Below are 144,179 nucleotides of genomic sequence, written 5' to 3'. Positions count from 1 at the left end.
TCTACATTCAGTTACCTCTACCAATTGCAGAACACCACAATCCCTGTAAAATACGGTTTTAGAATCAAAAGGATTTTAAAACTCTATAGGCACAAGGAGAAGATTTACATTATACAATTTGTCTTTGGGACATCTTTGCAAAGGCAGCAGTGTCTTAAGTGTCCTGTGGGCAACTGGGAGGTAATGTCAAAAGGACGATATTCAAACTGTACCCTTGCTATTTTATAAATCAAAGAACACACATTATTCCTTCCACTCTCGGGTTACAAGAGTGGAACTTGGCTGTTTGCGATTGTTGCCTGTTTGCTTTTGAGCATCATCAGTTAATTAAGGTAGAAAATGCCACAACCGAATGTCAGTTATTTTTTAGCCCAGAAATAACAGCTTGCATTCTGCTCTCCTGATGGTGCCTGCCTGTAATCCCACTGGTGCCATGCTCTCCAAAATTCACCGGAGTCAAAGGCAAAACAAAATTCTTACTGAGCTGACTAAAAAGAAAATAACATTTCCCTCGTGTCTTTGTTCAAACACCTTGGACACATTTGACATGTTTATTTTGTCAAAATGTCTATAAATCATGCAAATAATCAGTGCGTGCTCTCCTCAGCCAATGGTTTGGGGCTTTTTCTTATAAATAGAGGTCAAAAGTTCCAGAGAGTCTTGTAACAGCATAGGCACTGCCTTTGGGCTGCAATTTGATGTGTTCTCTTTCAAGTAATAATATAGCTGGTTACAAGAGTTGAGACTGTTAATCTGTTCCTCCTCACTCTTTCAGAGAAACAACAGTTTGGAGAGAGACCTTCATTGTTAAAATCTATCGGTGTCTTCTGAAGATATATAGACTAATAGACAATGACAGACTAATAATTGGCACTTAATACAGTGACTACTTGATGTGGTGGTATTACAGCTATGGTGATTACACTGGTTTAGACAATAAACAGTTACTTGAATGATAAGGTACCTTTGCACGGCAGTGTGTGCATCTTTCACACAGTGCAAATCCCATCTGATTAACAGTTACTCACAGTGACTGTCAGTATACAAGGACAATAACAATATTGCAGTGCTATCCGTCCCATCTTTGGCCTTATAATAACAATATGCCTTTTAAAACTCCACTAACATTGACTGTGTATTGCCTTCACTCTGCTGCATTAACATTCAGATTATGCATAAAGTTATATGAGAGACCAACCAAAGAGTAATTACATTATCGACTTATAATGACTGCATTATAAATGTCATTCTTTTTATCAAAGGCTGATAGGAAACAGCATAATGACTTCTGGAATAGCAATCAGACAGATACAATACTAAGACTCCAAGACATTTTGACAGTGGTTAGTAACGTTACCCTCATGACTCTCAACACTTGTAGTAGAGGTAAAGTTTTCAGACACTGCCATTTCCATGTGGGCACCAAAACACAAAAGAATGCAGAGTATGACATGCTGAGCATCATTAGAAACCTCACATATGCAAACAGAAAGGACAGACATGCAAGAGTTACTCTTGTAACTACTGGTGGTAGTACTAGCTGCTGCAAATAAAATGCTCACTGCTGCATACTTTTGCTGTCAAACACTTGACACTTCTGGAAAATGGCACTTTTGACATTTGCTTGGAACTAAATTTAGAGGCTTTTTGCCTCTAAACCCCCTCAACACACTGCATCTGCAAAGATTATTTGGAAACAACCAGGTCAAAGAGCAAGTAGATTTCATGCTGAACTGCTGAAAAACACAAACATCATGAATGGAAGAAGTTTTTGAGTAAAGTTGGTCACTGAGATACTCCTAAGTCCTGTTATCCCTCTTTGCCCTCACAGGCAAATGTTCACTCCATCATACAAACTCTGTTATTTTCAAGTCTTTAATCACTTGTCTACTCATATTTTGGATTAGTCAGCTCCAAACTATTGCCTGGTATCAATATATTCAAAATCACCAGGAACAACAAGAATGAAGGAGAACTAACAATTTCTATTCCATATATTTTCAGGGTAAAATAGAGAGACAGGAGAAGAAAAAAAAAAAAAAAAAAAAAAAAAAAAGAAAAAAAAAAGCACCTAGATAAATCACAGAATCACATAATTGTCTAGGTTGGAAGAGACCTCAAGATCATTGAGTCCAACCTCTAACCTAACACTAACAAGTCCTCCACTAAACCATATCGCTAAGTTCAACATCTAAACGTCTTTTAAAGACTTCCAGGGATGGTGACTCCATCACTTCCCTGGGCAGCCCATTCCAATGCCTCACAACCCTCTCAGTAAAGAAGTTCTTCCTAATATCCAACCTAAAACACCCCTGGCGCAACTTTAGCCCATTCCCCTTCGTTCTGTCACCAGGCACGTGGGAGAATAGACCAACCCCCACCTCGCTACAGCCTCCTTTAATGTACTTATAAAGAGTGATAAGGTTGCCCCAAGCCTCATTTTCTCCAGGCTGAACAAACCCAGCTCCCCCAGCCATTTCTCGTAAGACTTGTTCTCCAGACCCCTCACCAGCTTTGTCGCCCTTTTCTGGACTCTTCTGAGTACCTAGATGTCCTTCTTGTAGCGAGGGGCCGAAAACTGAACACAGTATTCGAGGTGCGGCCTCACCAGAGCCAAGTACAGGGGGACAATCACTTCCCTAGGCCACACTGCTTCTTATGCAAGCCAGGATGCCATTGGCCTTCTTGGCCACCTGAGCACACTGCTGGCTCATATTCAGCCGACTATTCACCGATACTCCCAGGTCCTTCTCCGCCAGGCAGCTTTCCAACCACTCCTCTCCCAGCCTGTAGTTCTGCTTGGGGTTATTGTGCCCCAGGTGCAGGACATGGCACTTGGCCTTGTTGAACTTCATACAGTTGACCTCAGCCCATCGGTCCAGCCTATCCAGATCCTCCTGCAGAGCCTCGAGCAGATCAACACACACACCTAACTTGGTGTCATCTGCAAACTTACTGAGGGTGCACTCGATCCCCTCATCCAGATCATCGATAATAAGAGGACTGGCCCCAGTACCGAGCCCTGGGGAACGCCACTAGTGACTGGCCTCCAGCTGGATTTGACTCCATTCGCCACGACTCTTTGGGCCCAGCTATCCAGCCAGTTTCTAACCCAACAAAGCATACACCAGTCCAAGACATGAGCAGACAGTTTCTTGAGGAGAATGCTGTGGGAAATGGTGTCAAAAGCCTTGCTGAAGTCAAGGTAGACCACATCCACAGCCCTTCCCTCATCCACCAAGTGTGTCACTTTGTCATAGAAGGAGATCAGGTTCGTCAAGCAGGACCTGCCTTTCATAAACCCATGCTGACTGGGCCTGATCACCTGGTTGCCCTGTAAGTGCCATGTGATGACACTCAAGATAATCTGTTCCATGAGTTTCCCTGGCACTGAGGTCAAATTGACAGGCCTATAGTTCCCCAGGTCTACCCTCCGGCCCTTCTTGTAGATGGGTGTAACGTTTGCTAGCCGCCAGTTGACTGGGACCTCCTCCAATGGCCAGGACTGCTGATAAATGATGGTAAGTGGCTTGGCTACTCCTCCACCAGTTCTCTCAGTATCCTCAGCTGGATCCCATCTGACTCCATCAACTTGCGTACATCCAAGTGCCATAGCAGGTCACCAAGTATTTCCTCATGGATAGTGAGGGCCACATTCTGCTCCCCATCCCCTTCCACCAGTTCAGGGTACTGGGTATCCAGAGAAAAACTGGTTTTGCTGCTAAAGACTGAGGCAAAGAAGGCATTAAGCACCTCCGCCTTTTCCTCATCTTTTGTAACTAAGTTCCCCCCCGCATCCAGTAAAGGATGGAGATTCTCCTTAGTCCTCCGTTTTGTGTTGATGTATTTGTAAAAACATTTTTGGTTGTCTTTAACAGCAGTAGCCAGACTGAGCTCCAGATGAGCTTTGGCCTTTCTAATTTTGTCCCTGCACTGCCTCGCAACATCTGCATAGTGCTCCCAAGTGGTCCACCCTCTTTTCCAAAGATTGTAAACCCTCGTTTTTCCCCTAAGCTCAAGCCACTATTCTCTGTTCAGCCAGGCCAGTCTTCTTCCACGCCGGCTCGTTTTTGGGCACATGGGGTCGGACTGCTCCTGCGCCATTAAGATTTCCTTCTTGAAGAGCACCCAGCCTTCCTGGACTCCTCTGCTCTTCAGAATCACCTCCCAAGGGACTCTATCAACCAGTGTCCTTAACAGTTCAAAGTCGCCCCCCTGGAAGTCCAAGACAGCGGTTTTACTGGTCCCCTTCCTGGCTTCTCCAAGAATGGAGAACTCTAGCATTTCATGGTCACTCTGCCCAAGACAGTTTCCAACCACTACATCTCCCACCAGTCCTTCTCTGCTTGTGAAGAGAAGGTCTAGTGGGGCACCTCCCCTGGTAGGCTCACTAACCAGCTGCATCAGGAAGCTATCTTCCACGCTCTCCAGAAACCTCCTAGACTGCTTTCTCTGGGCTATGTTGTGATTCCAGGATATATCTGGGAAGTTGAAGTCCCCCACAAGAACAAGCACTGACAATTTCACAACTTTTGTAGCTGCCTGTAGAACTCCTCATCAGTCTCCTCATCCTGGTTCAGCAGTCTATAACAGACCCCCACCAGGATGCTTCCCTTGTTGGCCTTCCCACTTAACCTAACCCATAGGGACTCAACCTTATCATTCCCAGCCTCAAGTTCCATGACATCAGAACTCTTTCTGATATAGAGAGCCACACCACCACCCCTTCTGTGCTGCCTGTCCCTTCTGAAGAACCTATCGCCAGACATTGCAGCACTCCAGTCATTAGAGTGGTCCCACCACATTTCCGTGATGGCAACCAAGTCATAGCCTGCCTGCCGCACGATGTCTTACAGCTCCTCCTGTTTGTTAGCCATGCTGCGTGCATTAGTGTAGATGCACTTCAGTTGGGCCATTGCTTTCTCTCCCAGCCTTGCCATTGTTACCCCTGGCACACCTCCAACAAGCCTTGTTTCAGCTCCGTCCCCCTTCTCACCTAGTTTAGAGCCCTCTCAATGAGCCTCAACAGCTCCTGGCCCAGGATCCATTTTCCCCTTAGAGATAGGGACCCATCTGTGGCCATAAGGCCAGGTGACAAGTAAAGCGCCCCATGGTCAAAAAACACTCCCTGATATCCCTCAACCTCTCGACCGCCTCCTCGAGTTCTGCCACCAGGCGGACCAGGTCGTCCACCTGCTCGCACCTCACACACACAGTCTCTCTGCCCCTCGCAGGTGGTAGCAACAGGCTCAGGCACTCCCTGCACCCGGAGACCTGAACTGCCGCAGTTTGGAGTGGGCAGTCGGTCTGGCTGTGTACAGACTTCCTACAGAGAGCACTGTGCCTGGTGTGCAACATTGCAGCTGAGCTAGCGGCAGACCGCCGTTAGAGGAGGTGTTCATATGGGCGGGGGGGAGTGCTCTGCCCTGCCTGCTCGCCCTGCCTGCTCCCTAGGGGCAGCTTTTGACCAGCCGGGGAGGGGGCGCTGCTGGCTCTGCCTCCGCCTCGTTCTCGTCTCGTTCGCCTCCCTCACGAGGGCTGCCGGGCCCTGGCGGCTCCCTCGAGTGGGCTCGGTGCTGGAAAAATGAGCCCTGCCTGTCCGATCCCCCGCTCCGCTGCAGAACGCGTCTGCCCCGGAGCCGATCACCTCGGCAAATGGTGTGGATTCTCAAGAAAGCCCCTTCTGTTACCAGCTCAGGGAACAAGGACAAACTCATATAAAAAGATAATGGCAGAATATTTTTGCCAGATAGAGCATTTTCAAGAAAGCTCTGGAAAATACAGCAATATTTGAAGGGCAAGAAATTAAGCACAGATTTTTATGCAATATCAATAGCCAAATTACCTCAGATAAAACAGGAATGGAGCAGCTGGCACTAATATGTCTAGAATCTGGGGGAAAAAAAATGCCTTCAATTTGTAAATTACCTTCCACATCATAAGTTTTAAAAATATTTAAAAGGAACAACAAGAAGATATCACTTGCTGGAGTTGAACGTAGTGCAGGCCTATGGAAACCCTCTGAAGAGCCCTTCCAGATATCAACACAGGCCATCAGAATGGTAGTTTCATATTACTACCAAACAGAAAGAACATGACAGCTGCTCTGGGTCCTGGATTCAAGTCAGTATGCAGGGTGAATGGCAATGGCTACCCCCCACAGAACTAGCCTGTCTCACCAGACATTGGTCCAAAAGTAGTTGGAAGAGGACACCAATCCCTTTTCAGGCAGGAGAAAGGCAGGCAAGAACACAATGTGTTCATAGAGGTATTCATGTCTCCTAAGGTAGCTCTGCATGTTCAGTTTGCACTTGTGCAAATTTGTCCTCCAGGTTTGTCCTTTTGCTATCAGAAAATAATGTGGATGCAGGACATCATAAGAGCAACATCTGCTCTTAATTTCACATGGGAGAGAAAGGGATGCAAAATTGGCACCTTTCTCCTCATACCCTTTTCTCATTATTTTGAACTGCTAGAGAGGCTGCAGAAAGAAGCATTACAGACCTGAAGTGACCTCTACCTTTTTTGCCAGGTTCTTCCCCAGTATTTCTGTCCACTTAGAGGTACCATCTAAACAGCAGCAACAGCCTCTTGCAGAGATGCAAAGCCAGAAGGGCAGAACAACAGCTATTAGCTCTTGATCCACATGGCCCCCATCAGCAACTTCTGCAGTGGCAAAAGCTCTCCCACCTCTCTCCTGCTGTTTCTTTACAGAGAAGAAGGGTGGGATCATCTTTATATACCTGAGCTCCTCTTTGTGGCTCTGCATGGACAAGTCTCATAAAGCTACCACGATCTGTTACTGAATGCCATCTGAGAGGAAGAGAGGTGTCAAGCAATTCCACACACATAGACTCATGTTGCAGCCAAACATGGAGACCAATTGAGGGTGGATATGGCCAGGACTTGAAACTCTGGATTCCCCATAAGCACCTGGAGGTATCCTTCCCTAAACAGCTATGTGGAATTTGGCCTCTATTCTGGATCTCTGTTTTTTTATTTTTTAAGTAACATCACATCATTTTGCACAGAGACAAATAAAAGAAACAAGCAAACAAAACAAAAATTTATTTTAAACTTCCCAGGTCAACTGAAGTTTTTCCAGAAAGTGGAAGCATTACAGGACCTTGTTCTCCAGGTGAAAGTGAGCCAGACACTAGGAAAAGAAAGGCAAATGTGCCAATAATGCCACTATTGCAAAATTATTCAGGCCAAGGTTTTCTGCAGCACATGAAACTGAAGAACAGTCTCTGGAAGGCTGCCAAGGCTGCTAAGCAAATATGGACAGACATCTGCTACTCAGTGAACATGACCCTCATACCAATTGCAGTATTTTGCTACAAGAGAAACGCATGTTTCCCAGAAGCTGTAATTCCTCCTATTCAGCACAGGCTCCCAGAAGTTAACTAAGCTGTGTTCAGCAAGCTGGCTGTCATGATCACTTCACCTCTTAGCAAGGGAGAAGCCTGTAAATTCTATGGCAACCAACACCTCCAGAAGCTCTTGACAGTACAGGACTCTTTCCTCTGAATGTTCACTATTGTCCATCACGTACCTTTAGCACAACCACTGGAAGCTACAGAAAGCTTCCTTCTCCAAAAGTGAAAGAAATCAAGTTAATAAGTTCTACAATTTGAGAGACAGAGACATTAAGCTCGCTCTCCACGTCACTCCCAGCTAAAACCTTCAGTATAAACATAGCCTAAGTTTTGTGAAAGCTGCAAATTGAGGAAAAATTTAGATTTGGAAATTCTTTCCTATAACAGCAGCTCGCATTATGAGTCATAGGTATGACTTACATGTGCTAGTATTCTAAAAAAAAAATCTTTACATTAATGTTACTAATTTCTTGGTTAAATGGGACGTTTATACCACTCTGTTCAACATCTCTCGTAACCATGTTAATTTATATTTAAACCTCAGTTCCAATCTCAGATTGAGTTTATGCCCTTCCTAACGAACATCTTCCTCCAAACCCTTCTGCAGGCATACCTTCGCCCCTTTCCCTCCTTCATTTATTAGTTTTCAGGTGGTGTCCAGCTATAACACAGCCATCTTCCAGCTCAGCTGTGTGTGCTTTGTCCTTGAGAACAGTAATGGGAGCAGTGAACCTAGCAACTTCAACAGCTGCCACTAGCTATTCACTGCTGGTGCTAAGCACAGGCAGGAGGGAACTCAAAGTCCATCAATAGCAAATAATATTGTCCTTTATTGACACAACACAGCCACGGTTGTATGCCTAAAAGCCACCTTCCCCTCCCAGCCAAACGTGGCTGCATCCAGATGTGCACTACAAGCAACTTCTGAGATTAACAATGGTGAATCTTAAAGGTTGTTAGTTTGGAGTTAACGGCTCATTTTTAGCTTTACTGCAAATGTTCTTATTGCTACAATGCTAATTTGTCATAGTTTGCTGAGCATATTCCTTCTGTGTAAGAAAACAAAATTGTACCAGTTAACACATGTATTTCATCTTGTAATTATCTCCCTTGTCACTATGTAAATAATCAAAAGCTATGTTTGTAAGTAGAGGACAGCTCGTGTCGATTAATTACATTTTCTATAGAATACATCCACTTGATTTGGCTTAAAGCAGCATTCAATCCTAACAGTGATACTACCTGTAAAAACAGGTGTTAGCTGTCCTTACAGTACAAATAAACAGAAAATCTGTTCTGCTATTCTGTCCTGTTACTTGTTCATTTATGGCTTCACTGTATTTTCTGGATTTTTTTCACAAATAATTGTTAGTTTATTGCCTTGTTAATTGCCTTGGGCTAGGGCATGCTAATACTACTCACTGATTACGATACTGCTCTGGAAGTAGCTGTGCTCAGGTTAGGAAAACCACGTTTGTCATTGCTCATGAACTGAAAAGGGCACGTCAGCTTTGGAAGAAGAGGATGGAACCCACATAAATGAGCATTTTTTCCTCTGAATGTACTCCCTTACTTCCACTTTTCATAGCCATTCTTAAGATTCCTAGTTTGCAATTGTTCAACATTGGTTTTTTGTTTGTTTTTGTCATCAAAAGCAGTTTGTTTTAAAGGAGCTTGGACATTGTTATTAATTAAACTACCATTAATTTTATTTTCTTCAGACACCATAGTGATTCAAACATTAAAAATAATAATAGTAAAACAATTATTTTTCCTTCCATTATTACTACCTCATTTTGCTTTAATGCACTTCTGTATTTCCTGCATGCAGTGACACTCTATTTTTTTTTTTTTTGTATGTATTTCAGTGTGGGATATTAAAATGACTCTTTAGCGTTCTTTCCACGTATTTATTTTTATTGTATTTATTTTCCAGGGGAATCGCACGTTGCCTCTGCGGGATACACCTTAGCGTCTCGTCATGCCTTCCAACTCTTCCCTCGCTCCGTTCCCTATTCCCCCAAACTCCCTGCCTTGCAGCCCCTCCTGCTGACCCCACAACCTCTCGTTATCGGGGCAGACCCAGGACATCCACGTCTTGCCCACCGCCACCCGGCTGAGGCCGGGCAGGGCCCCAAGGGGCTCCGTGCTCAGTGGGCGGCCGCCTTCGGTCCCTTGTCCCTGCGGGCCCAGCCCAGCCGGGTCCGTCCCGGCCGTGGGCGGCGTTGCAGCGCCGAGGCAGGGCGCGGCGGGCGCTGCGCGCTGGGGCCGTGCGGGGCGGCGCCGAGCGGGATGGGGACGGGGCCGGGCCGGGCGAGCCGCAGCTAGCGCCGCCGCGGCGGGAGGACAGGTAAACCCAGCGGGGACATGGGGCTCCACCGGGCGGGGGGGCGCGGAGCGGGGCTGGCCGCGGAGGGCACCGAGAGCCCCGCCGAGCCTTTCCTCCGAGCCCGCGGCCGGCCGGGGTCCCTCAGCGAGCGGCCCCGAGGGCCGGGGCTGTCGTGGGGGGGGGACTGTGCCTGGTGCCACCGGGTGCGCGTTGCGATGCTCGCTCCCCGCAGGGCTCTGCCTCCCCATCAGCGCGGTGAAATTGAGCAGGGAAGGGCATCCGCGGGGCCGTGGGGTGCGACTGCGGAGAGGACAGGAGAGAGGAGAGAGGGGTGTTCTCTCAGGACCCCCCCCCCCCGGAGCCGGGGTCTGCTCCTGCCCGTCACCGCGGCAGTTGTGTGGGGTGCAGAAGTGCCATCCCCGAATTTGCTCTGCCCTCCTCGTCCCTTACGGCTTTTAAAATGCAACCAACCCTTCAGTGGGAAGTAATCCAAAGGAGCTGGAAAACGTTATCGGGTAATTTTTCATGGGTCGTGCTCATCTTTTTTACCTGCCTGCTTGCCAGTCCGGTTACATCTCTGTGGATCGGTGGGGAATAGTAAAGCTTAACGTAAACAGGACAGCTTTTGCCATGGAAACAAAAGTTGCTAGGGGATGGGTTGCTGCTACGCAGTGGCGTGCGCTGAAGCCGCGGTCATCTATCCCGCATGTTCCTAGACATCTTGGGTTTAGACACTGAAAATCTTGTAAAGATAAATGACTTCCTGCGGCCTGGGTGCGTGTTCTAGGCTCGTGCTTAATGCAGATTTGAGTAACAGTCAGTCTTTCTTTCCAGCAAGTTTCCCAACATCTCAGCGTTTAGTTTCTCAGCCATGAAGGTGAGACATGCAAATAGACATCAACACGCAAGAGGACATATCTACTGCAGCATTTATTCACCCAGTGTAAATCGATGCAGGCACTAACATTTATGTAAAGCTGCTTTTTCCCACCATGCTCTGAGTGTTTCAGTTCCTCTGCCTCATCAGTACATAGCAAGAACATAATGTTTACACTGCAGCTGAGAAAAGAGACCATCTTAGGCCAAATTACCAGACTGCTTCAGTGAGTCATATAGGGCTGGGAAGCCTTCTCTTTTTTCCTCTCTAAGGGATGAGATTTTTCCAAAAGGTAGGGGATTATGTTCAGACTCTTCCATTTATAATAAGTAAAGAGAATGTGCAGTAGCACTCATATTATGCAGCGCTTGAAAAGGACTAATGATGCCGACTAGATCAAGTTTTTTTTTTTTTCCATTTTAAAAGGTCATAGTACTTGATGTTGTCACAGCTCTTTCAGACAAAATATCATTTTCTTTTGTCTAGTATTCAACCTCCCAAGCTCTTGTTTATCATTTTGCTCATATGCCTGACCAAAACCACCTATTAGCATTTTAGATTGCTACAGAAAAAGAATCTGTGTAAGATAAGTGATTACAGGGTATGGGGTTCTTGGAGGTAATTCATCATTAGAAACACCAATCCTCCCTACATCTTTCTCAACAGATAAACATACAGACAGTGCAGTGAATTCAAGAAAAATCTATTTGTATAGGTTTCTGTCACATTGCATTGAATCAGCAACTTTAGTTTACTACAGTTACATTAATTTAAGAAAATCCAAATTCATCAATGTTTTCCACCTTCTTTCCAGAATTCTGGAACAAAAAAAATGTTCTAAAATTGTTTCCTGCTGATGCTGGGTCCGGTACTTCCCTACTTTGACCTTGTCAAGTCAATTACATCCAGGAAAAGTGCCTCCCATTCTGCTCATTGTGTGACACTAAATATGCTCACCTGAGTACACTAAATTGGCAACCAGTTGCATGTAATTTAAGGAGGTAGCTCTAGTATGAGAATAAAAAGCAGAGTAAGGGCCTGAAAGCCTGATTCTCTGTGGAGTTTAGTTGACCTCTTTATTTTCTTCTCTTTGTGATATGGGAGATGCAGTACCTGCTTACCGATAACCAAAGGCAGGTTCGGGTATATGGGACTGCTCCTAAGTGATATCAAAATATAGGCTGTGTGTGACAGTTGAGGTGGTTGTGGTAAAATACACTGTGGCTTTGTTGTGATGTGCAATCCTACACTGAGATTAGGTACAGTGCTTTCTCAGTTTGGTTCTAAGTTCAGCACCAGTTTGGGATGATTTTTGACGAATGGCATACCTAACTCCCCTCATTCTTTGAATGGGCATGGATAATGGGTACATGACAACTAAGTGACTTTTTACTGTCTATGAAGTATTTAGGAGTTAACTAGGAGTTCAGAACACTATTCTTCTAGGTTAAGCCACTTCTCGCTTTTATTGAATATCATTTGCTACTTTTCCTTTGAATGGTGAAATTTTCTATGATTTCTCATGGAAACACTCAAAATGTACTTTACTGTCTCTTGTCATCTTGGAGAAATCTACATATAGATGATCTTGCCATGTTCTTCTTTTACCCTGAGGTATTGTCTTTTTTATTTGTAGTGGGTAGACAGAGCTCTCTTCATTGTTTGTCATGTGGAAATTGGCAGCTAGGTAGCTATTGAAGAAATGGTGGCAGTGAAACAAGAGGACTCTTTCATTTCTTTTTGGTCAAGGAATAAATAGAAGGAGAAACTTCCAAGGCAAGCATAAAGACCACCGTTGTAAAAGAACAAGCAGACTTGAAAACCAGAATAATTTCCAGAGTTTCTCCATAAGGGTGCAGATTATATGCATGTGACAATGTCATGCATAGCCTTGTCACTATTATCTTGTTGCTGTATCAAAAAGAACTATGGATCAAAACTTCAGAGCATTGAAAAAGATGTTTTTTGCAAGCTCTTTTATCAATGTCATCTTTGCCATAACTTCTCCGAGAGCCTTGAAACCTTGCCATGAATCACAGTAGAGAAACTTGCAACCATAAGATGTTGAGATCATGCAATCCTAAACTAAATGCATATTAAATATACAAAGTAAATGAAAGCCAAGATGATTAGCAATTAAGAGGAGACAGTGAAGCCCTCTCTCACTGGGCCAAGAATGCAACCAAATTCTAAAAATTTAGGTCGTCATCATACCAGTGCTGATTTCCAAACCAGCCAAGAGCTCCAGCTGGCTGCCATTACCTGTTGGCACATTCTGGCTTCTGCTGAAATTAAATGCAGCAGTATCTATTTTTTTTCCTTGCATAAACAGATATTTAATATCCAGCAAGATCAAACATTACTGAAGGGCAAAGGGACTGCAAAGCTGTAAAACAGAGGTCCTAGTTGTGATGAACACATCAAACCTTCCTTCCTTCCCTCCCTCCAAGTAAAATTGCAGTGGCTGTGGCAATCAGGTGAACCAGCTGAAGCTGTTTGAAGTTGATAAATTAAGTTGTGACATTCAGATTTGGGTAGGAATTAACAGTTCCCTTTGGACTAAGACTTTTTGAACTCCTTAAAAAGAAGCCATTCAGCTTAAATAATACTGACCTATTGCTCAAGTTTTTGAGGGGCTAGTATTACTTTAATGAATTCACTAGCATCATACCTGTGCAAGTTCAGACCTGCATAGTTAAATACTAATTTTCTAAGTTAGGATAACTTCAGTGAAGTGGAAAAAAAAAAAATTGTTAGCTGTTTCCATAGCAGGCAAAATTCTTATTTCATTAAAGTCAGCGGGAGCTTGGGTATTGAATTCTCCAAGGGAGCAGTAATTTGCAACAAATTCAGTATTTGCATTTCATTCTTAGGTGAGCACATCAATGCTGTTGTACCATTCCATCTTTTTCATTTTTAACTATCTGTATTTAAGTGCAGGATACAGAGAGTTTCAATCTGGTTAGGACTTACTTTGCCTGCATTTCTTATGGCTAGGAATGTTACATCAGCACACAGCCTTAAAGTTCAAAAGGTCAGGTAAAAATGGATTTAAAAAAAAAAAAAAAAAAAAAAAAAAAAAAAAAAAAAAACAGAAAAACAACCAACTCATCCAGCAATTTGGAAGTTTGTAAGGTTGCAAATGCTAGTGAACTGATAGAACTAGAGTCAGCCTCAGAAGCAATTTGAGTCCTAGAGGGATGATGGCTTTTGTTACCTGTCATCTTCTGCTTTTTTCAATCTCCACGGAAACCCAGTAGCACACTAGTGTGAAGGATGGGGACCAGGCACCCTACATATGGGAGGGAGTGTTCATGCAGCATCTTTAGGCTGTGCTGCACCAAAATGCTCAGTGCCCTGGGTTTGCTTCAGCTGAGTCATTGCACACATTACCAGGCTCATTACCAAGGCTGTTTTTCTTCGTGTCACCTGGAGCGTGTGTAGCTAGCTTTCATCTCCTGCCACGTCAATAATTAGATCTACTTTGCATGAAACCTCTCGTTGCAGGTAGGAAGGATGAGCTCCTATGCTGACATCTGCGGGACCAAGCACACGCAGGGCAGCACTGAAGGAGGTTACCAACGCTATGGAGTTCGGTCCTACCTGCATCAGTTTTATGAGGACTGCACAGCTTCAATATGGGAGTATGAGGATGATTTTCAGATCCAGAGATCGCCTAGCAGGTGGAGCTCTACGTTCTGGAAGGTACTACCCATTGCTGGGTGCTGGAGAGAGAAACTCCTATGTTGAGATATTCATGTGTAACTAACGATCTTAGGGATTCAGTTGTTCAGGTTTCACTGAGATGGCTGAGTAACCATCTGTCTTAATACAAAAGTGTATGGGTTTTGTTTGTTAGTTTTTATTTTTTTTTAAACCAAGATACATCAGCTTCCAGGGGACTTCTGGGGTTTTTGAATCCTCTAGCTTCTCTGTCACAGGGAGCCACATCACTGAAACCTCAAAGTCTTGTTATGGGCAGGGTTTTCCAAATTCAAGTGCTTAATAGTCCTGTAAGATAATTACAAATGGCAATGGCAGGTTAACAGTGGAACCATGTGAGCTGGAGATTAAGAACAACAGTAAGATCTCCATTAAGATCAGGGAACTTCAGAGAGTCTGAGAATACCAGAGGTTGGAAGGGGGCTGTGGAGGTTATCTAATCCAAACCTTCTGCTCTGATGGTAGCCCATCCTGTGTGAATCAAACTTTGCACTAATGGGAATTGTGCTAGGAATATTCTGTGAATTCTTCATGGCAAGTTGTGGATATGACACAGACCACCATTGGGGACTGAAGAGTTGGTGCTAAGCACCACCTAAAGCTAAAAAAATAATCGGTCACACAGTACTGGGGTTAAACTGTGATCCTTTCTGTGACAGGCCCTTTGGACATGAGGTGCTACGTAGAAGTATAGATATGTATTCTGGTGTTTCCAGAAATGTCAATATTGAATTATATGAGTTGTTAAAAGGTAGTTCTTCTCTATATTCTAGTTCCAGTAGAGCCACCCAAAAGGAAAACATTGGCCGTTGGTTACAACAAAAAATGCATCTGCAAGGCACTGTAAAAGATAAATGTTCTCTAGAACTGCTTACTAACAGTAAACTAGAAGGCCATATTCATTGTTTAATTTTCTTTGTCTTCCAGGTCGGACTCATCTCCGGGACGGCTTTTATGCTGATAGGTTTAACGGTTCTTGTAGTGGGTTTTCTCGTGCCACCGAAAATTGAAGCTCTTGGGAAAGATGATTTTGTTGTGGTGGATACTCGTGCCATTCAGTTTAATGGGTCCCTTGATATATGCAAGCTGGCGGGAGCAATCTTGTTTTGCATTGGAGGGACCGCCATGTCAGCATGTCTGTTGATGTCTGCTTTTGCTAAAAGTTACTCCAAAGAAGAAAAGTACCTCCAGCAAAGATTTAAAGAGAGAATAGCAGATGTAAAAGCCCATGCAACCCCAGTCACAAAAGCGCCAGCACCAGGAGAATCAAAGATACCTGTCACTTTGTCCAAAGTTCAAAATGTCCAACCTTTACCTGAAACCTGACCCTTTGGTTTTGTTTCTCACTTGTAGATCACTTTAATGGAAAATATCAGCTGTTGTTGGCATACGTGCTAGTCAATTACAACATCAAGTGCTCTGCTATACAAATTCACAGCTGATTGGGAAGCTGTTCCAGTGCAAATTTAGGATTCGGAGAAGTGAAATTATGTGATTAGACCTGTGACCAATATATGCAGTGTATTCAAACATTTTAATCTGTGTTGAACCAGTAAGTCCTTGCAACAATGATTAGGTGTCTAGCTTACCAGATTGCATCCCTAGAAAATACAAGGTGCATTTATGACAGCTGTACCAGGAATACCTTACATTGCACTGTTTAAAGTTTAGATGAGTTGGTGTTTTGTTTTTTCTGTCTTTAAAATACTCTTTACTCTGCCTGGTTCTGCTGTCCAGGGAGCCAAGGTTCTGCCCTTGTAATGTGCACTTGTCCTCCTATCACATGCTATGGTCCTCATCGAAGTAATAATGCACAAGTAAAACATCCATGACAGTGGAATGTCCTTAATTTGATCTTGGCACACTTCGCTTCCCAGTAAGGTTACTTTCTGGGAAAGGCAAATTATACTTGTTCCAGAGTTACAGCTAGCTGTGCAGAACTGCCACTTAATCATTGTCATAGTAATAAAAAAAAAAATATTAAAAAAAAAAAAAAGATAAGGAATTCATATGAAAGGAGGAACATCATACTTGTCTATCTTTGGTTTGAAATTGTTTCTACTGTTATGTTGTGTTATGTTTGAAACACATACAGATCGTTTCAGTTTTGGCTGGGTATGGATTACTAGGTGCGGTTTGACATGCCCAGGCCCCATTTTCTGTCAGTACGTTAATGCCATGTTAGATGACTTTAACATACTTATCTAAAGACATTTTGAAATGCTGTTTATATTTTTATAGATGATAGAAAAAGTTATGCTTACCAGATACATTTGTGTAAATGCTTTCCTGAAGACTAATACTTTCATTGAAGACCCTTGATTATTTTCTCACCTGGGGCAATTATTTCACTGTCTTAATCTATGGATTTAAATTAAACTGTTTAAAGGAGGATGTGACATTTGTATTCTCTGACAATATGTGCCACCTTATAGTTCTGTCTATTTTTTGAATGGATTGAATAAAATTCTAGGCGTGAGCCAATCATGACATTTGTGAAAAATCTCTTTCTAGTCAGACAAGTTTCTCTATGAATCTAATATTTCACGTGGAAAGGAGAAATTGGTGGTCAAAACTCAAATGCAGTCTGCATTTCAGCTTTCTTACATGAGGAAATCACTTTGGTGCTGGATCAAAAATTTCCGGCGTGGTAGTGCCAGGTATGTTGTAACAGCTATGCTCCCGTCCTTGATGATAAAACATGTCATGTTCCATTACTCAGTTCAGACTTCCATGACATAAATAAACCTGAATACATGTGTAGGGAAGTTTCAGCTGAATCTGTAGTAATTACGATGGCTGACAATGGCATCAGAAGTAATTTTTTCTTCTGAAAGAAGTGAAAACTGCCTATCTAAGGAATGCAAGTGCAGTCTCCAAGTGTTAACACTAAAGAGATGTCCAACTAAGAGCTTGTCACAAGCACCTAACTACATAGAATGAAATGAAGTTGGTTTTGGCGCTGCTTACACCCATATATTACAAGTGCAAAAGCACATTGGACCCAATGCTTAAATATAAGATTGTAATCTCAGGGTAGAAGCAGATGAAAATAGTGCTAAAGAGGAAGAGAGTGATAAGACGAGGAGCTGTGTATTATTTTAAAGGAAAGCCAGCAAGAATTTCATTATCAGGAATGAGCAGTAGTGATTACTTACGAGTCGTATATGGAAAAGAGCCATTGCCACTGCTGTTTGTTAGTTACTTCAGGTGGAGAGAGTCCTTATCAGTTTCTTTTCAAGCTGGGAAGGATTTTGTTTACTACTACTTACTTTCATTGCTGTTGGGTTATCAGTATGTGGGCAGCAGAGAGTCAAGCTGTCCTGACCTTTTCAATGCAGTTTTTAATTAAAAATTGTGCATGGAGGAGGTGTGACATTTTAAGTTTCACAGTGAAGTTCACTGAAGGAGATTGGAATGATAGCTCCCGTAGCTATTACTGAGTGCATCTTTCCATGCACATTTTGTTAATGCTGTACTGAAAGTTGTACTGAAAATCCATTTGGAAAAGAAAGCCCAGGTTGGGCTTGTTTACCCAAAGTACCTATATGGGAATACGGTTCTCCTTTAAACAGACTCCATGCATAAATATCATACAAGTGTTGTTAATTTTTTGTACATAGGACAGATGACCTGACAGTGCATGGAGCTGAAACAGCCAACAGGCATTTGGTCCCACAGTGCATCACTTCTGCAGAACTGAACATCTTTGACATTGTGAGAAAGGATGAGTCATGCACGGCATTACTCAGGTGTTAAGGAAAAGAAAAAGCCTCAAGGATCTTACCGAAGCTTGCTGGGATAGGAAATGTGTCAGGGATTTAGCAGCAGCAAAGCTGCTGACACTGTAACAGCTAATGGTGCCGCACACACTTCATCTTGTTAAACCCTTGTTTCAGTTGATTAGAGATTTTCCAGCAGATTTTTTGACACCTCTGAAGGCTGAAATCCTTCACAACAGAGTTTCTGATCCACACAGGGTTTTTCTGGAAATGCTGAGCATAAAATTATTTTGTTTATATTAATAAGTCATACACCAGAAAGTTTAAGGCACATTAGAAACGTTTTTGAGATTTGATTCCTTGTAATGTTTTAGCACCTTCAGCCTTTGGTGCAGGAACTGAAATGTCGGCAAAAGAGCAGTGATGTGCTTTCTGCTGTTACCACAGAAAATGCTGGTGATACTTCCTCCAGGTGGGGAGCAATGAAGGGCAGCCCAGCTCTCTGGGAACTTCCCAGTGAGGCTAAGGACAGTCTGTCCTTGCTCATATCTTTTCCCTGCCATATATATTTTCCCTTTTCCCATGTCCACTGAATCATCACTCCACTCCAGGACTGCCTAGGACTTCACCTCCTGACATTGGTTGCCATCACCTTTCCAAAGGACATATTACTGGATTAACTAGTGCAAATAAATCATGTCTTGAACAGCGGAGACCTTTTTTTCCCCACCTACTGACCTCCTGATAAACAGGTTTCTGTCAGTTTCTTCATGCTTATTTCTTGCCCTTCTAGCCTTATTTGGCTTAAAATTATAATGAAACCCCTTTTAGCCCAACACCATTTTCTTTGCAATTGTGGCAAAAAAAATAAATTGCATTTTTCAGTCTGACTGGTAATCAGTGACTTGATTAATACATGCTCTCCTGATCATTAGGTATGCATCCTCTACCACACTGTGCAAAAGCTCCTCTTCACATCTGTTTTTTCCTCCCCGCTCCGGGCTGCCTTGACCCCTCTGTTTTCCATTTGTTCCCAATGCACAGTGAATCACAAGTTAAGGCAGAGAAGCAGAAGTGTTCTCTCCTCCTGAGCTGCCTATAAGCACATTTAATTCTCCAGTTTCTGCTACAGCCTCTGCCTGCCATTTCCAAGTATGAGGTTTGCAATTATGCACAAGTGCAAGCAAACAGCTCTTCATGAGAGCAGCAGCAGCAGCAGCATCCTGACCAGCAGCCAGAGGAGAATGAGGCTTGACAGGGAGCGAGCAGCACACAGAGCCTTCACTCTGGGGAAGGCTGCTCAGCCCCCCAGGGATCTGAAAGCCCTTGGAGACAGCAAAAGACTGCAAGAGCCAAAGTTGGATGCACTTTGCCCGTAGCCTTCTATCAAAGGGCTAAAATAAAGGAATTAGCACTTGAGCTCAATCAGCACTGACTGGCGATCCTGCCATTGCATGGCAGGCTGCTCTCTAAGCTCACACACTGCCCAACAGGGTTAGCAAGACAACACGATGCTCCTTGAATGGCCTCTGGAGGCACAGCCTTGCCCCCTCCTCATCCCACCACTCTCACTGCTCTCTTAGTGGTGTTTTTAGTGGCGTTTTTAGGGAGCATTAAACTGCTCCAGCTGGTTGGGGTTAATGTCCACACATCATTATAGAAGTGATGTTTGGGTTTTGCCAGGTCATCCCCACAGCATAGTTTGCCCCCAGGGAGCATCACCACATATGAGGAGACCCATGTAGGATCCTCCTGTTTTCAGTATTTAGAGACTCTTTGTGCTCCTTATGGAGCCTTCTGATGCCTGGGCAAACAATCCGCCCACACCCTCATTTTCCTCAGCTCTTATCTGGACACAAGGCAGACCACACAGCATGTGTTTCCTGTATTAGTTCACTTGATGTACATTAAGCAGGGCAAAGCTCAGTTTTGCTCTCAGATAATTTACAGAGGGACTGTTATGAAAATAATCTCTGCATATTAACAATAAGTCAGGCAAACATTTCTCATGGCCATGCAAACAGAAAAAAACAGCAAGCAAGCAACTGGCTTTATTGTTTTGTCTAATCATTTGCAGCTGGTCTTCGAAGGCCTACTTTTTCCATTATTTACCATTTATGGGTTTTTGCAAATAAAGATGGAAGATCATTTTTAAACACTCCTAATAAGCCAGTCAATTTAATGGTACACCAGATATGCTGCTCCAGTAATAACTTGCAACTTTAGGCTGATGTCTAGCTAAAGACAGCCTCCAGTCTAAGGTTATGAGGATTAGATGGAGCGAACCCTTTCTGGAGCATCATTATTTCTCCATGCCTGCTTTCATAACGACTTCAGCACCTGCTGTCCTTTCTCTCCTTGCCTTCTTCAGCAGCCTCATGCCCTGACATTTATTTCCTAAGCCCTGCATCTATTTACAGCCACAGCGGCAGGGCTGTGGAAGAGCTGTCCTTGAGGATGAAATCCCCAGCCAAAAGCACTTAAGAGGTTTCGCTAAACTTACTTCCTTGTCCTGGGATAAGCCACATGGTCAGCAGACTTTTAACAATGAACCCTTTGGTCACCTTGAACAAGGCCTTATGTTTCATGAAAAGAGAAATAGCCTTCACTCATTTCCCCTTCTATGGATAGCGACTACTTCTATCCAATGGGCACAAATCCTAGACCTTGGCTAACCAAGTTAATTCCTGTTTCTTGCTAACTCTAAGGGAGCAACATGAGAATGGCAGAGGAAAGTGCAAAGCTCATTTTTTTCCTAGGACACTCACTTTGCACCAACAATCTCTAACCCGCAAATAATGTAGAGCACAGGCACTATTTTTAGAAAGATGATTTCTCACAGCCAAAGTGGAAGAAACAAATGCAGCAGAGAAACAGAGGGATGGTGTATGGTAATGAAACGATGACCCATGGCAGGAGAGGAAACAAAGCTAACTTCTTCACAAGGATACCAGCCTGGGTATCTGGAGCACATTACAACTGCTCATCTCTAACACCAACATTTCATCACTGGGGCAGAGGAAATTTAAATCAGACCTCAAGTGAAATCAGCAGTCCTTCCCAGCTGAGACAGGCAGAAAAATCTGCATATCAGTGAGTGCTGAGGACTGAGTATATTTTCTTTCCTCAAGAGCAGGAGAAAAAAGCAACAGCACGTGAAAGCGTAGAAGAGATGGGACCCATCTCCTAGGTGTCCCAGAGAGTCCCGCCAGGATTATCTCTGGCTGAGCAGCAGCAGCTCCCCTCCAGCCAGCTCAGCTGCAACTGTGCAAGAGGGAATCTCAGTCCCTCTGATCAATTCACCTGGGATGGGAAGGTGAACCAAGATGAGGATGAGGGCTCAGATGGCCACTACTACTCCACAACATATACAGCTACTGCTTCATCCCTGGAAGGGAGAGAAATAAGGCTGACTGTGACTCGCTGTGACAAAGCGAGTGGTCATGGCTGAGCTGCCAACGTCAAACTTGCCCCCATACTCCTGATAGCCACGTTTGTCTCATCAAAATTTTATCTGGTAAGCAGCTGGGCCAGCTACCAGTATGCACCAGGCATAGTCACAGTGTGGGTGAGTCTTGCTCAGCTACAGGAGAAAGGGGAAGGTTGGGAACAGTCATGAGGTCTTAATGACTAATTTCTGTAAGAATAACCTCTTAAATAAAATCCTTTAAAATTATGCCTTTTTTTTTTCCCCCCGACATCTTGACAGGATCTATCCTACTAGATAATGCATTGGATTTGGAGTCAGAGCAATGCTTTTTCATTCTGCAGAGTTAAACAGTTTTTGAAGGACAGAGAAACTCAAATGTTTTCATATTTGAAAGCTGAACTGTTTTTTCTAGTTTTTGATATAGACAGGATGAGAAAGAAGAGAGAAGTGGCCCCAAGGTTGCAAGATTTGAAAGCAATGCAGTGAGTCTTAAGAAATATAGCTTCCCTTTTAATTTTCTTACAAAACCTTTTGTTCAAAGCCTCAACACACTCTCCCACTATTGGGAGAATGTTATTGTACTCTGAATGGTGAAGCTTGATGTGCTTTTGATTTAGGGCCACAATTCAGGTGAGGGGCTGATGAGGGGGATCCTTATGTGAGAGCACTGATTTGATCTGTGATACCTGCATTAATTCTTTATCTCTTTATGCACACAGCCTCCCTGATGACACTCCTCACTCAGGTACATCCTCCACAGCTGTGACACCTGGAGGTCACTCCACTGACTTCAGAAACATTCAGGTTCATGGTGCTAGGCTCCACCTCTATATTTGACACCTTCCCTAGCTGCCACAATCAAGTATCCAGAAGTCAGTTTCTAGTTTTCTTTTCACACTTCTTTTTTCAGTAGATCTCATGTACCCAGGCTGAAGGAGAAAACCCCAAACCAAAAGTATCACTACAAAGAAAAACACAACTCTTTATAGTTATGTGCTTTCTGTTAATAAGTGCATTCTTCAATTTTACAGCACAGGTTTTAATTTACACACAACCTTTGCAAGCTATACTTTATTTCATGCTTGTTCAAATTTGAAAAAAAAAAAAAAAAAAAATCTGACTTTATGGCAAAGGGGCCACATTTTTAAGTGGATCTCACCTGGACTTTATTCTTCAACATCATCTAATTTTAGGCTAATTCTTAATCTGCTTGCTGAACCAGACAGTCCATTACAGGTGACTCAACTGGGATCTCAGGTATTTCATACTATCCTCTGGAGGGCAATTTTTCTCCAGTCACAAACTGGACAGCCTAGAGAAACTGAGCTAGTGTACTAGTATAACCAGAGGATGACTGTGTTTAGGTGGGTTTATTATCTGGCTGGTGCTTTCTGCACACTTGGAAATCTGGAACAGAGCAGAGCCACTCTCATGGAAATCACTTGTGCCAGGAATTGGGTGTTCAGGAGGGGAATTTAGCCTTTTTTAATTACTTTCTTATATTTATGTTTTGTTTTTGGAGCCTGGAAAATATCTGTAGGTGACTGCAAGGAAAACATGAACATTTTGAAAGCATTCATAGTAACTGCACAGGTTGCTGGATGTCTGCCTACTGTTCAAAAGTATCCCATTGCTTAAAACAGAAGTTATCTATGCAGTAGCCTAGTACTAAAGAATTTTGAATGTCTTTGTGTTGCATTCTGTAGTAAAGATTTCTATTTTCTTCCTTGAATTTTCCAGCTCCTTTCCAATTCCTCATGACTCGCCTAGCTCCCAGGGAGCTTTAGGCTGCTATTTCCATTTTACTTCAGGGTGTCAAGTATTCTGAAACCTGTCTCAGCAAAGAACCAATGTACACACATAATGTTAAAAAATATCATCCTTTAATAAAGGTTGCTAGATCTACTGATATCTTTCTTGTATAAGTATAGGAAATTTCAGCTACAATCAATAGTATTTTTCCCCACTGCTAGGTTATTGTATATGCAAATTGTTTGTGTCTGCAGTATACGCAAGCACACAAAAATGCACTCAGTTACCATGTTCATACACACTCCTTTAAGTTAATGAATGCAAATATGTACATACAGAATAATCCAAATACATTGGATGGCTTCAGTGTCTATTGCCATGTCTAAAGCAATTTGTTTAATTAAAATTTAGATTGAAGACTATCAGCCACCCAAAACAATGTTCTTGAGTTGCATCTCGTTAAATCATTTTGATTGTTACCATTTAAATATTCTTCTTCAATATACTTCATTTTGTACTTACATTTATTATCTAATACTTACTTTAATGTACCTTTGAGATAATCCATCAAAATACCCAAGAAACGCTCATTTTTTCAGGATTTTCAAATAACCCAAATAGTTGCATTTATTATTTTTTTTCTTTGTTGTGCAGATTTATTTAGCTTTACTTTAGATGAGACTGAGGGAGGAACACATTTTCCTCATTTTCACCCATTTCTTTCCAGAAATTAACTTTATTTTGGCTCTGACATGTTAGAGCACTGAAGCATTAAATAAAATGTAATGAAAACTGCAGCCTTATGGGATTTAAGTGTATGCTTTAGTGCTTTGCTGAAAATTAGGAATTAGTTCTTAGATTTGTAGACTATATAATACCCAAATCGTCAGCATATTTTCTTTCACAGTTGCAATACCATAACTAACAAATTTTATTTATTTATTTATTTATTGAAGTTCTAGGTATGGAAGTATCCTAACAGCTAAAAATATCACCAGGTCTTGGTGATAATACCCCTCATCAACACATAGACTTAATGGCAAACTGGCCTCGATATGAAACAAAAACAGGAGTGTCTGTATGCTAGTTCTTTTTAATAGCAAATTATTTTTAAAAATAACATCAAAATGAGAAAACTATTCTTTAAAAAAAAAAAAAAACTCAGAAATGTTAGAAGCTTAATAAAATAACATTATATAAGCTTAACAAAATAACATATTTTTCATGTAAAGCTGATGTAAGCTATCACACAGCAAATTCATACACACACACAAAACATTAGCAAGACAATCTGAATTCTTTCAGATTGTTTAATTGTTTAATTATTATATTGACATCAGAATTGTTATGCATAAGTTATTTTTTTCTGTATAAGAGAATCCGACAAAAAAATACATGTTTTCAGTACTGTAAGAAGGAATGATAAAATGATTCTATCTCCATTTTCAGAAAGTCCAGTTTGCTATTCTGAAGAAAAATATTCTGTCTCTCAGGAGATAAACAACAGAGAGGGAACATTTTAAAGGCAGAATAGCACTCATCGGGACTTTCATGTTCCCATGAAAGACAGTTACCATATCACAGTTCACTAGAATTTAGTTTAAGCATTTAAATAATTCTTACTGATGTTTGTACGTCTTTAAGTACAGAAGACACTGAACTTTTGGGGAAAAACGAAGTAATGATAAAAACCATTGGCAGACAGAAGCTACAAATAGAAAGCAATGAGAGAGTCACCATACAAATCCCTGTTTCTTCTCAATATTGTTTTTAAGTACAACATTTTGAATTAAATATTCTCCTAATTAAGTGTCTCCACTAGATATTTTTGGATGTCAATTTAATTTCAAACTTCTGAGGATGAAGAACATCTCCGAGGTTGTTCAAGTCTTAACATGTGATACAATGGCAGCAAGTAGAGTCCTGTATTTGGGTACACCATTAACTTATAGCAAAGGGCTAATTCATGGTAAAGTAAATACAAGCTCACTGTTATTTGTCTTGATTCAGCAGCATATTTAAGACCATGCTCACTGTTAAGCACATGAGCTATTCAGTAAGCAAAGATGTAGTGTTAGCCATTTTCCCTGGTGGTCTTTGCACAGAAAGTTTGGCAGGTACGCTGAAACAGAGCTGCCTGATATGGCTGGTTTAGCATTGTTTGATGGCTTTCTATGCTACTGTGTACATTGGTCAACTGCAGGATTAACTACAAAGGTACCTAGAGGATTGCTATGTGTCATTTCCTTCATTAGCACTTGGAGTTATTTTATTCGTACTGTTTGGCGGTTTACTTTGTTGTTTGGTTGGGTTTACTTCTGCTTATTTTTATGTGTCTTCTTAAATCCCAATGAAATCAAAGACATCTGAACATAGGCTTAATTTCTACATCAAATAAAAGAAGAATATATATTTGCTTAAGAGCTTGCCTAGATTAGCATCTGATTTTGAACCATGGATGTAATATTTGTAATATTCCCTTAGATCTTTGACAGACAGTTCAACAAAGGACACACAAATCATAGACATTTCAGAGTTACCATAGGGCAAACCGGGCAAACCACTCTAACCCTGTTCCTATGGTTTTTAGTTTTAGGGTTACATTTTTTTATTTTATTTTATTTTTTTTACACTTCCATTGTCAATACTCTGCATGTTTCTACTCCATTGGAAAAACTACTCCATTTCTAGTCAGCAGAAAAGCACAGATATCTGTATGAGTTTCAGTCATGACAAGTGGTTCTATACATTCTTCAAACGGTGTTTCAAGTTAAATTTGTTCATGAATGTAATTTTTGTTTTAATGGCATGAAATCAACAAAAGTGACATTTAATTTCTCATAGTAATAATTTACAAGAATTAATGATAAGGAAACTCATTATTTCTTTTGTATAATTAATGAAATAATGCTCAGAGCTGTATCTCATGAACTACAAATTATTGCTAACAGAGAAACAATAACAGAAATGGGATTGGTGTCATTAAGAGAAGTAATACTGTGGATCAATGCCTTATTTACTAATGCAAATTAAGCCACAGCCTATCAGAAACCATCTTACTCAAAAATATGGTATTATACTTTCATGCATTAAGAGTATGTAAAGGATTCATAAATGCAACAATAGCTTCTGAGTTTTACAGAAAACTGGTGGGTTATCCTAATGTTAAAATGGTTCAGTTGATAGCAAGGATTTCACACCAATTTCAGTCTGAATCTGGGCCTCTTCATTTTTTTCATTAATAAATTACATTTCACAAGGACTGAATTACAAATGAACTAATCTGCTACATACCCTTCCCTTATTCCTTTTTCACTACGACTCACTCTTTAGTAAATCAGTGCAGGACGATCAACATAACTTGTTGCTGCAAGTGGGAAGAAACTGCAGTATTGTGGGCTGTCATCACATCTTCACAATGCCAAATAAGTGCTGTTTAAGAATTCAAAACCTAACGATCAAATTAATATACTGAAAATCCACTATTCGGTAATATTAGGACTGGCTTCTCATTATACTACACCGTGTTTTGTGTCCTTTAACTGAGGAATGTATTCTATTTATATCTTACTGTTATGCCTGAGAATCATGTATATTGTGGAATTTTAAAGGAAGCACTACATATGTCCTCATTAAAAGTCACAAATTATTTTTATTTTTTTAAACAAGTCTGCAAAGATGTTCTGACATTTAACTTGTTTGTTTATCCTTTTTCTGTAACAAAAATACCATATATATGTTTGACTCTGCTACTGCTAACCATTTTATATCACAGAATAGTCCACTTATTTCTAATATAAATATAGAACAGTTTTACATTTTCCCTCTCAAATTCCATCAGAAAGTCATATCTTGTAAAAATAATTCAACGCTCCTTTAATACCTACTAACATTTATTTTCTCTATCATTCCAAATGGCATTATCATCTCAAGGTGCAACACATGGGTACTCAACCTATCTTCCCATTTTAAGTTATCAATCACAAAAAAATGTTTTAAAGTATTGTAATATTTCATTTTCTACTCATTACTTTTTTATATCTATACAACTGCAGCATAGTCATTGTTCTGGTCCTTTTTTTCCATTTTCCTGTGGGCTGGTGATTGTCACCCTTGGATTTGTGGATGTTTTTTCGATACGGGAATCAACCTTAAAAAAAAAAAAAAAAAAGAGGTATTGTTAACTTCATCAGGTAACAAAGATTTCTAGATAACTTCTTCAAAAAATGTTCCTGTGTGAAATACAGAAACAGAAGAAAGCCCAGTAGCAAGGAAACGAGAAACCATACCCAGTATCCCAAGAGGCAGAGTCTGTTTTTTCAGCAGTCTATATGCAGGGTATATGCAGCAAGTTGTTCTGCTTCTAACACTTGATCCAGCTCTAGGAAAAGCTGGATTCTTCCTATCAAGCACTTTGTTTCCCACATTCTTACGTTCAAGTTAGTCCACTTGATTTTTCTGGGCTGCATAACTCCATCTAAGCCAACAGCATGTTACCAGAAATCCTAAATTAACAGGATATTTGCTCTTAAGCTGACTAAAGCTCTTTGCTTTCAAGACATTGATCATCTCCATTGTCTCTTCAGACTTCTGAGAAAAAGAAATTAAACTTCCACAAAGCAATGGCAAGAACCTTTCAAGAAATACGACTTCTGTGAAAGTCAACTCATCAAAATAATAAGGCACTGTGTTTTCATGAACACATCTTTATCCTCTGTCCTAAAGGACAATTAAGTGTGGAAAATATATAATGATTACGCTTTCCTGGAAATTGCAAGATTTTTCTTTTTTTCAGAGTCTAGCATACTCAGGAAGCAGGACATGCAGCTTCATTGAACAGTGAGAAACATCTGCCTTCTCAGTTGGAGGGCGTATAATGTAATTACTGATATAACAAATCTATATAGATGGGAAATAGCTTTTCCCACATATTTCAGTTCTATTAGGGACACCCAGAGACTTATCAGTAGTGAGATACTTAGAGACAAGCTGAGAAGAAGCCTAAAGCTGATGCAAATGAGGAATAGTAACTTAAGAAAAACAAACTGGAAAAAAAAAAAAAAAAACAGTTACCTGGTTCTGACTGTCAAAATACTCCTTTTCTTTTATGTCCTCTTTAGACTGAAAATTACCTTGGCTGTTCAACTGCTCAGTTCCCTCACCATTTTCCTCATTTATCTTGGAATTTAAATGGGTGAGTTCCTCTTCCTCTGATTGGTCAACATTCTCTGTTTCTTCCGTGTTGTGTTTATAATTCCCATTTAATTTCTTCTCATTTTCTTCCACTTTATTTCTTTTTTTAACAATTTCCCTGCTTTCCTTTCCATTCATTTCTGGATATTCTTCCTTTAGTTTATATGCCTCCTCCTCTTCCCTGTCATCTTCCTCTTCTGCATTTTCCTCTTCATCTACAGTTTCTGCTGGCCTCTGATGAAAGGAAACACAGCAACGTTATCAGCCATTTTTGAACAGAATACACCAAGCAATTCAGAAACATGACAGACATTTCTGAGTGAGTCTGGCAGAGGGCTACTAAGATGATTAGGGGACAGGAGAATCTGTCATGCAAGGAGAGGCTGAGAGAGCTAGGCCTTTTTAGCTTGGGGAGGAGAAGATTGGGAGGGGATCTTAACAGTGTGTATGAATATCTGAAGGGAGGGTGTGAAGAGTGTGGGGCCAGCCTCTTTTCAGTAGTGCCCAGTAGTAGGACAAGAGGCAATGGGCACAAACTGAAGCACAGGAAGATCTGGCTGAACATGAGAAAACATGTCTTTACTGTGAGGGTGACAGAGCACTGAACAGGCTGCCCAGAGAGGCTGTGGAGTCTCCTTCTCTGGAGATATCCAAAACCCGCCTGGATGCCATCCTGCACAATGTGCTCTAGGTGATCCTGCTCAGCAGGGAGATTGGACTAGATGATCTTCAGAGGTCCCTTCCAACTCCAACCATTCTCTGATTCTGTGACTTCATTATTCCAGAAGCAGATATTTTCTTCCAGCTATTACAGGTTTTCCGACATTCTGGCATCTGGTACATACTTTTCTATAAACTCCTAGCACAATAAAATATTGTTAAAAAATAAACTCATTGTTATTTTCCACAAACTGTTCCCCAGTTTTACACATGGACCAGACTGTGCCATACCAGTCACTCTGGTTGCAACCTGTCATCTTTGCATCCACAGAAAAGTAGCAAGAGAGATGAGGTAGACCTACTGGTCACTTACATAACATCATTCCTTTTCACAAAACACCTGTGTAGGTTTGCATAGTTAGGATTTGTTTGACATTTAGCAATTCATCTTTCCTACATTAGCAGACCATCAGATGGGAGGAACAGGATCTTGTCCCATATTGAAGAAGACTAAGCAGAAACTCACTGCAGATAATGCTGCTAGTAGCATTATTTCATGACAATCTGCAAGACTGATGTGCATGCTATCTAGTTTTTGTCATTTGTCTTCTAGTTTCAGCTTTCAAGATTCACCTGACCAGTGAACCATTGCCCCTACTGCCAAGTTGACTTATGTACTTGTGCTCATGTTTGAATCAAAGAGTAAAAATCCCACAAGACAGAAAGTGTGTCTGCCTCTCACATAGCCTCATCAGATTCTAAATCTAAAGCAAACAAGCTGAGAGCAAAAGATAGCTTCTCACTTAATCAAAAATGTTTGGAAGTTTACTATCATTAGCAGATCCTTTAAGGAGGCAGGAATCTCCTACAATCTGTAAGTTCTGTCCTAAAAACCTCTTTACCTCACTAATAGCAACATTTCAAAAGAAATCTCTCATTCTCTTCAGCATATTAGTAAGAGCCAGTTCAACAATACCACCAATTGACTGGAGCATCTTGATGAACCACCCTGCTTTTGCTTTGGTATTTAAGTAGCAATGTAAGGCACCTGTACTATGGCAGTACAAAATACCCCATTGACACAGCACCAAACAGGACAAGTTATTCCAGTGTGATGATCCATGGAATGACAAATTACTAGGAATATTACATGGTCACCTGATCAGATAAATAATGGCTCCAAAAGTACTTTTTGAAGTACAGTGGTCTCTGTCTGATTTTTATTTAACTTAACTATTTTTTTTTTCCTAACTTACTTTCACTTGGTAACATCAAACAGGTCTTGTTACTACTAAAATAAAAATTCAACAAGCCAAGTATTTATAGACACCTTCAAAGAAGCTACCATACAAAGCAAACTTGAGCAAACTCTTGTAACTACCAGCACATAAAGACAGCAAAGAATCTGAGAATCTGTAGATCTAGTCCACCTACTATACCACACGTGACCTACTAATTTATTTTCAATCTGCTGTGGAATTTAGCAACTTTGGATTCTGACCATATCAGGGGAGGACTGGACAAATTGAACGCTTTGGCACTTCCAGCTAAAAGTACACCTTTTTTTTTTTTTTTTTTTTTTTACTTTTTTTTTTGCGTAATGACAACTGCTTGCTACATTACAATCATCAAACGAAAAGACGGCATTAGAAAAGAATAAAAATAAACCCAGGCTTTCTCAGTCAGCTCTTGCAGTGATCTAAGATATTATTTCCAGCTATATAGCTATTTCCAGAGCTATATCTCCAGCCTTGAGTGACTGAGGTCTACTACCTCAACTAAAGAAACATGAATAACAAATATTAATGTTAACATGAGATTCCTTGATAACAATAGAAAGCAAATGGCACTTCTAAAATTTATGTTGGAAGCACGCAGCCAGATCTAGCCAAAGGTAAGTAAACAGGTATAGTGTAACGAAGTTGACAAGAAGTATTCCTGTGTTACTGTAATGCTGCTGTTCTTTGTGATGTGGACACAGGACAACTTAAACCCAACAGCAATAAACCTAGGACTGGAGAAGCATGAGGTGATTACACTCTTATTCCTTGGGGTAATAATCATAGAGGACTAAGTGTCTTCTAGGACAGGAAACCTTTTCAGTGACTGCGATGGACTATATTCATTCTTCCTGCTATTCATAATAAGGGTTATATTTTGCCTTCTGTATGGTTGCAGGAAAATATGAAGTAACATTCTTCCTTTTGCAGCTGACTGCATTCTTTAAGTGAAGACAATGCTTTTGCAGTCACCCAGTTTTGTTGTTTTTGTTTTTTAATATAACACTAGTTTTTGTTTAATTTATTTATTTCACATTAGAGTGTTTTGTTTGTGCTTTTTTTTTTTTGGTTGGTTGGTTTTACACTAGTTAACTATTTTTCAAACCATATCTCAATGACTGTAAGCACAATTCTTTGCTTGTCATAGACTACCACTAAAAAGAATCGCTGACAAAAGAATTGCATATATTCAAAGGTATAGTCAACCAAAGGCACTAGAAACAAGTGAAATCAATCTCAACTTCATGCTGAAAACATGGCCCCAGCTCGCATTCTGGAAACCTGCTGACTTACTAGCAGGTTGATGAGGAACAGAGTGAATTTCATTTTGCATTCAAGAAGTATGATTGCTTGATGGTATTTTTTAATGTCAACAAAAACACAGTGTTTAAAAAAGAAAGATGTATTCTAATTACACTCATCATGCTATCATTCATTAAGAGCTACATTACCAAATGCCATCATCATTCAAAAGCAGTAAGTCAGGAAATCTTTAGACATTGAAGCATTTGGCTTCTTTTCCTCGAGGGATGCTAATGTAATCTCTCAGTAGGTTTGTACATGACTGATACTAGAATACTGAAAAGTGCAGTATCACAAATCATTTAAGGTAGAAATTATTTTATACCATCAATGTAAAATATGATTTTCCTTTATTGAGACAATTTGTAAATGTTTACTTGGCTAATGGTCACAACAGACAAACAATGAGATAGACAACAAAAATCTTAATGGTCACAAATATATCAGCATGAATACATCGCACAAATGAAGTATCAGGAACACTTAACTTTGATTGCAGCAATTGTCTCCAGAACAGAGCTACCCCTGCTCCCACCCAGCCAGGAATGCTTTGTAGCTGCACTGCACAGATTCCAGCAGCAAAACATTTTGTTCCTGAATGAGGCAGGGTTGCTAAGTGACAGCAGCCCTCTTCTCTTCCACATCATTTACAAAACCCAAGCACTTAAAAACAAGCAAATGAATAGTTAAGGTTCATCAGTCTTACACTTCCCACATAGTAAATGCGCTGTTGTTCCTGGAGGCAAAAAAAAATGTCTTTATCACCACAACAAACAACTTTAAACTCCAACCTTTTTATGGGTCGGATGTGTTTTTTTGCAACAAATTCAACACCTGAGTCCATAGAGTCTAATTTTGTAAGGTCATAGTGCCCAGAAGGCTAACATGAATGAATGGAAGCTATGTAACTTGAAGCATACTGAAAACAGGTTTTCAAAATCCATTCCTCAGTTTCACTGTGTGGTAACTGGAAGTGTGCACAGCTCCCTAATCAGTAGAAGGCCATGGAAGAGAGAAAACATCTGAACAAATCCTTAATTTTCTAAGATGTACCTAAGCCAAGAGTATTTTTCTCCATCTATTGCATTGATAGTCATGTTTAGTTTTTCTATAACATTTTCCAAGAGTACATTAAAACCTGCCTAAACTTCATACATTCACTCCTATAGACAATGAGAAAATTAAAAGCATTTCAAAAGAAGCCCTACAAAGGTTGCAGATATATTTTTTTTCCCATAAACAGACTGTTCTACAGTGAATGAAAACCACCCTGAAAGTTAAGCAATTTGAAAAACTGTCTGCTCTAAGACTCATAGATTTTATTTTTTTCCAGAGAAGTGCACACAGAGAGAGAGAACTTCTTTCAAAGTGCTATCAACACTAATTTTATAATAGAACTGTATTTGCAGTCTTCACTCTGAGGAATCTAGGCCCTTCAACAGTTGGCTGCACAGGTCTATAAAGAAAAGATCAGGCCTTGCTGTTACAGCTTCAGAAATCACAATTATCTAATGCAGAAAACTAGGGAAGATCTCTGTTCTCACTCTGCGCTGCAAGGAACCAACTGGAACAGGTTTCCATATTTCATGCACAGACAATTAAAGAAAAAAAAAAAAGTGTAAATTAGTGGAGCTGGAAGAAAAACAGGCAGGGTTTTTCTTATCTGCTGGTTTGTCAGCACTCAAAATCCAGAAAGTTTAAATTGCAGTGGCATCAATTGTAGCAAAACTTCAGCATAAAAAGGTTTTTTTCCAAATGCCATTTTGAAATCCTTATGAATGTAATACAAAATGTTTCCTCATGAAAAGTTCTAGCCTTTTAATCAAGGAATGTCTCTGTAAGCAGTCAGCCTATTTTAATGTTTAATCAATGCAAACTTTTGCCTTAAGCAATATGGAAGATAAACATCGTGTTCTGTACACTGAGGTGAATCTTGGGTCTCTAAAGCAAAACATATACTCCGTAATGAAAACTGCCAATGAAAGGTGCAAATTTTCTGCTACTGATGATATGTTCCACCTAGAGAGAGCACCTAAGAGAGCATCACAATTTCACATCACTTCACAGCCCAGGAAATGGAAAATAATGAGTGGCATCAAGGACTGCATTAATCAGTGGACACATCTGGAATAATGGAAAGCAAATGGCTAGTGAAAGAACCAGGAGCATGAACATCAACAACAGACCCCCAAATCAATGCCCATTAAACAAATTTAACATTCAGTGATTTTTATAAATAAACACAGACATAGAGAGGGAGATGGGGATGATGAATCTGGAGGGGGAAAAAACAGAGTTCAGAATCATTATGCATCACGTAGATCTTAATAGTCGGTATCATATCCCCCAAGGCAAAGAAGGCTGGCACAGCAACATGCCTGAATTCCTTGTAGGGATCATGCAGTGGACAATTTCATATCTTGTAACTCTCATGCTTACCCCACTTCCCAAGGGCTCAGTGCAGGAGAACAACAACCAGACTTACGGAAATGGATAAATCAATGGAAATTTCCAGTGTTATTTCAGTAGTATTAGTATCAAATGCTGCTTTTGTATTTCACAATTTACATAAAAAGTAGTAGTCTATTCCAAAACTTCATTAGTTGGAATATTTTATCTCTCAGAAAAAGCTACTTTAAATATATCTATATTAGGAACAGCAAACTCAAAGTAATATATTTAATTAGCATTTCAAATATGAAACTTGTATTGTTTTGCTCCCTTCTTAGCAAGAACTACAATAGGACCACATTGTTCCCTTGCTATTTGCACATCTGATTTCATAGTCTGTCATCAGTTCCCGTAGATGTTGACACAGTGATGTAAATAACCAACCTGGAGTAAGTCTGCATGTCAAAAGATGAAACTATCCATTTTGTATTTGGAAGCTGAAGTCTTGGTACAGAATACAGAACAGAAGGCTATGGTTTGGTTTTAGGCAAAACACTGATTTTTCCTCCTTGATGTTCAATTACAACTGTCAGCTAGTCTGGAATAAAGCAAATCCTGTTCTTTCAATGTGTTCTCAGCTGGCAGACTGCATTTTACAGAACAGGACATAAGCGTGTGTCTAGCCAGTATTACACGAAGTTTAGTTAATGGCTTATCTGGCATTTGTTCAACTGTGTACTTCAAATGGCAAGACAGAGAAGGTGCATAAAAATAACAATAATAATAATAATTAAAAAAAAAAAAAAAAAACACTAAGCTCTATCTTCATCACGTCGTTTATGTGGCTGATGGAAAAATGATAGCATATCAGAAGTGTCAGCATTTTAGTGAAAGCTGGCATGTAAATATTTATGCATTATGCAAGATAGTCAAGACCTGTCTGCCTGTCCTTTTCCATACTTCTAGCACATAACAGAAAGTGCACTTCAGATAAGAAAAAGATCTAAAGGTTTATACCACAGAATTAAAAACAACTTAAAATGTTCATTAATAAGAATCTGAACATTTAAAATGCTATATGTTTCCAAGAGCTGAGTAACCTCAGTTATCTGGGAATAAAGAGTACTCAGTGCTACTCAGAAGGACCTGGCTTCTTGCCAGATTACCTAGGAAACATGCAATTTTAAAATGCGAAATAAATCATAACTTGAGTTCTCAATAAATTTTGGTGCTTTGTTTTGCTTTTCTGAAAACATAAAAATCAGATTATTAATAGTGTGCATGCCTTCCCCTCTCCCCCCCCTCCCAACACACACACACTTGCTTCCAGAGATGACAGTTCCTTGTCCAGGTATCAAAATCAATTGGTAGCAACTTAAAAGTATTTCCATCTGTGGACTACGCATTGGTTTCAGCACATGAGCTTAGAGGTATCAAGCAAGTGCCTAGCATTGCAAGTTTATCAGCACAAGGGATGCTCACTAGCAAATGTATCAACAACCACAGCTCCCATTGCCAAGTACAGAAGAGGCAGCAGACAGTTAACTGTTCTCCCCTCTCCAGTGACTGCCACCATCCTGTAACTGAGGTAAACTGGCAAGACTGTCAGGCAAAGCTCTTGACTATGCTGTAGCATCTCTGTGGAGGAGTACAGATGTGTTTTCAAGGGTCCCTGGATTTCACAAGAATCACATTCAACCTAAAATCTAAGACCTGAGGACCCAATTTTTACTATCAAATGCTTTACACTACCCCAAGGAATTCTGTACACACCTTCAGAGGCCAATAAACAGGCTAATCATTTCTCAGTTCAATTATTGCACATTAAGTCCAGGGCACAATGTGCTTCATGATGTCATAAGGAACAAAGATTAAGCGGATAGGCAATATGTTCTTCCCCAGTTTCAGTACTACCAGTACAATCCAACACACCCTAATTATCACAACACCTCTTAAGGACAACTGCAATTAACAGGGCTGATGATCCCAATGGTGCTTAGCACCCAACTCTCTGAGGCCAGGGCAGGTATTCACTGGGAAAAGACACACACAGCTGAAGCATTCTTTATGTCAAGAACCAGAACAGTCTTGATGGCCAATTAAGCTGGCCAATTAAGTACTGGGTTGTTTCAACAGAAGACAGTGCTGGCAGCTTGAATAAAAATCTGATAAATCCATGCCTGTTTTTGGCTCAGGACTGAGGGAATTCTGACCATGATTCTATGCCATAGTCCCTTTATGCTGTTCCACTGGTATAAAGGGTTCATCTGTTTGGTAAATAATCCTGAGGCCCTCTAAAGGCTCTCAGATCAGTTTTGAAACAGATGTATGATGAAAAGGTAACTGATGTTTGACATTAACAAAGTTATATTTGCTAAAGTTCCCATACGTGAAGCTGTATTGTTGAGCAGTTATAATCACCCCTCACAAAATCCTGCTGTGCTCCTGAAAGAAACTGGGGAAAGAATAAACAACACGCGCAACCTCTGAAACAAACAAACACAAAACATTTATTTAAAGTTTGATCAATACCTGGTCCAGAGGAACTTCTACATGAGTGTCTTCATCTTCCTGCACTTCAGCTGCCCCCCACATTTCAGACTGCTCTTCTCTAACTTTGTAAATCCCGTCACCTACAATGGGAAAAGATGCAGAGTGGAAGGAAGTAAAGTCCAACTATGACACTGTGTGGCACAACTACTGAACTGCACTCGGTTTTGTTTAAAGCAGGTTTCTGAGCTGACCCACCATTCTCCATATATATATATATTTAATGATTTTAATGCCCCATTACTCTAAAATTGTTTTCCTTTCCTTTTTAATAAAAAAGTAATTACATGCTACATCATTTGGGGAAGGGAAAGGAAACAGAGAGATTAAGCAAAACCTGGATCTCAAGTTCCTTCCATTTTAGGAGAGGTTGGGAGTAGAGCTGAACTTAATATGTTACAGTAATAACAGATTAGTTCTAGTTCTATAGCCAGTGATAGCACCCTCTTGAAATTAGCATAAAACACACATCTAACAAAAATCTCAGGCTCTGAATCAACAACAAACACAGTGAACCAGGAGCAAAAGATAAACAAAGACAGTTGGGATTCTTGCTGCCCCCATCCCTGGAGCCTGTACAAGAAGAGTTGTAGCTAAAACTCCACATCTGCTTTTAAGAAGCTCATACACCTGGCTAAAAAGGTTAATGGTTACAATGATATTCAATTCTGCAAATATTGTGCACCATTTAGGGGTGTTTGTTTTTCTGTTTTTTTTTTTGTTTGTTTGTTTGTTTGTTTTGGTGGTGGTGGTGGTTGTTTGTCTGTTTGTTTTTCCAAGTCTAAGTAATGAGTAGGGGGTCTAGGAGGTTTCTAACGTGGGTCTTTTGCTATCAGCTAACTAGCAAAGTAAGACAAGTACATACAGAAATTTCCACCCAATTTCCAAGTTACGCACATTTCTCTCTTCCCTCCCTCCAAAGCATGAAAAGCATAGAAATAAAAAACACGGGGATTAGTCTAAATCACCTCCCTCTCTCTCCATCTATCTAATTTGGAGATACTATACCACTGAAAATGGATAACTGCAGGGAAAAGTGTCAACTTATGCCCTATATGTCTGTTGCCAAACCAGGATGTGGTAAGTAATGCTGGACACAGGTACAGACTGGGTGCAGCACTGGGGATACTGGTCAATAATAGGCTCAAAATTTGTCAACAGTGTGCTCCGGCAGCCAAGGGGGCAAACCTTATTCTGGGGTACACTGAACCTAACATAGCTAGCCAGTCAAAAGAGGTAATTCTCCCACTGTGTTTAGTACTGGTTCAGCCTCACTGTGAATATTGTGTGCAGTTGTGGACTCCACAACATAAAAAGGTTCTTAAGATACCCAAAAGGATCCAGAGGATAGCAACAAAGCTGCTAAAAGGTCTGGAAGGCATATAGTATGAGGATACACTGAGTATCTCGAACAACTAATCTTGTTAAGTATAGACAAAAGGAGGTTGAGAGGTGATCTTATCTGAGGAAGAGAAAAGGAGAGGAAGGTACTCATCTTTTCTCCCTGGTGTCTAGTTAACAGGACGTGTGAGAATGGCTCAAAGTTGTGCCAGGAGAGTTTCAGACCAGACATCATGGAAAACTTCTTTACTGAGAGAGTACTCAGACACAGGATTCCTAGAGAGGAGGTTGATGCCCTGTGCCTTCCTATCCTTGCTTAAAAGTCATCTGAATAACTCTAAATTATATGTTTGAATTTGGGGTCGGCCCTGAAATAGTCTGACAGTTGGACTCAATGATAATGATCTTTGTTGGTCTCTTCTGACTGAAGCTATTCTATTCTACGTTGCTATTATTGTCTCTCATCACAGACATTAGACTGAGATATACAACACAACCATATTCTGAGAGGAAAATGTAACATGTTTCTTAAAAGCCATCATTGATGACCCTTCTAACTCAAGGCCTCTTAAGTATCTTGAGAAAATAACCACAGTGGCTTGCTCTAGATTCCTTGGCTCACTGAACTGTAAGAAGTAAAATCAGCATCTGAGAACTGCATTTAATATCATCATAATCCACTTCACACTCTTTTATCTTCAAGTTCCCCAGTTATTTTAACCAAAAATTGGGATCTGTCCTCTACAGATAAAAGGACTTTAGTGCTGAGGCTCTTCTCTGGCAAGGCAAGAGAAGAGGTACAAGGGAGATGAACATGTGCTGGCCACGCAGGCCAAATCTACAAAACTCATCTCAAGAGTTGAGGGTTTTTAGTTTTAGAGCACCTCTCCTTTGAGAAGCAGATGAGCCTCAGGGCTATGCTGAATAACCCAGCAACTAACATCCACACAACAGACAAGCTATAAGAGAAGAGAAGACAATCATTTTCTACCTGGCTCATGCAACAGACTTTCACATTCAGACAAGTGTTCACAAGAAGCTTGTAACAGGGGGGATTCAACAAGCAAAAACTGAAAACTTAATGTGATTTCCACTGAGGATTTTCTAACAGGTGTCTGCTTAGAAAGCTGGTGATAAATTAGAAGACATTAGTTGAAAAGAGCCCTGCACAATCTTCTAGCAGCTCTCAAGGACACCACTATTACTGTCGTGCATAGAAAGCATGCTAAAGTGAAATATCATTCCTGCTCTTCCATAGAGTTGCTTGTGGTAGATGCTAAAAAATGAGAAAGTGTCACAAAAATCACTGAAAAACTTCAAGAATGGTGTTTTCAGGCAAAGTGGGAAATTATACTATTTTCAGAACAGCTGTGTTCTCTAAAGAAAACAAGTAGTTAAAAGGATAGCATATTTCAAATGCATACAACAGAAGATAACATTAGTTGGTTTCAGAAAAGACAAAATATATAAGCAAGTTTGAAAATCAGCAACCAAAGAAAAATGAATTATTTGTCTCTGTGCAAACATTAAGAGTATGGAAGACAAATGTCCAAAACAAATGTACCATTAATAGTCATGGAAGGAAAAAAAAACCAACACAGCTCTGAGATGTGCCAAAATGCGTGAACTAAAAAATGGCATTAACTGAAAACTGGGAAAGTTGTAACAGTGGAACAAATTAAAAATTCAAAAGAAAATGGCAAGGAATGAGATTAGGCTTACATTGGGACACATACCTTTCTTTTCAGAAGTGAAAAGAAATACAAAAACTGTAAAATAATGTAAAAAATATTTAGATTCATTAAAGGGAATGTTAAGAAAATAGCTCAAAGAAGTAAACATTAGTAATGTTGCTACTCTGTTTCAGACAGAAGAATTTACTCTTTTTGCATGTGAATCTAAAAATATCTGGAGGAGGACGGTTGAAAGGCCAATGTATTCCTTGTTTATGTGTTCTGTGTCAAGATCTTGTCTGCAGGTGTTTGCAGACCATATTAATCACTACTACCAGTTCCATGAGTTACTCAGCTCCTCACAAGCAATTATGTTATGTATATATGTTGGATATTTTTGCATCCTATTTTATAGGCAATATTTCAGAAATGCTTTTTGGTTTAAAAAAAATATATATCTTATTGATGCAATATTTCACATCTCTGTCTCCAAATCATTAGTCAGTTTCTACACACTTCTCTAAGGGAGGAAAAAAACAAGGCATTTTAGAAACCACTATAAATCACATGAAATAACATTTCTGTAAATCATCATTCTGTTCTAAGTTTATATTTGAACTTCTGTTAACATTAGAAATAAGTAGTGTATCTCACTGAAAAGAGAATTCCCAGCACTTTCGTTAGATGGAACATTTATGTCTACCCCCAAATGGTTAATGAAATCTTGTAGGTTAAACATGATGCTCACGCAAGAGCTAGTTCTGACTTCCTGTGCCTCAAACTAATTGGAAATTTCAAAGATGGAGGTGAGTCAGGGTCCTGGCAACACTGCTCTAAAAGGGGGTAAGAAAAGAAAATAGGTCCAAGCCTTACAGTCAAGCTGTGGCATACTTTACCAATTTGCTCCAAGTTGAGTAGAAGATGATAGCAGCAAGGAATTAAGGGTCACTTTAAGACCCAAATATCTCCCTACTGCTTTGCCTGCTGTCAAGTATAAATTAGAGGATTTATTTCCATTTAGGTTCTCAGTTCTCCATTCTCTACGCCAAACTAAGTGCTGCTTCAGACAACAGGCCAAGCAAAATATTATTGAGAGGCTCCAGATCTTCTACGAGGATATTTTTTCCGTGGTGCTTTCCATGGCAATAAAACAGGCTGCTCAGGGAAGCTGTGGAGTCTCTCTCCTTGGAGACCTTCAAACATTGCCTGGACATGGTCCTGGGCAACCTGCTCTACGTGTCCCTGCTTGAGCAGAGGAGTTGGACCAGATTACCTTCAGATGACTTCCAACCTCAACCATTCTGTGATTCTGCATCCACGCAAACAGAAGATACTGGAATTTTAAAGATTTTGCCAGTCACTACCTGAAAACACACTGCCTTAATTTAGAATCCCCCATTTCATATATCTCTGTATCCTATACAGAGAAAAGTGAGGCAACCTAAACAAATACCAGTGTCATCTCCCATTATTTCTGATTATTTTCAAGCAGGGTCATGTTCATTAATTCAGGCAAGATGGAGAAAGAAGAATCCACAGAAGGGCAGAGAGTGGATCATAAGAGGAAAAAGGAATTCAGGAGGAGCAGTCAACTTGATAGAGAGGATATACAGAGGCCAGATGTTATGAACCCAGAGAGAAAAGATAAGATGAATGCAGAATAACCTGAAAAGGAACATGCGGAATGAGGAACTATGCAAGAGCAAACAGGAAGATGAGGAAGCACTGGTATAAGTTAAGGGAAGAAATGGGATTAAAAAACAAACAACAACAACAACAAAAAACAGGTTATGTGCAGTGGAAGAGCAGAAGCTTGAAAGAATTAGAGGAGAGGAAAGAATAAAACAGCAGGTACCCATGCCAATTTCAACGTCTTAAAGGAATCTTCCTTCTGAAAAACCTAAGAACAGGAATGTCATTTTCCTAGTACCTATCTGCAATTGAATTTGTATGTTCAGATGCTCCCATATATACCCGTTTGTGACAGAGGTGCTGCAAACAGCAGCAATGAAAAAAATGCTCACTTTTCTCAGGCAAGTATTTTTCTTGATTTCTTCTCATAATTATTGTTTATTCCTATAAGAAACATTTAGTGAAACTCTGGGTAAAAATTCTTAGAACTTTTTTTGGTTTTTTTTTAATTCAAGATGGAGGAGTAAATGAAAACTTTAACTGTGAGTGCATTCCTATGGAGCTTCTTCAAGAGTTGTGCTCTGCCTTACCTCTTCTCCAGCTTCATGATCACACAGAGAGAAAGACCTATGAAATCTCAAGGGAATCCAGACTGCTTTAAGCTCTGAATTCCCCAAAGCCTTGTGAGGGCTAATGGGAAAGGGAACACCTGGAGCCTGATCACAGCTCTACTGAAAAAAGGTGGCACATATTTCAAAATAGTGGTGAACCAACTCAAGCTGCCCTAAGCAAAGTCAGTTGATACGGCTGTTGAAACACTGGCACCTACTGTATGGCTAAGGTCTGTATCATACACTTAGTGCCTTGGTCCTCTATTAATTTCAGCAAAGCTAGGAACAGGTGGCACTGTATTACTGACATTACTTTTCCACCTCCATTACTTAGTTGTAAACAAGAAAATAAAACCAATACAATACAAGATCTTCATATTCAGTTTCCTACTCTGTCCTGTTGACTGACCCATGCCAGCTATACTGACTTTGTAGCACCTGAGAATTCAACTTTGTGAAAAGGAAGTCTGCCACTGGCTGATCAGGGAAGTTTTCTGGATATTTTTATTTCTGGCTAATCCCCCAGTAAGTACAGAGTACATTAATCAGCAATGGTAAAACTAAAATGCCCAGAACATTTTGACTAACAACATTTTACATGATACATGTTGTCAACTGACTACATAAACAGATGTTCACTGTATCATGCAATCATTCAGTTTAATATGTAGAGAAAGAAGCAATGAATTGGTGCAAATATAACTTGAGCAAAACTTGGCTACAACACAAACATCTTGTGTCTGATGCCATTCAGTATTTCAGCTGGAATCCTCTTGTATTTGATAAACAAGAAAGTAATATGACTTTATTAAACAGTAATTGAGTTATACATTGAGCTAACTCATAAGAAATATATATATTTTAAATAATTAAACAGAGCAATTAATGGCTCTTGTATAAGCTTGTTTCCTACACAGCATTAACTATAAAAGATTTATTGCAGCACAAATTACAACATTATACAGTCATTAATGCATTTCAAATTTGAAACTGATTGAAGTTTAGCAGTAGGGATAAAAAATCATCATAATAATAGCCTGCCCTGAATATTTTATGGAAATCAGAGGCATTTACTAACTGCAAGCTCTGTATGTAAGCAAGAAAGTTAATGTGACTATAAAAAAAAATTAATGTGACTTACCACAGAGGCTGTCTCATAAAAATGTTAAGTCGAATTAAAAACAAAATGTAAAAAATCTGTGGCTCATTAAATTGAATAGATTGCTATGAGGAATAGGGAGGAGGTGCATTTATGCTTGTCTACAACATAATTTTCTGTTATTTATTTATTTATACTTTCGAAGTATCAAGGCCCATTTCCAACAAAAAGCCACCACCCTGGTGACAGATGTGTATGTGTGCCTGTGACCTCTGTCATCAAAAAGTAGCAGAATTAAAAAGAAACTGGTAGGAAAATACATATGAAACTGGTGGGAATATTAAAAAAAATATGTATTTTTTTTCACCTGATACTATTGCAACCTCAAGCTGCTAAGCAGCTATTTTCTCTATGCAGAAAATATTCAAATTCTAACATTTCATGCTACTACAGATTGCTGACTTCTCAGCATCACTACAGAAACTGCCAAAGGTGCTTCTAGAGTTTAACCTTGTACAAAGCAGTTCCCTTTGTTGATAAGAAATGTGGTAGTGTTAGTGCAAAGGAAAAGCTGCCTTCGACAGCTGCAACAGCTCATTCATCTTTGTATATAAACAGCTACAAAAATAAAGGACTGCATGTCATGAGTTTTTTTCTTCCTTCCCCCTACTTTAATTGTTCACTTCATTTATTCTTTGTTTCTAAACATCTACTTTATTCATTTTTTTAAATGACATATCATTAAGATAATTTGCATTTTGCAATTAATAAAGCAAATCCTATTTAGCATTAGCTTTTTGACTTCCATGTTCATTCCATAAGCCAGTGTTTTCTTGGGTACAGCTTGGTCCTAAGGTCTTAATTGTCACAAAGCAAAGCCCTGAATAGTCTGTTCTGTTCTTGTCACTCCAAACTGAGTCAGTACACCTACACTCTATCCTGCTGTGAATTAAGCACCATGGCTTACCTGTTGCCCAGTACTGTTTGCTCACTTTTTCAATGTACTCATCTTAGCAAAAGCAAACCTAAAGAAGAATGATGTGCTTGGAGATGAAGGCCACAAGGGTTACCATCACCTCAGTTCCCCACTGGCATCAGCATATTCTGGCTACTGTGATTCTGTAATAATGATACAAACTAACAGCAGCAAGGGTTCTCAGTTCTTATTAGACTGCAATTCTATCTCCTATTATGCATGGAATAAACCTCCAGGCCCTGTAAAATCTCTGGGAAAAAAAAAAAAAAAAAAGATGACCTCTCTTTTTCAGCATAGTTATTATCTGCACTGGCAACAAAGCAACAATGATCCGGTCTATACATCTCTGTTTCAAGTACAGTTTTTCAGTCAGAAAAGTTGCCAGCAGGACAACATGGACAACAGCAGCTCTAGCTCACAATGCACAGCAGACATCCAGTAGTCCACAAGTATATTCTTTCACAGGTTCACAATTTTATTGAAAGAAATTCAGAGCATGATAGCAGGAGCAGCTGCCATACCTGATGTTCTGTGCAGCTTTCCCTTTACTTAATGGTTGGCCTCTTTCTTCCCTTTTTTAGCCAACTGTAACACCAAGAAATTGAAATAATTGCTAATTTCTAAGGCCTTATAATACCCGAAAGTAGATGTGAAAAACTGTGAAGTGACTTATCCCATCTCCAGTATAATACTCTTCCAAATCATAGCCAGAAGTAAAACTTCACATTCTATTACATCTATAACTTGTTTGGTAGTTTGGATGGGGAGTTACTTTGCAAGCAGTGTGATCATAATTAACCCACTGCATTTGAACAGAATAGGCCATAAAATTGAGGGTGCTCCCTTACAAGGATTTTCTATTATGCTTCTAAATTCACTACTTTCCTGTTCAATTTCTTAAAGCAGCATTTACAGAGTGCTGCAAACCAAATAAATAAATAAATAAAATATTAAAAAAAAAAAAAAAAAAAAAAGGAGTAGGGTATTGTTGTTGTTGTTTCAATCTTAAATCAAGATAATGATAACTAAATATGTCTTTGGTATCACTTTTACAAGCCTAAATTCTACTGAAACAGCTGCACTAATCAAAGATCTAAACCTCGTATTTCCAGTTGCAATTACTGTTGCATATAATATATTCAATGCTCTTTAAAGCCTTAAAGTTTACAAAAACTGAAGCACCAGCTTGCAGACTACTGAATTTGTTCTAAGAAGTGGTGTCTTTAAAATTTGCACAAAGAGCTTTCAAAATTGAATAATTCTTTAATCATCTTGATTTGAGAGGATTATGACATGGATCAGTTGTAATATGAATGGCAGACTGGTGAAATTCTCAATGTATTAAAAAGAAACAACATTCCAAGTGAATACATGACTAGCCCAACTAAACTCTTGGAAGATTAGGTTAAGCTTTTAAATACAGTATGAGTATAATTCTTCAGATGTCAAGTCTCAGGAAACAATCACTTTCAAACAATCTGGCACTCAGGAGAGAGAAGATTTCATGTAACTGCTAAATTGGCAGGGAGAACAGCAAAGAATATGGGACACATCTTCTATTGTGAATATTTTCTTTTTGTCTGTTTTAGTACATTCTGAAATGTACATGTGTAAACTCACTGTAGTTTATTAGTTGCAGATTAAAATTAATCCCACATCAGTGACAGACAAATGCAGCTGAATAAAATGCAAAGAGGCTTTTCCACTGTCCATCAGGGGAAAAAAAAAACTTGTAAACTGTTGATAAATGCTTCCCCTACTCTGCCCAAAGTCTCTGAATTTGAACGAGTTTTTTGGAATAACCCTGCAAAGCCAACTGAGTAACTGCAACAAGCCTTTGGAGCAGAAATATACTGATCAAAACAGTACTTGGGAGCAATCATCATCACTGAAGACTGGGAGCAGTCTTCTAGGTCTCCATCAAAAATCCGTCTGTTTCAGAATAAAATTCCTCTCTCTAAAGTGAAATTGATAATGTCATAATTTAAGGCAGGAATCACATCCAATACTCCAGCACCTATTGTAAACTAGATTTCAAATTTCCTTGTCAGCTGAGAGAATGGGCATCTCCTGTCACATTTGTCTCTCCTGGATGGCTGAAGCCTAGAACCCAAGCTTGAATTAATCCCCTGATCCTCATAAAACGGGAGGTAGGCAAGATGTGTCTTGCCCTCAACAAGTTTCCAGGAGCAGCTGAGGTCTGAAACTTTACCAAGGTCAAGAAGCCTTTAGGATTTACTGCATCCTTCTTTTCTTGTTGTCACAGGGAAAAATATAAGACCAAATAGCCTCTCCAAATAAAAAGCTTTTTCAAAACTTCTGTACATGCCTTCTGAATGAACAGCACAAAGGTGAGGCCAAGTACACTACAGCTGGAGTCTTTGCAAATAATCCTATTTTAGTCTTGCTATGTGGAGTTAAAATGCAATTAGCCCAAGTAGCACTTTGGCTAACAGCCAATAATGCAGATGGAAAATGGATGTGCTAAGTCTGGTGTTCTTGTGTTTGCTCTTATTTTTGCTCTTAACTCCATACGTGCAGTTCTTACAGCCTTGCATCTGTGGGCAAAGGTAGGAAGAGAATGCAAGACACCCTTGCTCCTTTCCATCTCAATTTCTGGTCCTCAAACATACGTTTGAAGCAGGCTTCAAAAAGCACTGGGGAACTAGGAAGAAAGCTGAAGTGTTCCTGTCTGCTAACTGAACCTAGCCAAAGTAGTACAACTATTTAAATGTATGGTACTGGTTGTCTGCATAAGAGCTGTATCTCAAGCAGTCACTTTCAGGGACAATACAAGGGCCTTAATACCAAAAAACCCATCCCCATTATCATCTTTCAAGGCACTTCATCATCCACTTCAGTCTCACATAACAGTCACAGGAGTCCATCAAACTCAGAGGCAAGTTAGCAAAGCAGGACGGAGTGTGGGAAAGATGGTTATTGACAGAGAGACTTTTCAGAGCACTAAAAGCATTAGGGTTAGGAGAAGGGGAAGAGCTTTCACTAACACACAGAGAAACTGCCTATATTCTGCTCTTTCACTTCGGGGTGGATGTTAACTCAGGTCTTCAGTAACTGAAGAAGTACTGAAAACAAGTGAAGAACGTTTAGATGTAGAGCTTAGGGATATGGCTTAGTGGGGACTGTTAGTGTTAGGTCAGAGGTTGGACTTGATGATCTTGAGGTCTCTTCCAACCTAGAAATTCTGTGATTCTGTGATTCTGTGAAAAACAACAACCTTAGAAACAGGCATGTACCCTTCAACCGCCCTCTGGCTGCTATCATGCCACCTCAGCAGTGTAAGTTCCCTTCACACCCAAGGGGAGTGCAATGGGTCTTCAGCACGCATGCAAATAAAGCACACATGCACAGGTTAAGTACAGATTCAGGCACGGCAGCCATGAAATAAAAGAACACTGCTGCATGTCTGAGTGCCAGTTTAAGTCATGATTACTCATTTGTACTCTTTCAATTAACTTCAATGAAGTAGTTAGCTTTTTTTTTTTTTTTTTTTTAATTTAAAATTAAACAACAGTTCATCATTTTCTAAGCAAAATGTGCTCAGGGTTTGCCTGTTGATTTCCCACCTTCCCCTTTTAACTGAGTTAAAGAGGGAGAATTCAGAGGGAGGTGCTCATCTTTTCTCCCTGGTATCTAGTGATAGGATGTGTAGGAATGCCTGCTCAAGAGGAGGTTCAGACTAGACATTAGGAAAAACTTCTTTATGCAATGAGCAGTCAGACACTGAAACAGGCTTCCTATAGAGGTTATTGATGCCCCATGCCTGCCTGTCCTTGTTTATGAGGTATTTGGATAATGCTTTTAATGGTATTGCTTTAACTTTGGGTCAGCCCTGAAGTAGTCTGACAGCTGGTCTCAATGATCTTTTTATGTCCTTTCTGACTATTCTGTTTGATTTTATTCTTGTTCCATAGCTGTAGTGCTGCATTCACATTAACATCTACTGAATACATAAAAATGAAAAACAAAACAAAACAAACAAACAAACAATATTATTTGTTCTTGTGAGTTCTTGCCACATTTCCTATTTTTTATGTTTTTTTTTTATATTTCCTAATTTACTGTTATATAGAAATATAAACTACCTGTACAGAAAATTACTTTTGTTTTAAAAACACATCATGCATAAATCAACCATGAAAAGTACAGACAAGAACTTTTTTAAGAGCATCGGGACAAACATTTAACGGACATGTTTAAAAGAATAACTTTGTATTAGTCAGAAAAAAGTTATCTTTTACACTCTCATAATGATTTGGAGCTAAAAACACTCCAAAATTCTGATACATACTAGTGGACATTTTATGTTTTTCCTCTTTCCATAAAAAAGCAGGATCCTGGCTCTGGACAAATCCAGTTATCTCCATTAAATAAGTCTAATGCAGGTCAAGCATCTTCAAATGTTAGCTAGGAACTACAAAAATGCCAATGTTTTAGAAACATAGAATGATTTGGTTTGGAAGGGACCTTAAAGATCCCTTACTAGGAACACCTCCCACTAGACCAGGTTGCTCAAAGCCCCATCCAACCTGGCCCTGAACACCTCCAGGGATGGGGTATCCGCAGCTTCTCTGGGCAACCTGTTCCAGTGCCTCACTATCCTCATAGTAAAGAATTTCTTCCTTATATCTAATCTAAATCTACCCTCTTTCAGGTTAAAGCTGTTACTCCTTGTCCTATCATTACACTCCTGATAAAGTATGTGTAAGTCCTTTTAAAAATACTTCTGTCAAAAGGAACAATAAATAAATACAAAAAGCCTAATACTGCCCTAATGGAACATGCACTCCACCCTACTAAAAGGATTTTCACATATTTCCACAGCCATTTCATAAAAATTTAGGTGTACATTTTATATTTTAAATTGTACAATTTACAAGAGACAGAAGCATCCTTAACAACATTGTTACTCACTAAATAAAAAAAAAAAAAAAAAGAGAATAAAACACAGAGGTAAAATGGGCATATGTTTACACTGGATCACTGTATAGGTAAGAGGGTTTTATAAGACAGGCCTTATAAAAGATTTTTAAAATAATATATATCAATATCACTGACATTAATAGATTCTTTCAATTAATATTGTGATGCAGATATACTCATATGACCACATATGTGCTGAATAATTTCTGTGGCATGGAATATGTCTCTGTGAAATATATACCAGACACTAGTAATTCATATAGGAACGATATGCTTTCTTGATGTTTTATCATAAGCTTTTAGCTCTGTTCTTGTAACAAAGATTATAAATTTTCATATGAAATATTGTTTTATCCACACTGTTAAATGATGATACAGAGGATAGAATGTGTGAGAAAAACTGACATTAAATATTAAATAATAAGACTAAATGAACTCCTATGTTTTCCAGATCATGTGTGCATATATATATTAGGCTTAGCACACATGATCTGGAAAACATAGGATTTAATATAGGAGGATAATATATATGTTAGGCTTAGGATAATAGCTTTTTCTTCAAAGAGCAAGTCCTAATCTTCTTAATCCAAATGCCCATGCTTAAATTTAAGCACATGTGCAAGTCTAACAAAGACATAGTAAGTAAGTATGTGACCGATAGACTGTCTCTTCAAGAACACACTATTTTACTTTTGAACAAGAAAGTGTCAGAGTTTCAGTGACACAAATGGAACTAAAGCTGTGTGCTTAAAAATGGAAGTGTGCATATTAGCGCCACATGGCTAAAGAAATAGACACAAACATATTCCGATAGTGGTTCATCTTGACTTTGTACTCCATGCCATCTCCTGAAGAATCCTACATCTTTTCCTGCAAGAACCAGGGAATCATAGAATGGTTTGGGTTGAATGGACTTTAAAGATCATACCATAAAGACCATAAAGAGTCACAAGGGATAAGGACCTAAAGGGATGACAGGCACAAGAAAGCTACTTAATATTCAAGCTCAAGAGTAATGCATCTGAACAAAAAAGAAGTCAATCAAAAATGTCAGGAGGCCTGAGTGGACCAGTAAGGAACTGCTGGCCAAACTTAAATACAGAAAGGAAGCCTGAAGAGGTTGAAAACAAGGATAAGCAATCTAGGAGGAATACGGAAGCACTGTCTGAGCATCCAGGGATGGAGTTAGGAAAGCTAAAGTCCATGTAAAATTAGATATGGCCAGGAATGTCAAGGGTGACAAGAAAGACTTCTACAAGTACATCAGTAACAAAAGTAAGTCTTGGGAGAATGTAGGCCCTCTACTAAATGAAACAGGGGGCCTGGTCATAATGAAGGGGCCAAAGTACCGAATGCCTTCTTTGCCTTAGTTTTAACCAGCAAAACCAGCCTTGTGGAATTCCAGGTCCCAACAACTAGGATGAAAGACTAGTTGAAAGACTAGGGGAAGGAACAACCTTTGAAGGAACAACCCCAGGCACAAGTACATGTTGGGGGTCACCCAGCTGGAAAGCAGATCAGCAAAAAAGAATCTAGCAGTCCTGGTGGGAAAGTATAGACATAGTCTACAGACCAATGTAGACTATATGTAGACAGTCTACAGACTATGTCTATAAGGTTGGTGCCTGAAGGGAGGGTGCAAAGACGGAAAAGACAGGCTCTTTTCAGTGGTGCCCAGTGACAGAACAAGAGGAAATGGGCGCAAACTGGAACACAAGAGGTTCCATCTAAACATCGAGAAACACTACTTTATTGTGTGTGTGAGTGAGCACTGGAACAGGTTGTCCAGAGAAGTTGTGGAGTCTCCCTCCTTGGAGATCTTCAGAAGTGGTCTGTACATGGTTCTGGAGGACTTGCTCTAGGTGTCCCTGCCTGAGCGGGTTGGTTGGACCAGATGATTTCCAGAGGTCCCTTCCAACCTCAACCATTCTCTGATTCTGTGATACCATCAGATGTGCAACCTTGTGAGTGTGGTCCCTCAAATGATGTAGAAAAACACGTATTCTGAAGAACACTGCAAGTGACAATCCTCTTTTTTTTTTTTTTTCTTTTTTTTCAAGAAGGTGGTAAGTACATTCAGATGTCCCTGTGAAAAAATGGATGGTCCAGCAGGTTGAACCCAAGCAGCCTACCGAGCCATGAAAACAGACTGTATGACAGACACATTAGATCATCTGGATATGAAAATATTTTCAATGTTTGAATATTTTTGACATCTCTCTGTCCTGTTTCACTGGTATACTAATTTAGTGTGTCAAAAGAAGCAGGCAGAGAAGCCAGCCACAGCCTACTTAAAGGAGGCAAGCTGTTTTGCTTCCTTTGGTAGCAAAAAAACCATGTAGTAAGAATTCATCACTGGGAGCTTCTTTTTGGTAAAAAGAAAGGATTGCACAGGTCAAAATGGAGCCAGGTGACTCTCATATGATGCACTATATAAAGCAACACCAATGCTGATGGGGACAGAATGATTCAGATTTTGCTTACTTTGATACATCTACTCATTTCTCAGATCCACAAGTTCAGTCAGTAGGCTCACAATGATCATTTGGCTGAAGAGTCTCTCTAGGGAAAGCTTTTGAAGGGGACTATTTCACTGTCTATCTCTGATCCAAAATGTACATTAAATCGACAAACTAAGAACTTTCACATCGCATCTACAAGACAGATGATTTGGTGGAAATAGTTAATCAAGCTTCTGTACTATGTTTAACTCGTGTTAAACATGGGTGCAAAATATTCAGCTAGTGAGAAATAAAGAAGCAAGCTTGATATAAACCAGGGCATGAGGTCACATAACACTATGCCTTTAAGTTTAACATCATCACAAATCACACAGCAGTTCAGTCACTCCAAATAATAAAAGACAGAAATATGCTGTAATGCTGACCTCTGCAATTCTATATTTTCATGGTCCAACATTAAGCTGAGAGAATGCTGGGACACTGACACAAGGGAAATCTTTGACACAGAGGGTTTATCTGGGCCAGAGGATACTGAAGTTGTAGCACTCTACACTAATAGCTCTCAGCTCCCACAGCCTTGCTGGCCTGCACTTCAGGTCACTCCATCTTAGGTGTGACTAGAAAAAACAATCAGGACACAACACCTTCATAGATGATGACTCTTTGGGGCCATGTATAGTACATGTTCTTTAAACTGTCATTACAAGCTACCTGTGTTCTAACAGCAGTGGAGCCCTCACTCAGGGTCAGACTTAAGTGAAAAGACCCTTGCTCTGTTTTTTCAAGGGTTGTGCTCCTTCCTCATATTTTGTCTGCAAATGCTGGAGTCTCTCACAAGCAGACAAATATGGGCAAAAACATTCAAAAGCAGTTTAAGAATCCTTTGTATCACACAAGGAGATGTTTATTTCCTAGTATTTTTGACTGTACAGAGAAAGGCCTGTTATTCATTTTCATGGGAAAGAACAGTGAAAAGCAAAACAATGTGATAAATATTGGTTACCAAGCAGAGCATACTGTGTTAACTCCTCTTTTACATTCCTAGGTTTCAACAGAAAAAGAAATAATATTTCTGCATTCATAAGGAGTAGAAAACTTATTATCTGAGTAACATAAAACCTACCATTAGTAGGTTGCTCAAGAATAAATATGCTCAAGAATAAATCCAGCTGTAAAACTCCTATCACACTAATAATTTATGATTATTGTTGTTATTATTGTTATTATTAATAATAATATTAATAAAGTCCAACTTACTCCAGAGAAACAGAAAAAAAAAAAAAATAGAGCCAGAAAGGGAGGGGGGAAAAAAAGTAACACATCATGAAATTTAGTTTGAATCATTTGGCAAAGCAATACATTTAAGCTGAACTAGAGGAATTAAATAATGAGGATGTACTTATTAAAATACAAGCAGGGCTTAAAATCATTTTGAACTAGTGGCCTTATAATATGAATATTAAGGCAGCTGCTTCCTGGGATGTTTTCCATTTGATCCAAGTGAACAAATACAGGGGAACTGAATTAGGGAAAGATAAAGTCTGTAAATGTTATTAAGCCTGCAATCCTAACGGTGGTTGGCCTGAAGACTTACAGGAGGATGAAATGGTTTTGGTTTTGTGCTTGTAAAAGAAAGCTGTACTCATCAACAATACACTTTCTCATCAACTGAGACCAGGGATTGCACACCATCAGAAACTCATTACACAGCTATCGATTTCTCATCCCATACTGTTGTTTGAATTCAATCCAGAGACATTATCTCCTTCAGCAGCTGCCTGCATTACCAGCTAGGTCTAGATATGCAGAACAGCACAGACATCAAACTGCCCATTCCCACATCAACCAGCAAGTCTTCATGCATGGAGGATAAATAAAGGTGGACAGAGATAACTGAGAGCTTCTCCCAATGTATACTTTAGCTCAAACCAGAGGATTGGCCATGAACAACTTCTCCTAGATACACAAGACTCATAAAGCGTGGAAAAAGTGAAGTGAAAATAGCAAGCAATCACTTCTTCAATAAACTCAGTGGATTTCCAAACATTTCTGTCAGCAGGTGGTGAAGCAATAATGCAAAATATGGAGAAAGGTCTCACTATATTTCCAAAGTAAGATTTGACTCTTAGTCACTGTCTGCTGAAAGGACAGGAAAACCTATTACTGCTTCTAGTAATCTTTTCACCATTGGGAACAGAAAGGAAGCAATCAGAAACCTGTTAAACTAATGCAAGGTCCACAAGGCATAGAGCACATCTTTCTTGCCTTGGCAAGCGTGGTCTGCTTACTTCTAGAAGACATCTCCAGAAATTTTACCTACAAAATGTGCAGGCAAAAAAAATAAAATTATATATATATATGTATATAGAAAATCAATATAATGTCACTATAACTATCAGGAAAAGTTACCTGCTTTGTCTGTTCTTAATGTAAGAGATCTGACTGAGATCTACCTAATTACAGCCTAGATGGCTTTGACTCTTGGGCACAGTCCTGGACATTTTGCTCTAGGTGTCCCTGCTTGAGCAGGGGGCTATAACCAGACAACCTCCAGAGGTCCCTTCCAACCTTAACCATGCTGTGATTTTGTGGTAAGTCTCTACTAAGAGCAGTTCAGTACTCTGAAGAGGATGCTAGACCACAACATATGGATTTTGAGCTCTGTGTAAAGAATTCTATACCATTACTTCCCAAAATAATGCATCTTTTTTTTTTTTTTTTTAAATTGAAAACTTATCAATGAAATGAGGTATCCAGAGTGGATAACCATTAAATATAAAAGCTTTTCACTGAGCTTTTAAAATGGGTAAGCCAAACATGCAAGTTCTCCTCTGAGAGGTCAGCTCTGCTACTTGCTTTCTTAAATGTTTTTAGCATTAACCACTAACTCCATAAAAAGTAGGGACACACCGTGATAATTTCAAGCAGAAGGAACTATTCAGTCATTTCCTGAGTTATAAGGGATGAACATTTCCACTCACTTCAATTTTAATATAATCACCATTCTTCAGCAAGAAAAAAAATCTATCAAAAAAAGTATAGGCTAAAATTATATCCACTTATCAACAACAGGATAAAAATGGTATTTAATTCGAGACTGAAATGAACTAGAAATTCAACAATCTTACTCTGAAAAAAAAAAAAAAGACTGTTACATTGCAAAAAGATTGTATTTCACTGTTCTTTTAAAACTCAGATTTACAGAATGCTCCTGACTCTGGAAGTAAATTTACAATTCATGATTCTAGACAAATGCAGATGAACAGAACTGTGTTGTTAGATGATGTATACTGAAGTTTTAAACCATGATTAACTATTGCACATTTAATTATGAACACAGCAGTATGAAGTGGTGTCAAATGTTATGAAAAGTATAATTTATTTCTACTGACAAATATTAATTGACCATTATTAATTACTTTTAAAACTATTACCAATGCGGAAAAATAGCCATCCCAGTATGTCAGCAGAATCTGTAGTGAGGGGACAGTCTTCTAGCCATTAAATAAAAAAACACAGGTGGTGGTAGTAAGTAAAAAGCACAAAACAAGAAAAACAGTTTATGAAAGAGGATGTTGATGACTACATTTCATAGAACCCTAGAATGTTTTGGGATGGAAAGATGATTCAGATCCAACCCCCCTGCCATGGGTGGGGCAATTCCCACCAGACCAGGTTGCCCAAAGCCCCATCCAACCTGGTCTTGAACACTTCCACGGAGGAGGGCATCCACAACTTCTCTGGGCAACCTGTTCCAGTGCCTCACCACCCTCCAAGTAAAGAATTTCTTCCTTATAGCTAATGTAAATATACCCTCTTTTAGTTTAAAGCAATTACTCCTTGTCTTTTCACTACACTCCCTGATATAGTCCTTCCCTAGTCTTTTTGTTATACAGAACCAGAGTGCTAACCAAGGATCCTCACAGAAAGTGAAGAGTTCTTTGAGTAGGCCAGCTTCTTGTCTTCGCTTTTTTTTTTGCAGTGCAGAACAGTGGAAGACAGTGGTCAAAACATATTTTCTATTACGCTTATATCAAAAGAAAAATGATATGGCCATATTAGTTTATTTCACTTGCAATATATTCTAAATATTGTACGCAGCCTCCTGTTGAATTGTAATATCTTGCATAGGTACATTTCCTAGCAAAAAGAACTTCTGTAAGGTAAATCAGCCAGAGTAAGCTGACAATTCAAGAACTATACTAACCATGTGTTTCACCGGTTTAACAGAAGATAAAATGCTATGCTATCACAGATTCACAGAATCACAGAATTTCTAGGTTGGAAGAGACCTCAAGATCATCGAGTCCAACCTCTGACCTAACGCTAGCAGTCCCCACTAAACCATATCGCTAAGCTCTACATCTAAACGTCTTTTGAAGACTTCCAGGGATGGTGACTCCACCACTTCCCTGGGCAGCCCGTTCCAATGCCTCACAACCCTTTCAGTGAAGAAGTTCTTCCTAACATCTAACCTAAAACTCCCCTGGCTCAACTTAAGCCCATTCCCCCTCGTCCTGTCACCAGGCACGTGGGAGAACAGACCAACCCCCACCTCGCTACAGCCTCCCTTGAGGTACCTACAGAGAGTGATAAGGTCGCCCCTGAGCCTCCTCTTCTCCAGGCTGAACAAGCCCAGCTCCCTCAGCAGCTCCTCGTAGGACTTGTTCTCCAGGCCCCTCACCAGCTTCGTCGCCCTTCTCTGCACCCGCTCAAGCACCTCGATGTCCTTCTTGTAGCGAGGGGCCGAAAACTGAACACAGTACTCGAGGTGCGGCCTCACCAGAGCTGAGTACAGGGGGACGATCACCTCCCTAGCCCTGCTGGTCACACTGTTCCTGATACAAGCCAGGATGCCGTTGGCCTTCTTGGCCACCTGAGCACACTGCTGGCTCATATTCAGCCGACTATCCACCATCACTCCCAGGTCCTTCTCTGCCTGGCAGCTCTCCAACCATTCCTCTCCCAGCCTATAGCTCTGCTTGGGGTTATTGCGCCCCAGGTGCAGGACCCGGCACTTGGCCTTGTTAAACTTCATGCAGTTGACCTCAGCCCATCGGTGCAGCCTATCCAGATCCTCCTGCAGAGCTTTCCTACCCTCAAGCAGATCGACACATGCGCATAGCTTGGTGTCATCTGCAAACTTACTGAGGGTGCACTCAATGCCCTCGTCCAGATCATCGATGAAGATATTAAAGAGGACCGGCCCCAGCACCGAGCCCTGGGGGACGCCACTATGACTGAGTTTATCTCGGTACTGACCATTATCTTGAAGGACTCCTGCGGAGGCTGCTACTCCTGTTTGTTTTCCTTTTGTAGATTTGTTAGAAAAGTGTCCTCTAGACACAGAATCCTCTGGATTGTGGCATTTCTTGTCCTTCCCTTTTGGAGGCTGAGGTGAGTAACTGTTTTCTCCAGCATCACTGGATCCAACGGTAGATTTAGACTGCCGATCATTTCCCTGGAAAAGTGTTCATAATTATCACTGATGAATTCAATTATTATTATTATTATTTATATCTTAACTTTATTCAAACTTTTTAACATCTATAGGTTGGTATCAGGTGTTACAGAATCACATTAATTTAAAATCAGTACAGTTAAAAGATATCTAATGCAATCTGAAAAAACGTAACTGTGTTATCAACTTGCTATATGATCTGACTGATTAAATGCTCCCCAACAATTCTCAGAAGAAAACACGCATTTACTAAAAGGAAATATTGTTTCGTCTGATGAAAGAAATGGCTAGGCAAATCTACACATGCATACATATAATATACAGCTGTATCTCATCTATGCATATGTATAGAAAGTCAATAGATATACAATATATAACTTGTGAATAATTCTTTGCCCGTGTAAATGAAATACGGGTATTAATATGTTAAGCATCAAAAACGGCTGGAAGAGGATGACAGTCTTTGTGTAGCAGGATCATGCTTAGAAATGGGTCTGTCAGCATGTCACCTCTGAATTACCTCCAAGGAAATCAGCCCATTCCTCTGCTTGTTCTGTTGTGTATCTAGAAACAGGAACAGAAACCTGGTCCTGATTTTCTTCAGCTTTGATGTATGTATGATCCTGAGTTTATCAATAATTCTAATAGCTAGAGATTTTATTAATTTATAAATTTTCCTGAGTCTAAATCTGTTCACAAGAAATATAAAAAACTTAATTGTACATAGTAGCCCTATAGGGTGCTGTTTATATCATACTAGGCTGGGTTAAGAGTTTACCAACTGAATACCCTCATTATTGCCTCTCACTAGCGGCTGTCAGCCTCCTAATTCTGCCAGTCCAATGGCATGTGTAGTGTCTTACTAATCCAGTTGTGTCAAAATGTTCAATATAACAATGAAGCACTAGAGTAGAGGACAGAAAATCTTACTAGCATCTGGAACCATTCACCTTATCTCAGACTTAGCTAAATCATGGAAGACAGGTATACTCTGCTTTATTTTTTTGCTTAGTGTAGCTGCATGAACAGTTTATGCCATTTTAGAAACTGCACACCAGAAAGGCCTTTCATTGTGCAAGGGTCATGGACAATTCTTTTCACCTCACATTTAAACTCACATTTAAAATGAAACCATATTCTTTATTGAGGTTTTATTTTCTGCATTACAGCAATATGGAACAGAGACTTGTACACTTTATTTTGTTTAGAGGCTTTAGGGTGGGTGTGGGTTTTTTTTTAGTTTGTTAATAGTGGTTGGATATGACCAACTGCCATAGTAAAAATGTAAAAATAGTAAAAATCAGACTGAGAGTCTGATGCTGTGCTGTCTTGTACTGGTACAGTAAACTACACTTGTATGCAACTGGTGCAAACAGATACTTCTATTCTGATCTGGCACTTCCTGAAATCTACAGTGGACTCATTTTGGACACATATAAGTAGCTGTACGGGACACAAAACAGTGCATACTCAAGCTCTGTGTAGTAATTGTTAGCTAGTGATAAAACAATGATCAGCCAGGAAACAGTTTTAGGGACTTAATCAGAATCAGCATACAGAAACACCATTTTCTTTAGTAAATTTTGTAAAAGGTCCTGTGTTTTGCTTTTTGGTGTATAATTTGAAAAACAAAACAAAACAAAAAAAGAATCAGTACATAAATATAGTTGAAAAGTTGAAAAGGATTATAGGAAAGACCTCAAGGCAACAGTAATCTTTGCTATGGAAGGTTTTCTAAAAAATTAGAATCTAAAAAATCTATTTTCTTAGATTTATTTTGTATAGCTGACACTGCAAATATCTACAGATACATCAAGCATTAATAAGCATTACACCCGGTGGCTGAGGATTTTTTCCCTTCATATTTAATTAAAACCCAAAGAACAAGGACTTTCCATCTGCTGGAATTAAGCAAAATCAGAAACAAACTTTATTATGGCATTTGATACTTACACTGCCTTTAGATTTTCGAGATCCCACAATTGGAGGTAGTACAGATGCTTTGGAACTGTAGGAATAAGTCATATCTTATTATTCTGTATACTGTCACTATCATAGACAATATCCTTCTATAACCTACTCAGATAACACCAAGCCAGCTGTGCCAACAGAGTTGTTTTGTCCATTGCACAGCTTTACTAAGAATCTGTAATTTCTGTTCACTACACAACATTTAAATGCATAATAATGAACTTATTCAAACAAGTGCATTACATTTCCTCAAAATGCACAATTTATGTACTGAAAATCCACAGAGCAGTATTCAGTGAATTACTGTGTAAGATACTTAAAACTAATCTCATGAAAAGTTCCAGCAATTTCAATAAAATTCTTTTAATCAACACATCTTCAGCAACATTTCCCCCTATCTTTAAATTCATTTATTGTAAACGTTGTTTCTCAAAATACTTTGTTATTCATATTGTCTATAGTTGCTTGCTAAGGTAAATAAATAAATAATAAATAAATAAATTGCACCCCAGTTTATGTGCAGACTGTTGCACAAATCCCCTAAATTATTGCAATCTGTGTGATGAATTTCCATTCATCTTTTTCCATTTATTTCATTGAAATGGCTCCCTATTTAGCTTTGTATTTTCCAAAGATACTAAAAGCCCACCTTTTTCCTTACCCTGTTTAAAACCCTGTTTAGGGCTCCATTGTGCAGTAACGCTGTCAAATTAAAAAAAGACACAAACCTAAAGCATTCTTAAAGGAGTACATATTCCTTAAAACCTAACCAAATAAGAGTAGATGTCAACAGGTGTAGTTACACATAATCTCATTCAGATCATAATTCATAATCTCATTTGTGTACCAGTGGGGAAAAAAAAAAAAAAAAGCCAAAATAAACCTTTATCTGGCAAAAATTGTGTGAAACGTGATCAATGGCATGTTTACAATGTTTACGATGTGAAATAATACTTTGAATTTATATTTTTCATTTATTAGAGATTTATATCTCAACTTTCTTAAAAGTGCTCAGTAAAAATTTGCATCCATATAAACCCATCCATCCATTCCTTACAAACATTTCTGACATTGTGATTTTGACTTTAGTGGTGGTACTTTGTAAATAAATTGATACATACGCACACAAGCATAAAAATCATATCACACACATATGGAACTTACCCCTGTGGCCTTCTTATTGTAGATTTGCTAAACAGCAGATCACCATATGGCAACCTCTTAAGCCTTTCTCTACCCACTGCAACATAAAACTGCCCATTCTCCAAATCTGACCCATCCTGTACAAGTTTTCCATCTAAAGTGTAAAGTCTGAAAAACACAGAGAGGTTTAAAATAATAAACCTTATCATTCCATCATGTTTACTAAAAGTACTGAAAGCTATGCTGATCTAATCATGTATATTTTCAGATTTGAAAACCAATAAAGTACAGTGGATACAATGATAAATTGCTATATAAAAAATGACAAGAAAAGACATAGCAAAATGACCTAAATCACAGTTAAACTAATCATAGTTAGAACTAATAAAATACAAAGCACTATGACAGATAAAATATTCTCACAATTTCTACTTAAGTATGGAGAATAAATGACTTTGTAGTTAGGTCTTTAACACCAGATAGATTTTCACCATAATCATTTCTGTTCACACACTTTACTGAGAAGGAAGAAACATTAAGGACTTAGGGGTGAGGGGAGTATGCATGACAACACATTATTTCCAAGCTATGCCAATCACTTCATTGGGATCACTGTCAAATTTGTAATTTTATTTATGGATAATCAATGCAATAAGGAAAGGAGGAAACATTCTATAATGAATTAATCTCTTTCCTATGAAGCACATTCCAAAATTTGACAATTTAAGTTTAAATTAAAAAGCCAACATTATCACTTTTGCATTAAAATACTGAGTCCCTCAGCACAAGAAGGATGTGGACCTATTAGATCCAGTCTAGAAGAGGATCACAAGGATGACCAAGAGCTGGAGCACCTCTCCTATGAAGACAAGCTGACGGACTTGGAGAAGAGACGCCAAGAGAAGAGAAGACTACAGGGAGACCTCATAGCAGCCTTCCAGTGCCTAAAGTGGGACCAGAGGAAAGCTGGAGAGGGAATCTTTGTCAGGTAGGGATAGGGTAAGGAGTAATGGTTTTAAACTGAAACAGAGTAGGTTTGGATTAGATATAAGGAAGAAATTATTCACTTTGAGGGTGGTGAGGCAATAGAACAATATGCCCAGAAAAGTTGTGGATGCCCCAGGGTTCAAGGCCAGGCTGGATAGGGCTTTGAGCAACCTGGTATCCCTGGTGTCCCTGCACATAGCAGGGAGGTTGGACTTAGATGATCTTTAAGGTCCCTTCCAACCCAAACCATTCTATGATTCTATGATTCTAAGTCTTTTAAATGCAGGAATGTTGAATGGCCATCTTAAATTGTTTTCTCTAAGCCTACTACAGGAGCTACTTTATATGTTATTCATAAATTTTAATAGTGCAAGGACAAATAATAAGATTAGGAGATATAATAAGATACATGCATGTACATAAAGAACCTTTTATGAATAATAAAAATAGCCTGCCTTGAGAACATCCGTGACTTATAAAATCCAAAAAACATCAGTTGAACAGAGAAAAAGCTGCCTTTTAAGTTCATACACATAGTGGCATGATCTTGAATAAATACAGAAAAAAAAATGCAATGTGTAGAACCACTTAGAGAACCACAGAATAGCTGAGTTTGGACAGGACTGTTGGAGACTGTGTAGTCCAAGTGTCCTGTAAAGAAGCAAGAGCAATTACAGCAGGTTGCTTAGGGCTATGTCCAGTCGTTTTGAAAAACTACAAGGATGGAGACTCCAGAAACTTTCTGGGCAACCTATTCCAGTATTTGATGACACAGTATTTTTTTTTCTCTCTTTCATTTAGGTTGAATTTTCTGTATTTTAGTTTGCTCTCATTGTCTCTTGTTCTGTCACTGGACACCACTAAAAGCCTGTCTCTGACTTCTTCACTCATCTCCAACAAATATTTAGATGTATTGGTAAGATCCTCCCTAGGCCTTCTCCAGGCTAACCAATGCCAGCTCTCTCCGCCCTTTTTCACATAACATGCACCTTCAAGGCCTTCATCTTCATGGCCCTTTGCTACACTTGCTCCAGTATCTCCATGCCTTTCTTATGCTCTCCACAAGAAAGCACTTTGATTTTCTAGGTGCATCCTGCACCTAGAAAAGTACTGCACCTAGAAGTACTTTGGTTTTCTAAGAGCAAAGAGCAAATGCCTCAAAGAAAAAAAAAAAAAAAAAAAAAAAAGTATACTAACTCTGAAGCATTCTGTATGTACTACTTATATTTTGCATTTACTTAACTAATGCAAACATTTCACAGACATCCCAACAATTTGAAGAAAAATTTATGCTTCATTACCATTCAGATCACATTAGTTACACACAAACAATGATAATTTTAAAAAGAAATCTAGACATAAGCAGAAGCTCATTTCTGAATTATTCTGACTGTATTTTGCTAGATTACATTTCGCTTTGTGGAACTTGCATGAAAAAAGGCAAATTGGTGTACTGTAGTACTGTTTTATATATTTGTATGGTGTTGCATATACACAGCAGTACTTACAGTACTTACACAGCATGTAATGTACTTACAAACATGACTGTGGGTTTTTGTACCTGATCTTTCACTTTGATTATGTTTTAATATTAAAGTACAAAAGTTGTTTGCTTAATGTAACTCCCTTTTTTTTTATTTTTTTATGGACAAATATCTAGCAGTCTCTAGTTGTATATTTCATCCTAAAAATAATAGCCATAATAACTGAATGAAACATAATCAGTCACTGAATATGACAAGGGAATTAAAAATGTATTTTTTCAAAGAAAAAAAGGAACTTCAGATAAATATATAAGTAACTATTGACTTAACAAGTATCACACAATTCTTGCGACTCTTGCTTCTGAAGCTTTTTACCCACCCACCTGGTTTGAACCATTCAAACACATCCTAATATTTCCCTGGTTAGTATTATGCAGAAGATGTCCTTGGTGTCATGTCTTCTGGTCACTGGGGGATGATCAAAGGTTTATCCTGTGGACTGTCAGTAGACTTCCATTTTCCCTCCCGAGTCCAAGCCAAAAAAGTGGCAGCCAAAACAAAGCAAGCATACAGACTAACGAAGCAGACAACAAAGATACAGCTTGTGGAACTAGTATCCCCAAATACCTGCCTGTCCACACACCAGATACCTGCCAACCAGGTTACTGTACCCCATCCCCAAGCAAAATTTTGCAAAGAGAAAGGCTACTTTCTCATTGTCTTCTCTCTCATATTACTTATGTCCCTATTCTGATGGGGATGATCTTTTTTTTTCCTTTTTTTTTTTTTTTTTCCTTTTCTTGTAAAGCCATATGTGAAACTACGTAGGACTTGGCAGCTTTGTATGTCATTTAATTACTCAGAAAAGAAACATTGCCATATACCTAATGCAGGTTCTCGTAATTCCACTTACCCTTCTTTAATGAGAAATTATATCTTCCCAGAATCAGTGGTCCAACAAGACCTCCCCTAACACTGACATAGTTTCAGTAAACCCCAGAAATTAATGTATAACTTATTAAAGAACAACAATCACTTTACTAACGTATTTAATATGCATTCCTAGCATTTTAAGGAAAGAAAATGAAAACTGCATTAAAAGAAAACCAGAAAAAGGAGAATGTTAAATAATTCAAAAATGAATGTACATTATCTTATTTTTAAATAATTAAAACAATACAGAAGGGAACTTCTTAAAATCAATTCTTAAAATGTATATAATTATATATGCTTTCATATACATTATTCAGGTTTACCAAGGACTGATACCAAGTAAAGAGAATAAAATGCAAAAGGTTGTTAAATCCCTAAACAACCTAGAAGCAGGAAAAAAATGATGTTGTGAACAGCTGTTACTCTGTTCACCTCAGAATTATGATAGCTGAGAATCAGATCCAGAAAACTGCAAAACGTGTTTAGGTTTAGTTTAAGGGAAGTAAAAGTGCTAAGTAGCCTGATAACACAAGCAAGGAAATGCCTGACTGAGAAGAAAAAACAGATGAGAGCTAACACTCAGCAGACAGCATTAACTTCACCTTTTATGGTCTGCATCAGCTCTGGGAAAGTAATCAGAAGAACTGAAAGAGATTATGAAGATTTTATCTTCACTGATTTGAGAAATAGATTGCAAGACTAGCCTCAGACATTGTGTAAGCTATAAAGAATGATTCCAACAAAAGGCCCTCTCCTGTCTGAAGAATGGATTTCTGTAATATGCTCTGCATGGGGCAACGCTGGAATGTCAGTAATTTGCCAGTACACACCTTGGCAGTCTGCTTACTCTGCAAAGTTTGTCATGGAGACTGCATATCATTTTGCTCTAAAACTTGCAATAACTATCAGATCTTATTTTAGAGAGCTTATTTTCAGGCCTTAAGGTGATTTAAAGTTACGTATCCAAGATGTCATTTGCTACTCCTGGGATACCACAACAATTCAGACCAACAGAAAATATTGGAACTGGAAAACCCTCAACTACAGCTTTGGCCCTGGTTCTTACTAGGAGGCTGAACTGACTGAGCACAGGTCTTCAAAAACAAAAGGATCTAAAACATTTTTCTTGAAATTGTTTGCCCCAATGACCTTAAAGAACTATCAAAATTAAAGGAAAACATGTCAGAGTAAAATAAATGACCTCCATAAAGTCAGTCAAAATGGACTGCATCCATTATTGGATATTCCAAACATTTTACTGACTTTACAGAGGTCATTGATTTTATAATGATTTGCAACTTTATTATTAATGTTGAATACATTGCATTATTGCATATCTGTTAATAAAATATTTAATCAAGAAATAACAGTTGAAACAAATTGAGGGGCTTTTTTCATTTTAAATAGCAGTTGCAATGAAACATGAAAGTGACTTGAAGTAAATGTATTTCCATTTTCATAGAATCATAGAATGGTTTGAGTTGGGAGTGAGCTCTTAAGAGAATTTTCTTATAAATTTCCCATAAAGCTGGAAGGATCCATTATATCTGCTTAGGGAGTTTTAAGAACATATCTAAACATATCAACTGTATCTCATAAATGTTCAGTTTCTTGATACCTGTGAACAGCTCCACTTCTGAGGGTAACTTTTGCTGTAACCATTTCGAGAATATGGTCCCAGTGATTCAGTGTTTTCCTGGGAATAAGGAGTCGCACTACAGGGCTAATTAGATCTCCATTAGCAATCAGGCTGAAATAAAGCAAAGTAAAATAGTTTGGAAGAGTATTTAAAGCAAAACCCATCTGAAATTAAGAAAGAAAAATAAAACAAAACAAACCAAAAAAAGACAGATATTTTACTAATATAAAATTCTGCTTACAAAATAGTGTAGGGCTCCTGGAGTGGCTTTCGAAACCGTGCTGATGCAGTAATTCTACTATGAGTAACTGGCTTGACCTGTAAGGACAAAGAGAATTAGAAATTACTCTGTCTTCACGTTGAGATAGAGCTGACCACCAGCAAGAAGGGCAGGGTATCTGGAGAAAGAAGCTCCTGTTTTTAAAACATGTATTTTATTCCATTCCAGCTTCACCTTTTACAAAGCATATATAATTACTATTGCAGGTTCACATAATTGCTGAATAACAACCACCGCATGGCACAATATACAGTGTCCTGTGAGATGACAGAATAATACGGGCATCTTTTGTGACTTGTCCATCAATGTTCCTAAGCACACGAGGAAATACCTCCAAACATTGTTCTTATTTTCTTAGTCTTCACTGCTTGTAACCATAGCTCAGACAATTAAACTTCTATCTTTTTAACAATAACTGCTATCTCTGGGTCTTTCTTCTATTATGTAGTTAGGTATTTTTTTTTACTCATGTATAGGTCTTTATCTCATCAGTGATTTACAAAGGTTGCTGAATACTATCCTCATTTTAGAGAATTGACTCAAATGAGGTGAATTGCAGAATAAAATACAAACATTCCAGCATTATGCCCTGTACCCTTTTGTTGATACTGTGTTGAGATCAGGAAGGTTGCTCAACATAAATCCCATTATATTGAATAGAAGGTTATGCAATACTGCCTAGCTACAATTCCCTTTGGAATTAATAAACATACGTTCAAATTTAAAAAGAAGAAAATGGAAAAATAAAAACAAACTCCAAAATCATTAGGAAATTTTCCTAATTCTTCATAATTAGAATATCAAAGTAAAGTGTCAATCCCCCCCCCAAAAAAACATTCAAAAGTCTCAAATACATTAAGAAGTTGGCAGCATTTCTTTAGAAAGCTATAAAAACTTAAAGGATTAAATAGCTGGCATGATCAGATAGAGACATTCTTTAAAATATATGTATAAAATTTATTTAAATTGGCAACATTCCCAATCATTGTGTAATACAGTCTAATGATGTGATGTGTTGCAGCTTTATCACACTTTGTGCTAACTTAACCAATACTTCCCATTAAATTTAGGGAAAATGGTCTGGGCTCCAGTGCTTTAAATATTTGCATGTGTTTTCATAAAACTTAAGTTAGGGCTACAGGTCTGCTTTCCACATATTTCTCTTGCATAGACTGTAAAAAGAGAAAGAAAAAGAAGAACAAACAAACACAAAAACAATAAAAGAGGTGCTCAGTCTAGTAGATATTCCAAAGTGGCTAAAAATGATCTTTAAAATAATCAAATTCACTTGAATTCACTTTAGCATCTTGCCTTTCCTAGAGTCTCTTGTAAGCAATGTAGCCCTCCCAACCTGCCATTTTCAGAGTCTTGGAGGGCTTGAAAGCCTGCACTGGTTGTGGACAGAGGAAGGTAGAATTAGCCTTCACACAGCAAAGCAACTAAATGGAAGCAATCAGCAGCGTTAGGGTCATGGTGATCTGAAGACCAGTAAAAGGGACGTTTTAGTCAGATTCTTCTTCAAGAGGAGAAACAGAAAGAAAGATATAGCTGCATTGTTACAGCAGTGCTTCTGGACCAGTCCAGGAAATGAGCCCCTGGCATGGCTGTCGACCTCCTTTTCCTCATCAAGCATATTTACACCTTAAGATCTGTTTAATAGATACATGTTTGTCTTGCCCTTATACAATGAGGGCATTTGCATTAGTCTGTACGAGGTCATTTGCATTAGTCTGTACATAAACAATGCCTTACTGCCTGAAGTAATTTCGGTTCCCAGACTTGACATTAATTCCAATGTGCTCTGAACCGGATGGAAGATTCACACCTATGACTACAGGCTTGGAAGTGAGTAAGAAAGTTGTCTGATATTTTTGCAACCTTAATGATTCTATTCCATATTTCTCATAATTATGGGAGGCAAAGCTATTTTTGAAGATTGCCAAATAATGGAAGAACTCAGCCATTCTTGAAGAAACATTTAAAGCACATTTTCAGGGCATAAGTTGTCATTTAGGTCACTAAAATTTTAGATGAAAAATTACTAGGTCACAGGAAGAATAAGAAACCACACTTTAAACTGTAACATCTGAAAACATTTCTATTGCTGCTTGAGACATTAATGGTTATTTGCACACTGTAAGCAATCTAATAGAAAGCTTCAGAATTTGAAAAAATATGGTAACTTTCTAAAAAGTATGTTATTGAAGGCTGAGGTAATACTGATTTACATCTGGTCCTAATATTTATGCTCCAAACACAGGATGCATTCAAAATGGGAATGACTTAACTCAGGCTGTCCCTACACCTCCCTTATATCTGCTAGGTTGCCAGGCTTATCCCTTATAAAGTATCTGATACATAACTAGATTACAAGGCTAAAAGACTGACTGATCCTATGCTTGTAGAAACTCCAAACCTAACTAACAATCAGGTCACTACAGATGTCCTTGACCAGCATTACCCATAGGTATTAGAGAGTAAAAGGAAAATACTTAAAGTTCTGGAACACTTTTTCCTCATTAAATCCAAAATGCTACATTTGAAGACCTCAGAGAAGTAATGAGAGGAGATGGACTGTTAGCCCTTTCAAAAATCTGCTCACGCAGTACTCTCATTAGTAAACCTCAAAGCACTTGATACTGATTTCTCTAATGACAAAGAAACAAACACTGGAATAATGACACAGAAACCCATGGGAAGAACTAGGGCTATGTCTCCCAAAGCCCACTCAAATCTTCAACACCACACTGTCTCCCAGGCACAAACACTGTCCCTCTAAACTGGCTTCTCACTTCCAGCAAGAGAAGTATTTCCCATCTGTGATACAATGCACATATTGAAATTCTTCCTCTGCTTGCCAGCATCTAATAATTCTTCAGCCTTCCACAGCAAGATCAATGTAAGATACCCAGAAACAACAGCACAAGAAATCCATACTGAGTACACTTAATAATTCTTTAAGGACAGTAGGGATACTTTTTAAAGGTCCTTGTCACATCTTGCTTTCCTGGTCCTTCTTTAGGTATCTGCTTTACTTTCTCAGAATAACCCACCTCTCATGCACAACACTGTAAATGAATTTTGAACTCCTGCTTTACGTTATGTTTGTCATAGCAATATTTAAGAACTAAGTAATATTTAAGAACTAGTAATATTTAAGAACTAACACTTTGATCCCAGTGACTGAGGCACTACATAAAGCCTTAACTGTTTCAAAACTACAGTGCTACTTTACCTCTGATTACTATTTAGGTAACAAGCTACAACCTGATGACATGGCATTGCTCAACTTTTTTAAGAAAGCCCTAATGGTTTAAGCAGTATTCCTTTAGCCATCAGGGAGCAGACAGCAGGGATGGTGTACTAGATAATCTCAGCTACACTCTCTTTTTCCATGAAAGGCTGGATCAAGAAGCAACAGGCACAAAATGAAACACTGGGAGAAAACACTTTATTGTGAGGGTGACAGAGCACTGGAATGGGTTGCCCAGAGAGGTTTTATTCAAAACCCTCCCGGATGCCATCCTGCACAATGTGCTCTAGGTGATCCTGCTCGGCAGTGGGGATGGACTAGATGGTCTTCAGAGGTCCCTTCCAACCTCAGCCATTCTGTGATCTGATGGGCTGTTGAGGTCCATTCCAACATGGGCTGATCTGTGATTCTAACCTACTGTGATTAGTTTGGGGTTTGCTGTTCATGCACAACTTCACCATCAGAAATGCTTTACAGCACTTTTCCTAAAAGCTGATTCTTTATTCATTCCTGATTCTCACTTCTGCAGCTGATACCCATGCCCAAGCTTGCACACATTCAAAACTGACCATAAAGTCAAGTGCTTTGATCCAGTCTGCAACACTCAGGTTTCAATGATCTTTACTGGAACTAGTTAGAAAGCATTCACTAAATATAAAGAAGCCCTTCAGGATAGTCCCAGGTGTGTCCAATTATTTACTTGTTCCTGTGAGCTGATGAAACCATTAATTTTGATGTAGGTTCCTCAGAAGGCCATCATGTTATTGCACACAGCCCAATCACCGGGCCCCTGAGAAAACAAGCAACCTGACAGATGTTAAGGGCTCATTTATTATTTGAAGGATTGTATTTCTGCCAACAATAGATACTGTGGCATCAGCTAGCAAGTCTGTCTTTTAGGTTACTTTCTCAAAGAGTCATTAATATTTCTGACAGCCTTCTGTGGCCGAAAAGACAGCCCTGGTCCTAAACAAGAAAGCTGCAGGGAACTGTAAGATGGGACCCGCTTGGGCAGAAACTTAACGCTTTTCTTTTCTACCTAAACATAGCCTAAACCAGAACAAAATACAAACTTGAGTTATTTTTCTAAGGATGTTTAAGTCTAATTTCCTTTCTGTATCAAAAAGCAAAAAGCATATGTCAATGCAACATTTGCTAATTCACTAATGTATGACCACAAAAATCAGTGTATGCAAATGCTAAGATGACTCTGACAACATTAATGTGCTTAAAACACCCCAATAATGTGCTTGGCGCAGTGCATAGATGACACCTTTGTTTCTGGGAGTTTGGAACAAAGTATCCCAAAGTAAATTAAGCAGGTACTGGATCATATTGGTACAGAACTCTCTGAAGAGTCTTTTGTCACACCCAGCATGAACAGTAAAGGCAAGAATACTGCATCTTTCCATGGGGTCCACACCTGCTCTGAGAGGACAAAAAAAAAAAAAAATCATAGGAGAAAAACAAAACAAAACAAACAAACAAACAAACAAAAGAACGTAAACCCTGCTAAAGCACACAGGCATGCACAACATTTTCATTTTTTAAACTAGCAAGCATTTCCACAATGCTCAAGATATCATTCTTGCAGATGGTCAATGTATGTTCTGTTTACAGCATAGCTTATCAAGCTCTCCAAGTACAACAATGCAAAAAAACAACACAAGCTACTCTACCCACGTTTATTAAAAATCGGTTTGGCTAGATCTATACTGCACTGTAAAAAACAAACAAACAAAAACAACCTATACAATATTCTTTTAATTAAGCTGTCCTATTATTTTTCTTTTTTTTTTTTTTCTTCCTATACAGTCTTCACTTTACCATCTCTTATTGTTTAGAACAACTTGTGTGACCAATATTAAACTACTTAAGGGTATGAAAAAGAACTTATTTTCTACATCAAGACAAATAATTTAAATATACAGAGGTAGACATTAATAAAATACCAAGTACTCAGCTACTATAAAACAATATAATTCCTTTGAAGTATACAGTTATGCAAAACCACCCCTGTGGAAGACCTGATCCAGGGTTTAATTAAAGAATACATTAGACTGCTCATATTTCTCTTGTAGGAGGTACCACAATATTGCAGTGTCTGGAATAGCCTGACCCTCTGGCACTACAGAGTTACATATTAACAAGGAAGTGGTCTTGGGTGAAAGTGTGTGCTTACATTAACAGAACAGCATCACTAGACCCCTAAGTCCTTTATTTTCTTTTAATTTTACCAGCCACATTCACAACTGATGTAAATCAGCACATTCACATTTACGTCAGCTTTTGTAGATTTACATTAATCAATGATTTACATTAATCAATGGTTTGGTCCCATTATGATTTTATCTTAAAATTTTGTGCATTTTCAGTTTGATTCAAAAGACCCATCCAAGGGCAGCTTCCATATCCTACTGACAATTTGTTGCCAGCATTTCATTATTTGTGATGAGATACTCATCTGAGGTACTAAATGACAACATACAGCAGTAACAAAAAGCATTTAGAACAGGAAGAAGAAAGCATCATACTAGTTGAAACTTAGAGGAAACTTTAAGCAACCTTTAAGCAAGCCAGAGACAGCTAAACAAATTGCTTTATAAAAACATTCTATACAACATTTTCCCTTATAAAATATGCTAAATATTCACAAAATTTAACTAACACATGCAACACACTTAGCAAACATATACCACACACCACATAATCTACTTTAGGTACTTACATCTTCCACTGTTGACTGTTGGCAAAAATTAAAAAAAATAAATAAATAAATACTCAGCAGCCAAACTGTTACTTCAGGTATACTATCATATATGAAAAACAGGTTTTCTATGAAAATCATTTTGAATTATCATGCCTATATTTACCATGTAAACATTTATATAGTGTGTATATATATGTATACATACACACAGATCAACTTAATGCACTTTTCATACAAAAATTTCTATTATGTTTATGTTCAGCTGTGAAAGACTGAAGATCAGCTAAAAATTTACTCTTTTTTCAAACCTTATGGATGGGCTCAGCCGTCAACTGAAGATCAAGAATGCTTTGCTGTGCAGTGCTTCTAACTCAAATGTTTTACAGAGAAGACAAGGTTAGAAGTGTAGCACTGTAGGAAGATCATCATTGAGAATGGCTATTCAGGTAAGGACTCTGAGCAACCCATGCTTTGGTTTGAAATACACAGATTAAAAATAAGAGTTTTCACTTCTTCATAAATACAATAACTGGTAAAAATGTTAAATATTTATTTTGTCTCGCGTAAAGCTGTTTGCTTATCCCTATGTGTAAAGTTTTTGCTTCTGTGAATGCTACCCTGTACTTTTCACACATTCTACTCAAACCTAGACCAGAAGGTAGGACAGACCTAGCAAACTATTCAACATTTCAGCTGGGTTCTCAGGACTTGCAAAAGGTGTGTGACACTTCGGAGAATCAATCCTAAACCAGAAAATGATGTAGTTCACTGAATAGTATTTTAATTGTCCTCTGATATTACCATGCTACACATTTAATTTCTAAAAACAAGGTGATTTTAATGCACTTGAGAATAGTTTAAAGTAGAAATGTGACATTCTTAGCTTGGCTTTTCCCTCCAGCGTACATCAAAAACTTAGAGACAAGCTAAATACAGAATTCTGGTGGCAACTCTACAGGCTGCCATGAAGAAATGGGCTAGTTATCTTTAGACAGGAAAATAGACAGGAAATTTTCTTAGACAGGAAATAGGAAATAAATTTCCTTTTCTTACCAGAAGAGAGCCCTATCAGAGGGGTCAAACTGAGCAACTGCAAGATTTACAGGTTTACATGTATTTATAAAGCCATTTTGGACGGCAGCAAAACAACAGCCAAAAAACCTAACCTCACTGATCTAGGTACTGTGTGCCGGTTTGATATAAATCTGTCTAAAGAGCTTGCCTTTCTTACTACTGTATTAATATAGCCTTGGGTGCTACTACCGTCTCACTCATGACTCACGTCACTTCATAACTAACCTAAGTTTTAAATATTTCAACACAATGTTACATACCAAATTTATCAGCTCATGCAATGACCCATGGCTTTACCAGCTTGTTACAATGGACTGTTTGTTAATCAATGTGCACAGGAAAATTGAGAGCAAATATTTGCATTCCCTTAGGGTAGAACTGGGGTCAAAAGAACCAAAACCCCATTTATACACACCATCACCATCCTGTGATGTGAAAGAAAGGAATGTTCAAGGTTCAGTGATCAAAAGCTAATTAGAAAGATAAAAGTTACTTTTTCTAAAGCTATTACAACATAGGAAATATCTTACCTACTTCACAGAAACATGACTTCTTATAAACAGGCATTTTTATACACTTTAACTAAAGATGAGGAGTCAGATTCACAGAGGAGTTTTGTCAGTACAAAACCATTTTGGTTATCTTACACAGTAATAAACCTGGGTAATCTACTTTTCTCTTGCCACTTTGCATTGCTAGATGGTACACTGGATAGTACAAAACAGCCTTGAGCAAGAGACTACTAGCCTTTCTTCTTGAATGAATACAAAGCACCACTCAAACTGCTGTTACCTGCCAGGATTTCCAAGTTTGCATAAATAGGTCACAACATCACAGCTGTACACAGACTTCTCAGCCCACACAAAGAACAGGTGAACTGGAAATGAACTATGCCAGAAGGCACTTACATCGAGACTTCCAGATTACAAGGCTCCAACAGAACTCCCAAAGTGTTTAAAGCCACTCTCTTCCAAAAGAAATAGCTGGGATCCCTGTGTTTACCTCCAAGGTAAAGCACCCTCCTTTTCAGCCATGGTAGGTGAGCTGGAGGTTATATGCCCTGTGCATCTGGGGGACAAGTTTTGGCCCAATTAGCTAAACCCTGGAAAGAAAAGTTTCATTCAGGATCTGTCATAGTTTTGGGGCATTGCACGATGGGCCATATCTTCAGTTGTCCTAGATGAGTCAACTGCATTTCCTTCTCTACCCAAGCACTAAGCCTGTGTAGTGTTCCAAAATATATCACATTTGAGTTCCTTTTGGATTCCAATGACAGCGCATTCTTCGTCTTAGTTGTATGATACTATACCCTACACTGTTACAACACAGACAATGATGGGATCAATAATGCATATTTTATCCAAGCAAAATAGATCCTGACATTTATTTCTGTCACTGACATAGTATTGTCAATTGTCACCATTTTTACCTCTCATTATTTGAGTATTTTCCCTGAATTCCTTACACACTGAAGCTAAGTCTTTCACCTTCCTGGTTAATTAAAAGGGCCTGAACCTGTAAACAGTGACAGCTGAAGAATAAAAAGCAACTCCAAAAAGATCAAATTTTTCAAAGGTAGAAGTTGTTAATGTTTCCAGTAAGAAAACTTAACGTGCAGCAAAAAGTTTTTAATGAAACCAACATTCCTTATTAAAAGCTTCAGTGCTTGTATCTCTTCCCTTCCCTCCACCTTCATCACAGTAACCCTACAGAATGAGGCAGCTGTGCCAACTGAGGAAGTGACGAACTTTCAAGTTCCATATTAGATGCAATACACACCATTAAATCTCCAGTGCCATGGACCAAGGCCTCTGCAAATCTTTCTGTTGCTCCAAAATCCACTAAAGCCAATCTGTAAGCAATCTGGTAATTAAAATACTCAGAATTTTACAATTCAGGTATACAGAACTATACAAACAGTAATTTTATGAATCTGCAGGCCCAGTTAGAAAAAAAGGACACAGCTCTGTTTCAACTGGATGTCTGGTCATTTCTTCTCTGATTCCTCCTGGTATTAGATTATGAACACTCGGGAAGAGTATCTGTTTTGTATGACTTGTTTTGCTAATTATGTTACCAGGATACTAAATAGCAAACAATGCAATATAAAGTTTAACTATTAAAGATGCTGCTCAGGAGATTAAAGATGTATATCATAATTATTTAATCTTTGCATTTTGATAGTCTTATTCCCAATACTCCTAATTATAGAAGTCCTAATTATATACAGCATCAGAAAAATGAGAAGTATGTCACTCAGTCTCCTACGAGCAGCAGAAGAAATCAAGCTGTTTAGATGTGAACTTCCGAGAGGGTTTTTATACTGGCATAGAATTATAAAGTGGACCTTTATGCACAGTTTCTTTCCAGACGTGAATATTCTGTATACAGTAATTTAAAGTACCACAATAAAGTATCACAATATTTATTTGTTTCTTTCTGTTAGGAAAAAAAAATCATTTCCATGAGTATGGCATCAAACGGTTGTAGCTTTCACACACTGGGATCATTTCTAAGGTATTTATTAGACAGCATTCTACTCATCCATCATTGGTGAGGCCACATGTGGATTACTGTGTCCAGCTCTTGGCCCCCCAGTACAAGAGAGACACATGGACGTACCAGAAAGAGTCCAATGGAGAGTCACTACAATGCTCAAGGGACCAGAGCACCTCTCCTTTAAGGAGAGGCTGAGAGAGCTGGGACTGGAGTTCAGCCTGGAGAAGAGAAGGCTCTTATCAGGGGGATCTTATCAATGTCTATAAATACCTGAGGGGAGGGGATGAGGAAGATGGAACCAGGCTTTTTTCTGTGGTGCCTACTGACAGAGCTACAGGCAGTGGGCACAAACTGCAGAACAGGAAGTTCCATCAAACATTGGGAAGCATTTTGCAGTACGGATGACTGAGCACTGGAATAGATTCCTCAGAGAGGCTGTGGAGTCTCCCTCCCTGGAGATCTTCAAAAGGCATTTGGACGTGTTCCTGGGCAACCTGCTCTAGGTGTCCCTGCTTGAGCAGGGGGTTGGATCAGATGGCCTCCAGAGGTCCTTTCTAACCTTAACCATTCTGTGATTTCCAGGCACTCTACCCTCAGAAAATTATATCCTGTACAGAGAAAATACGGATGAAGCATTTCTCATTGACAGGTAAAAATTAAAATGAATCAAGAGACCACTCACTGAAAAACAGCCACTTTTTCCCATGATTAGAAGTCTCGGATATGATAAATATTAGGTTTGAAATAAACAATAATTGCAAGTACTGAGATTTTTCATGAGAGCGTACTTAGAAAAATATACAAGTGTGTTAGAGACAAGGTATATCCAGCATTAATATATCAAAATCATTTGTGAGTCAAGACATTATAAACTTTAAAAATTCAATTTTTACAGATTCATGCAATTATATAATTGCCCACAGATGACTGGAGACTCCACTGTAGCAAGAAAAATGAACTTAATGGATACAGAAGAAATAATTGACCAAAATGATACTACAACAACATTTTAAAATGTGGAAGAACAGAGGGAAACAGAAATGACAACTCTTCAAAATATTTTTATAGCAACATCTCAGATGTATTTTAAGGAAAATTCTAATGACAAGTTCTGATCTGTCAAGTCTCAAACATGGTATTTTCCATTTCACCCTGCCCTGTCAAGGTGCCTGACTCTTCAGCTGACTCTGGACAGTGCTAGGGAGTCCTTCCTGATCCAGGATCCTACCAAGGACGGAGCATCTAAATGACCTAGAGTGTGATCTGCTGATAAACTATGCCTACCCCATAAGATCCCATAGCTGATGTGCTACAGCTTGAGACTGTCAGCAGAAGGCACATTCTGCCAGTCACAATCTTGTTCTGCAGCCACATTTCATCAAAGGACCAGACACACTCTGTGAAGTCCCCTAGCAGGCAACATGCACTCCACTGCATGTTCTAGTACATGACTGTGTTATCCAGCATGTGATCAGCATGAGGGACTGACAGGCACTGCATCAGAAAAGGAAATGAAAAAGTTTCAAAATATTAAAGCACTTATTCACATCCTGGTAATTATCAAGCTGTTTCACTACAGAGGGATGTTCTGGGGTTGCACACAGATGCTAATACTCAGGCCATAAATGCATGAAAGTTTTGAGGAATCTTTACTAATCTTCTGAAAAATCGTTAGTGAGAATACTGATTGTTGTATTCTACAAATACTTCTCCAAATATGACCACATCTAAACCAGCCTATAAAAGAAGAATCTGCAAATGAAATAGAATAATGTAAGAGCAAAACATGCTTATGTAAGACAGTGAAAAAAGGATTGAAGCACAGGAAAAAAGTGATCAAGAAACAACTACTAAGTTTCAGGCAATAAAATTACAGAAGTATACCCAGGCTGATCATGCAAGAAATCTAGAGGTAGAAAGGTGGTGGGTTTCCCTGAACCCCACATGGGGCCGAATACCATGCATCCCATGGTCCTGAAGGAATTGGCTGATGTAGTGGCCAAGCCTTTCTCTGTCATATTTGAAAAGTCCTTCCAGTCCAGCAAAGTCCCTGGTGACTGGAAGAAGGGAAACATCACTCCCATTTTTAAAAAGGATTGAAAGGAAGACCTGGGGAACTACAGATTGGTGAGCTTCACCTCTGTGCCTGGGAAGATCATGGAACAGATCCACTGGGAGGGGAGGAACTGGTGGAGGAGGAACCCTTCCAACCCAAGCCATTCTGTGTTTCTGTGAAAGGTAGGATAACTTCTGGTGGGTGGTTGGTAGAGAGACCCTAGTGCATCCCTCGCAACTGGGCCCCTGACATGCATCACTGAATCTGGCAGTCCAAGACTATGCATATACACAGTCACTTGTAATGCTAAAAAATGGTGCTCCAGAGTGAACCCACCACTCAAAGAAGGTAGTTAATGAGATCCTTCCTCAACTAGCCCAACACTTGCCAAACAGCTCTTAAAGTGCCAATTTTCATACTCACTGGCTATACTTACAGCTCCCAATCAGAGGGCGATAATGTTATAAATACACTATCAATAGGCAAACATGTTATAAAGTGTGGAGCATGATGTTTCCATAGCATTGTCCCAACTGCTTAAATATCATAAAAAACAATGGTGAACTTGAGGAAAGGAGTCTACATCATCCTTGTTTCTCTATAATATAGATCCAGATCTAGATATGGCTTATGTAGAGTAAGAAATATACATAAAGTTTTATTAAATATTTAAAAAAAAAATCTGGAATATGAATTGGTAAGAGAGATCCAAGTGAACAATGAATCCTGAGCTGCACAAAAGATATTTATGTTAGTGTTTGCTACACAATCACCTTGTCCTATAAGCCCAGGAGAAAAAATAAAGTGCAAACAAACAAACTAAAAAAGTCAGTGTTGTTACTACCTAAGAAAATCTGTCTGCTATCAACCAAGGGCAAATCTATCTATAGTAGTAATGCAGTAATGCAGATTAACACAGGCCTACTATAAATTTAGTAAATCAAATCTGTTTCATTATGTTTATTTGTTCTTCCTGTTGAAAGAGACTGGTTCTTTGATATCAAAGTACATCAATTCTTCCTAGGTGCCTTCAACTCTTTACTTTCATTGCAAAGATGGTTTATTTCAGTATGTTCAAAAAACTGTTGGTCATAAAAAGTCAGACAAAGAAAGGAGGTTTCAGATGCACACACATTTGTCTCAAACACGGAACTTAAAACAAATAGTTGCCCACAGAATCTGCAAATCCAAAAACCCAGTTTTACTCTTCAGCAGATTACCCACAAACCAGCCCCAAGGACAATTTATCTATTTGAGTGCCCAAGGAGGAACCATCTAGATTAGAGAGAGTGCCTAAAGAAATATCAATGTCCACTCTTTCTTAATACATTATAATTGGAAAATAATGTTCTGTACCTTTTACAAACAATTAAGCTTATAATAAGCAAATGGTAACTGTGTTGGTCCATACTTCCTCAGGAGATTTGTTAAATTCCTCAAGCACATCATTTAACATGTATTTACACTTGCAGATCACCTTCACTGCAAAACAAATCTCTCTTTCAAAACATGAAGACCAGTTGCCAAAAAACATGAAGGACAGATATATATCTGAATAATGTTTCTTATTAAAGTTTAAGCATGGGTTAAGATTAAATATTTTTACTACTTTCTCTATCAGTACTGTAACAATACAAAGTTTTGAGACATATTATTACAGCATTACGGTTCTGACGGGGGCCAAGAGCCTGGATGCCTCTGCACAAAATTTTCTCATGCTCATGGGCCACATGTCTTCTTTCATCCTTACTGTTGTCTCTGAAAGCGGGAGAAGGGAGAAATCCAAACTTACTATCACCACAATACCCTCCGAAAGTCTAAACTAAGATGGGATGTGACACTTCTGAGGGATTAGCTTGTTGCAGAAGTGACCAAAAGGAAATTGAAAATCAGACTTCTTGTAGAAAGCTTGCTTCAGACTTCCATGCAGACCAACTACCATAACAAGGTATAGTGCAAAAGATATGTTGTCACCTGTCTGATGGGCTAAACATCAAAACAGAAGGGAAAGAGTACCACTACCTCAGTAAGAAGTTTGAGCCTGAGAAAAATTTGCTCATACAGACAGCCTGTCTCTCTTTACCACTGATGCTCATTGCCTTATTTCTGATTTGTTCTTTTCTTTCTCCCTCTTCATTACCTGCAGCTCACCTTTCTGACTGTCACACACACTTCCATTCAAGTGAAGGTGCAGCACTGTGAAAACGAGCTGAGTGGCACGCTCAGGTTCTGGTGTCACAGCAGGATGAGAACTAAGGGGCTTTACCTTATCTGAGCACTGCTGCTAATGCTAAGTGGAGTAGAGTACAAATGGGCAAGGAAGTACCTAACAGTGGATACACCTGACAGTGGATGAAGTTAAAAGAACAAATGATGTGACTTTAAAATCCTACCAGCTCTAGAAGCATGCAGTAGGGTATAAGCTTGTGAAGACATACTTGACAGTTTCTCAAATGTTACTGAATCTAAGCTTATCTCAGAAATCCAGGAACCGAGAGAAGATGTTAATGTGAAACTAAACAACATGCAGATAGATGTTCTGAAATTAAAAGGATGTTGCAGGTTTTTGCTGTTCTAAACTCCTACCTTTCTTCTACACAGTTATCCATTTTCTCTTGAACTATTCTCTTCATCACATGCACTAAGTATGACAGCCTCAACAGCAAAAATGGAAACAAGGCTTCTATCCTCACAATCAAATGTTAATCAATAATCAAGTTGTTAAACAATATACTTATAAAGTAAATCAAAATATTTTTTTTTCTTTTTCTTTTTTTTTCCAAAACCTACAGTATGCCAGCATGCCATCTCCCTTCCTGCCCTGGGTATGGCTCAAAAGTCTGCTGAAGTCAATGATCACTGAATTAGACATTCCCATGAAGAGAATCTATTGAAGCTCTTGCTGCTTAGAAATGTAATAAAAGTTAAGTACCATTTTCATGTGCTTTGCTCCTATGAAAGTACACCATTTACAGCAAGATGACAGAATGGCCCTCCCTCATTTTGTACTGATAGTGGTCTATACACAAAACTTGACAGAAAAGGACTATAAGTGCAAGTCCACAGCTGGCATAGATTAGTGAATAAAAATAACTATTTTTCCATCAGCTGAACATTTGACTTAGATACTTCAGTCATTTGCTGGCTTTAGACTGGTAAAGAATTAGATTTTAAGGCACTGGATTAAATAAACATATAATTGATATAAATATTATCAGACAATGACACGATTTCATTGAAGACTGCACTGAAGCCTGATTTGTATCAGTAGAGTGAATGAGGACTTCCTAAATATTTTTGAAGACACAACTCTAGTCAATGATTGAGCCTCACTACTGGTGAGGGATACATAGTACACTCTTTCCACCTCATTTTTCTTTGACCAAAGACAGCCCGTGAAGTCTGATGGTGATATCATAATGAGGCATTTTGTGGTATAGACTCTCTATAAATCTATCTGTTTAGACAAAATAAAATGTGCTTTCTCAAGCTATTTCAACACTGACTTATCTTACAGACAATCACATCTATTTGCATGTTCCACTTTTCGCATGAAATAGATGGATAATGCTTAATGAATTATTGTGTGACATCATTTGTTCATTGATGTATTGTAACAACAAACCTACATTAAAAAATTCTTGACCAAACCTTCCCGAAAGCTCCTCTTGTCATTTGTAAAGGATATTAAAAAAAAAAAAAAAAAGGCACTTATTTACTAGCTACAAGTTGTACATCCTTGTTACCACCAAACATGTCAAGTAAGGCAAAGGCAGAACCATGGTATTTGAGAAGCTCCAGCTAAAAATGAAGCATGGCATAACAGAGAGAACTAATACTGCTCTCATCAGAGGCAGAAGCCATTCCTAAATGTTAAATCTCATCACCTTACAGGAATGGACACTAAGGAATTAGTAAGCCTGCCCCCACCCTCTTAGCCCACCAGAACACTACGACTTAGATCCGAGCCACAAATTTTTCTGTACATTTATAATTTCAGAGAACTCCTCTTACTGAATTCACTAAAATAATTAACTTCTTTAAAGGTACCTGTTGCTGTGCTTGATGAACTGAACCGTTATTTTTTTTTTGTGTGTGTGTGTGTTGTGTTTTTTTTTTTGTCACTCACACATACATTCTTTTTTTTTTTCTTCTAATGAAGCAAACAGGGAGGGTTTTATTTCTGAAATTCAATCTAAAATGGTGCCTTATGAAAGCAAAAAAATCTTTGTGGGCTAAAATCAAAGATTCCCACAAGACTCCGTGGAAAATAATGATTTTTTGTTTGCTGATGCAAATCTGGCAGAATCAAAGAACAAAAATACAGCAATACTGCTACCCTAGTCCTAGAACACATATAGCTTTTTGATTTCAAAGTGAATGTTTGAAAAAAAAAAGTAAAAAGAGAACTTGCATCCTCAAATCATTTTAACATAAATATATTTAGGTGTTTAAAACTTGTGTTACTAGCCCCCTGCATGTTCATTCCTAGAATTAAATCATTAGGGCATGAAAAAAAAATGTTATTCTTAGGCCCAGATAAAAATCTGTAGACCAGTACTATGTTTATTTCATTTTTAGGACTCTTCAAATAAATTAATTACATAAGTTAAACTTAATGTGGAGAGCTAAACTCTTCACAGAGACCATGAAGATTGGAAACATTACTCAAACAGGAGGAAATAAATCTGATATAACGGATGGCTTATACTGGTTTACTTCAAAGCCCTGAGATAGCCAAATGTGTTCAGAATACAAGAAGCACTGAATACAGAAGTAACAGAAGCCTCTCTTACTAAACATGCAACTGTAGATAATGGAAAGAACTTCTAAAACCACTTCTCTAAGTGGAAAGAATTTCTTTTATATTCAGAATCTCTGTATATGTATATACATATAATGTATGTATAACAAAATAATCCTCTGAGTCTGCTAATGATTTGCAGCAAAATAAACAGATTTAAAACTAGCCTTAAAGTAGCAAGCCTTGTGGTTATCCTGGTAAGTGGTAATATCAGAACTCGGTTAATGATCTTTCATGAAGACAACTACCTTCTCACCAAGGGGCATTTGGAATCAGTCACACTGCACACTATTAATGGGAGCACAAGACAGAAGAAATGGAAAAATTTATGAACTGATGCTTCTTGTCAGGCAGAAGCTGAAATTCAAATGTTTGTTGGAAATCATTGCTATTCTTCTATAGAATAAATAATAATAATAATAATAAAAGTAAAAATAAGGAAGAGTTGTGTCTCAAAAACCCAAACTCACCAAGTTTTTTGAAACCTGCAGTTGTGTCATTAGTCATTGTGTAATACCATTTATACAAAACTGGTGAGCTTGGAAGATCATGGACTAGAACTAGTTAGAAATTTGCAACTGACACTGGCAGTGACTGGAAGAAACATTTCAACTAAGTGTGACTTTTCAGTCAAAAATGTCTCTTCTCCAGAGAAAATATTGTATTTTGAATAAAATTTCCTGGTCCAAAACCCTCAAAGTTCTAATTCCAACATGCTTTTATGAATGAAAAAAAAAAAAAAAAAAAACATTTATGACCAGTGACCCAGTGACAACAGTATGAATTTTTCTTTGCTGAAAGTTTATGAGTGGATGTGGCAATTCAGAAAGCTGAATGGAAGACAATCAGTTTATTATGTTCAGAGCAATCAGAGTAATAGTCATTGAAATATTATAGCCAGAATGCTAGATAAATATTTATGAACATAATAAATATATATTAAAAAGCAGGTGTAAATGCAGGCATGTCACTAATACTAACTTCAGGGTTATTTCCTAAATATTTCAGATATCCTACCTCATTGTTGACTTCAGCAGGTTTTTTCTTTGTTTCTCCTATGTCCAAATAGCTGTGGAAGGATAATATTATTGATTATTTACAGAAGCATCTAACTTACACAGTACAAATATTTTTACTTTTTTTTGGCACCAAAGCTCTTAGAATTTATCATGCCTCATTATAACACATATAGTAACTAATTCAAGATTTTAAAGGAGTGTTAATATAAAACTACAAGGTAGCAGTTATAAGAAGAATAAAAAGCTGGTAAACTAAAACCCGAAGATGATATTAAAAATACAGAGCTGGGTGAGGATCCATCCTGTCATTATAACATGTCCAACAAAAATAAGTCACTGCACAAAACCCAGAAGATGCTAAGAAAATTCCCAACCAGTAACAAGAAAAACATTTAACTCTGGGCCATTACAAAAGATGGGGAGAGATAACCATGTGACTTCACATCACTGGTGATTAGTACAGACTGTCAGTAACCTAGTTGTCAGAAAGAAGCTCACATAGTACTGTGAGATGGATCAATAAACCTCAGCATGATATCAATTTATCAGGATTTTCAAAGTCATCATCTTGCCTCTTAGTTGCTCACCCTAAGTCTGATATATTTAAAGCCTCTCTCCAGACTCAAGTTTAGCCAGGACATTGGCTAGGTTAAGAGGATCTGTACCACTTGCGTTTCAACATGACTTAGACACACCTGAAAACTATATATCCTGTTTTACTGCAGTTGTGATGAAATAATAGAATATTCACAATTATATTAGGAATTAACAAAAAACAAGACTGGACAAGAAAACAAAATGCATCTGTTTGAACATTACTGTACTCCATTAGAGTACATATTCCCACAAAAACACTGCATTAACACAAAAGTGACAATTAAAACACACTGCGATGGACTAGGAGTATGTTGTCAGTCCAAAGAAAAAGGAATTAAGTAAACCTTCAAGCATGAGTAACCCTGAAACTGGCCAACAGACAGGTACCCAGACCACACTAACTCCGTTCCCTTGTTGGAACTCTAAAAGCTTTGAGAGCTGGTCTTCTCATGAATTCAGCCTGCAGAACCTGCAGGCACATCGAGCTGTTTCTACTTCTCATAGCTGTCTCTGCTGTAGAATGCGACACCTCAGAAGTGTCTATCTACCTGTCTATCTCAAGATGTTAAAACTGATGGAGGTTCATGTGCTACAAGTGAAAGCAGTTAAGCTTAGAATTCACTGAGGACAGGGAAAAAATAAGATTCAGTTCTCAGCATAAGGCATCTGTGAAGAAACAAATGCACCACTTGAATTGGAACGATGGCAATTTCAGCTCTTGCTTTTCCTTGGGTATTCTCTCCTTTCTGTTATGCTCCCACGCATGGGTGCCACAAGTTGTCAATCCAAAGTTCAGCCCTGCTTAGTCTATCATAACAACAAATGAATCTGACAAGCATCACTGAAAAAAAAATAAATAAAAAAATTACAAACTTCTTGCTGCTGTAAAACCAGAGTCAGATCCTTTATGACAGAAGCTCTGGTCTCCTACAGATGCAACTGCTTTATCTTTGCCCGTGACACATACAGAAACATACATTCATTTCTCTAATTCTTTCAATTTCTTCCAGAAAGCAATCCTTTCAACTGACCCCTCCTCTCCTCTAGCTAAGAAGTACCCCTAATTATCATTGTCTACAATCTAGTTAAGAACAAGTTCAACATTAAACAATCCAGCCTGCCTTAAATAATGCTTGTAAAAGCATTCCCTACTTTTACAGTACTAATTACATGTAAATACATACTAATAGTGAAGAACCCTAACTCTGAACACAAGAACAGAAAAGATCTTGAGTCATCCAGTTAATCCTACCCACAGCATAGGACTATCACATACTATCAAGGGATATATATCTAAAAGCCTGCTTTTACTGACTGCTTTAGGACAGCCTTTCTGAAGGTACTCTCTTCAGTGACCTTATATACTTCAGTATCCTGTTGCATGTTGCAATCATAAAAGTCCAAAAAGCTCTCACCACAACACTCTGATCATAAAATATGAAATGACAGAAATAAATGCCTTTTCCCACCAAAAATAAATCCAGGGCACTCACTTCTCTACACAGTGCATGCTAATGTCAAACTCTTACTTACTTTTAGCCTGTCTCTTGAACATAAAACACATTTAGAGAGGTGAAACATGCTGACAATTAACAGCTTTAACCCATTCACAGGACCACAAAATTTAATACCAAAAGATACAGCGGTTCTTGAGTTGAGCACTGCATTTGACATGGAAGAGAGCAGAGTGGGAAAGGAGCTTATATTTAACCTGTCATACATCTTCTCTCTAACTTTGCCACTGAAGCCCAAGACACTTCAATAACTTTTTAGAAACAGTGACAAAAATGGTAAGACTGCCGACAGAAAACCTGTTCATTACACACAAAGCTTTATTCTGAAATGTCCCAAGCTTTCCAGAAAAATGCTACATGATCAAGACAGCACAGTTCTATAGAGCTGGTACTTTATCATATAAATTCCCAACCACCCCCCAGAAGAGGATTGCTAATTTTGAGATTATTTTTGAGCTGTACAAAAAACACACACAAATATTGAACAAAACTTGTAATTAGGCAGTTGAGACAACAAAATTCACTGCCAGAATTAAGAATCATTACTGATCGTATTCAGAGCCACTCAGGAAACCACACATAAAAGTACAGATCTACTCTACAATATTCTCCTAGTCAGTCACTAAAAACCAGAAAATATCAGTTTAATTTGTGTCTTTGTGTCTTCACAGGGAACACAAAGCAAAGTCATCTTTTAAAGAAGAGGAGGAGCTCAGCTATTGTGGTCATAAGAAAGCCAAATGAACAGAAATGGATGGAGATGTGGATAGTTTAGTAGAGTATTTTAGACTTCTGAAAAAAAAGCAAGAAAGGAAAAATTGGGAATTAAATTCCTGGGCTCATCAGCTTTGCCACAACTGTCAACACTCCACCTTTCTAGAGCTTTCTCCCTATTAACATTGAGCACAAACACTGACACTTATCCCTCCGTGAAGCACATCCATCACAGCAACATGCCAATACAGCATGACCTTCAGGGTAAAGGACTGCTTCTCCAATTCTATTACTATGTCAAGGGGATGGCACTCTGAGACTAATGATTATAGCAGGCTTTCTATGGCTCACCTCTGAAGCTCTTTTGCAGTATTTTCTGTCACAAATACCTAACTTTCCTTTTGGCTTGCAAAACAGCCTTTTAGTCTGTTTTGTGCAATGTCTAATAAAAGGGGTGCAGGGGATGGGGGGAGGTCTCAAGTATTGCCACAGTGCAAAATCCCAAATGCTGATTTTCAAGTTCCATATAAATCTTAAGTTAATTTTCAGCCACTCACTTCAGTTTCTTGAAGGCTTCCCTGCCACCAGCCACATACTGCTCTCCACTCTGAAGCTCCTCCAGCTGCCGGACACGATGCCCAGCCCGGGGGGTATAGATGTTACGCACGGCTCCAAAGGGTGCCTTCACCCCACCTGTCACTTCTTTCAGGAAGACCTCGAAGTTGGACACTTTCTTCTCATTGATGACAATGCGGCGCCCCGGGAAGAAAGGATCCCCGTTGCGATACACCAGCACACTCTTCACCATCGGCTGCGAGAGGAACGACCCCTTTGTGCCAGCACTAGTCATGCTTGGTGGCCCGGGACCTGCTGCGTAGCCAAATCCACCGTGGAGCACTGCCTGCACCTGTTTATTTGGGAGAGGTCTTCTGCCTGAGCACCCCTCTCAGCTCCACCCTGAGAACTGCCACAGCAGGGCCGCAGCAGGAGAGCCCACCTCCAGGAGGTAAAGGAGGGAGCCGGCAGCTGTGGGGAGGGATCTCAGCCTCCCCTGGGTTTCCAGCACGGCTCTGCTCTGCCTCTCAAAGTGCAGCTCCTCCTAGGCAACCAGGTCTTGCTACTCCCTGGTGCACAGGAGGTTCACACAGATTGCACTCACCCACCACAACAAAACATCACACGGAAGCGGATCCCAAACAGCAGGGAAATAATGGACCAGGGTAGCTGTGGACTCATAGCCCCCCAGGGTCTTTATCCTCTGGCTTTGCTGTCCCGGAAAGTGACTTGCCTCTATCACGCCAGTTCCCTCTGGATACTTTATCCTATGTCTGCTCTTCCTCCTCCCTGCCCAGCCAGGCGAGAGCTCCTCAGGCAGCTGGCAGACTCAGCCCAGAACCAGCGGTCATGCCACAAGCAGGACAGCGTACAGCGTGCACAAAACCCTGCTGAATTATTCACCAGGCGGTAGCTGGGGGAAGGAGGGAGAGACGTTGTGCCCAGAGGCGGGCAGAGGGACAGGAGGGCACAAGGCACTGGGAGCGGAAGGAACAGGACCAAGCAGAGCCAAGGAGGGCAGTCGAGGGCAGTCCCTGCTTCTCCACCCCGGTGGCTGTGCCACCCCCTTGTGGAGGGGCACTCCACAGTGAGCTGGGGGTGCCTGGCCACACGGGGCAGTGGGCAGGGAGGGGGGCAGCCAGGCCAAGCCACGCAAGGCAGAGCTGTTGTGAAATGGCAGCGTGGGGCAAGTGGCCGGTACTGGCGGGTGACCGCTGCCTGTGGCCAGTCGTTGGAGGGGCTGCCCTGCCCATGGGTGCCGTTGAGCACATGGGTGAGGTGGCTGCTTGGCCCAGCATTAGTTGGACCCCACCACAGTTCAAACACCCACCCCACCATAACGCCGTGCTTGGCCCACTGTGACGGGCAGCATGGAGGACTGGTCTCAACGCCATGAATGTTGAAGACATGTTTGAGAGGCACAAGGTGTTTTACCCACTGGATGAACCTCGGTCACACACCGATGGCCAATTCTCTGGGTGTATCCCTAAGCGAAGGCCTCCTGGACGCTTATCCCACAGCACTGTGGGGTGGGATGGCAGGAGCTTGGGCTGGGCTTTAAACTTGGTGGCCATGTGGTTGCTCCTCAGAATTTCAAAATATTAAAATCTGGAAAAATCTTTGCTGTCTTTAAAAAAAGATATAATCTTGACATCACAAGAAGTTTGGGTGAAAAACACATCTTCGATCACATCTCATCAATTCATCCTGGGATCACTTGTTAAGTGGTCAGTTTTTTCCCTCTCAAGAATAAAACAGACTTTTACTAGACCTTCAAGATCAAATTCACAAAAGTGTTATTCAGTTGGTCAGTGTAAAGACACAGGCAAGCCACAATAAAAGGGTAAAAAAGGAAGTGTCTTCTTTTTGGTATTCCTTGATATTTGTGGGGAAAAAAAAAAAAAAAAAAAAAAAAAAAAAGATTACGAATAGGGCTGAAATTAGGCTTTCACACTTCACAAATTAATTGCAAATATGTACAGTCAGTTGATTTTCTTGTTTTAATGAACCTACTCAGATGATGCCCTCTGAATGTCTCTTTGAGATAATATGTAAATGTTACATATACTATTTGGGTGCTTTTCTCCCATCTAATTTTGCCCATCTGAATGGGCAAAATTAGAAAATAACACAAAATTAAACTGCAGTCTCCTAGTAGTTGTGTAAATTTATTTAGCTATTTGCATTCTGGAAGCATTTAAAAGCTCTTCAATACTTTTATCATTCTTTGGTTGACCAAGTCAGATACAATTTGTTCTCTTCAGAATCAGGGCTCTATTGCAAGAGCTAATATCACTTCTACTGAGCTGGCCCAAACCTGCCATCAGTTAATCAGATACAGGGGTGACTTACCTCTCTAAATGAATCTCAAATGCCAAAGACCACACAGATATCCTTGGGCACAATTTTATTTATTTATTTATGTATTTTTACACAAATAAACCAACAGAATAAAACAGAAAGACAAAACAGTAAAATAACTCATTTGTGATTCAGAGAATGTAATATAAAGTCAAAGTGGGTTGATTTTTCATTCTTTTGAGTCAGACATTTTTCATAGTTCTATGTAGTAAACATGACATAGCAGATATAATAATCGTATTAATATACACATTAAGGACCAGATCCAACCTCTAATATAATAAAAAGATTCCCTTGGATTTCACTGATAAATTGTCATGAAATAATTTCAACTGATATAATTTTGACTTTAAGCTATTTAGAACACTTTATAAACAAATGATCCACTTGAAGCTGTATTTTCTTTGCTTATCTTCAACCAAATATGATCTCCATATTATCCAGTGTTTGGGAAGTAATTTTAGATATTACATTATCAGAATAATAGATTGTTTTATCTCCTCGGATTGTTAAAAATGATAATAAATTAAACAAGCATGCATCTCATGGGCTTACTCAATTAATAGATGAGTCTTTCATGTATCCAGACTACAGATAAGTTTTGTTTTCCTGAAAACACTTTAGGCATACATGACTTTAAGCTCTGCTTTCTAATGCTGTGTGTTTTGCTTTGTCCAGGAAGCTGCATAATGAAACACAAAGACTTAGACTCTACCAGACTGTTGCCACACCTTGGGTACAAGGAAACGTAAAACCTGGCAGTAAATAAAGAGAAAATGTCTTAAATTCAATCTGAATTCCTTTAACATCTCCTTTTCCCCACTAATTGTTGCAAGACCAAAACTGCTTTAGACTTCCTGCCTGGAATTTTTTAGTGTACTGTAATGATGATTTTTCCAAATAGATTTCAACACATGTGATGGCAGGAATTTTTCTTTCCTTTTATCTTACCTCCTCTGATGGGAAAATTACCCCCCTGCTGTGAGTTACAACAGGGCAGTTAACCATTACAAAAAGAGCAATTTCAGGGTGAGTGAAGTCAAATATGCTACTGTTATTGGTTAACAGTTAAAGTTCTGTAGACACTGCTGGCTTTCTTATAGTTAATAAAGAGAAACAAGCATATACCAGCCTTGTTTTAATACTGTTGAACATTGATCTATTGCAACCTGAAATTACAATTTATATTAAAAAACATGCTTTACTTACCTGTAAAAACCAAATGCTGATGACCTTCACACTGTTCTGCAGTCATGTAGCCAATGTCAACTATCTATTTTTCGCCAGATTCTACCACTTTCAGCGATTTTGGACCTAATTTGCACTCACACAACAGCCTTGTCATAGGATTAAGCCACTGAATATTTTTACTCTTAAACTCATTTTGACGCTTCTGCTATATCAAAATACTGTTGTTCTTTACATCTGACCAGGCTAGTAACAACCACTTTTGCAGATTGCAAAGAAATAGCATTGCTAGTCTTAAAGCAGGCTAAAACTGGTGGGCAAAACCTTTGTCCAAACCTGTGAGTAGATTCTGAATCCTTCAAGGAACTGCAGTGCAGAATTTTGCTCATATTTTAACCTTTACCTAGCTAATAGGTGTGCCTCAGAAAACTCCATCTTTCAAATGCAACTAGTTGCATTTCTGCCCTCTTTTGTTTACTTGTAGTGCATAGGAATCTCCATATTTTCTTACTATTACCTTGAAATTCAGTCCCTGAAAACCAATCATGACTGTCCAGTTCATCATGGTCTTCAGGGTCCACCATTTCACACCAATTTTTCAGAATTGAATATTTTGTTTAATAGCAGTAATAGGAACACACACACAGTGTTTCCAATACGTTAAGTATAAAGTCAGCATGTTTTCCATCTTGCCTATGTATGACCACTGCCTGAAAGCTAGGAGAAGCTGAAACACTGCCTCTGAGAGCAGGCCCTTCATCCATGAGAATCAGCTCCTTCCAGCCTTTCCAGGGCCTGACCTTTTATTCCCATTATTGTTTCAGTTTCTAAGCAGTCTCCTATCACATTCTCAACAGCAACACGCCAAGCTGCTCAGCCCCCTCACACAATTAAGATAAATGTGAAGAGATGCATAATTGTTTTTTGACTGAGTCATGTCAGACATCTCATCTTACTGGAGGTCTATGCATGAGGCCACGTCAGTCAGGCTGTGTGTTGGGATTATATGATGGACCTGAAGTCATGTAACCAGTGCACGTTGGGGCAAATGATGAGTCCAATGCTGTAGCACAGGGACACAGCATTAAGCAGCATCCCTTTTTCTGCAGCAAAACACCTCGAAATCTCTGCCATTCCTGGACCAGGAAAGAATTTGCAGCTTGTTGCATGACCCTGACAACAAGGCTCAGTGACAGTATGTTTTCAAGACATTATGTCTTGAAAACGTTATGTCAAGACACTATGTGTCTTGAAAACATAGTGTCCTAGTCCAGAAGAAAGGACTGACAATGTACAGAAATGGTAAGGATTAAGTTTCTAAACACAGAGAATTAAATTTATCTTGTTCTGTTGCATACCAAGCTGGGAATCACATATAATAACTAGACCTTTGTGCAGCTTATCTAAAAATCAGACTAAGCAACAGCAGCCACTGCATTTCAAGTTGTAACTCAAGAGTAATTGGACTGTTTGCACTTACAGTTTTAAATACCTAAATACCAGGTGGTTCAGCTTTCATGCATACACTCTGACCGGAAGAAATAAAGTACTGATGCAGATGTGAATTTTAAAACCTGTGTCAGAGCAATTTTACCTGCTTATATTATACAATTGCTAGATCAAAAAAGGTTTAGCATTTATGACCAAATATTTTTGCTAAAGAAGATTAAAAGATCACAGTTTAAGCAACTCGTTTTTATGATACAAGTCTCTTTAAAAAGTATTCTTGAGACAGCTCAGATGTTAAGGGGTTGCCCTGGGAAAAGGCTTTGGGAAACCTTTAGAGACCCATGAGGAAATAGTTTCTCCATAGAGAAACAAATTCCAGGTGGCTATCTTAAGTTGAGAAAAAGGTGAAAAATATTTTTCATCAGGTCTTTTTTAAAGTAATGAAAGTGAAGTCATGCCTTCTAGGCAAAGACCTCTCAGTATCTTAGTAGCTAACTCTGGTACAGGCACCTGAGATTATCAGCTGAATACTCCTGATTCTTTCATACACACAATAATAATAATAATAAAATACTCAAATATGATTATTATGTATTTATTTTTCCATGGGGTCTTCTTTTCTCTCTCTGTAATCATATTATGATTTAGCTACGCTTATAACATACCAGACATAAATCTACTGTCTGGTAGGAATTTATATTTTTTGATTCATCTGTTATTTTTATCTTAACATGAACAAAATGGGGCTCCTTTAAGTATTTCTTTCAGGAGAAGAAACGGGTAACAGGTTCAGGCACGTCTTTGTAAATAAATCTAAATCTCCAAATTGATTACATGTACAAATCCCGTCTTCCTTGAACATGGAACAAATAAAACAATGGGAGATATCTTTTTCTACCATAATTTTACCCAAAAGTTCTCGGTACAGAATTTTCAGGACTTTTCTGATGATACTTGATGTTCTTCTCCATGTTTTTTTTGTTTGTTTGTTTGTTTGTTTGTTTGTTTGTTTTTGGTGTCTGTGTTTCTTTGGTGTTTCTGCTCTTTCTCTTCCACATACCCCATCTGCAATCAGATCAACCCCTCATGTCTGCATTGACATTAGGCTGTCAGAGGAACTAGTTGCTCACAGAATTCATCCTCATAAATGACAAGTGTTTCGGATGGCAATTTTATGGCTAAAGAAAGCTGTGCCGGAGCTATCCACTCGCTTTAGATAAATTGAAAATAGCCATCACGCCTATTTGTGTCAATGAGCTTCTTCAATTCCCAACAACCAGCAGATGAGCCATTATTTTTTCTGATGAAATACAGGGTATTCTTCCTAAAGGTTAGCAGGAGACACCAGATACCTGAAATGTGACTACAACAGAAGCAACAAGCTGCTCATTGCTATTTAGAACTGAAATAAATAGATGGTGATTCTAAATCTCCAGTTATCTTTTGTCAGCAGCAGTATGCTATTAGGCATTGTATCTGTGCTTCATAATTTACCCCTGGCTGCTAGTTCACACCAATGCGTTACCTTCACTTCTAAAAATAAGAGCTATTGTCTACCCTTCCAGACTCTATAATGCAGATATAATGAGACAGAATACCAGTACTTAGTGGTATGTTGGCCTATTACTGCATACATTTCAGGTTTCACACCAATATATATTTGATGTGGAGTTATGTCATCTTATTTCTAACACTTGTGTTGTGTCAGCAGCCAGGATAACAGATGGACAAAGGAAAACAAATAGATCAAACCAGTATCTTTTTTTCTCTTTTTTACTGAGGAGAGTGAAGCATCAGCTGTGTAAGACTTGCTGCAAATTCATTAAATGTAAATTTCTGGCAGATAATCCTTCGGATGCTTCCCTAGCTTTTGCATTCTAAACATACAGTCAACAGAAGCTGCAAGTAGTTGCCAGCAATCATACATCTTAGCTTCTTGCTCTCCTGCAGTGTTTTCTGTGCTGTCCGGTATTTCCAGATTTTGTTTTGTTCAAGTATCTATCATATCCAAGAGCATTAAATGAGTCATGTACATACTGCCACCTGCTGTGGTTAACCACATCTGAAGCACTACTATTCATTTCAGTGGATTTCATTTTTTTTATCAAGCAAACAGGGCAGGCGTTTGCATTGAGCCAGGCTTACCCTTAAAACTGAAAAAGTATGTTGGCTTCAGCTTGCGCATGTATGCTGTATATAATCACTAAGGAACATTTTTATTTAATTACTTCCTCACTAAGTCATCTGTCTTTGTGCAAAGTGTGTGTAAGACATCCTTCTGACTCCACACGTGCATACTCACGTATGCACATTGGTGAAATCAGGACCTGCAGAAAATAAATAGATATAGATAGATAAATAGATAGATAGATAGATAGATAGGTAGATAGATAGATGAGGGACCAGTGTTTGTCCTCTGGTCACCTCCATCCAATTCCCTTAACGTACAGTGCAGCTGAGGGAAAATTTGGCCCCGACGCCTGTCTTTGAGACTGAGACCAGAGTTCAGGACAGCGTTTGGATGCGTGCAGTCCAGCTGGGGCTGCCACACTGCACGAATCCCTTCACGAGCAGCACAATCACTAGTTTTATTTCCAGGCTGAGTAGTGACGAGCGCTTTATTTTGACACGCGACACCGACGCAGGGCTTTGAACCCAGGATTCAGATTCACGCCCATCCCCATGCTTCAGCAGGCCCAACCACGGCAGATGCCCCTACTGCCCACACCGCCCCTCTGCAGGGAAAGCTGCCGTGTAAACACACCGGGTGACGGCCTCGCTCCTCCTCCGCCGCGGCTGCGCGCTGCGAGGCGCTGAGGGCGCTCCGGGCCGTGCCGGGCCGGGCTCCTCGGGGCCGCGCCGTGCCCATGCTCCGCAGCGCGCTGCTGCCCGTGGCGCTGTGCCGCCGCCGCGGGGCTGTGCGGGGCTGGAGCTGCAGCTGCGCCCCCCGGGGCTGGCCGGGCGGCGGGACCCGCCCGCGGGGCCCCCGGGGGCTGCTCCCGGCGCTGGCCCGGCCCGCGGCCCTGCGGCTGCCGCCCTGCGACCGCCGCCTGCGGGGGGCCGGTGAGCGGCGGGGCGGGCGGGGGAAGGGGAAGGGGGCAGGGGAGAGCAACACCCGGGTCGGTGACACCCGTGTGGGTGACCGGCCTCCTCCTCCTCCTCCTCCTCCTCTCCCAGGTACGTTCTACCAGCACCCCGCCGCCGAGGCTTCCCAAGCCACCCTGGCCAGCGTGTCGCCCGTCTTCGCCGTGGTAAGCGCCGCGCAGGCTTGTGCGGGGTGACGGGTCCGTCAGGGGCGGCTTCCCTGCGGTTCCCCCCCTACCTCCCCGGGGGGTGTTTCTGGCTCTGAGTTGTCACCTCAAGACTTAAGGGCCGGCTGTGGAGCAGGCGTTTCATCAAGGTGTTTTTCTAAGTTAAAGCATGTGACGGAAGTTTTCTTGCTGCAGGCTTGCTAGTGGCTCCCGCAGTTGTTATTCCTGGGTCACAGCAACAGCAACTCCTAAACATACATGTATGTAGGACCTAGGGACAGATTGTCCACATATCCCTTATTAAATGAGCCTGGAGGCTGTTTGCAGGCTGCTTGTTTGACTGTGTCAATGCCACAAGGGGATGTAAGGCCTCCTGTTGGCAATGACGAGCACAGTGCGTGCAGCTGGGCGCGTGTGGGCATGCAATTCGTGTTGCAGCTCCACTGCAGTGCATGCCGAGGTATGTTTTGTTCATGGAAGGTTATTTCTAAAGCCAGCGATACAGAATTAAGCTGCATGGTTTACAAGCAAAAGGGCAAACTTTGATTAAACCAGACCTTGCAGTTTTTCCAGTGAATTAATTTTGCCAGGAGATAAGCGTTACAATTAATCAGGATGGCAAATGCTAAGAAAAGAAGGATGCCAGTTACCATCTGCTGTTCTAATAATACTTGACATGGACACAGGGCCTAACTACCCCACTTGTGTTACTCTTTTAAAATTTTACATATATTTTTTTCTGACAACACCAGAGGAAATGGCAGAATGGGTAATCCAGAATGTAGGGTACCCTTTTGTGCCAAAACACATCTGATCCTCTGGAAATCACCTCCTTTCCAAGGCTTACATGGGAACATCATCGTGCAGATGACACTAGTTTTGGGTTGGTGTATGGACAAACACAGTGAAATATATGGCAGTTTGGGGCAAACTTTTTCATAGTTTGGATGAACAGTGAAGAGAGGGTATAAAAAATTACTATTTCCTCATCATATATTTTCCATTTGACCCCTGGGCAAGTGCAAGCAATTTCAGATGGTTTGTGCTTATTTAATAGTAATCATGTGGGGGAAAAAAAATATATTTTTTTCACTTTTCTAGATGAAGCTCGACAAAGAGGGGAATACTACCTTTTTTGGTGAGTTTCCATTGTATTTTCCTTTTTTTTTTTTCTCTTGTCCAATACGGAAAAGCCCAGTTGAGTATCTACATGGGGTAGAAGATTGTTTTAAGTCTACTTCACTGTGCTTATTAATTTGCCGTGTTGCAATGTCTCCTCTGTTTTGCTGCCTTCTGTAGGCCTTCATAGCATCTTCATCATTACAGTATTTGTATAATTTTAATTAATATCATTTTCCCACCCTGCTATTTACCCTCCTGTAGAGTTATGTGTACTTGCTCAAATCAGCCACTTGGCTTCTGACATTAAATTAATTACCATGGCCAACTTCTTCACTTCCATCTAGAATTTTTCTCTTTCTGCTCAAGATACAAACTTTTAAACTTCATAACAAATAAGGAATGAATTGAGGAATGAATGCGAGAAAAACAGTTTTAAAGACAGTATAGCTCTTTTTGTTTTGTGAGACTGAGTAAAAGACTAAAATGTAATTTCAGGACATACATGCTTGTCCCCTAGATGTCTTCATCTAATAATATTTTTATGATAGAAAAAAAGAAAACAGAATTGTACCAGGAATTGGGTCTTCAAGCTCGAGATCTAAGATTTCAACACCTCATGAGCATTGCAACTAGGAACAACAGGATCATCATGCGAATGGAGGTAATGGTTTCCCTATAAACTTTAAGAGCAACTTTCTATGACATGTAACCTAACAATAAATGTGTCTTTGAAGCTGTGGCTAGCAATCAGAGGAATGGGTTTACGAGAAATACTTATTAATGAGCATTTTGCTAGTTGGGCACAGGAGAAACAGTATGAACTTGATCATAGAAGTAAAGACTAAAAAATGACCAGGAGCCACTTCTTGACCTTACCCCCATTATCACAAGGCTACCTCTGAATACTCTAGAGTTTTTGTGCCTGAAAAGATATTTGAAGAGTGGCTTTTATCAATGCCTAAATTACTTAATGTACTACATAGTCAGGAACAGAGAGAAATCTTCAGAGGTTTTATTTCGGACTACCACATGTATGCTGTCTCTTTCAGTTCTTGAAGGCTGTCATAACACCAGAGTTTCTTCTGATACTAGATTATCGTAATTTAAATCTGGAACACTGGCTCTTCAACGAACTAGCATCTCAGCTCGCCGGAGAAGGTCAGCTAGTTACATATTCCCTGCCCTTTGAATTCCGAGCCATAGAAGCAATCCTGCAGTACCGGGTGAGCTGTCTGGCTTTTAAGTTGTTTTCAAAGTTGTTGCTTCATAGAAAATATAGTATGATTTTATTCTTATGTTAATATGTATACATACATGTTTTATATGTATTCCACGCTTATTATAGAAGCTCTTTATTGGTTTGGGGTTTTGTTGGTTTAATTTTCTAAAGTTTTTGTGTGTTTGTGTTTTCATCCCCTCCCCAAAAAAATGCTAACTGGAAAATTCATTATTGCAACAACTTACATAAGGATGTGGTGGCTTCACCATTGTTTGGAGATACAAAACCAAATTATCCTACCTTTCTAAAGACTGAAATAGAATGATATGCAGAAGCACTGAGGTTTTTTTTGGCTCTTGGGTAGGAGTCAGATAGCGAGTTACAGCTAATCTGTGCTAGCTAATGGTGATATGACATTTCTAGATAAATAATATTTTGTCTTTTGTTAGTGTGATTATGAATGATTTTCAGTTCAGTGCAAATCACTATTATAAAATACTGTATTTCACACTGGCATTATCTGTCTGTAAGTGGCACCATATTTTCAGGGTACTTGAAAGGAAACTGTTAACTGCCTGTTACTATGAATTCTGTGTTTGGAGACAGGAACCAGTTGCCCTGGCCATTCTAAAGGTATTGCTTTAATTCTTATGAAGGATCATGTTGTTATCTAGATCAGCAAACTGCAGGGGAGACTTAACACTTTGCAGCCTCAGATCCTTGAGACACTGGAAGCTCTAGTGGACCCCAAGCTTTTGTCTGTGGATAGGAGTAAACTACACATTCTCCTTCAAAATGGCAAGAGGTAAATAAAGAGTAAGCTGTGAAGAGACTACAAGATGACCATAGAAAATTATACGCAATGAAAAGTTAGAAAAATGGTATCTGGTATGGATTTCATAGATTACTGTCATGCTGGGTTGTGTATCTTATTGATGAATGTTAAAATCAGTGTGTGAAATACCTAGTGATATGGGAAAAAAAAAACAGAAAATCTGTCGTGATTTGTCAGAAATACAGTCAGGTTTCTTAAATAGCACTTAATAGAACAAAATAACATCTAAGAGATAACATTAAGATCTGATAGAACAAAACGTTCCTTATAATATCAAAAAAGGTTAGCCATTGGTTCTGTCCTTTAAGTTTACTTCATGTATTATCCTGTCTTAAAGGACAGTGCAAAAATGCACTCCCTGCATGAGTGCTTACTTTTTTTCTGAGTTTCTTGTAAATATATCCAGAAAACACAGCTGAATCCCTTTCAGTGTTTGTGCATTGCTCGCTGGTTCATGGATATATTACCACCACTGCTGAATGTGTGGCCTCTAGAGAGTTTTATTTAAAGCACCTCTCAGAACCCTTCAAAGAACTCTTCCCTGGCAGTCAGTCTGGCAAGGGTGCTGGCAAAATCATCTAAAGATTACCTTTATGCGTTGGTGCCAGTGGGATTACTTGACTTCTTGCCTGTTCTTTCTTCAGCTTGTCAGAACTGGAAACAGATCTTAAAGTTTTCAAAGAAACAATTCTGGAGATTCTAGATGAAGAAGAATTAATAGAAGAGCTCTGTCTATCTAAATGGACTGATCCACAAGTATTGTATGTATATTATGAAACCATATACTTTTTTAAAAGCGTGTTTTATTTAAGGAGAACTTGAACACTAATCTGGATGTTCCCCTCCAAAAAGCAGAATGAAAAAGACTTAAAATTTTTAAAGCCCCGATGTTAGTCATTTCACAAATGGTTGTATCCACCGTTCTGGAGAGGAGGTTCAGTAGCACTAGTCATATACGCAGTTACAAATAGTTCTTGGCGTAGTAGACCAGTTCATCTAGTATGCATTGGGGTGGGAGCAGGATGGCAGCAGGAAAAAAAGCAAATGCAGTAAATTCCAGTACAAATTAACGCTTCCTGGGAGAATTTTTTTCAGTTTCACCAACAAAACAAAGCAGCAGTTTTTAAAATTTGTCTTGAATGAGTCAGACACCACACTTCCTTTTGTAAGAAGTGATCTGAATGCCTTGTTTCCAGCTTTTTGCTCACCAGCAGAAGTCGTAGGAAGGAAGCTTTGGGGCAATGTAAGTGCACCTGTAAGAGTGGCATTTAAGTAAAAACATACACAAAGAGATAGTCCTGATGAAGGATCACACACATCATTAGAAGCGCTGGTCACTTTAAACAAAAACTAAAAAGCAAAAATATAATGTATGTCATATCCTAGTGCTTTAGGATGAGCCGTGTTTAGATCTTGGGCATACAAATGTGTTCTCTTTTTAAGCAGAGAACAAAAAATACCTTTTAGGTCCTTTGTGAGGCATAATACTTATGCCTAGCCACATTATGTGTGGGTATATTAATACTGTTCACGCAGTAGTGTGTTTGCAGTCAGGAAATAAGTTTCTTGCCCTGCAGAGTTTAGTCTAAATGTACGATATAAACTCTGTACTCCGTAATTGGGATGCAGTTTGCATTTCTAGTGCATCTACTGGAGCAGTATTGGGAGGGCTCTTGAATTCTCACATCAGGACAAGCCTGGAGTCACCTCTTCAAGCTGCCACCATTGCACAAAAGTGCAAGAGGTGATGGGAGGTTGTGAAGACTGCTGGAGCCATACAACAGGATGTTGTGAGGCAGTCCATGCATGAGGCATACTGGCAAATGCTAGCCATGGCAGCGTGTTTGCAGACAGGCTGGCAGTGTGGGCCCAGGATACAAGTGATGAATTCAAGAAGCCTATCTGGAAGAACCCAGATAGGAGGCACATTGATGCAGGAATGGTGAGCTGAAACCAGAAAGAAAAGATGAGGCAGGCATTCTATCTTTGTGTGAAGGAACAGCAGAGAATCAAAGACTCAGGAGACAGATGGAGGCCAATTAATGAAAACAAATCAGATGGCAGGTGTTTTTAAGCTTTTATGCCTGTTGTTTCCCTTTTAGTACCTACTGAAGAGCCAGTATAAAGATACTTATCAAATAGGATCTTGAGCTGAATCTGTAATACAATAGATAGTGTTCAAAGTTTTCAAATCCCCAACCCTGCTCCTCTGAATGAAGTAAAAACCTCTAGGTTTGAAGGGCTTTGAAATCAGGCTGGCTAACTCAGTTTCAGCCCCGTAAGAGAGAAACTAGGATTGCTGTTAAATGTCCCTGGGGACCTTAAGTGGGTTGATTCTTAAGATACAGCACTAACTTCCATGAGAAACCATTTCAGAGAGGTTCCATTAACAGTCAGCAATGCCCCAAGGAGATTCTGTAGAAAGTTCAGTCTGTCTAGAGAAATTGAGATCATACCACAAAAGTAAAATGGTTGAAGAATCATCCTGGCTTTGCTGCTAGTTTCAGTGTTCTCCTGGATCTTGGGTACCTTTTGTCTACGTAATGAAGAATCCGGCACACCCCTAAAAAATTACCTATCTGTTCTAGAGAAGGCTGGTGATCCAGCATTCTGGACAATGCAGTAAGATGGAAGTCTCAGACATACTTTACTTAGGAGAGCAGCATCTTCCACTTGACACTCACTCTTAAGCAGCTTCATGCTCCCAAAAAGTTTTGCAGTAATTACTGTGTATAGCTGAAGCACCTTACAACTAAACTTTTTTAATATATGCCTAAGACACATCCCTAACCATGTGATTATGTATGTGTTGACTTTTGGTTCTGTTTTATTCTTGTGGTTTTTGACTGCGCCATTATCAACTTCCACCACTTGAGGGCACCAAAAAATTAAGTTTTATCTTTCCCCAAATGTCAGCACTTACTTGATAATGTTTTAATAGCTGAAAAAGTAGAATTCGTGTTGCTATGCATGCCTTGAGCACATCAAATGCTAACTCAAAATAACTGACTGCCTGTACTGATCAGCTAATTTAAAAATATATGCCTTTTATTTTATGCCATCGGTATTGATGGAGGACTCCTTTGTAACTTAAAAGATTGGATTTTGAGATTTAGTGTCAGTACTCTATTGGCTGTCAGCTGCAACTCTTCTATGTGCCTTGTCTTTAACGCATCAGCAATGCATGTTAATACAACATGTATATAACCAAAAAAATACAAATTGTTGCACGCAGTGAGGAGAGCACATCTGGGATTGACCATGCAGAAGAAATGGAACTGCTGCTGGAGAACTATTACCGACAAGCAGAAGATCTTGCAAACGAAGCTCGTGAACTCAGGGTATTGATTGATGACTCGGAAAGCATAATCTTTATCAACCTGGACAGGTAAGCTATGCTGTCTGTTGCAGTGTCAAAAGCTGAGCAGAATGTAATGCAGCCTGTTCTTTCTCAAATCACTGCCAATAAAGGAAGGCTGGGGATTTCCATTTTCATGAGGGTTTGAATGGACTTGCAGTCACAGCAGAAGAAGCTGCATTGCACTTTTTTATCACTGAACCAGATAAAGCAAAGCAACAAAACACCCTAATTAGTAATATGTAAAAACCTCTGTAGCCTAGGTAATGGTTTTCACCAGCAGGTGAAACTAAGCCACTCTGAGATCCTTTTGGGGAACTACTCACTAAAGAAAATGTCTGCAAATTTAGGGCCAAAATAAGAGCAAACTTTTCTGAGTATAATTTTAATTTAGTAAAAGTGTTTATTTAAATAAGAGTCTGGCTAGGCTTCTCAGCTGTTCAGTACAAGTTGCATTATCACCCTATGCCATGATTCAAAAACAAAGAATTTTGGAGCAAGTATTTTATTTATGTGTGCTGCAGTTTTCACCACAAGTTGTCTTTTTAACTGAAAAGTAATTGTAGCTTGCATTTGCAAGCACATGCCACCTTGCCTTTGAGGTGAATATTTAATAATTCTTTCTGCTCTTTACTGAGGAATTATCTGTATAAGCAATTGGTGAATGCTGTATCAGGAAGCCACAGAAATTATTCAGCTCTTCCCAGAAATATAGAATTCTACAAAACAGGCTTAAGTTTATAGTCTTCAGTCTTTACTGACTTTGCTTTGTAAGTATATTCATTTGCAAGATAACAGTAAATTTTTGTTGGCTGTGACTATTGACATAACTTTCAGTAAATTAGTAGTGAGAGAGAGAAATTTCCGTGGAATTTAACTTCTAGTATGTGCATATACCTCTAAAAAGTGAGTAACCCCTGTCAGCTGATGATTATGCAGAACCTACTGCCTTAAATGTACACTCATGCAGCAATTTCAAAGCAAGTCTCTTTTATACTGTTGTTTCGTGTGCTTACTAATTCTGTCATGACTTCCTCTATTTAATTGTTTGGTTTTAATGCATACTGGATGGAATTTGAGAATTTATGCAGCAGAACAATTTTTGGGTTCCCCTTACAGATGTTTCTCCCTTCTTTAGCCACCGTAATGTGATGATGAGACTGAACTTGCAGCTGACTATGGGGACTTTCTCTCTCTCTCTCTTTGGACTCATAGGAGTTGCATTTGGTATGAACTTGGAGTCATCTCTTGAAGAGGTAAGGAATGAGTGCTGCTTTTATCAGTGACATAAAACATGGGCACTCTTATAGTGCATTTTACGTCCAGTACAACTCCATTCCAGACTTGCATTAATGTGTGAAGCAAGATAATGTAGCATGGGGCCCTATGTGTCACCTTTTTGAGAGCAAATTACTTCATGGCTAATTGCACAGTATAACAGGTTTTTTTGTCTATGTAATGTCCAAGGGAAAGAAATGAGAAGACAACAGTATAGTTGAAAAAGGACTAACTGTACAACAATGTTCGTGTTTCTTTAATAATCATCAGTGCTTCTGAAAAAACAAGCTTTGTCTTCCAAATATAAAGCTATCTGGCAAGCAGCCAGAGGGTGTTCCCTACACACCAGAGGAGATACTCTACTGTTGATTACATGGTTATTCCTATATCAAGGGCAGTATTTATAATTGGATGTGCTGTCTTAAAATGACTAAATAAATAAAAACACAGAAAGACCTCTTCCTTTAAAGTCTATTAAATAGAAGTCCTTTAAATAGAAGGCTTGAATTTCCAAACTCCTGGTGAAGGATGGAAAACTGCATGGGACGGTAACAGAATACATTAAGGTGATTCCTAAATAAAACGTTTTGCTATAAAACAGTCCTTTTCCGTGGTAGGGTTTGTCTGTTGATAGTGGAGGGTTTACCACTTCCCTGCCATAAAGGACAAGAAAACTGGTGGGGAGTGACAGATGATGTTTGGATAAATCCCTGAAGCAAGAGTTGCCTAACTAATGGGGATGTTCTGTTTTTAGGACCCCAGAATATTTTGGCTGGTGACTGGGATTATGTTTCTGGGAAGTGGCCTGATATGGCGGCGCTTGCTTTCCTTCCTTGGGCGGCACCTAGAACCTTCACTACCTCCTCATGTACGTATGGCTGGCTAGGATTTCTGCTTCATACTCTGTATGTACAATTCATCTCTAAAGCAGCAAATAAACAGTTGTAGAGGGGTGCGTCATAGAGCTTGCAGGGAGTTAAGCTAAGTCAGTGTTTCTTGACTTGACAAAGGAGAAGGTTCTCCCTACCTGGACTGAAAGAGGCAGGAGGTCCAACTCTGGCAAAGATGTATTTGAGCAGTAAGATACTGTGTGCTGTTGCTAAAGTGAAGCTGCAGGCTCTCTGAGAGATGTCATATTCACTTTCACCTAGCAGCCCAAGGGAAGCTGAGACTAATGGTAGAAGTAGCCCTAATTTGCCCTCTGAGCTCCTGCAGAAGTCCCTTTGTGGTGAGGGACATAAGGGATGCTGTCCTCCTCCTTCCATGTGCATACTAACTCTGTATCTGTGGTCCCTCTCATAAAAGAGAAGATGAAAGTGAAAGGAAGATGAGGACAGGACTAGCTGCAACATCTCTCTGAAGAATGGTTCCATGGTTGCGATGTCCTGACTCCCAATCAGAAGTTTGCAATAGCCATCTTCTTTGCCACTGATGCTGATGGCATTGTAGAGCCATGTCACCAAGCTGTATGAAAATTTCTAAGGAGGCAGTCTTCAGATTAGCAAAATTTTGTATGAGTCATTTGCCATGTTCACTACCTTTTGCTACCAAAACATACAGGAGTGTATTGTCTGCTTATGTTCTGAATAATTATAACAGAGAAGTATCAGTGGATTCAAAAGTTAAGTTCCTACAAGTGACCAAAGAAAGAGAGACCAAGATAAACTCCCCTTTTTCCCTCCACTCTCTTGCTTGTTAAGAGGCAGATGGAAGTAGTTTGTTAATTGTTGACTATGGCTACAATTGACTGATTATTCTCAAGTGTTGCTCAAGACTAAGACATACTGACTCTGGCTTGGAGAAATGTACTGAAAGGGATAGGAGGGAGGAGCCAGAGACTGTCCTTGAACATAAGAGAAAAAGCAGGATTCGGACCTCTCTAAATCTTGATTTCCTTCTCCTATATATAGAGCAGCTTCTCCTGTAACTAAAGGCTATTTTGTATCTTGCCTAGGTTCCTGCAGTTTTGAGAAAATCACAGCCAGCAGCTCAAAGAGTGGAGATAAAGAATGACCTTAAAGCAGAAACATTTGGGTTGAGCAGAAGCACGCTGACAAACCAATAAGAACAGCAGGAAGAAAGAGACTTTTACTGTTACGGGGCAGACTTTGGACACTTATATTTGTTCTTCCTTACTGAAAACCTTAAGAATTTCTAAACTTTAATTTAATATATATTTTGTGCCAAAAACCTATGGTGAGATTTCAATACTTACACACAAAAAGAGGGAAAGAGCGACATGTTTTCCACAATAGTTTCACCGCCACTCCATGTATGTTCCATTAGATTTCAGTATCACATATACATACTCATTTTAAGTGTTTCTGTCAAACACTAAACTCAGGTAATGGTCTTTCTAAAGAGCAGCATTAAGCATAAGCTTAAAGGATGACAGCAGTCAGCTAATTAATCAGTAATTCTCATTCTGAACTGCAGGTTTAGCAACTTGCCTTCAATTATCTAAGAAAAAATCTACCCCAAAAGTGCCCTTTTTTTTTTTCTTTTTCTTTTTTTAAAGCCCTACTTAATTGGAGAGAATTAATTTTCCTAAGCAAAAAGTATACCTGCATCCCTTGTGAAGCACTACTTCAAAATTGACAGTAACCAAAAATAATACTTTTTCTTCTTCTTTTAGTGAGCTTTGAAACATGACTACTTATTTTGGGTATTCTGTAACAATTACTTTACCTCTGAACTCTCAGGGCATAGTTCTCTACTGGCTTCTCTCAGTCCGTAAAGGGAGTATGAAAGTCTTCCAAATCAGGTCACTGTCTAGTTTTTTGTTTGGGATTTTTTAACCTCAGTAACATACAGTGAGTTGCTCCTTGGGTGCCACCAGACAGATCACTGTACTTGCAGGGATTGAAAAGACAACCATAGCTGTGAACTCAAAACAAGTCCAGAATAGAAATAAAGAGTACAAAAATCAGGATTATGCAGGCCCATGGTCATTGTATGGTTTAAATCTGTTGTACTAAATTATTTTCAAATGGTTGCTCTTGCTCTGTATGAGACTTCAACTACAGATACAAAAGGCATGAAAAGGCGAGAAAATTAATGGACTTTGTAATGCTTTTAAGATTATAGGTGAACATTTTGCAGCCTTTAGTTGTAACAGATAGATCTGTTTAAAAAGAAAGAGCACAGGTCCTAAACTGAGCAATGTAGCGGAAAAAACAGTGGCTCTCATACCATTGCTGATAAACTCCAAGAAAGTGCAGTGAGAGAAGGGATACGGATGTGATGTTTTCAAGCAAGTAATAGTTGCATTAGGCCAGAACTCAAATGTGTTGATACAGCTGTTTGGGAGTCTTTCACATATGCTTTCCAAGCTCTTTCCTCTGTACAGTGAGACCTCTGCATAGCATATTGCCTCCTTTTCCTGTACATAAGTGACTTAAAGCAGAATAAAAGCACTGAGAGAAAGACAGTTCTGTTACAAGACTGCCTTTCATTTTACAGACCTATACAAACTTTTAACGGTTTTCATGCAATTCGAGTAACGAAATGAGTTAATGTGCAACAAAATTACCCAGAGATCATATATAGAAAAAATAAAGCCAGTGGAGACCGTATGTTAAGAACAGAATTGTTCCAGAACATACTGGTATCAACAATTTTAGTTTAAAAAAAAAAAACCTTTTTTTTTCTGCCCTTATAAATGCACTGCTTGTTTTGCCTCATACCACTATTTATAGATTTGCAAGGTAAGTACAGTGCTCAGTGCTCCCAGTTCCATCTGGTTACTGCTTTCGTAAAGTTCAGTTTTCTAAGTAACAGCTGTGTGGTTATTTTTTCTATTATCTGAGCAAGTTAGGTCCCCAAAATAGATGGCAGAACACATCAAGCTAATGTTTACCTTGTCATCTTTTTTTAAAGACAACCTTCCTGAGAGAGTTCTTAACAAGGTAAGTTGAGATGTGTTATCCTTGGAGTATGGCATTTAGAAATCTGTGTTATTCCACTGACTTGTGTTACTTAAAATAAAAGTAATGCCTTATGTTTGTGACAGAGGCAAGAAAGATGAAATGCAGATACATACACGTCTGTGTATTAGTGTCGATAATAAGAGCATCACATTTTGCTGCTCAAGTTTTTTAATAGATACTGATGCACACTGTTAACATGTATCATACAATATTAGTGTGAGTTAGCTGAATCCAATACTGTTAGCAATAAAAGCACAATTCTAAGTTACTACGGTCATGGAATTTCACATAAAAACTTAAAAAGGGTATCAGAGTAGTCTCAGCCATGAGTGGAAAAGCAAAAGTATTTCCTACAACTTAATCACTTTTGCTTGCGCTCTTCTCCCTGGGAGACCCCAGCTGTTCTACATCCTCAATGTGGGCCTTGAGACTTGGTAGTGACAGAGAGGATCCTTATTGGCATCTACCTGTTCTGGGTGGTTGCCCTTCCTCTATACTTACTCTTTTGACAGCAACTTTTAATGTCTTAGAACCCCTGTCAGTATCACAGTGTACTAGGAATGTAAATTATGTGTGATTCCATCTTGATTTTGTCAAGAAAATATTCACACCTGATCAGTCAAGGAGGTGACATGATAATTAGAGCTGAAGCTGACACAGCCCCTCAATATAATTTATAGAGCCAAATATAGCCACCAGAATCTAGCCTTCTGCTCATTTCAAGTCTCCAAAAAGGCTTCAGACCAGCTTGCTTACTAGGTTGAGTGTTGCTACCACTCACAACAGAGTTAATTTATCCACTTGCATGACTGACTTAGCTCTGGTTGTTTTGTAAGTCAAACCACTGTGACGGTTACAGCCCTGTGATGGTTGCACTCCCTCCATCTCATGCTGGTGGCACTCTGGCTCAGGCATTGCTAGTAAACAGGCCTAATTGGATGCAAGTGTAAAATCGTACAGTCAAAGACCTGAACTCCTATGCAGAGCCAGTATAGTTGAGAAACTACGAATATGAAAGAGAAAAAACTGCCTGTGACAGTAAAAGGAAGAATTTTGACTACAAGTCAACAACTTTACGCTGTGAATATTTGCAGCCACTACAGCCCATTGTGCTCTCCTGCATAGCAGTGGGCTGCAGCAGTGATCTCCCCTTCGGCAGGGATGCCTCTCAAAGTTACTCCCAGAGGTTAGGAGAGATCACTTGCCTGGTAGTTGATGTTTATGGTGAGGTAAGCAACATTTCTATATGCGTTCAATATATACATCAAGCTACTTTAATTATTAGGTGTGTACTAAGTAGTAGAGCGCTTCAGTGCTGCTAAACATTGATTAATAGATCTTTTGTTTAACTTCACAACAAGAATTCATTTCAGTAATTCAGCTTCAATGATTCACCATCACTTAAAAACAGTGACCATCCCTCACTCCATACTATCTGGGACCCTACCTAGCTATCTAGGCTGTGTATCTACTGAAGTTTGCTGTTGTGGTCTTGTTGGTTTGTATGGGTTAAGGGAAAGTATCACAGATACTATAGAGATTCTTCACTAGAACACCATTTTTGCCCTGGTCTTAAAGATTACCATGACCGTTCAGAGTGAGTAGACAAAAAGCCTTCCACCAAGTCGAGCTTTCGCTGAACTTCTCTCTGCTGCCACTACAACTTCTTTCTGTAGAAATGGATATGGGAGAACAGTTAGCAAAATGCAAATACTGGTTCATGATTGCTCTAAGCCTCCCTCATAGAAACTGGATTTTGTCTATTTATTGTTAGTGTCGTATAGAAATGTGATGAGGAGAAACGGGAGAGCAAACCACCTCATCAGAATAACAGTTAACAAAACAATTTGGCAAACAGACCTCTTCTACCTGGAGAACTGGAAAAAACTAGAACTAGTCAAATGTTTTGCCAGCACAAACTTTCTCAGGAGCAAGATCAATACAGATAAAGCTGGAGTGTGGACTGGATTGGTGCCATAGCAAAGGAACACAATTGATTGGAAAACTTCCTCACATGCATTCACACAACAACCAGCAGCGATGTGTGTTGTGAGTGTTGGATTACACACCCTAACCTAGCTTAGATGCATTTGCGTTTCCAGGTGTTTCTCCAGTGTATGATTTAAGAGGAAGAAGTCAAACACCATTTCTTGAAGACCAATTGCACATCTCAGCCTGCTGCTGAGGTGTTCTTACACAGGTTGCATCAGACTAAGAAGAACATTGGACTCCCCTGAGCTGAACAAGCACTAAGAAAGCGGGTGCCTTGTTTACAGTACAGCTCAGCAGCCACTTTGCATACAGGTTCGTTTGAACAGTAAAGCTAACTAGCATTTGTGCTCATTGTGCTAGGGCAACCTTTCAGGAAACTCCCAAGTAGCCAGATTTCAGGTAATTTCAAATTTGGCACCCTTTCAATTCAGGTGCCAAAATTTTGACAACTCCGCAGTTCGTGCACCTATAAAATGGTTTTAATTATCAGCAGAGAGTGACTTAAAGGAGAACTTAACTCATGATGTAAAAGCACTTTGGACTTCTGCAAATGAGTAAGATGTGAGGTGCTGACCAGTATATGCAGATGAGATAGACATAATGAAGCAACAGCAGCAATTGTTTTTCTTACTTTTCTTTCAGATTTCACAGTGATGACAGAACTCCCAAATCTTGACTGTTCCTGTAAGATAATGCTGCTTGTTATAATGCTGTTTTTAAAGTGGAATTTTTTAATTTCTTGCAGCAAATTGTTTTCCATTTACTCACCTCAGGAGAAATTAGCACATACTGTGCCTGAAGAGAAGAAAAAAAAAAGTGAGTGGAGAGAACCGCACTAGGAGAGTAAAAGCTCAGTGCAATAACCCTGGATCCTAAACAGGAAAGAAACTTGACAACAAACAGGAGGAACCAAATTACACAGGTTCGGAAACACAAGTAACCTTCAGTTTTCTGAAACCAAGCACAGCATGCTGGTTATCTGCATGGGAGGTATTAATTTACCTGTCAATACATGATTTCACATTTCATGATTAGGCCATGATTTCACTTTTATCATTTCTTACCCAGTCCTCAGGACAGGGAGATATCCATGATTTGCAGTGGTCTGTTATGTTCCCTGAGGATGCCTGCTTTCCGTTGTAAATATAAACACGGCCAGCTGCCCCACCAAACAGTACCGTGGTGATATCATTAGTTCGCAGTGGGGATGTCACAATCATTTCATCTGCAAATAGTACAAGGATGATACAGGACATCAGAAGTGAAATAATGCTAAGCCAAAACATGAGAGTTGACATTTGCGTATCTCTAAATGCAAAAATTCCAGTTAAAATGTTTCAATTTCTGTCTACATTGTTTGGGGTTTTAGAGATGCCTCCTCCGAAGATAGAGTAGAATATTTGTGCAAGTTAACTGAGGCAGAAGACTGGGCTTAGCACTTGTACAAATACGCAGGTGACTGGTCTTCCTGTTGCAATGAATAAAACATTTCACCTCTGTAATCTAGATTCATTTAACTTTACCCAGTCCATCATTATCCAGGTCACTTAGGCATATATCTCCTCCAAAGCGAGAAAACCTCCTGTCCCCACTGAATGTGCTGAGCAAAGAAGGCTTGGTGCTGTCTGTCAGATCATATACCAGAGCTAGTCCAGCTTGGTGCAGCACAGGAGATAGAAATGAAATCCTAGACACGCTGTCTAGGGAAAAAAAAGAAAAAAAAAAAGTAACAGAAGTTGACCATCAGACATAAGAACTCAGGCTTAGTACTTGAAATACCTTGCAAGAAGGTAATATTGGCATTATGCAACATGGACAAATAGTATCATTTAAGAACCAAGCATCAAATGTTACAGGACAGTAATGCCAGTTTGCACAGAAACAATCTCTTAGCAATATGAGCAGGGAAAATAGGCATTCATTTGAAAGGACAGATATTAGAGTTCTACATTTTGACATGCATTTCCTTACTGCCTACTCCTAGAGTAAGTGCAAAATACTATGTTTTACTTCCAAGAAACATGCAGTCTACTAGCAAATCACTGCTACATAAATAATGCAAGATAACAGACGCTTTTAATAGAAGCTATTTTTAAAGGAAAAAGAAATAAATTAAAGTTTGGCACAGTATAGAAGTCTCTGAAAAAAAATGCAAGTCACCTGTAGGTGATTACATTAATTATTTCTAAATTTTCTAAATATTTAAAAATTCTATGGCAGCTAAAATCTCTCTTTTCCAAGTTTTAACTTTGTTTCTATTCTTCACTCATACAGAAAGGAATATCCCAAAGCAGAAACAGTTTCCAGTTTTCAGAAAGACATACCTGTAGTAGGTGCACCCACCACCAAAACTTTTCTGTTGATTCCAGCCACAGACATCACACCACTGGCCAGAGACAAACCCATTCTGCCCATTGCCTGTTAGATTTTTAGAACACTTATGTAATTTTCACAGAATGACACTTTATATACAATTTGAAATAAAGTACTATACTATATAGGGAGCCCTACCTTGTCTCCAGCTACTGCAAACCGATACTTTGTGCTTGGTGGGTTGTATCCATACACCTTCCCAACACTCTGCCTGACATCCGATGAGAAGAGATCACAGCTTGAATTAGAATGTAAAATATATTTGTATATAGTAACATTCAGATTTCTGTGGATTCAGTCATGATAGTTCATCTTAAAATATTTTCCCCTTTTACTTTGGAATAACAGTGGCAGCTAAATCCTAGAAATCTATTTTAGTAATCCCATGCTTGTTTTAACGAGTTACCAGACATTTTGGGCACAGACTTTGTCTGTCCATCCACTTCCTTAACATCCAATACATTTTTGCATTTGGCTTGCTTTTAAAAACATCAGTGCTATTTGTAGGATTATTTTAGGCATTCCTACTTGGCGTTTTTGTGACCCCTCCTGCCAAGAAAACCCCAAAAGTTCCTAAGTGTCTCTAAAAGCAAAGACCCCCTCTGTAAATACAAAAAGGAAGGGTAAAGGCATAAAAATAAGAATAAAAGTAGTCTAAGAAGGACAAAGAGGAAAGTTCCTGAAAAGCAAGAAGTCTAATCTAGTACAAATCTTTACCAATGTAGGGCGGGATAGAGGAGAAATAAAGCAATCATTTACAACACACCCAACACAGCTCTTCCATGTAGGGCTACCAATCAGCAGTAATGTTACATTCTCCAGTTGGCAGCTGTCAAGTGAAAATCCAAACCAAGCATAGTTTTCTTCCCCCTTCACCATCCAGTCAGCATCCTCTACAGACAGAAGTCCTGACAGACCAGAAAAGTATTAATTAAATCTTGGTGTAACCTGGCATACAAAATTCTATTAGCAATCATCCAGCGTTTCACCCTACAATGAGAAGTTTCTACAAGTAGTTCTACCACCTGTGATACGGCACCAGTTACTGCTAACTTCACTGCACAGCAACACTCAGTCTGCAATTGTACTCTCTGGTGAAAGCCTTCACTCAGTACAGCCTGCTTCTAAAGCATAGCAATAGCCTAGACAAAGCACACAAAGGCTATCAGTCAAGTCTGCCATGAACTGATGGGTCCTTCTTAGGGATGAGGCAAAATTGAAACTGTTTATCAGAATTTGTAATTCTTCCCGGGTGGGGAGGGAGCATCAATAATTATGGCTTTAATTCAAGTCATTCATTCTGTGTTTTAGTTATTAAAAAAATGTCAGGGGTGTTTTGAAATGTAAAATCCATTTTGGTTATGGTTTCTAATTTTACATGAAGTAAAATACACTAAAAATTTAGTAGGAGTTATGTTATTGGAAAACTCATTTATGTGATTCTGATGAAGCTTTAAATATCTGCATGTCCTGCCTCACCACTGCTAACTGTATTTACCTCTTTATGTGGCCTTCCTCATTCACAACGATCTCCGTCACCTGTACTCACTAACTGCATTCACCTGTAGCATTCCCTTTTGTCCACATGAAGGAGCACACAATAGTAAAAATTCATCTCTCAAGGTACATATGCAAATTTCTAAGGAAGATCTTTCAAGTTCTCCTTGGTATCACCAAGATGCAATTGAATCCATTGCTTCTTTGCTTTCACATAGTCATTCATTTACACTTGTCTCACTAGTTTGTAGTTTTATCCATGTGCCAAACTAATGACTTTAGCAGGCCTATCCACCTCAGATACTAAAATCCAGGACTGCACTCCTAGAAGGAAGAATTCACCTTCCTATGATGTACATATACATAAATTTTCACTGATCAGACAATCAGCATATGCTGAGCACTATAGGATACTGACAGTAGTATAGGAAAAAGTGGATGCTTACTACACAAAGAACTTCAGCATTTTTGATTACCTTTATCAGTTAGGCATCAAACTAAATTCCTCAGAAACAGTTAAGTTTAATTTTATGTTTTCTTCATTTGAATCACCAGACATTTAATTAAAGACTAACCTTTTAGTGAAATTTCTTGAAATAAGCTCCATGAGAAGAACTACTGAAGCACTCAAGAATGTGAGACAACTGTTAAATTCTTCAAGACAGAGAACTGAAATTGAAAAAGCACTACAGAATTCTCTCTGCAGCGGACTCCAGTTCTTATGAAAGATTTGATCCTCCCTCACATGTGCTGAAAATATGGCAGGATGCACACAGACTTCATTTCTAGAAGGTGTCAGGAGTAACTTCTCATTATAGGCACTGGATAAGCTAACCAGGGGTGATGCACAACTTGATAAAATGAAGTCATATAACATAAGAGGATTAATTTACTCAGTAAATACTACCTTGGTCACTCCTGTTGAAATGAGAATGAAATGCCGCCACAAATCCTCTCTGCTGCCCACTACCAGGTGCATATGGAGAGCCAACAACCAGATCAGCATTTCCGTCCCCATCAATGTCAGCTGCCAGGAGGGACCAACCAAGGTTACAGTAGGAATACTGTAATAAACAGTTAGTTTAACACAGAAATGGAACTTAAACCATCAATTCTGTAACAAAACAGAGGGGTTTACTACTAAAGGGCTAACTTTGTCTGCTTCTGATCAAATTACCCTCCACTAACTTTTTTTTTTTCCCCAGAGGGCTGTGCATCCTTTTGTTCACCCAGCACCCTCCCCTGCACTGAAGTACAGATGTCTTTCCCACATACAACCAACCTATGCAAACACCTGCTTCACCATCCCCAATTATATGTCCATATTCCCTTGCAATTAGAAGTTTGATTTTAACATTCATTCTTTAAGCTCACAGGCTCCTTTCCTCTTTACCTCACCTCCTGCTTTTGTAGCCCTGTTTTAGCCTGATTAATGTACCTGACAAGTTATGGTAACATTTGGTTGAGATGGCAAGCCTCTTCCCTTAGTTCCAAAATAGACATACACAGCACCCTAAACAGCAGGAAAAGCAAACACAATATGAGAGGAATTGTAAGGCAGCACCAAGTATGAAATACAAAACAAAACAGTCTGCAAGGACTAGTAATACAACCGCATTTTTCTATTAGAGCCTTCTCATAAATTTGTCTTTTCCACCCCAAACCTAAAAATATTCATGTTGTAATTAACACTGCTATAACCAGGCAAAAAACTAAGTACAGAGAAGTACATTTTCATCATACTGTAATTTAGGAGCAAGGTCAGTATACTGTATATACTATGTTCATTACATGCATGTTCATGTGGCTCTAATTTTGTTGACAATTAGTTAATGTAATCAGAGGCACTGCCAGCCACAACAGATGTATGTAATTTTCCATGCTAGTGGGCCTACATACAAGCATTTAAATTCCTACTTAGGAATACGAAGCTAAGTCAGTATCTGAAATTCTGAAGAGTTTTAAACTTAATGGAAGTGGTTTAATGTAATGAATGTAATGTATTTTGCCTCTCAATTCAGGTGGGCTGAAAACACTCAAGCCATTACATGGGCTAATTTGGCTGCAAGTCACTAAAACTCTCTAATTTGGTTACTTTAGGATGTGTCTGTGTCCATATCATATGTTAGATAACTGTTGACCTGTGACAGTGAATGACAAGGCTCACTGACATGAGGTCCCTTCCAGACTCTTTGTTCTTAGAACGCAAATAGTACACTCAGATGCCATGAATGGCTCCTTATGTTTCCAGCACATCAGTGCTTCAAAACTGCAATCTGATTTGTGCCAAAAGACCACTGAAAGGGAGATAGACTTTTCTTGATCTACTCAACAGTACCACAAAGGCTACAAACCTTTGTTTTTATATTACACCTTGAGACACAATAGAAATTCTTTCAGTCATTTCACTATAAAGCATGCGCATGACTTACTTTGTAAGTGAGAAACTGAGATCCCACAGAAGGTGCTCCAATTGCCAGATCTAGCACTCCATCCTCATTAAAGTCCAGGACTGCCAAGGCAGACCCAAATCTGCCTGAAGGCTAAAAGAAGAGGAATTGCTCTCATGAAAATAACATGCTTTAAAGACAAAACCATCAAAGTATAATGCACATTTACAATCACAGTGCAAGAAAAAAATGGAAACAGAGATAATAAAAACTCATCCCCAAAATTCTTAAGACTTTCTTAGTATCACTGTTCTCTCAAATAATAACCACCATACCAATACATTAATTGGGAATGGGCTGTTCTCTTTGCGGTTATGGGGGTGTTAGAATATAAGCTAACTCACACAATGAGGGACTGCTGTGGTATTTCCTCTTCTGAGCCTAGTGCACCACTGACTTTATGCTTGCAATCTTTGCTGCTAATAGTATTACAACTGTGAACCACTACAATGCCGTAAGAAGACATCAGCTGTTACACCACAGTTTATAACCACACAAACAGATTACAAGGAAATTTATCTCACCTCTCTCTAGTCTCTTCTGTTCAAATAACTATATTTTCAACAGAGGATCAACTTTATTACTCAAAAAGATCTTTTGATCCTGCTTCTCAGTTACAAGTCAGTCACCAGCCTGCCAAATCGTAGTTTTCTCTGTTTTCTTATGTATCATATAGTCTTACTAAAGATAAATAGTGGTTTTGTGAGAAGTTAACAATTCACAAAAAAATGCAGCTTCAAAGGAATTGAGACTCATATTAAACTAATAGTTTTAGATGAAGAAAGAAATTCACACTACTTGCTTATATGCAGGGAACTGAACAAGCTATATGGTGTCTTACAGAGAATCTATCTCACTCTTAATCAATGGCCTATTTTGTTCTCATACGCATTTATCTGGCAGAGTAAAATAACTGAAAGTACAGATCAATATCGCTTTAATTGTTCCTGTGACTGAAGTTACATTTTTCTTGAAATGTATAATATATCCTTTTACCAGAATTTACCACATTCAGTCAAAAACAAAAAAAAGGTGTCAAGTATCTGACTTGACCCCTCACCTGATGACCCTCCAGTACTTCATCTGCTTTCCCATCTAGATCCATGTCCTCTGGTGGCAAACCTGAGTGATTGCCATAGACTATATACACCCGTCCTATCTGAATATGGCCCAGGGTGCTGTACCCTGGTGCTCCAGCCACCAGATCTTCATATCCATCCTGGTTTAGGTCAGCTGAAATCACTGCCCTGTACACCAAGAGAGTCAACAAAATCATAAGATTAGCTGCCAGACTACCACTAAATTATCAGGAAATAAATATTTTTACTTCCAGGTAAACTGAGATGTGTCTTACATATTTGTAAGAATCTACATAGCATTTTTCCTGTTGCGTAGTTTATTTTTGTTTTCTTGAACTAAATAAAAACAGAGGTTAATCTTCCGTTAATGCACCTCACATTTGTATGGACTGCTTTTTTACTTACTGACACAAGGCACCTAAGAGCAATCAGAACAAGAAGCATGAAAAAGGGCTGCTTGCATACGACAGAATACAAAAGGTGAAATGAACTACCATTTTAGCTGAACCTTGGATTTAATCAGTGGACATTACAGTAGATAAGCAAATGGAAGATGGGTCTCGGTAATGTGGTGGAGGTTAGACAGGGAAAGCGTAGAGAAAATAAGTAACTACCATTCATTTGGATGGTTTGAAGTAACCTCAAGAATAAAGTCTTCAATGTTTGAGTCAGAAGAAAAAGAGCAAGATGAGCAGCACAAACACATTTATTTAGTTCCTCTTCTCTGCTGCATGTAAAGATAGAACCTCTCTGGAAAGAAGAGAGAACGTGCCTCTTTCTGTGGCACCGTTGAACTCATTATTAGTCTTCTGGAGTTTCCAAAACACTCAGTTAGGCACGATTCAGGACAGACGACTAATTTGGTGTAATGACCAACCAATAACCAAAAAAGGGTAACAACCTTCCTATACTGTTCAGAACTAGAGCTGATGATGGTCCTAATTTTGCTTCTTTTCATTCTGAATAAAATGACAAGAAAACCCTCCTTTCAAAGAAAGAACTTATTTGACTAGAGTTTACATCTGAATGGAACTTTCGCTCTTTACAGTTTTATTCAGTACTGACACAAAGAGGCTTATGCTAACATTAGAAAGAAAAAAGGGCCCTGTCTGTTCACTTGTAGCTCTGTCTAGTCAACATAAGCCACTCTGACAGATTTGTGCCACCAACTGATTTGGATTTTCATCTTTAAAGAGCATCCAAAGAATAAAAAACAGTATTTTGGTCAGTACTCAACATTTTCAGAAATTAGGAGTGGGATGTGAGGAAGAAAAAAAGTACCAACCATCCAAGTCTAGCATATGGTGAAGTAAGAAAATATGAAGCTGCTGGCTTGGAGATGTACTTAGAGGATTCTTGATGTGTAGATGCTAACACTCTCCAGACATTTTTTGCAAAAGCACGGTTTATGTATTGAAGGGAATTCTGAAATAAAAATAATAAAGAGACACAAGAATTCTTAAAACACAGGCTGAAACTCCATAACAGTACATAGCACATCAAAACCCACGTCACCATCAGTGGAAATTATCACAGTGATCAAAGTATACTCTGACTCGGGTCATAAGCAGTATTTTAGATAGAGACAAAAATCTGTATGCCCTAATTGGAACATTCCTAACTACTCACTGCTATTCTTTGTTGGGATTTCTTAGCCCCCAAAAGTTACCATGATTCCATAAAAACTAAAAATTAAAGATATATTTTGTCATTTTTGGCACCGTAACTTTGCTATAAAATGAGGAAAGTGTAAAAAAACTAGTATTTATGATGTACTTATTAGATACATTATATACAGATTAACAATGGCAGATGGAATTTCCATGAAGTGAAGTCAGAGGCTTCTGTTTACATTCAGAGACCCTGCTCCATCACACAGCATCTCAGACAGAAATTAAAACAGTTTTATACAGAGCTGAATTTTACCTGACATGTGTCACTTCTCACTTACTGTTGCCCAAGATTGTATATCGAAGTGAACTCCTCTCTCTGTATACTTTATTTTCTTTTCAAGGGTATTTGGAAGCAAAGAGGTTGTGTTCTTGCGATGTTCATTTTTTGATTGCTTGTTTCTGTTAAAATAAAGAAGGTAGTAATAACAAAGCAACTGAATTAATGACATGCATATGTTACGACAAAGGTAGGAGAAGCAATCATGTTGCATGAAATCGGATGGCCATTTCTCCCATTGATAGAGAGGTCTCAAGAGATAGCAGTTAAGCTCAAGTAAAGTCATGGGTTTTATGTGTAGCTAATACTGGCTAAGTATTGAGACATTTATATATTTTAACTTCATTGTCATCATTTATTTGTAACGTTCCACTTATCAGTAATATTCTCGAGGCACTGAAAAATGGGCAAGAAAAAACAATTTAACCTTCTGAATACAAAATTACTCAAGCTATGTGGCTGTTTCTTAACTTCACACACATAAATTATTAAATTTAATTTGTTGGTATACTAACATTCTACCAGTCATTTGCACTCATTTCAACTATTTCCTGTATTTCCCTAGAATTATTCTTTCCCAACACATGAGTCTATTACCATCTGTCCACTGACCAGAATTCTGCTCCAGTTTATGGTCCTTCCAGTCCTATTGACTTCACTTTGTTCGTACAAAATATTTTCATATATAACAGTGTTAGTTGAAGACAGTATCTGTGGGCAAGAACTCTTTGCACAGCTATAGTAAAAACTTGAAGCTAAAAACTAATTTCTCACAATAAGAAAACAATAGAATGAAGGTCATTAAGCTCTCAACCCATGAGGCTTCCACATAACATTACATTTCACAACCCATTTACTAATTGAGCTCCAGTCACTGCTGCTCTTTTCACCTATGTCTAGGCATTATTTTTATTTCTTTTGAGTGAAAATATTTATCATAAAATAAAATACAGACTTTAATGGTTATCTCTCCACTCCCGTGCCCTCTCTTTCTCAGCATGGCAATTTACAAGCATACAGTGCTGTCTCTGACAATGTGATTTTTATCTCTTCTTTTTGTTCTTAATTTCCTTCCCTATCATTCTCTCCCTGTGGATCTAACTAACTGATTCCACTGTCCCAATCCAACTGAAATAGAAATTGTAAATTGAGCCATTAATGCTTATTGCAGGAAAGCTAAGAAAATTCTGATTTCTGTTACCAAAATAAAATTCAGAAGAGTTCATGTTAGTCCTATGGTTTTATTATTATGCACTAAAAAAACCTTGTCAAACAAACATGCTCCTTAAATTGTAGTCTTCAAGGGGAGGAAAGTGATCCTTGTAAACAAATTACAATCTAGCATCCCCATACAACCTCACAGAACTCTGCAGTTGTAGTTCAATGAAAATTAAATTCACCAGTATCAGCACAAGAGGTGCTTTCTCAAGGGAAGAACACAGTCATGGAAGATGTTTGCTAGAGGAATACATACACTCCTTGTGCTCTGAACAGGTGATTTCTATATTGCCAAATAAAATGTGAAGATTTTGCGCTTCAGGTACTAGGTAAGCATTCTTGTTGTTAGGCTGGAAGGTAAAAGCCTATCCCAGGTTCTACACAGTTCCTGTTATGAAGCCTGTTTATCCATGTTAAGACAATCGCAAATTCATACATAAAAAGGAAAAATAAATAAATCAGAACATCTCTACTTTTCAATAGCTCACCATCCACCATCAGTGGAAAACTCTCCTTTCACCAGCAGTAAGTCTTTGAACCTTCAGAGCTATACTTACATGTAGCTGTCCTTGTGCTCCCTTGTGCAGTTTATAAACAGAGGATTCTCAGGCAGGAAGCAGCCACTAAAGAAATATTCAGAATGTGTTTTGAAGATCTTCTTGCAGTACAAGTGGAACTAAAAATTCAACTTTTATCCTTACTGATTCCTCTTTTAGAAGGCACTACCTCTCTCATAAAACCCCGAGTAATCAAATTCAGTGCAACATTATAATCCTTAGAAACTCCGATATTTATCTAAGTGACCTTAATTAATTTCTTAGGTTCTATATGAATCTTGCATGTCTCTATATAATTCTTAAATGAAACTTCCTTGAGCATGCCCTGACAATTCTATTAATGTTATTAATAGAATTTATAGAATAGAATTAATTAATTCTGATGATCTTTTAAAGAAAGTGACATTTTGGAACAAAGAACTCAACAGATTATGCCATATCATATTTCAAACATTATTTCCCAAAATATGTGTGGTGACATTATCCATATAAACGTATGTATTAATTCCCACTACTGCTCTCATAAAGTTATTTACTGTAAAGTTACACTTGTACAAATGCAGTAAAGGGCCAGAACTCCTATAAAAAATACATTCTGAGTGCAAACCTGAACATCCAACACTGGAACATGTATTCTTACTCCTTCTAATCCTATCTGCCTGCAGTGTCTGAAGGCATTATCTGACCTCTCTTGGGATGGGCCATCTTTGCTGGCTGATGAGTGCAGTCACAGGGTGCAGGCACAGCTCAGATCACCAGTCCAGGAAAAAAAACTATGCTGCCATGCAGCATTTTAACATGCCCCTGGGTATGTCTTAAAGAATGTCCCAGATTTTCCCTGTCTAGTATCAGCTGGCATGCCAGAGCCTTGCCTGGGGAAAGGAATGTGTACATGTCACAAGTGCAAACTCAAGGCCTATGTCTTCCTATGCACCTGGTTAAAAGAGAGAAAGAAATCCCTTTGCCCACATGAGGATTTAAAGTTCATCACCTATTCTAGGAAAGTACCTGCCTTCAGAAGAATTAAATGTGTTGAACTTGAGTACTACATTTCATATTGCAGGAAACACAATTATACCTGGTTCCATTCTCTAGCATTTGGCTTGTGAGCTCAAAAATATTGTTTGTCCAGAATGCCATGTCATCCACTCCTCCAAGGAAATACTCATGGAACTTCTCCACAAGAAATGGAGATTTACTAGCATATCTTGGAAAAAGCTAAAAGACAAGCAACATACTAAGTAAGATGGATTGCACTGTCTTCATGTTGTATGTTCATTTTTATTAAAAAAGAAAAAAAGAAAAGAAAACCAACCTTTGCAACAGCAAGCCTTTCTCCATGTCTGAGAAAATAAATAACAATTCTTCAGAAACAAGCAAGTTTCATTTAATGATATTTCATTATTTAAAAGGTTCTTTTTGAGGCTTCTATACTCCCGAGTATAGTAAATACTATGCAAGTCATTACATCTTCTTGTTGGTTATCAATACATTTTTAAAAGCTGCAACATGAGAAGTGATAATCTTATCTTTAATGCAGCTCTCAGTTTGGAGGGATTCACAGTGTTTTTAAATACTGCTTGGCTATTAGTTATTAACTGAAATAAAGAATAGAACTAGGCTGTTTAGGATCTTCAAAAGCATACACCGACAGATATTAAAAAAATACATTAGTTCTTATCTCCATGTATTATTCTTGGATTTGAAAGGATCTACATAAAGTGTAGTAAAAATGTCAATTTAGGTAGGCATGCTACTCCTTCAATACATGAAAATTATATTGCTAACATGCCACAATGCAAGAATACTTGAAGACATAGTTGTTCTTAAATAAACAGGCCTAAATATGTTAAACGTATAAACGTTTTAAATAGCTAAGACACAGATGCTATGGTGTAATGATTAATTTAAGCAGTCCAAATTTGTATTCTAACCTTTAGAAAAAATCAGGTATCTTATGATTTTGGGGGTCTAGGAGGAAGGCTGTATTGCTGGCCTCAATGTATAAATTTGTAAGCTAGCGTTTCAAACAGGATTATCGTAATTTTCCTACATAAGTTTCACTTATGAAAACCCACACAAAGCTATCCAACTTACAGTTCAAGAAACAGCAGGTAAGTACAGTCAGTAATTGTGCTTTCGGTTATGATCTCTCTTCCATAAAATTCCTCATAGATAGAGGCTAGGTCTTTGACAGGCACGTACCTAAAAACAAGACTGAGGTATTGTAACCAGATTTTTTTTCACATCATCTGGCAAAAGGTAATTCAGCTTCTATAATAACAGCCAGTTTTAAAATATTCTGTATTTCAGAAGACTCCGTAAGGTGATCAAGATTTACAAATGCCAGAAAGATCAGGATTGCACATAGAATTGCACTCTGCAGGAACACTCTCCTGCTATTTGGGTCAGTCAGAAACCTGGCTATTGCTCGTGAGTTTCCACACTCCCTCCACTGATCACCTGGCTTGGTGATCACATAATCTTGGTGGATGTTCTCCAACTCTCCTCTGTTGCCAAACCTATTCCCATCCAAATCTAATCCTAGCCAAACAGACATTGCTGATTCTTCCTATCTCAACATTTCTCAGAAATGTGTCAGAGCTGATAAAGTTGATGAGTTAACTGTCTACGCCTTCTGCACATAGATGAGCTACATCCTACCTAGACAAAACAAGACTGAAATGACCTACTTTGTCAGCAGAAAAAAAAAATAATAATAATTTTTTTATTTTGGTTAAAAACTATAAGAAAAACACCATCTATATCTAAAACTGTTGCTTGTTTTTTATGCTTTTATAATCTGTCTGAATTCCTCAGCATCTGTAGCCATAAACATCCTCAATGTCCAAAAATTAAAATGGAAATCTGATTGAGGTATTACCACTGAGTTATTTAAATAATTGCTAGGACATTCCAGAAAACTTTTTTCATTGATTATTTTACCTATAATTACCTATAACTTCCTTCAGAAATAAACAAATCAGTCTCTCTTGCTGTGTTTCTACATGTAAAACTATTTTTTCTTCTGTCCTCCCAGTTTTTTATGTCAGGGAATAGCAAATACGTATATGAAGAATACCAAACTGAGGAAAATTCCAACAGTTGCAAGGGGTTGGAATGAAAGATATAGAAGGACAGCATTTTATTAAAGCATAGTGACAATATAGAATAAGCAGAAGTAATCATTAAAGAAATTAACATCTACTGAAGCTTATTTTCTTACCAATTTGATGCCAGATAACCAAAGTCCAGCTCAAACTGACTTAGTACATCTCCTCCTGCAGATGGAGGAATAAAAATAAAAAGTCAAGAAACCAAACACAAGAGTATCTAACATAGATAACAGTATGAATGGATCTATCTATGGCTATGCTATCTATGTTATATGGTATCCAGCTGTATAATGCTTTGTCATTTAGAATACATGAATGGTTCACCTGAAAGTGTACTATATATTTTGTACTTCCAGAGAATAAGAAAAAAGGTGTCAAATTTAAAATTAGAGAAGTGACTCCATTTAACTTTTAGCATCCTTCACCCTGTGTTTTTGGCTTTCAGTACAGGTGTACATATGCCCTATTGCATCTCCTGAAACACGGAACACACAGACAGGGATAGGAGGGTCTTACAAACTATGGGACAGAGTGAGAATCCAGTGTCCATATGACTAATTCTTGGCTCCTCCATTGCACAGGGTAAGAGCCAGAATCACCCACTGTGGTTTTGAAGAGGACTAGTTATCCCAACAGAAGGATCTATGATCAACAAACAGAAACATTACCAAAATCACCAACACTGTGAGCTTCTGAATATGAACCATGAAAATCAATCTGGAGGAAGAAAAAAAAAGAACTTTCTGTTCATTTTACTCATCCTTCCATACAAACATGAGAGCAGAATCAAATTGTCCAAACAACTCTAAAGCGTGCAGGTCCCAAACCTGACCTACTTCATTCATTACATGTCTCTGAAAATTTCCCTGAATCAGGGTTCCAGCTTTTGTCTCCTTTCCGCACCAGACTCCAAAGCTGGGCTATCAACTCCAATAATTCCAGTTGCATCAATAAAATAATGCAAGCTTACCTCTCCCATGGCTTTTAGAAATCCTTGGTCAATGCCCAGGCTATGCCAGCTAACATCTGCCACCATATGTGAGGCAATTCCAAACAGGAAAGCCACCAGCTTCTCTGTAGCCTATACAACAACAACATACATGTCATAACATCAATAATTTTACTCCTGTCTTTAAGAAGATGAGCATTTTAGGTGAGCATTTTACGTCAGTGTGTTATACAAAAATATAATGAAGTCTCTTACTGTCCAACAGATTATCACAACAAAGCATTGAGCACTCATTTCTTGATACTGGGGAACTTTTTTGTGACTTGACAACCTTTATGCAACATATACAGTCCAAGAACATAGAATTACATGGCTGATGTCAGGACAACTTGTCTACCTCAAGTTAAATGTGTTTTTTGGCATTGGAGACAAACTCTGCCACTTTCAAGGAATGAACCTCCTCTGCTGCCACGAGCACAGAGCAAAGACACATGTAGGAGAGAAAGACATTCCTGTGCAAGTGCTTTTCACTGTAAAAGCACCTGATTAAAGCCCAGATATGAAGATACTCATTTTATTCCTACAAACTGAAAAGTTATCTGGAATAAACTTATAAGCAACAGAAAATTCATTTCCTCAGAAAAGATTTATCTGCATTGAATCATTATCAGTTCCAGAGACCTTTTAAAAATCTGTAATTGAATCACAGTTTTTGATGAATTTATACTTCCCGAAGGTTAATAGTTTACGTTTTAGTATCACTAAGGGCCAATCAAAAGGCAGGCAGACTTCATTACATTTTAAGGAGTGCATGCTCACAAATGCTGCTCCAACGGTATGATTTTCCTGTGCACGGGGAGAACGGCAAATTCTCCAATAAGGGAAAGAAAACAATATGACCTTTAAAATCATTCTCACTTCTGACAATCTGTTCTTCCTCTCCTTCTAAGTAGCTCATATACCATAAACAAGAGCAGATCAGGACTAATTCCAAGATTTCATAAGCGTGAATTCTAAACCAGGCCTGGTTTTCAAATGGCAAACATTCAATTGGATCTGGCAACAATGCAAGGACCCAAAACCACCAACTGCATTTGAAAATTTGGACCTATGAATTATATCATAAGCACCAGAACACATTGAAGATAAATAGATTATATATGGAAACTGTAACCTTTTTTTTTTTTTTTTTTGTCTGGTAAAGATGGAAACAGGATTTCAAGTCTTCCTGTATCAGCAGACATTTTAATTCAAAAATATTATGTATTTTTTCTGTACTTCCCCAAGAATGAAGCTGCAACAAGTGAAGGTGAAGAAGGCAGCAAAAAGTGCTGGCAAGTGAATCAGTAGAAAGCAAATTAAAAAGTTTTTAAAAAAAAAAAAATCTTACCTCTTCCCAAGGCTGAGGATAATTCCTTCTGATGTAGTGAATGCTTGCATTAAGGAATGGTGACCAGTGAGTGTCTTCAGACACATCATGGAATACTCCTATTGCAAAAAAATTGTGTAAGTATTTAATTTATCATTTTGTTTAAAAAACAAACAAACAAACAAGTTTTCTCCACAAAGAAGCCAACACACAACAAACAAACAAACAAAAACAAACAAACAGAATTTTGTTCAATTTCATACTGTACAGGTGTACTGGGTTACGTGGCAAGGGCTTGGTAGCAGGGGGCTTCAGGGGTGGCCTCTGTGAGCAGAGTCCAGCAGCTGCCCCATGTTAGATAAGAGACAGCTCCAGACAGCTCCAAAAGGGACCTCTTGCTGGCCAGGGAGCAACGGTGGTTGGGCCTCTGTGAGGGCAGATTTAAGAAAGGGAAAAAACTTCTGTGTGACAGCAGCTGGGAAACAGGGGTGAGAAGCAGCCCTGCAGCCCCCCAGGTGAGTGCAGCAGGAGGGCAGGAGGTGCTCCAGGCAGGCAGCAGCAGTTCCCCTGCAGCCTGTGGAGAGGCCCCTGGTGGAGCAGGCTGTCCCCCTGCAGCCCATGGGTCCCACGTGGAGCAGATCCCCACGCTGCAGCCCCCCCCATGGGTGGAGGAGCCCCCGGTGGAGCAGGTGGATGTGACCTGGAGGAGGCTGCGGCCCATGGAGAGCAGGAGCAGGCCCCAGGCCGGAGCTGCAGCCCATGGAGAGGAGCCCACGCAGGAGCAGGGGTCTGGGGGGAGCTGCCGCCCACCCGTGGGGGACCTGTGCTGGAGCAGTTTGCTCCTGGGGGATGGACCCAGTGGTACGGAGCTGTGTGGGAGCAGTGCTTGAAGAGCTGCTGAATGTGGGCAGCCCCCGCGTCAGCATCAGTTTGGGAAGGATGGCATCCTGTGGGAGGGACCCCATGGGGAGCAGGGGCAAGGAGTGACCGTGAAGGAGTGGTGGAGATCAAGTGTTAGGGACTGACCACAGCCTCCATTCCCTGTTCCCCTGCACCACTTAGGGGGAGGTAGAAGAGGGTGGATGTGGGCAGGTTTTTTCATTTGTGTTTAGTCTTCACTGCTCTAGTCTGCTAGTGATAGGCAATAAATTACATTAATATCCCTTATGCTGAGTCTGTTTTGCCTGTGATGATAACTGTTGAGTGATCTCCCTGTCCTTATCTCAACCCTTGAGCTCTTTCCTTCTTATTTTCTTGCCCTTTTTCTTTGAAGAGGTGGAATCACAGAGGTTGTGGTATAGTTGCCCAGCAGGGTAAAATCACCACAGCAGGTGACACATTTTGCAATCTGCTTATATGGCAAGAGACGAATCAGCCATATTTTGTATGATTTATATTTTCTAAAGATATGCTAGATTTATCTTATGTGATCTTGGTTTGAGGGAACTGGAAATTCTGTATCTGCTCCCTTTCACTGTGCCAAGGGAGTATCACTTCTCAAGTGGAAAGCACAAAAAGAGAAGCTGTTGAGTAAACTAATACATCAAATTCTATGGAGAAAAGCTGATGAGCATAGCAGTTAACTCAATACCTTTGGGACAGATTATCAGTTTGCACAGGGCTGAGGAAGGCTAAGTCATCATGATCATTTTTGACAGAATTGAAAACTTGCCAAGTTTTCTGTGTGGTTTTAGAAAGGCGAGGAGGAAAGGAGGCGGAAAAATCCAAAGGTCTCCCTTTGAAGCATCAATTATTATTCTCGCTTAGATTTGTACATCAGAGATTCTGTAGGAACTGCCAATGACCTTGCCTAAAATTTTTTCTGTACCTTATATAAAATGGAGGTCAAAGTAGTACTGAAGTGATAAAACCAAGCAGCACAATATTAAATTATATAAATGAGTAAGGGGAGGAAGGTAGGAAGGAGACATTCTTTGGGCCATCTTAGAGGAACAGAGTGTGTTTGTTCAGACAGAACTGTGAAGCTGCAGAAGATTAAGGTATATTAAATGCTAGAACTGGGAGAGCAGACCTTTTGGTTGATTTAATCACTTCCTGGCCTCTTGACATTTTAAACTGTAGCTGAACTAGATAACATAAAGGAATTTAGGATGATATTTGTTAGACCAAAATTAAATATTCACAGAATAGACTTCTACCTCCATGTTTGTTTCCTGCCTGGAAAGGCAGTCTAGATGTCTATGATGCTGATCTAGAGGCACACAGTTCAAGCAAGTCAGCTCTGTAGAGATACCTATTTCTTCCACATTGACTAAGGAGATTGCTTAGTCCAAACATGGCCTGAACAAAAAACTGGGCAATATGGACCTCAGCGTTACTGAAGCAATACAGACTGGAGGCTGCAGGTAGAGAGGCTCTGGTCACTGAAGTGGTATAAGCAGAAATTAAAACTGCCAGGAGGGAAAGAAGAGGTAGATAGAAATAATCAAGTTAAGAAATAAATTGAGGAAATCCTAGGAAAACATCAGTCCTGAAAACAAGGCAAGGGAGACCAAAGTCTGGGACAAAATGTTAGCAGAGCCTGGTAGATGACCAGTAATAGCAACTTGGTTAAGTGACATGAGACAGAACCAGCAGAGGGGCAATCTGAAAGTGAAAAGAACACTATGAAAGGGAAGATCCCCCTTCAGTATGCTGGATGGAGCAACCTGCCTGTCAGGATATACACCCAGCAGTAGCTGGGATAGCTAAGGGTCAACAACCTATGACTGAGAGTTAACGAGACGTCTAGCTGCCACTTCCTGATTTAAGACTCCAAGTAGATCAAGAGATGAGAAAAGAGAGGGAAAAGTGTCCTTGGAAAGACAAATAAGGATTTTGCAGTTTCAGGCAGGAAAAACAGATACAAAGATAAACAGATACATTAGCAATCAGTTGAAAAACATGTAAAAGATAAGGTAAACAGAAAAAAGATCCTAAGAATGCTCTGAATTTAATGGATCTGGATTTGCACAAACCACTCAAATAAACCACCTACCCTCAATATATTAACCATCAATTTGTTAATTGGCCAGATAACCTCACACAAACTATGTGTCACTGCCTTGTTTCTGATGTCTGCATACACATCCTGATAGTTTGTTTATTGGAGGACAGAGTGTCTTTGCCCCATTTGCCAATTTCTCACTATCCAGATTTAACATTTTGGTAGCAAATATCCAGTACCAAGACCTAGCTGGCTGATTTATAGTTCTGATGTTGCTGATTATGAGCACAAGCTGACGTATGAGAATTGAAAAATCAGGACTAGCTGCAAGTCTAGATATACTCTTTACAGTAATGGGAGGCTAATTTTGTAGTGCAGTCTTTAGATCTGCAAGCACGAAAACTAAGCCTGACAGAAAGAGGGACCAGTAAAAGGCAAAAGACAGTATGCATTCTAGAAACAGAAAGACTTTTAACTGACATAGAATCACAGAATCATGGAATAGCCCAGGTTGGAAGGAACCTCAAAAGGCCATCAGGTCAAACCTTTTTGAGGAAAGGTAAAATTATTTGGCACACTGTCTAACTGCATCATGAAAATCTCCAGCAATGGGAATTCTGCCATATCCCTAGGGAAGTTGTTCCAGCAACCGACTGTTCCCATTGAAAAAAAAAAAAAATTTCTAATATCAAGACAAAACCTTTCCTGGTGCATCTTGGTACATTGCCTCTTGTCAAAAGATCACAACACATTAGTGTCACTTTCTTATTTCTATTTTTTTCATTCTCCTGTCATCTTTGTGACTGGTCTGGCAGAAGCTAATATTTCCTGATACAGAAGTTAGCTCTACACTTTACATATGACTTAGAAAAAATATTTTTTTATCCTCTCAATTCCTCTCCAGGTCAGTACTCAGTAATCTAACCTATTTTATTCAACCAGCATCCTTTCATCAAATTGCTGTACATATTAAACAGTTAAAATTACCCAGAAGTTATTTTCTGAAAATGTTTTCAAAGGTATTGTTATAAAGTTCTACTAAAAGGCTCAAAATGCTAACAAAAATGGTGGATTTTTTTCAGGATGTTTTTGTTCATAGTTCATTTTTTTACAACACAGCTATTTTCAACCCTACTAAATTCTCTAGCATTTTCACATAATGATACAGTTGTTACAATATTGGACTCAAAAATCTTTTCTTACCATTTTTGCAGATTGAAGGATAAAAGGCATCAGGATAAATGCTCCCAGCCTGAAATGCATCTTGGTGGTTTAGTAACAACTGGGAAAAGGAATCAGAATGCTATTACATAGCACAAAAACACTGTGTAATGCCAATGTCAAAGATAAACTTTAAATACTGCCAGCAAGACACAACTATTATCTTAGTAAAATACATCATTTCAGTGTCATCATCATCCTCACCCCTACGCCCACCCCACCCTCAATCCTTCTAAGTGAAACCAAACTAATCAGTACACGCTGTAACTTGAAAGGCCATTTAGGAAAGTACTTATATAATGTAACTTGGGAACTCCTGGTCACCTTCTGAAGGTGCCCTCTTCCTCTTGGCTAGACACAAAGCCTAAGCTGCTAACTTCCATTCTCTGAACCACGCCATATCTGTCTACTAGAGACAAAGTCAATACTTCCCTTGAGTGATCTCCTACTTTCATAAAATATCAAGTTACATAAATTGGTCTTCTTTACATTGTCCTAAAGAACATTAAATGTGTTTTAAACACAAAACATATGTGTTTGTTTATGTTTTTATGAAAACTGTTGACATGTTTACAGTGCTCTGATGGATTTTTCAACAATAAAGTTACAAATACAGTTTAGGCACAGTAGTTACACACATATTACTCACACCTTATAATAAAGAAAGGTAAGAAGACAGAAAAAAAGACTCAGAAGAAAAGCTTAGACAGTTAAGCAATGCTTCCTACCTGTCTGTAATTAACATTCCCTTCACGCGAAATGAAAAATTCCAGAGCTCTGTGTGCTGAAAAACAACATATTGAAGTATTGATTGATACATATTGTAACCAGGCCAATGGTTTCTTAGATGCATTATCAAAAATAGATTATACTGCATTATCATATCTATGCCAACTGGCACAGGCATAGGAAATATTTCTTCTCCAAAAAATCTGTGTATGTGAGACGGTCTAGGGACCGAATACAGGAACGCTGTTTCTGTGGCACATCTGGAGACAGAGGTCTCATCAGACTCTCTCTCAACCCAGTTCTCAAGATGACCAACAAAGATGAGAATGTCTGACGGCAAGTAAAAAAGAGCTCTTTATGTCCTGAATCGGGCTACTGACAGCGGAACATGGAATACACATGGATACACATGGAATATGTATCATAACTTTCTAGCTGTAAAGGACCCACATGAATTGTGTTTAAGTTTCACTGCCCTCAGGAATCAACATGCTTACCAGTTTGATTAATTTTTAACGTGTATGAAAAACAACCAATATCTAGAGCCAGCAAAATAAATAATGCTATTTATTCACTGAATAGGTAGACATTCTTACTGCCAAACTGTTTATTAGGCAAGCAAAATAAAAGAATAAAACAAATTTATCACTTTTTTTTAATGAAATTTCATTCTAATTAATGTTAAATGCCAGGGACAATCAATTAGCACTTTCCTAAAAACACCCAACGTTGCCTCTAAAATTATTCAGTTGAAACCACATGCATGGGTTATCTTCTTTACGCTCCCCCACTCAAGGTTTGTTCCCCACTTGCGCTACTTACAAACTAAGACTGATTTCCCTGTCAATATAACCCAGAATATGCTGAATTTAAAGAAATCCTTACCAAAATAATTAAACCACAAAAAAATCTACTCTCATTCTGGAATAAGATACAGACAAAACCAAACGTTCAAATTATTTGAATCTTACACACTGCTGTTTCAAACCATGCTTATGCAAATAGGTTAAGAGATACTTACTTAAGGACCAAGCAACAAGCTTGTTCCTGCAACAAGCCAGGAATTATGTAATAAAAATAAATAAATAATAGTAATTAAAAAAATCTCAGTTTTGCATTTTTTTTTCCCCTCCTGTCCCCTACCATCCCTGACTTGTTACTGAGATGGCCCAGATCCCACCAGCTCGCCTTTACAATGAACTTTGTGGAGGGATCTTTACAGTCCCACACAACCCTGTTGTTGTGCATGGAAAAAAAGCCCGTTTGCTTAAACCTGCCTCCCAGAACAAGGCCATGGCAAGTAGGACACAGCACAGCACTGCCGAGCACATTGCACATGATCAACATTTTGAACAGGCAGAACTTTTCACCATTTTAAAGTACTTTCAGGAGTGTGTCCAGAATAGACTTTGGTGTTAGTTTTGGGTCATAGGAGGTTTTTGTTTTTTTTTTTTTTTTTTTTTTTTCTGGAATATTCAGTGCTTGGATTTGGCAATAACTTCCTTTATCTTATCATTGTGAAATTTTATTTGTACAGTAATAAAAGTGCAGTTTTTAGCAATATCAGAACTGAACCCATTTTAATGTCATTTTCAGACAAATGGACAATATTTGTTGTAAACGCTGATGCGACAGTTAGGTGTACACATGATTTCTCAGACAACCAAGATCTTTAAATGATATAAATTCAGGTTTTCTGTAATATGCTTCCCTGATTAGATTAAAACGACTGCTTTGGGGCAGATCCGTAAGATTGTTTCTCTTCGCAGATTTCTTGAAAACACTCTGTACTCTGTCAAATATGTCATTTCAAGTTTTCAGAAGCTCACATTCAATAATTAGGGCTCAAGGCTTACAAAGTTGTATGCGTTTGCCTATCTTCAGGCAGTGTGACTTCTCTTAGTGATTACTACGTGCTTCTTGACATATCATTAGGAAAAGCAAATGTTTGTAGGACACTGACCAAAGGTACAGGACACTGAGCATACTCTTGGTCTGAAACAAATGCCATGAATTCTAGGTTACAGCTTTTTACTTGTTCAAATTTGCATGTATTCAGTAATTAAAGTCTGAGATTACCTGAATACATACAGTATTATATGTTTTACTTTCTATCTGTTTTGAGCAATGGATTGAGAGTCAGAAACTGAAGAATGACCAAGTAAAGCCGTCAATTAAAATCTACTGAATAAACATTTGAGAACAACCTCCAGCTACCTATGAATGTTTTCTCAAGAATTACTGCAGAAACCAGGTTTTAAAAATAACACGTGCAAATAAGAAATTCAAAACAGAAACATTTCCCCACTTTGACATTGATTCAATTCTCTCAATTTTTCTACAAACCTAGGTTGTTTAGGCTACAGATAGCAACCTACCAAGAAGAGACATGGAACAAAATTTCCATGACGTTAGTCACAGACACAAATATAGTATTTTATTTATTTTATGCAGGGACAGCAAAAATAATACACAGATATTTGAAAACAGAGCAACCAAAAATTATTTGTGTTATTCTCTAGTTTATATTTAAATACGAAAAACAAACAAACAAAACAAAACATTAATTTTAACAAAGACAAATATTTCTCTTATTTCTCCAGACAAAAACACATTTGTGTAAGACTTGGAGACACAAACATTCCAGTTACATAATGCCTGTGTTTTAGAAGACAGAAAAATACGCAACTAAACCGATTCAAGCACTCTACTTGCAAAAATTGTACAGTTGAGGTTCAAACGCCAAAACCAAACTACTCACTCATGCCATGTGTTTATATATATTTTATATATAAATATATAAAGAAAAATACGTAGAACGCTCATTACTTTCACATTATTCCCTCCCGTTGCCTTCCTGACAAAACTGAGTTTACTTTTCTTCCCAAGCAATTCATGAAAGCGCATGAAAATTCATTCTGAACGCGCCTTACCTATTTCAACATGCGTTGAGATCCCACTTGGAATACATCTTTGGCAGAAACTGCACAGTGTAACTACCAAAACAGACCAGACCTGCAGACCAGCCATGATGCTGATACGCTGGCTCAGGCTGTGTTTTTTTGGGACGCCTGGAGCAGCAGCACTGTGACCTTTGGAACAGAGGTTACGGCACATGCCTGGTCTTTCAGACACATTGCTGACACAGCGGGTAAACTACTGCAGTAGCGGGAAGGCCGTTTTATATCTTACTTCAAGTAATTTATACATAAATACGAGGTAGTTGTAGGTGTTCTGCTCTTTCCCTGGGGGTTTGGGCAGTGCAGCTGCCACCACCACACAGCAGTGGCAAGTTTTGTGCAGCACAGCGCTGATGGGCATCCTCCCATGGGAGGTGCGCCTCACCGCACACCTGCTTTTCGCCACCAGCTCTGCCACGGCCAGGAGCCGAGGCAGCGGGGAGGCTGCGGGGCCCGTCCTGCCCTCGCCTCCCCTCATCCCGCCCCGCTGCTCCGCGGCTCCTCCCCCGGAGCCGTGCGGCCATGGCGAGCCTCCTGCCCCGCCGCGCCGCTGCCTTCGCCTCTCGCCGCCTCCTCCTGCTGCGGACCCCGGTGTCCCCGGTCCCGGCTCGGAGCAGCAGCGGGGCGCTGCCCGGCGGGCTGGTGCGGCGGGGCGGGCTGGTGGGCGGCCGCTGGCTGGAGGCACCCGCGGCCTTCCCCGTGCGGGACCCGGCCAGCGGGCAGGAGCTGGGCCCCGTGGCCGACTGCGGCGCGGCCGAGGCGAGGGAAGCCGTGAGGGCGGCGCACGGGGCCGGGGCCGCCTGGGGCCGCCTGACCGCCAAGGTGAGCGGGGGGCCGGGGGGGGGGGAGCGCTGTGTGGGGGAGCGGGCCCGGCCCGGAGCGCCCCGCCGCGGCACAGCGCAGCCCCTGTGTCCCCGCAGGAGAGGAGCGGCCTCCTCCGCAGGTGGTACGAGCTGATGGTGGAGAGGAAGGACGAGCTGGCTGCGATCATAACGGCGGAGAACGTGAGCGAGGGAGGGAAGGAGGGAGAGAGGGAAGGAAAGAGGGAGGGGGAGCCGCGGGGTCCCTCTGCAGAGGGGCTGCTTTGCCCTACAGCTGTGCCTACAACCGCACAGCCGAGCGGTTCTGGTCTTCTCCTTAGGTTATGAGTGCCCCTAAACAGCCCCAAAGGCCTTATTTGCTTTTAAGTTTTAGTTGAGCCGAGACTATTCCTTGTGCACTCACGCTGCTCTCTTAGGCCGATGGATAATGTTTCAAACACCACCTTTTTTACACCACACTTACGTTTTGATAAATAACAGTACCTAGAAACATGGCTGGAATCAGACCTACGCTGTGCAGAGGCATACAGAAACCTAAACTGTCATCGTAAGGGCAGAAATCATCATGTTTTGTTGTGTTGTTTTTTTTTCAGTTTCATGCATTTAAAAAGGGAAAGTAGCATAAATACTGTTTTTGTCCCTTAGTATGTGAAATAAAAGTTGTTTTTTTTTTTTTTTTTTTCTCTCTCTTGTATTGCTTGAAATTAATGGTTAGATTTTATAGTTTATGCCTAATCATATGTAGCGAAACAAGGTTACTAAGTAGCTAGAAAGGATGTGTCCAGAAATACAGTCCTGAAAATAAGGCAGGACAAGCATTGCTGGGATTGCTGGGAATCATAGGCTGTGGTTCTTGGAAGCTTCTTTTTACTGCATTCTCTATTAAGGACCGGGAAGCCGTCTGACAAGTAATTAATAACTGCAATAATGACAATATCCCTTGTTAAACATGCACAGCATCTGTGGCTTGGCCTCTTCAAGTGAAAGTGGTTTCACTGAAACTTGTAAGACATGAGTTATGTCTGCATCAGCATCTTATTTTGTATCAGAGTGACCGTACCATTAAAGCAAATCTCCCGGTCACTTAACATGTTTTGTTTTGCATCACAGAGCAGTCTGCAAATTCACAGGCAGGCATCCTTTTGAGTAAAGCCATGCTGGAAGGTACCATAGCAGCTTCTCTGTTACATTCCAACAGCAAATGCTCGCTCAGTCCACAGGACCGTACCTGGAGGTGGGTGCTGCAAAGTAATACACCCCAAAACAATGGTCCCTGACATAAACTTGTAACTTTTGCCATGATTTGTATCGTCTTCAGAATGGTGGTAGCAGCTAACTGCAGAGTGTGTAAATAACACTTCACAAAGTTGTAAAATGTGCTGTCCCAGCTCCTCATCTAGTGCAGGTACAAATCTGGGCACCACAGTCAAAGCACTGGCTATATAATGACTGTATGTTGAAACCACATAACTATTGGTGGTGAAATCATATCAAGTCCTTTCCGGAGACTGCAGTATATATGACACAGGATTATAAAGCATTCTGAAAAGAACTCTGGAATGACCTAAATTTATTTGTATTGCTTCAGTCTGCCACTTACAGCGTATCTTCAATCTGATTTAATCAAAGGGAAAACCTCTGAAAGAAGCACAGGGGGAAATCCTATATTCTGCCTCATTTCTGGAATGGTTTGCAGAAGAAGCGCGCCGAGTTTATGGTGATGTCATTCCAGCATCTGCAAAAGACAGAAGAATCCTGGTGCTGAAACAGCCAGTGGGAGTGGCAGCTATTATCACCCCAGTAAGTACAGCTGATTTTTGCAGATCATACAGAGGTTTTCAGCTCAGCCCACGGCATGGGGCTTTATGGCTCCTCTTGCCTCAGGAAACATCCCTGTAAAGTTTCATTTCTATCCCTGTGCCTGCTTATTCCTGAATTGGCAGTACTTTCAAATGTTCACCTAGGACAAAGCACATCATGCAGGTCTGTTTAGGCAACCATCTAACTGCATAAAACACCTATTACTTCCACAAAAACAGGAGGAAAGATGTCCCCAAGTTTGATTGTTCTTTTCTCTCATCCTAGTGGAACTTCCCCAGTGCTATGATTACCCGGAAGGTTGGTGCAGCTCTGGCAGCTGGATGTACAGTAGTAGTGAAACCCGCAGAGGATACACCTTTATCAGCATTAGCTCTTGGAGAGGTGAGCTTTTTATGCTAGGCTTTACATTAATAACGGACTGAAGCTGTAAATAAGAGCCCATAAATAGGGAGTCAGATGGCCTTTGCTGGTAACTGTAGCCAACTGCATACATGAAGAAAGGACAAGTTGGCTGAATTGATTCAGAGGTTTTAGTTCATTAGAAATCTTTGGAAGTTGCCTGTAATACGGTCTAGAGCCTAAACGCGTACCTGGCCATTGAGCCACAAGAAACATCTTCATATCCTTCCTTTGGCTTAAACGTGAGTGAAGCTGTGCTCCTAACCACGTGGCGTCTGTTAGCTGTGCTGTGCACCTTGGGCTCTTACTGGCTTGCAGACTGATTTCATCAAAACAATAAACATAAAGGACTCTTCCTAATACAAAATGCACTGATAATGCAAATTCTGTTTCTCTTGTTGCAGCTTGCAAACCAGGCTGGAATTCCTGCAGGAGTATATAATGTTGTTCCTTGTTCCAGACAACAGGCAGCAGCTGTAGGGGAGGTCTTGTGCACTGATCCATTGGTAGCCAAAATATCTTTTACTGGCTCCACTGAAACAGGAAAGGTACATAAGTGCGCAGAATATCCTTGAAGATTATTACTGTGGTTGTACTGGAAAGGTAGGGGAAAATGAGTGCTTCCCATTAGAGCCTTCTCCTCTGGCTACTGTATGCAGACAGTCTAAATACGTGTGTATTTGTTGAGATACTGTATTTATTTTGGTGTCAGTACTTCATAGAAGGATGTCTATGTGCAACTTCTGCATAATTGTCCCTCATTAAATTATAACCTGAACAGTTCTGTATAAGATGCTTGCGTTACTTATCAGACTGTGACAGCATACTAATAAGAATGCTGAAACTGAATTTCAGAGGTGCTGTTTGGCTGAAAGAAATTCTTAGAGAAGTGAGACCCTTGCATCTCTTGTAAGAAAAACTGTGATACCTAAGGCAAATCTTAATCCCAAATTTTGTCATATATTGGAAAATTGTAAGAGTTGTCAAGATTTCTATTCATGAAAAGGAAGTGAACAAGCAAACAAGTGACAATATTAGTGTATAAAAGCCTGACCTGAAGTTAATGAAAATCCTTTTCTTCATTATTTCTTGGCCAGAATGTGGTCTCTCAAGATTTTAATGATTGAAATTAGTCCTTGTATTTGTGATGGGACAAAAAAGATGGCCTAGCATTAAAGAGAAGATGCAGATTAACTTCCTGCCAGAGGTAGCTTTTCACTGTCTTCTATCTGTAAGCTCTGTGGTTCCATAGTTTACCTCTGGTAGAGGTACAGGTTTCCATGTTTCCTCAGATACTGCTGAAGCATGCAGCTGGCACCGTGAAGCGAGTTTCCATGGAGCTTGGAGGACATGCTCCTTTTATAGTGTTTGACAGTGCCGATGTGGACCGTGCTGTGGCAGGAGCCCTTGCTTCTAAGTTTAGAAACTCAGGACAGGTAAGAGTAACCATTTTGTCTTTGTTTCTGGAAGGAGAAGAGCTGTATATATAGTTTAAGCTGTATAAATAAACTATCTTATGTAAAGGGAAAGCATAGAACAATTCATTGTGAAGAGAGAGATGCTTGGGGCCACACATGGCTCTGGGCACTTAAGTCCAAATAACAATGTAGTAAAATCCCTTTTTTTCATACTTTCATGGACATAGAAAGATAAATGGCTGTTACTTTTGAGAGACTGTAGTAATCAAAATAGGCTGCAGTAACTGTAGTAACCCGACATTGTGGCATGAAAGCCAGTATGAATTCATAACGAAATACAATATAAACTACTGTTTGCTTTTCCTTTTCATGTTTATTTTCAGACATGTGTTTGTACAAACCGTTTCCTGGTGCAAAAGGGAATCCATGACAAATTTGTGGAAAAGTTTGCTAAAGCCATAAGGAGCGAGCTACGTGTTGGAAATGGATTTGATGCAAATACTACCCAAGGGCCACTAATTAATGAAAAAGCAGTAGAAAAGGTACAAATAAAAGATTTCATTTTGATACCTTTATTTCCTTTTCATGATCCATAAGGTAACGTTGGAACTGTATTTAACTTTTTTCAAGTTTTTTGTTAGAAAGAATTAGCAGTGTGGCTGGGAGCTAGTTGCCTCCTCCAAACCCACGTGTGTATGTAGAGGAACAGATGTGGCCAGTTAATGTAAAAGAGATTCCTCCTTTAGGAGGGAATGATTCTCCCTAATTATTTCCTGTCCTCAAGAAGAACATTTACTGAAATGTGATACACCATGAGAGTTTGGTGGTGATTCTACAATTCTGAAGCATTGTGATTGAGAACTGGCCTTGGAGACCAGGGCCTCTAGCAAAAGCTAAGCAAAATCACACACTGAGGTTAAAAATACCAGAGCACTCAATGCTGTAATCATTTGAAATCTTCTATGCATGTCTCGGGTTTTCTGGTTTGTATGACTCATGACTCCAGTAATAAGTAACATTTTCTATAATATTTCACCCTTCCTAAGTTTAAGGATTATTGAATTATGTGGTTCATACTTGCTAAGATACTATGGCTCGCTTATATGCTGGTTTGATTTCAATCCCATTATACATGAATGCTGTCAGACTCTTCCTGTGCATAAAATACTGGGATGTGAAAATACTCAGAACTGTTTGCTAGACAAAGGATAAAACACATGGATGTAATGAAATTCCTTCCCTATGTGCATCACAAAAGTATTGTGTATATCACATGTCTGTGCACACGGAGCAAGCACTGTAGTCACGTAACTGCCGTTTTGTTACTTCAAAGGACTGTATTTTACACTGAGACTATTTAGTTTTCTCATTACTTTTCAATTGTAGATGTACAGGAGTGGAAAATGATTTTGCCAGTACCATCTTGAAAGTTTACTTCTGTTGTCTTTCTCTTTAAATGACAGTCATGTACTTCTGTTTGGACAGTCCCTGATCATGGATATCAGGTGTACTGCTCAGTCCTGCAAAGACTTTTCTCACGTTATTTGTAACCCTTTCATTTCAGTAGAAGAGGTGAATGTATGTGATGCTTGGGCCATACTCATAGTTTAATTCAAGAGAAATTTTAAGTAACATTGCAAATAGTCTTCTGCAATGTATAAACCTCTCTTCAAAGTCTTCTCTTTAATACTGGAGAGTATTATTTATTCAGTGTAAAATATATTGATATTCATTTTTAAGTCCTAGCATTGAAATTTTTGTTTTGCATACCTCAGGTTGAGAGACATATTAATGATGCAGTTTCTCAAGGAGCATCAATTGTGACTGGAGGGAAACGACACAGCTTGGGGAAGAATTTCTTTGAGCCAACATTACTGAGTAATGTTACAACAAAAATGCTTTGCACACAAGAGGAGACATTTGGCCCTTTAGCACCAGTTATCAAGTAAGACCATTCATTTTCCAGATTTAAATACAGCAATAAGAAAGAATGACATATTGTTTTGAATGAATAAGAGTTGAATGACTGCTTGCCAAAAGTTATTTTTCTGAGGCCGAATAAGAATAACAGAATCATCTAGGTTGGAAGAGACCTGCAAGATCACTTAGTCCAAGCTATGACCTAACACTAACAGGTCCTCCACTAAACCATATCACTAAGCTAAGTCATGTAATGTAAGACTGTGGTAAATATGTGGAAACTTACTGTGCACATCTAGCCTGTTTATTTTTCTCTTGACCTGATTTAAGTCTCTGCAGCTTTTCAAAAATGGTTTTCTTTTAAATTGCATCAGCAATTAAGCTGGGGCAGGTAACAGCAGAACTCTCACAAATTTCGTGTTTTGCAGAATGAAGGGGGAGGCAGGAGCCTGCAATTTGTCATGATTTGCTAGCCCTGCTTTTCTGACTGAGGATGGCATAGCTCTGTAGCTCTTTTTGCTCCTTAAAACCTTCCCTGCCTCCATCCAGAATGATTGGATATGACGGAAGAACATGATAGGGTAGGTCATCTGTCATAGCGGAGAGTGCTTGTGTAGTTGAGGAAATGAGTGAGCTAACCCATAGGAAGTAAAGGTTTAGCTACCAGTATCTATGGAGGATAAAGGCAATCCTAATTATTTAACTACTTTAATTTAAAGTAAGTGGTAGAAACTCCTCCATTGCTTTAAAATTAAAATAGATACTGAAAATACATTTTTGGAAAAAACTGCACATGGACTTATTTCTGATAAAGCTGCTTCTTCACAGTAAGTGAGCAAGATGGTAGATGAACTGCAGGCTTCATTTCTATTTTTTTCTTTATATTAACAGATTTGACACTGAAGAAGAAGCTATTGCCATAGCAAATGCAGCCAATGTGGGTTTAGCAGGTAAGCCACCCTTTTAGATAAATACACTATTGAGGTTTTTGATAAGATTCAATGTTAAGGGGGTAACAATTTTTAATGAAATGATGGACATTGTGTCAAGAAGTATCTTTTTCAGTCTTCTGCAATTGTTCCTTCTGACTCTTTTTTTTTTTTTTTTTTTTTTTTATTCTGTACCTCTGTTTCTGCATGGCAGGATATTTCTACTCCCAAGATCCAGCTCAGATCTGGAGAGTTGCTGAGCAGCTGGAAGTTGGAATGGTTGGTGTAAATGAAGGCATAGTCTCCTCAGTGGAGAGTCCGTTTGGTGGAGTAAAGCAGTCTGGCTTAGGACGAGAAGGTTCGAAGTATGGCATTGATGAATACTTAGAAATAAAATATGTCTGCTTTGGAGGCTTATAAAAATCTTCAGAAAGCACAACCTCAACATTTTGGAAAAGCATTGTAGTTTTAAAAGCTTTTTGAACGAGAAATATGTTATGAATGCAACATTTACCTTCTTCAAAACTAAGTAACCCTGTTCTGTATGTGTAGAGATACAACATTCTGTGCTGCCACGTTTTTACATGTTTCTACGTTGTTTTTCAGCAATGTAATCACAGTGCCCATTATCTCTAACAAGGAGCAGGGAGGAATGCACATCTGTTACCCTTAGATTACCCCTGTGTAGTTGGCAGGACTTGGAGACTTCTGCATTGTGAAAATAGATCATAGCCTGTGTGTCAAGGGGAAAGCTGACTACCATTTGTTGTTGCCTGCTTGAGTGTGTGTAGGATGTGGGAAGCATTGAGGATGGCAGACTCCCTTTAGAGTTTTGTGTAAACACCAGCATTTTCTAATGTGGTTATGTAACTTTCTTTTAGAAGCAGGCATGTCTCTTTTTAACTGTGGGATAATCTGATGCTTTTGAAAGGTGAGGAGCGTCTTTTAGCTACTGCTAGGAGTTCATGCAGGTGAAAGTACAGCTTTGTCAGTGTGTGTTAATGCTGGCTGCAGAGCTGCCAGCTGTTAAGCTCTGGGCTTCTGAGCAAAGAGCTGTAATTTGTGTTTAACAGCTTACAGGTTTGGGATCGAACCCCTTTGTTGGGTACGTATGAGTGTTCTAGCTGTCCTGGGAAAACATCAGCAAAGGACAAAAGAGTTGCTGGGTTAGTAACTAGTAGGAGGAAGATAGGATGCATGGTTGCAGGAATAACTTACAGAATTGTCAGGGGACACTGAAAGGGCTGTGTGAATGAATTCCAAGTGGTGACATGATGATACACTTAACTCCCTTCTGTGAAAAGAATGTCCTTTTGTAAAAGGAAGGTCACTGATGTAAACGTTGCTCGGTGTCTAGAATGTTACCCACCACCTCCAAAGGACAGGAGCAGATAGATGGTTCAGTTCCTCTGGGCTTTGTGCCTTGAATCAGATTTGTGGTCACACAGGAAAATAACCTTTAAGGAGGAAGGTACAAAAACCTTTAAAATTGGCTAACTTGTCGTCTAATGAGGACTTAAAAATGACTATAGGTGAAACTTTTACCCATAACCTCATTACTTTGTTATCTTTAAGGATAATTTAAAGAATCCTTAATATGAAACAAACAGTACTGTTTAAATGTTATTAGTTCAATGAGACTTTAAGCATTTAAAAAAAAAGTGCAATGCTAATTTGGCAAATAAATCAATGCTGCAGAGACTAAGGAGAAGAAATTCTGTTTCCTGTACTTAAATTATAGGGTGTGATTTTAACCATTAATTACTGAAAAAAATGGAAGATGACATACCACTTCTTCCTAATGAATGTACCCTATGAAACGGGCTATTTTAAGATATTTTATCCAATGAAGCAAAAATAAGACTTTGATGAAAGAAGATCCAGAGCTGAGTTTCACAGGGTTTTTTAAAGCGCACATGAGGTAGCATTGACTGGTGCTTATTATTTCTAAATATTTTTTTATGTTTATATTTATCTAACACTTGAGACCAGGTGGATGTTTGTATGTAAGACATTACTTGTCAGTAAATGAGTATATGTGCATCCTGCCAGTTGAAGGACAGGTAGAGAACACTTACTGCCCTTCCAAGCATTTCCAATGCACCAAAAATAAATGCATGTTTAAGATAGTAAGGATTTAATACTGTTACCAGTTGCAGTACATTTGTCTTTTTTTCCAAGAACAAAAAAGGATAGCCAACTTCTACCTACACTAATTGCAAGAAAATGTCCACCCAGCCTCTGAGACTACACTACTGAGCACATAGGCTACCTGAATTTAGAGAATATGAGGATGTGGGACGGGGAGCTCTTCGCCAGCTTTGGCTGCCAATACATTTTTTATTTCTTACTGGAAAGTGTAACGAGTCTGAAAAAGGCCATAACTTGGTGTCTGGGTACGAATAACACAATGGTTCAGGCAAAGTTGTGGATGTTCTACACAGGTTGGAATATCTGCCACTTTAATTGCACAGACTTAAAATTGTCTGCATGTGATCTGCAGTATGAGGGCAAAGAAATCTCATTTAATGCTATATGACAGTGCAGTTCTGAATGTGGGTGTACTTCTTGGGACAGTGCAGTTGGAGGATAAGCTTTTTAGCTGGCTGCTCTATTAATTGTAAAAATTAGTGATTTGATGCGTTGGTGCATTTAAAATCTCGATGTATTTCTAAGAATAGCACTGTTAAAATTAATGAGTAAATGTTTACTTTTTTCCTAGCTTTTTTTTTTTTTTTTTACTATGCCTGATAACAAGCACAAAACGTAATTAATAATGTATATAGGCTTTGAAAAAGCCTTTGTCTAGATTGAATTGTGGTAGGATTCCAGCATAGCATCCTTGTGTCAGTAACGTCTACATCAGTAAGCACAGAATAATCTTGAAGTTGTCTTCAAAGCAAAAGCTGTGATTCTTTAACAAAACGTATACTTGAATTCTTACACCTCAGTTATGTTGATTACATTTGTGATAGTTCAGCAATTTCTGGATACTAAAACTGCGATGGAAAAATATTTTCAGTTAATAAATAACTTCTGTGAAAGCACTGGATTGTGTGGCTCATTACCGTATTTATTGTTGAACTGACAGTGACAGTAACTACATTACATTTAGACCCTCAGATTTCTACAGAAATTTTGTTGTGCCAACTTTAGCACTGGAAAAAAAAAAGACTTCTCAGCATCCAGATGTTCTTCAGATGTAACACCAAGCCAGTAGAGGTAAAAAAAAAAAAAAAAAAAAAAAAAAACACACACACAAAACAAAACAAAAAAAACAGTGCTACTCAGAAGTATTTCAAAAGTATTTAAAGTTTGACCAATATCTAGTATTTAATTTTGAGTAGCTGGTTCTTATTCTTCATTACCACTTATCACTAACATCGTGGCATTTAAGTAAACGCTTAAGCAGGCTGGAATCGTGTGGCCTATTATATGTCCATGGCAATTTTTAAAAACACATTTTATGCTTGTATAATTAAATGCTTTCATAATCAAGCTTTGCAGAATGCAATGGTTTGCAAACTGTAAAATAGTTTATACTGTTCTAAAACCAACAGGCACATAGTATTAGGAGTCACGCAATCCTGCAAGTTAAAAAAAAAAATAATATCCAGTTAACTTCATATTGAAGTAACCATCTCACTAACTGGCAGTTCTGTGTGTAACTGATTGTGTCCTTTATCCTAGCCCTAATGCTTATAGAAAGCTTACAAAGATTTACATACAGCTGTCAGAAGGTTTAAGTAAAATTTTAGCACTTGTTTAGTGTTCCTTGTCAGAACTTCTGTCTAGGGCCTTCCAAGACACAAGAAGTCACAAGAAGTTGGTGTGAGCATGTAGCAAACAGTTTTTTCATTGTGCCACTGACTTCTGAAGCACCTTAGCAGAGCTGCTGCTGTGCTTTCTGTTGCACACATTCGAGGCCTTCACCAGCCTACTTCAGGGGAAGGGGAGGCTGCTGCTACTACTAAAACTTACACCCCAATAACAAATGGGCAGATTCCATTCTCCAGTAAAGGACATTATGCGTCTCATCAACCTATTCAGCAACTGGTATTCCCTTGTAGGAGTCAAGTTTATGAATGTAAGAAATGCAACGTGATGCTATATATCCAAATGCGCTATAAAAGTTGCTTTTATGTTGTGTTTCTCCTTAGGGAGGGACACTTGAATCTCACAGTACCTTGTATCATCACGATTTAGCACAAGCTTTACAGACACCAATGTATAGATTCTTTTCTCATTCAGGAACAGGCAGCATAATCTACCCCTAGCTTGCAGGGATATTTTGGGTTATATTGCACGCTAGCATCACAGATTACCACAAAGCAGCCACTGTACTTAGAGTGGAGCACTGCATTTGCTACAGAATAAACCGCAAGACTGCTCAACCTGCCACACTTTCAAGACAGCTGGTGAATACTCATGTACATTGGCTAATTACACCAAATT

At 39.1% G+C, this 144,179-nt stretch overlaps 5 protein-coding genes across 5 annotated transcripts; 3 read left to right on the top strand and 2 right to left on the bottom strand.

Annotated features, from left to right (window-relative positions):
* The first annotated feature begins 9,660 nt into the window (after positions 1–9,660).
* On the top strand, positions 9,661–16,800 carry NRSN1 (neurensin 1). Its single transcript, XM_032182472.1, has 3 exons — positions 9,661–9,729; positions 14,093–14,290; positions 15,236–16,800. The coding sequence occupies exons 2-3, from the start codon at positions 14,102–14,104 to the stop codon at positions 15,632–15,634; spliced, it is 588 nt and encodes a 195-aa protein (XP_032038363.1). The 5' UTR covers positions 9,661–9,729; positions 14,093–14,101; the 3' UTR covers positions 15,635–16,800.
* A 7,766-nt stretch (positions 16,801–24,566) lies between these two features.
* On the bottom strand, positions 24,567–86,348 carry DCDC2 (doublecortin domain containing 2). Its single transcript, XM_032182886.1, is given in 11 exon segments — positions 24,567–27,295; positions 27,297–27,362; positions 28,286–28,639; positions 36,571–36,671; positions 56,589–56,787; positions 58,741–58,795; positions 59,923–60,069; positions 64,924–65,055; positions 65,186–65,262; positions 82,638–82,689; positions 86,022–86,348. Coding segments are annotated over 11 exon segments (1,518 nt in total). The 5' UTR covers positions 86,315–86,348; the 3' UTR covers positions 24,567–27,253.
* A 7,536-nt stretch (positions 86,349–93,884) lies between these two features.
* Positions 93,885–107,111, top strand: MRS2 (magnesium transporter MRS2). Its single transcript, XM_032180722.1, has 11 exons — positions 93,885–94,080; positions 94,195–94,268; positions 95,370–95,406; positions 95,939–96,051; positions 96,440–96,613; positions 97,284–97,414; positions 98,089–98,205; positions 100,680–100,832; positions 101,941–102,058; positions 102,835–102,948; positions 104,035–107,111. Exons 1-11 carry the CDS (start codon positions 93,885–93,887, stop codon positions 104,143–104,145), a joined length of 1,338 nt encoding a protein of 445 aa, XP_032036613.1. The 3' UTR covers positions 104,146–107,111.
* Positions 107,041–132,491, bottom strand: GPLD1 (glycosylphosphatidylinositol specific phospholipase D1). Its single transcript, XM_032181726.1, has 25 exons — positions 132,390–132,491; positions 129,456–129,511; positions 128,710–128,788; positions 124,581–124,678; positions 123,212–123,322; positions 122,910–122,958; positions 122,352–122,406; positions 121,223–121,330; positions 120,441–120,468; positions 120,204–120,343; positions 119,126–119,191; positions 117,352–117,472; positions 116,686–116,825; positions 115,382–115,568; positions 114,304–114,414; positions 113,310–113,384; positions 112,779–112,935; positions 111,141–111,282; positions 110,513–110,612; positions 110,326–110,419; positions 109,525–109,701; positions 109,066–109,226; positions 108,770–108,796; positions 108,633–108,683; positions 107,041–107,679 (listed from the first exon to the last, which is right to left on the bottom strand). The coding sequence occupies exons 1-25, from the start codon at positions 132,484–132,486 to the stop codon at positions 107,602–107,604; spliced, it is 2,508 nt and encodes an 835-aa protein (XP_032037617.1). The 5' UTR covers positions 132,487–132,491; the 3' UTR covers positions 107,041–107,601.
* An 80-nt stretch (positions 132,492–132,571) lies between these two features.
* On the top strand, positions 132,572–142,441 carry ALDH5A1 (aldehyde dehydrogenase 5 family member A1). The gene is made up of 11 exons (XM_032180721.1): positions 132,572–132,653; positions 132,826–133,238; positions 133,337–133,420; positions 134,867–135,037; positions 135,323–135,439; positions 135,862–136,005; positions 136,750–136,893; positions 137,259–137,417; positions 138,651–138,820; positions 139,687–139,745; positions 139,939–142,441. Exons 1-11 carry the CDS (start codon positions 132,572–132,574, stop codon positions 140,142–140,144), a joined length of 1,749 nt encoding a protein of 582 aa, XP_032036612.1. The 3' UTR covers positions 140,145–142,441.
* The last annotated feature ends 1,738 nt before the right edge of the window (positions 142,442–144,179 follow it).

Source organism: Aythya fuligula, chromosome 2, assembly GCF_009819795.1.
Source record: "Aythya fuligula isolate bAytFul2 chromosome 2, bAytFul2.pri, whole genome shotgun sequence".
NCBI lineage: Eukaryota > Metazoa > Chordata > Aves > Anseriformes > Anatidae > Aythya > Aythya fuligula.
Note: the sequence above shows the minus strand (reverse complement) of the source record. Positions and strands in the feature narration are given on the sequence as shown.

Coding starts and splice junctions, on each gene's coding strand:
- GPLD1 (XM_032181726.1), bottom strand. CDS start 132,486: ATGGCTGGTCTGCAGGTCTGGTCTGTTTTGGTAGTTACACTGTGCAGT. Junction 123,323..124,580: donor ATCCTCAGCCTTGGGAAGAG/GTAAGATTTTTT, acceptor GTTGTTGTATAG/GCTACAGAGAAGCTGGTGGC. Junction 108,797..109,065: donor CTCCCTGTCCTGAGGACTGG/GTAAGAAATGAT, acceptor TCTTCTCTTCAG/GCACAGTATGTGCTAATTTC.
- MRS2 (XM_032180722.1), top strand. CDS start 93,885: ATGCTCCGCAGCGCGCTGCTGCCCGTGGCGCTGTGCCGCCGCCGCGGG. Junction 98,206..100,679: donor TGGACTGATCCACAAGTATT/GTATGTATATTA, acceptor TGTTGCACGCAG/TGAGGAGAGCACATCTGGGA. Junction 102,059..102,834: donor TGGAGTCATCTCTTGAAGAG/GTAAGGAATGAG, acceptor TTCTGTTTTTAG/GACCCCAGAATATTTTGGCT.
- NRSN1 (XM_032182472.1), top strand. CDS start 14,102: ATGAGCTCCTATGCTGACATCTGCGGGACCAAGCACACGCAGGGCAGC. Junction 14,291..15,235: donor GGAGCTCTACGTTCTGGAAG/GTACTACCCATT, acceptor TTTGTCTTCCAG/GTCGGACTCATCTCCGGGAC.
- ALDH5A1 (XM_032180721.1), top strand. CDS start 132,572: ATGCCTGGTCTTTCAGACACATTGCTGACACAGCGGGTAAACTACTGC. Junction 135,038..135,322: donor TGGCAGCTATTATCACCCCA/GTAAGTACAGCT, acceptor CTCTCATCCTAG/TGGAACTTCCCCAGTGCTAT. Junction 137,418..138,650: donor ATGAAAAAGCAGTAGAAAAG/GTACAAATAAAA, acceptor TGCATACCTCAG/GTTGAGAGACATATTAATGA.